Source organism: Saccoglossus kowalevskii, chromosome 21, assembly GCF_978046115.1.
Source record: "Saccoglossus kowalevskii chromosome 21, keSacKowa6.1, whole genome shotgun sequence".
Classification (NCBI taxonomy): domain Eukaryota; kingdom Metazoa; phylum Hemichordata; class Enteropneusta; family Harrimaniidae; genus Saccoglossus; species Saccoglossus kowalevskii.
This window is the reverse complement of record NC_140661.1, coordinates 4,960,927-5,100,653: the sequence shown is the minus strand read 5'-3', so window position 1 is coordinate 5,100,653 and position 139,727 is coordinate 4,960,927. Positions and strand designations below refer to the sequence as shown.

At 35.5% G+C, this 139,727-nt stretch overlaps 3 protein-coding genes and 1 long non-coding RNA gene across 6 annotated transcripts; 2 read left to right on the top strand and 2 right to left on the bottom strand.

The window, feature by feature from the left end:
* The first annotated feature begins 7,957 nt into the window (after positions 1–7,957).
* Positions 7,958–9,354, top strand: LOC146729584 (uncharacterized). Its single transcript, XR_014928031.1, has 2 exons — positions 7,958–8,390; positions 8,568–9,354. It is a non-coding gene; the product is annotated as an uncharacterized LOC146729584 (long non-coding RNA).
* A 2,164-nt stretch (positions 9,355–11,518) lies between these two features.
* LOC102805194 (CDC42 small effector protein 2-like) lies at positions 11,519–53,146 on the top strand. 3 transcript variants are annotated; one of them, XM_085495150.1, is made up of 6 exons: positions 11,522–11,656; positions 27,985–28,103; positions 45,648–45,815; positions 47,651–47,752; positions 49,262–49,357; positions 51,861–53,146. In XM_085495150.1, the coding sequence occupies exons 3-6, from the start codon at positions 45,732–45,734 to the stop codon at positions 51,864–51,866; spliced, it is 288 nt and encodes a 95-aa protein (XP_085351276.1). In that variant the 5' UTR covers positions 11,522–11,656; positions 27,985–28,103; positions 45,648–45,731; the 3' UTR covers positions 51,867–53,146. The 3 variants fall into 3 exon arrangements, with proteins under 3 accessions (XP_085351278.1, XP_085351276.1, XP_085351277.1); XM_085495152.1 differs by lacking the exon at positions 27,985–28,103 and having other exon boundaries at positions 11,519–11,656; XM_085495151.1 differs by lacking the exons at positions 11,522–11,656; positions 27,985–28,103 and adding an exon at positions 36,157–36,286.
* Positions 53,147–54,777: 1,631 nt separating this feature from the next.
* LOC144350689 (uncharacterized) lies at positions 54,778–75,215 on the bottom strand. The gene is made up of 6 exons (XM_085495407.1): positions 74,272–75,215; positions 73,585–73,845; positions 73,031–73,167; positions 72,120–72,283; positions 70,766–70,921; positions 54,778–57,605 (listed from the first exon to the last, which is right to left on the bottom strand). Exons 3-6 carry the CDS (start codon positions 73,152–73,154, stop codon positions 56,496–56,498), a joined length of 1,554 nt encoding a protein of 517 aa, XP_085351533.1. The 5' UTR covers positions 73,155–73,167; positions 73,585–73,845; positions 74,272–75,215; the 3' UTR covers positions 54,778–56,495.
* A 1,260-nt stretch (positions 75,216–76,475) lies between these two features.
* Positions 76,476–135,642, bottom strand: LOC144350690 (uncharacterized). Its single transcript, XM_085495405.1, has 13 exons — positions 135,547–135,642; positions 134,920–135,387; positions 101,144–101,242; positions 85,757–85,858; positions 85,524–85,625; positions 85,291–85,392; positions 84,824–84,925; positions 84,591–84,692; positions 84,355–84,459; positions 84,122–84,223; positions 83,889–83,990; positions 76,772–76,879; positions 76,476–76,575 (listed from the first exon to the last, which is right to left on the bottom strand). Exons 1-13 carry the CDS (start codon positions 135,640–135,642, stop codon positions 76,525–76,527), a joined length of 1,641 nt encoding a protein of 546 aa, XP_085351531.1. The 3' UTR covers positions 76,476–76,524.
* Between the last annotated feature and the right edge of the window lie 4,085 nt (positions 135,643–139,727).

Genomic DNA, 139,727 nt, shown 5'->3' with positions numbered 1-139,727 from the left:
CGAAAAGTGGGACACCAATAATTTAAAATAATTAGTTATACTGGAGAGAATGGATGACATTGTTTAATATTATAGAGATGTTGCGTAGTTCGTTCTTTGACGGTAAGCACGTACGCATACCATACACGTTGTATGCTAATTCATGTTAAATAAAATGCGCTAAGTTTTGATTATTCCCAAGATGTACAGAGAGCACTCGCTTATCCATTAGACAGATTCCACTATACAATTACATGTATAATATCCTGACCGCATTGTTTACACTCTCGTAAATCGACTGTTTGACGTGACTGGGGCACCGGTGGACGAGGAATGCGTGCGTGCACATTACATTTCGTCAACACTTTCATTCATAATAGTATCACTTGCAATATGGCGTAATATCAATCGACGATCCTCAAAATACTGTATGTATGTATGCACGTTGTAGTTCGAATGATTAGATATTTCTTTTATTTTGCCATTTTTGTCGATTCTTTCATTATGAACAGTGTTGACTTGCTCTCGAAATAAATACTTTTACACCGATGTTACCGTTTGTAATGTTTATAAGTGTATACGTGAAAGATATTCGCCTTTGAAATAATAATTGAAGACACAACTATATAGTCTTCAAATCAGCTGGGTGTTATTATTGAAGTAACGCACGACGCGTGATATTGTTGTAATGGGGTCTGATCGCGTTCCATAACTCCTGAATAATGCCATGAATCAAATTGTCCTAACAACATGGTAAACACGGGTCAGCAATAAGTAGCTATTTTATCGGTGAGGAAAGATCTGCTTCTTGATTGCGATTATGATTATGTCTAATATAATGTATAATAATCTATTACTCTACGTACACAACTTGAAGTGGGCTTTTCAATTCAACTCACTGCGGCCGTACACAACATGGCTAGTTCCCCCTTCGAAAGAGTGCGTGCGTGTGTTGCAACGCTATCTGTGACCACTGAGCTTTTCAAATATTTACAAAGCACGATGTGATAACTGAGGTGGTAAACTGACCATGATGTCAATATCCAACCATCTAATTTGCACAATAACAATTAAAATTGAAACCGTATTCATGCGTGGGATCTTGGTTGGAAATACAACGAAGTAACAAAAAACCAACAAAGTGTAACAATAATAAAATCACAAACAAGTGAATGTAAAGCAAAAAAAAAAAAAAAAAAAAAAATATTTGGTGTTTGGTTTAGGCATTTGGCATTTTAGGATTTTTTTTTCTTATCGTGCCCTGAATCAGATGTGGACGAATGTTCCTAGCTCAATGATTGTTTTGTCATTTTAACTTTTTAGTATACCTGTTAGGTGTTCATCATCTGTTCTAAAGTTGATTTTATTGTATTTAATATTTTAATCATGATTTTTTTTGTTTCTTATTGTATAGATTACAAATGAGAAGATATTTTTTTTCGTTCTCAATTTTCTAGTTGTCACAAACTGAGCAAATTCAGTCTTCAGCTATAAGATTATATACAATAAAATAACAAAAATAAGCAATGTGTAACAATAATAAAATCACAAACATTTGAATGTAAAGAAAAACAAAATTATTTTGTGGTTGGTTTAGGCATCTGGTATTTTAGTTTTTTTCTTGTCGTAACCTGAAACAGATGTAGACGAATTTTCCTAGCTCAATGATTATTTTGTCATTTTAACTTCTTAGTATATCTGTTAGGTGTTCATCGTCCGTCCTAAAGTTGATTTTATTGTATTTAATATTTTAATCATGATTATTTCGTTCCTCCAAGTATAGATTACAATTGAGAAGTTGTTTTTCGTTCTCAATTTTCTAGTTGTCACAAACTGGGCAAATTTAGTCTTCAGCTATAAAGTTATTATATCTACCCCTTTCCATTTGAAGGGTATGAGCCTTTATTCCGAGTTTCGCCTTAGCGCAGCACTATGTTTTAGATTTTTTATTGTGGTGAGATATTTTTTATATGCAAATTCTGTTTTAATTTTCTGTAGGTTCGTAACTTGTTTTTATGATGTGTACTTTTATTTGCATCATGTAATGTTTCTGTGCTATGAATTTCTAAAGGATTGTTCGAATTACCTGTCAATGTTTCAATGATTTTCTTTTTTGTCATCCTGAGATTTATGTGTATTCCAAAATATTTTTTTTCCATAGTCAAATTGTCTAAAATCTGATTCATGTCTTTTACAAGGATATTTTCTCAACTCTAGCAGGCTTGCCAAATTTCTTGGTTTGCTATTTACTTTGATTCATGTCTTTTACCCAGTTGTCTTTTCCCTTTTCGTCAATATGTATTCCAAGTTTGTGAGCTTCGTGAACTAGCGAGTTTGAGTTAGAATTATTTATTTTGATCCAATATTTCAATCTAGTTGCTACGGGGGAGGATATTTTCCCAACTCTAGCAGGCTAGCGAAATTTCTTGCTTTGCTATTTAATTTTAGAAGGTATTTGCAGTAATATATTTTCATTTTTTTTTTCCATTGGTCTTTTGATTGGAAAAACAAAACAAAAACAAAATGTATACTTTCTATATACTCAATTTCAATTACTCAGTTTTTAATCTATTCTTTTTGATTATTTACTCATTAGTAGATTTCCCCTTCTTTGTGTAATAAACTCCGTTAGTTTTCAAAATGACGTGTATTTATTAGAGTGTGCGTGTGTGTGTGTGTGAGCGCCATCTACGATACATTCTGAAAATCTTTCGTCCACGCCTGTCCAATTAAAAAATAAATAAAACATCCAATTCAAAAATAATAAAAAAATTAAATTGATGGTAATTTATGCAAATGTATTCACGATGACCTCGACACGACCTCGTATTCACATCAATTTTATGTATGCAAATGTATTCACAATATCCCATTGTGACGTCATCCTCATTCAAATGAACCCTTTACATCCATTTATGCTAATTTATGCACGAAATCCTATTTTGACGTCATCATTTATGCTAATCTATGCTTACACCATTTATGCTAATTTATGCACGAAATCCTATTGTGACGTCATCATTTATGCTAATCTATGCTTCCAAGTATGACGTCATCGCATCCCAATATGAACAGCGTCCTCATGGTCGTACCGAGGTGGAAGCATAGATTAGCATAAATGATGACGTCACAATAGGATTTCGTGCATAAATTAGCATAAATAGATGTAAGCATAGATTAGCATAAATGATGACGTCAAAATAGGATTTCGTGCATAAATTAGCATAAATGGATGTAAAGGGTTCATTTGAATGAGGATGACGTCACAATGGGATATTGTGAATACATTTGCATACATAAAATTGATGTGAATACGAGGTCGTGTCGAGGTCATCGTGAATACATTTGCATAAATTACCATCAATTTAATTTTTTTATTATTTTTGAATTGGATGTTTTATTTATTTTTTAATTGGACAGGCGTGGACGAAAGATTTTCAGAATGTATCGTAGATGGCGCTCACACACACACACACGCACACTCTAATAAATACACGTCATTTTGAAAACTAACGGAGTTTATTACACAAAGAAGGGGAAATCTACTAATGAGTAAATAATCAAAAAGAATAGATTAAAAACTGAGTAATTGAAATTGAGTATATAGAAAGTATACATTTTGTTTTTGTTTTGTTTTTCCAATCAAAAGACCAATGGAAAAAAAAAATGAAAATATATTACTGCAAATACCTTCTAAAATTAAATAGCAAAGCAAGAAATTTCGCTAGCCTGCTAGAGTTGGGAAAATATCCTCCCCCGTAGCAACTAGATTGAAATATTGGATCAAAATAAATAATTCTAACTCAAACTCGCTAGTTCACGAAGCTCACAAACTTGGAATACATATTGACGAAAAGGGAAAAGACAACTGGGTAAAAGACATGAATCAAAGTAAATAGCAAACCAAGAAATTTGGCAAGCCTGCTAGAGTTGAGAAAATATCCTTGTAAAAGACATGAATCAGATTTTAGACAATTTGACTATGGAAAAAAAATATTTTGGAATACACATAAATCTCAGGATGACAAAAAAGAAAATCATTGAAACATTGACAGGTAATTCGAACAATCCTTTAGAAATTCATAGCACAGAAACATTACATGATGCAAATAAAAGTACACATCATAAAAACAAGTTACGAACCTACAGAAAATTAAAACAGAATTTGCATATAAAAAATATCTCACCACAATAAAAAATCTAAAACATAGTGCTGCGCTAAGGCGAAACTCGGAATAAAGGCTCATACCCTTCAAATGGAAAGGGGTAGATATAATAACTTTATAGCTGAAGACTAAATTTGCCCAGTTTGTGACAACTAGAAAATTGAGAACGAAAAACAACTTCTCAATTGTAATCTATACTTGGAGGAACGAAATAATCATGATTAAAATATTAAATACAATAAAATCAACTTTAGGACGGACGATGAACACCTAACAGATATACTAAGAAGTTAAAATGACAAAATAATCATTGAGCTAGGAAAATTCGTCTACATCTGTTTCAGGTTACGACAAGAAAAAAACTAAAATACCAGATGCCTAAACCAACCACAAAATAATTTTGTTTTTCTTTACATTCAAATGTTTGTGATTTTATTATTGTTACACATTGCTTATTTTTGTTATTTTATTGTATATAATCTTATAGCTGAAGACTGAATTTGCTCAGTTTGTGACAACTAGAAAATTGAGAACGAAAAAAAATATCTTCTCATTTGTAATCTATACAATAAGAAACAAAAAAAATCATGATTAAAATATTAAATACAATAAAATCAACTTTAGAACAGATGATGAACACCTAACAGGTATACTAAAAAGTTAAAATGACAAAACAATCATTGAGCTAGGAACATTCGTCCACATCTGATTCAGGGCACGATAAGAAAAAAAAATCCTAAAATGCCAAATGCCTAAACCAAACACCAAATATTTTTTTTTTTTTTTTTTTTTTTGCTTTACATTCACTTGTTTGTGATTTTATTATTGTTACACTTTGTTGGTTTTTTGTTACTTCGTTGTATTTCCAACCAAGATCCCACGCATGAATACGGTTTCAATTTTAATTGTTATTGTGCAAATTAGATGGTTGGATATTGACATCATGGTCAGTTTACCACCTCAGTTATCACATCGTGCTTTGTAAATATTTGAAAAGCTCAGTGGTCACAGATAGCGTTGCAACACACGCACGCACTCTTTCGAAGGGGGAACTAGCCATGTTGTGTACGGCCGCAGTGAGTTGAATTGAAAAGCCCACTTCAAGTTGTGTACGTAGAGTAATAGATTATTATACATTATATTAGACATAATCATAATCGCAATCAAGAAGCAGATCTTTCCTCACCGATAAAATAGCTACTTATTGCTGACCCGTGTTTACCATGTTGTTAGGACAATTTGATTCATGGCATTATTCAGGAGTTATGGAACGCGATCAGACCCCATTACAACAATATCACGCGTCGTGCGTTACTTCAATAATAACACCCAGCTGATTTGAAGACTATATAGTTGTGTCTTCAATTATTATTTCAAAGGCGAATATCTTTCACGTATACACTTATAAACATTACAAACGGTAACATCGGTGTAAAAGTATTTATTTCGAGAGCAAGTCAACACTGTTCATAATGAAAGAATCGACAAAAATGGCAAAATAAAAGAAATATCTAATCATTCGAACTACAACGTGCATACATACATACAGTATTTTGAGGATCGTCGATTGATATTACGCCATATTGCAAGTGATACTATTATGAATGAAAGTGTTGACGAAATGTAATGTGCACGCACGCATTCCTCGTCCACCGGTGCCCCAGTCACGTCAAACAGTCGATTTACGAGAGTGTAAACAATGCGGTCAGGATATTATACATGTAATTGTATAGTGGAATCTGTCTAATGGATAAGCGAGTGCTCTCTGTACATCTTGGGAATAATCAAAACTTAGCGCATTTTATTTAACATGAATTAGCATACAACGTGTATGGTATGCGTACGTGCTTACCGTCAAAGAACGAACTACGCAACATCTCTATAATATTAAACAATGTCATCCATTCTCTCCAGTATAACTAATTATTTTAAATTATTGGTGTCCCACTTTTCGACAGTCACCCTTTATGAAATCGTTGATGACCGACATGTCGTCACATCAGTTTAACGTGGAAATACACTCTTGGTCAATCCCAAGTAAAACAGCTTTTGAATGAGGGATCAAATAAGCAGTAAGTTTTGGAGTGAAAACAAGAAGTACATGTATATCGCAAAAATCCGTTTATCTGTGTGTACGAATTATTCAGAACGTGGTCAATCGAATCATGAATGATGGGCGGGGTAATGATTGGTAAAAACATAATCGAGTATAATTTATAAGCGGAGTCTGAATTTGTCAATGGTATACGTATAGTATATTATATGTACAGTGATTCAGTAGTTTGATGGTAAAAAAAATAGTAAATTTAATATTAAAATATGTATAATTTCGAAATTTGGATAATATGGAGATGTCTAGTAATGCTGTTCTGATTTTTTTTTGGGTGAAACACAAATTCAATGGACTGATCATTATTAATTAATTAATGCATGAATACCTACTCAATGATTTTCAAATCGGAAAACCAATTCATTCATAAAAATGTGTTCTATCGACAGTTTCCAATCGTAAAGTAATTAACAGATATACTAAAATTATGTCCTTCATCTTGTGGGTAGAAATGTCGTGTTCATGTCCACATGTTCTTGCAAGGAGCGTAGTTTAAGTATTATGTCAGGATTGTTCTTGTTAGAATTTGAGTCCACGAATTCATCAATCGGTTGTTTTGCTGAGGCGTACAGTCTCTGAGTCGATGTCTCGATGATGATCGGCTAGATGTCCCGTTTCAAAGTATTCAATTTGGCGAGCTAGTAACTTCCATTGTTTCTCTGTAGCGAAGCCTGTTACCTCAATGGTTAATTTTTTTCATCGTTGATCGTTGATCGTGGAAATTCGAATCTGGTGGTGAGGTTAGTTGAGTGATTTCTTTTGCCAGGCTGTGAAGGATGTCATCGTAATTTGTGAAGAATCATAGTGCTTCATTTAATTTGGTTTCGAGCCATTGGAAGAGAAATTCGTTTTTTGAAGCATCCGCTATGGCTTTCAGTGTTTCGAGACTGGTTCTGTCGTTTAAATGGGTCAACACTAAAAAAGCGAAATATTGAATATGGTTGTATTTAATACATTCTGTTGCGCATTCAAGCGGGGTCAGCCCCTTGTCATTTGACCATTCAAATGTAACGTTCGTTCTTGCCTCTTCTAGAATTTCGAAATCGTGGATATTCGAAATCATGTTTAAAAAAACGACGAATGATAGTTTGCTGAGTACTGCCATTTCATTAGTGAAGAGAATGAACTGAATAGTCTTGATTTTCAGTCGGTTTTCCAGTCGTTGTAAAATAAACCTTCAAAAATGATACAAAAACGATCAGAGTAACTGAATGGTGTCAGGTCAGGAATCTTTAGCGCGTATGTGAAGACACTATATAACTACGCAAGACGGTACTGTGATGAGAAAATTGATGAGAAGGAAGCGCTAATCCAAATTAACGCTACTGTAATGAGTAAATCAATTGTAGCACTTGGATGGTAGCTGTGGAATGCCATTACACTCTGTGGGGGTGTGCCTTTTCAGAAAAGTGAATTGGTGATGGACAAGAACCATACTGATTCACGTTGACCGAATCAAGTTGACCCCGTGTTTCCAGTCCTGTTATCATTATCCCATACACGCAGGTATAGGGGTAATGCTTTCAACTTGAAACCCTATCCCTCAGGCTGTTTGCGAGTGTTCATGTTTTAGATAACATAAATATACAAATACACCAACATCTGTTGTTTATCATCTACGTGGGAGGTCTATTTCACATTAGGAACATTTATGACGAACGATTTATAAATAATCCTATGCACTCACACTTAATCTTGTGATTGAGTTCAAACTGGCATTCACGGACAGTGCTTCGGAATAATACACATCGCTCGTATCAAACACCGTTGATATTCGCGGGTGGAACGCATTGGGCCACTTTCTGTCTGAAATACCTTACCACGAAGACTATTTTGACTCGTACGGTAGTCATGTCACAGAATTTAAGAGATTTCTCGTACGTGGATCTACAATCATCAAATACTTTGATTTCAAGCAATGTGTAGCCAATACGTCGTGTATGACTCGTTGTGTAGATATCCATGAGATGACCTTTCACAGAAGGTCAAACTTGGTTTACCGCCTTTGAATCTTCGGCAAGAAGGCGAGGACATATCTTCTTCGCCAAGGGAAAAACGAAAATCGCTACGTTACACCGTAAACTCATTCCGTGTGATGATTATGTATGTCAAAAGTTATTCTGTGAAACGATCAGGTAATTATATATTTTAACTCATCGTACCGTAGTCCACCATTTTTGAAAAAACAAACTGTACGTCGACCAACCGATTTTGCATACTTTGCATTTTAGCGGGGTTTATTACCGCAGTTTTACGGAGTGACTATTGGTTTTTAATATTATTCTCTCTCTCTCTTTTTTCTTCTACGACAGATGAGCGATTCTGATTGGAGCGATGGAATAAAAAAAATGTACAGACTGCTTGACTCATTGAAAGGATGTAAGAAATGTAAAAATGAACATGTATATATAGAATGAATTATTATTTATTGTTCACTGTTTACTATTATTGACGTTTCCGTTTTCTGTGTTTTTAATCGAATCGTTTATGTACTCGTATTTTTTCGTGTCGTTAAAAATAATTTACTCAAACAAAACAAAGCAAATATGAGGTAAGAAAATATAAACGATGAACAACATATGTATATGTAGAATGAATTATTTTTATTGTTCACTGTTTACTGTATAATTATTGACTTTTCACTCTTCCGTGTATTTAATCGAATCGTTTATGTACTCGTATTTCTCGTGACGTGAAAAATGAATTTAACCACGCCGCACATTTACATGTATGTACGTATTTTTCGAGGTGTTAAGAAATATTTAATCATGCTAAACATTTATACGCTACGCAACTATTTTCCTTACTCACATCGTATGTTTGTTTCGTGGCGTTAAAAAAAATACTCAACCACGCCATGAATGTATACTCCATGTCAATATTTCATTCTTGTTTACTTTTTTTGTGCAATAAACTCCCTGCTGATCTGCACTGGCTCGGAAGATGAATTCTGATTGGCTAAAAAAACAAAAGACTTGTGGCGTTGAATGCACGTTCATTCTCAGTAATGTTATGCAAATTAGAAATTCAAACTAGCTAATCATTTACAACCTTCCGAGCCAGTGCAGATTAGCCCTAAACTCCGTTAGTTTTCAAAAATGCCGTGTATTTATTAGTGTGTGTGTGTGTGTGTGAGAGAGAGCGCCCTCTGTGACACATTCTGAAAAATCTTTCGTCCACGCCTGTCCAATTAAAAATAATTAAAAATAATTAAAAATAATTAAAAATAATTAAAAAAAAATAATTAAAAAAATGATGGTAATTTATGCAAATGTATTCACGATGACCTCGACACGACCTCGTATTCACATCAATTTTATGTATGCAAATGTATTCACAATATCCCATTGTGACGTCATCCTCATGAAAAATCTTTCGTCCACGCCTGTCCAATTAAAAAATAATTAAAAAATAATTAAAAATAATTAAAAAAAATAATTAAAAAAAAATTGATGGTAATTTATGCAAATGTATTAAAATATCCCATTGTGACGTCATCCTCATTCAAATTATCCCCTTTACGGCCATGGACGCTCATTTATGCTAATTTATGCACGAATTCCCATTGTGACGTCATTATTTATGCTAAGCTATGCACGGCCTCCCATTGTGACGTCATCCTTCCCCGTATGACGTCATCGCATCCGAGTATGAACAGCGCCCTCATGGTCGTCCCTATAATACGACCTTAACTACTCATTTCCACAGCAACGTTGAAAAGTGTGACGTCAATCTGAGAATAAAATATGAAATTGAATGCGTGGATGTGTGCATTTAGACAAAAATGTCTACAATCAATATATCTACAGCCCCGGATAATTTGTTTTATATTTATTTAACAATATCCATTGGAAAGAATGATAATGATGTATACAAAGCACACAACACGTATAGAAAACAAAAAAAATAATGTTTACCCCCGGGAGCAGTTGACACATAGCTGGGTAGGAAGGTGCCCCTGAGTGCACAAAAGTGTGACCATTTTTATACCTGGATAGTGGCAAAATCTATACCCATATTTATACCAAAGTACCATTTCTGTCATCACTGTTTATTCTAAGTAAAACTGTTACCGTATTTGCTCTATAAGAAGAACATCTACAATAGAAGCACATGTAAGCCAACAGTTGCATTGTATATAGATTTATTAATTTCCGGGTTGATGTATACTAGTACATGTATATGGATCTGAGGTGGGGATCAGAGGTGGAGATATTCGCTCTTATACGGACCAATAAGTATACCAAATCGGAAAAATATTACCAATATTTATCACCGATTTATACCTATCTTGACCAGAAATAAGACCGTTACTTATACATAAAATAAAAAAAAACGAGACCCATTTCAGGGGCACATCCCCATTAGGCATGTTCTACGTATAGAATAGAATATTGCTTTATTACAACGTTAAAGAAAATTTGACAATTCTTTTTTGGTTTCTACGCATGTAGAAGGTAATAAAGCTAAAAACAAAACAAAAAGTGTGACAAACAAACAAGAAAAAGTAAACTACTGTGTTCATATTATTTGCTATTTTATTGTGAACACTGTTGTAATTGCTGTCTAGTATGGGCATTCATAACACATATAAATTTGTCATTGTTTTTGATACCGTTGGTGTTATCAAACAAGGAATATAATTCCTGTCTTTTAGATTCACAAAGTACACATTCTGTGATAAAGTGTAATTCATCTTCTATGACTTGGCACTTGATGCATTTTCTGTCCTCAATATTTGTTTTTGGTCGTGTATGTCTACCTTTTTTTGTTTTTGGTCGTGTATATAGGTATTGTCCCCCGGATGTTTACAAGCATGTACCCTAGAAATATTAGGATATATGGTCTAAGCCAAAAAAAACAACAAAAGAAGACCGAGAAAGGGGTTGTAATATTTCGTATTTAAAAAAAGATCCCCCTACAGATTCTCTCGACAAGGATTTGTTAATTTACATGTTGCATAAAATCAAGATAAGCAAAAGTTATCGTGAGTGCGAGATTGTACATATTCCACCTTTTGTGCACGGGTAAACTTTGAACTCAGTTTGGCGGATTGTTACGTTAGGACATTTTACTGCAACATAATGGCGCAATAGTTCCTGCTACTTTGCCTGGGTGCGATTATTACACTGTTTATTTTCATTGTAGCTGATTTGTTAAATATAAACAACACATTCAGAGCACATATTTCATTGATTTGACGATTGTCTGAACTTTTCATAGCGCAACAAGTACTTAAAATAGTTCGACACTCAGAGTCGCCACGCCCATCCTATTATATTACTCCGCCATATTGCAGAGGAAGTTGGGTGAATCACAAATTCTAGTTTATTATTTCCTGGTTAAGTTTGACTGCTGTTAAATTACCGAATGATCCCACGTCATATTGACAATCAGTGAGGTGAGTACACATTTGTTGAGTCTGTCACGCCGCTGTTCTTGGTGGGTGTCATTTTGTTCAAAATGTTAAACATACGGCGAAAAACCCGCCGCCGGTATTTTGGTGTGGTGCCATTTGAGTTCATCGACTGTGTTGATTTCAATGGGAGAAACCGAAAGCTTTTGTCACTGTGCTGTAGTCGACTGGTTTGTGTATGTTGTACCTCACTGCATGCAAATAGTTACTTGAATTCGGGTGTTAGCAGACGTATTGAATCAGAACTTGCGCTACGGATGACAGCCAGGGCAGTGAATCGGCATGACTCTCATCAGCGATAGCTCCCGTTGAATGTCGCCGCAATAAAAGTTCACGCGACTGTAAACTTTACGTGCAGTGTGTTATTATTTGACAACTCGGCGTTCTCCATTACTTGTTTATTTATAAAATATTGAAGTAATACGTTGTTTTGTATTACACGGCGTGGTACTGAAGCCTGTAGTGAACTTGTCCATGTTTCGATTTGGTTTATTCAAACATTTTAAAACGCGGGTTAAGTTGATCATAATATTTTTATTTGTAATGTTTGTGTTTTTTGTATCACTTTGCGTATATGTAAGCACACCAGTGACAGGTTGAGTCGCTAGTCCGAGTTGAAACCTACATCGGTCCCAAAACATGTGTGAATGGCCCCCATTGTTTACGAATTGGGAGGTCCACGGCGAGGTCACTGTTGGTGTATGACTTCTGCTTTTGTGTTGACTCAGACATTACTCACTCACTCGGTCGTTTTATTGTCAACATAACATATTAATTAAAGTTTATAGTCCTTGTCAAATGTGCTATATTATTGGCACGTGATCAGTTTCAGTTTTGAGCTGCAATCAATTTCACAAAACAACAGCATGCACAGTTCAAACAAACATATTTGTACCAGTGGGTTTTTCATCTACACAATTGCCTATTCCATTCAGTCGCAGGTCGAGGAAGGTTGTTGTGGATTGATGTGTATCACTGTTATATAACAATACCTTTTTCAAATATCAAAAGTTCTTTTTTATACTCGCCTGTTAAAAAATATGTGCTGCAAGAAATTTTCTGTGATTTGTTGTTGGAGACAAATTTTCACAAATTGCTGGATGTGTTCAAAATTGTTGTCGATTTTTTTCTTATTTAAATTTTACTGGTAAATTGAATATCCTGGTAAATAATTAATAAGATGATGTAATACATTCGTGACATTGATAACTAAGTTTTTCAATAAAATAATGAAAGTATAGTTCCTTAAAAGCAATGCAGGCTCTATTGTCTGGCATTGTTGTAGAAGGAGCTTCTGAGTCTGATATCAACAAAGATGCAACCTTCCTCCATTTTAGAGATTATAAACAAAGGTAATTACATAACGAAAAAAAGACTAGAATTTGAATAATCCAGAGTGGCAGATTCTTCCATTTTTTTTTGTAGTAGAGTACATTTTTATAAATGATTTCAACATTTCATTGTCTATATATTAATGAATACAACTATGTATACCTGATAGTTCACCTTGCTGTTGTGCCCTAAGTAGCAAGAAATCCTGAAAGAAAGTCAGCTATCCTCACTAGAAGCTTATCTACAAGCATCTAAGGGCATCTATTCATCTAAAATTATATAGCACAGTTTAGTGTTTAAACCTAAATAGCATAACATTTGTTTACTGAATTAAATTTACAATGAAAAGTGTGATTAACAGTGTAAACAACTTAAACAAACATGTCCCTTGATTCCCTTGTCCAATCCCTGGGATTGACAGCTTCCTCTTTAAAATAAAAATAATATTGTCATGTTTTATAAATACTTTGTTGTTTCTAGTCTGGTGTATGTTCCACCAATTTTAGTTATCATTCTATTGTTGTGTTGAAGACTCGCTGAACAATACACAATGTATCTTTTTATTTGGGTTACCACTGACTGAACCTTGTAATTCCTCTGTTGGTGCTTCTAGTGAATGCCTGCTTGTCTGTAAACTTAAGAACACTCAGTTGACCAGATTATGAAAGGTCAAATAGGTTACGGACATCACAACATTATCAAGAGTTTAAATTAAATTCTGCTTCTCTATTCAGGATTTGAGTGGAGTCATTAAAACATATGCTTATCAATTGTCATCATCAGTGATATGCTGAATTTTACCAATTCAAGTATGTTCTATGATTAGTTTAAATTACTTCCCTATTAATTGTGATTTATTATTGTACATCTGTCACCTTATCTCTAAGTTACAGCATGCAGTAATGTTATGGTATTACATAGGTATCTGTATCCTTCCTTATTGGGAAATGCAATATTTCAAATATGGAATGATTATGCGATATTTAAAAAATGGGCAAATTTTAAAGCAAAGTTCATAGATAGGAAGTGTCATTAATTCACGTAGTTTGGGGTGGAGAAGATATACAGTGTATAACATGGATTTATAAGATGACTGATGCAAGGGTGATGTGATCATAAAATCGTCATTTACATGTAAGCTTACATTTCTAGAAATTTGTATGAAAATTAGTGATTTTGTGAAAGAACTTGGTCATGTTCACCTCAGATCGTTTCTGACAATGTCTTTGCTTATTTGCAAAGCATGTAATACACTCGTTGGCATTTTTTAATGGAGTGATACTATTGGTTAGAAATGCGTTTGATTGATTCGCACGAACTGGGGTCACTTTTAAATGTAGGCAAAATGTGAGAGATCGCTTCTCTTGATATCTTCACTGCACATCACCGTACATGGTTATACAAGTTGCAGACTGTTATCTTATAAATTCTTGATAATAAGAGTTTTACGATATTCTCCTGTCCTGTCTTTGTGCATATATTGCAGTATTCAATTTGTGAAATTATAATATAAAAGTGACACACAATTGTAATACTAAGTGAACTAGAAAAACTGCATGTTGCTTTATTGATATATTGTCTTCATGTTATATATACTCATGAAAGTTTTACCATCAGCAGAATTGTGTTTGGAGTCTTTTGCATGTCAAGTAATATGTATACTGTAATACATACAATAGCTATGGTATCTGCAAATAATCGTATCAAAAGTTCATAATCAAATACCCATACATCATCAAGTAGTACTGTGGATTTAATTGCGCTTGTGTTTTCTGCATTCTTTTCCAAGTGTAAAGTTAAGTCACTAAATCACACGCAGGATTCTCCGGTCAATGATCTAGGCATATCACTAATTCACACGCAGGATTCTCCGGTCAATGATCTAGGCATATCACTAAATCACACTCGGGATTCTCCGGTCAATGATCTAGGCATATCACTAAATCACACGCAGGATTCTCCGGTCAATGATCTAGGCAAACTATAAAACAAATATTTGATGAAAAGAATTTTTCATTAAGATTTGTCTGAGATGCACACCAGACTCTTGAGTTTCTGTATAGTCTTTGTTTCGTCTCTTTTGAATTTCATACATTATTTTCATACACCAATTTAGTTTAGTACATAGATCTTAAAAATACAGGTCTATGTTTAGTGCAATCTCAAAGCAGTGTTCAAAGGATTCATTGTAGTGAAAACAAGCAAAACGTTTGTTTGATGAATGACGCAATACATCAGATTTCACTCGGCATAACTCATGAATACTGTAACTTTCACATTTTATATTTGACCAAAGTTACTATAATTGAAAGGCCTTGAAACAGTTTTGCTGACTGTACAAAAATAGTCTTTCTTGATGTCAACTACTGTAGATTACTTTATTTTCACTTGGAATTAATTTTCACCATTTTCACTGAAGGAATGATTTGGTGAAAATAAAATCCAACGAATATACCTTTTTCATGTAATTTACATACAACTCTCCAAAAATCAGTGAAAATTAATTCAAAACAAAACACCTAAAAAGTCTTTTCAGCAAAAATTAATTCCAGTGAAAAGAAAGTATTTTACAGACATGAGAAGCCAGGCCATTTCTATGAGGTGTGTATTCATGTTTTTGACCTTGAGATGATAAGGCACTTATAAACAAAGAAATGCGTAATGTTTCTCACAATTGACATTGACATTCATGGTGGTTGTGTTTACCCATGGCAATGACTTTGTAGCATTTACTCTCCTAAAGTAGAACACCTGGATTGGTTTTAATCACTGTTCCCATGCTATATTAACATGTGTCTTGTATTGATTTTCTGTTTTTAACATTTTTTCCACCAGACTTTCTCATCTAAATATTTCTTTACTTTTTTCTTGTATTCTTTAATATTTGAGCTCTAATTTTGGACAAAATTTGAGTCTATTTTCAGTTTTAACTCAATTTGTCCCATTCTTCTGAAGGAAACTGCAGACTTACATGTATAAAAGGGACTATTTTGTGATGGAAACTGGTGGTAAAAAAGTTAAGGCTTTAAAATGATCTTGTATATTTCGTTTTTCATTTTAGTCTTCAAAAGTAATTTGCTTTCTTTACCAAATGAATGATATGCCTGGGTTTTGTATTCTAATTTCATTATACTGACTACTGAGGTATAAACTAATTAAATTGCGACAATTAACAAAACTGCATTTCCAGGAAAGGTGTATGTACCTTTGCTGGCTATGTTTTTTTTTTGCACATGTACATTTTAGGTCCCAAATTAGTTTTTCATTTGTCTTTGAAAGGTTTTGAAAAGTCTTAGAAATCAAGCAAAGCACAATGGAAGTACAATTTTCCAGTGCAAAGCAATTTGTTTCTTTGTGTTCCTAGAACAAAAAAAACAGCCTTATCTCTGAAACTTTTGACACAATTGTTTCAGACAAGATGATTGTGGCGTGTACGCTTAGTGTTTTGTTCATCCTCAGTTTTCCAGTCCACTCAAGTCACTACTGCATAAACCTGCTGTGTAATAAACATTATTATAGTGCAACTTTCCAGTAAGCAACAAATCTTGGTCATATTTGGCAGCACATTATATTATGGCTTTGCAATGGCACTATTACTGGTTTTGGTGTCACCCTCATGGATAAGACCCTTACTTTGCCCACCAAATGCCATTAGCGATAAGAACTGTCTAAATCTTGTATTGACCAGCTGTTGGTATTTAATGTTTGGATGAGGGTCCCCTAAGTCACATAATAACCCTCTGCTGGTATTTGATGCTTTAACCACCTGTTGGTATTTAATGTTTGGATGAGGGTCCCCTAAGTCACATAATAACCCTCTGCTTGTATTTGATCTTTTAACCTCCTGTTGGTATGTGATGTTTGGATGAGGAGCCCCAAGTCTCATATTCACCATCTGTTGGTATTTAATGTTTGGATAAGGGGCCTCTAAGTCTTGTATTGACCACAATTGGGATTGGAGCCCTCTAAGTCTGTGGTATTACACATCTCATAATGTACATGTGTGTTGTGACACTCTTAAAATGTCACAGCTGTTGAGTCCACATGTATCAACACTAACAGGCATTGTGTCCAATATTGTCATCTTGCCATCGGTATATGACCTAATTATGTTTTTAAATTGTCATAAAGTCAATAAGTTCAAAAAATTGAAAGAATTAATATACCGTAATATACTTTATTTTAGCTCAAATTAATTTTCTCTTGAAGACTTTTTAGGCATTTTGACACAGAAGCATTTTGCATTTATAAATTGTTATTGAATATTCAAATACAAATGATATAACCTATAGCAAAAATAAATTATGAGAAATGTACACATTGATTTTCATCATGGATATGAAGTAAGTTTTCAATATTATTGTTTGATGTTGATGAACAAGTTGGATTTTAATTTATCTTGAAATGTAAAGTTGTTTTTGCTGCACCTGACTTAATATTTACTTGATGAATCACTGAAAAGTAGGCTTGTGCAGGGATTGTGTTACTTACCATGGTATGCTAATAATAATCTGCACATATACATTGCTGTTCATTTTTCATTGAACAATTATAATTGTGTGACAATGTGCTGCAAACTGTGTTTTTAGTTTATAGTGAATTATAATTCAATGTGTTCACCAATATGTCATATCAAACCGAAATCTGAGTATTATTCAGTAGGCAGGTACATGCACTCTTACTCGTACTTGAATACTTTGTACTAAAAAGTGAGTGAATTATTAAAAACATGAAGTTCCAAATCAAAACAGTAGATCAGAGATCCTGAGCTTTGTTTCCAGTGTCTTTGAGTATTTTTGGTGGTCATTTTTGATTACCAAATGTCATAATATCTACAGTTGCCATTCATGATTTAGTTCAGGTATCCCAAAAGAATGTTTTAGCAAAATTTCAGGAAATTCCTGTCTCAAAGTACGTTAGCCACAACCATTCTTAAAATCTGAAATGAACACAATGATGCTAGAACCATGCTGAAATCAAGTCACTGTTCCTCCAATACAGTACAGCATCAAATTTGAATTTATCTTCCCACAATGTGAAGCTTATCTTTGATTCATTCAGGCTGTGATGAACAACTGTTACATATTATCAATGCAGGGCTTGAACTTCATAGAATGCAATTATTATTAAATGCAATTATTATAACGCTCAATGAATTTGCCATGGTACCCTTTGATATTCTCTATATATATATATATTATAAATTTCGGTTTGGAAAATAGATGCCCACTCAACTCTGAAGTTCAAGCACTGTAGTATCATAAATTTTCATCTTTAGAAATGTTTCAGATTTAATATCAATTTAAGGTAAGTGAAGACTAAAATTATTTCCCCGCTGTTGAATTTCATAAATTGTTTTTTTTTTTTATTTGTGCAAAATAAACACTGATTGTATTCTATATGGCATCAATGTGTCTCTTCTGTTTGTAATATATTTCAACTAGTGCCAGGTCTAGTGACATTCTCTCTTCCATTGGGTAATGACATGGAACTATAAACCCCAGGAAGAACAACGAAACTAAGAGGATTAAAAAAACCTTTGTCTTAGTTTATCTTACAGTGCTTTCGCTTTTGTTTCCACGACATTAGTCATACTCCATGTTAGTTGCCGCCGATACGCCAGTTTCAACCGCTTTGCTGGAAACGGAAAACTTGAAAAAAAAATTTCATATCTGCGCAGTAAAATATTTCGTTCACTACGCATGCGCAAACAAGTCGGTCTGCAGGGTGACCTTCAGTGTACCGGAAATCATGCAACGGGTCGGAGTTTTAGCGAGTTTTCATAATTTTTAATGTCGTTTTTAGATTACTTCTTGTTTTTTTCAACCCTCGAAAAAATAAGGTTGCGAAAGTTTGCGAAACATGGGGTTTGGTGAGCTGTTTGTTGTCGAGATATCCCGACTAATTCCGTGTTTCCCTTCGATCGCCAGAAGTGGCAATGTGTTTTTTTTTCCCGTTGAATGTCGATCATTTATCAGTGTTTTTGTCTTGGCGCCATTGTTTTTTTATGCTATAACCGGAACAACTCGGTCACGTGATCTCCCGGAGTCGTCCGATTGACTCCGAAAATGACCGATAGTCGGAGATAAACGTTCATTTGCGTAAATCGGCTTATTTTTAATGCGACAAAATAAACAGTCAAAATAAACATTCGACATCGCGGCAACTATCATAGTTCAAAGGAAACGAAGTGGTTGTTCTTCCTGGGGTTTATAGTTCCATGGTAATGATAACACCAGTCTAGATTAAAATCACTAATACAGAAGTCATCCTCTCATTAAATAATGGTGTCATGTGTACACTGTTTTACATGACATGTGTACCTAGACAGACATAGAAATATGTACATGCGTGACTTGTCCATTGCAGTGTCAGTTTCATGTAGATTAAAATCAAATTTTACACTGATTGTATTACTGTATGTATTCAAATTTAGTTGTCACTGTAATTTAAGCAGCAGGTGAAATTGAAAGGCCATCATTTGGTTTTAAAATAGGGATATCAAACTGACATTTTACAATCAAAAACAATTATCTGTATTTCAATGTGATTTTAAAAAACGTATTAGAAAATAATCTGCAGTCATGCTGTTCATGATACTTCACAAAGAAATAACTTAGCGCAAAATCATTTCTATGTGTTGACTATAAATGTTATATTAATTTAAACAAAGATTAATTTTGATCGATAAAAAGCAGCAACTCAAAAAAAATTAAATATGACTCTTATTTAGGTACAAAAACATTTTTGAAACTCACTAGAAACTAATCCAATTAGAATATTCATGGTATATGTAATTGCTTGGTTCCCTATCACTTTAAAGGTTGCTGACCTTCCATGTCAATTACCTACAAATATAGACATTGTACACTGAGGGTAATATACCATACCCCTACCCTGTCAATTGCCCACTAGTACAGACATTGTACTGTGAGTGTAATATACCATACCCCTACCCTGTCAATTGCCCACTAGTACAGACATTGTACTGTGAGTGTAATATACCATACCCCTACCCTGTCAATTACCTACAAATACAGACATTTTACTGTGAGTGTAATATACCATACCCCTACCCTGTCAATTACCTACAAATACAGACATTGTACTGTGAGTGTAATATACCATGCCCCTACCCTGTCAATTGCCCACTAGTACAGACATTGTACACTGAGTGTAATATACCATACCCCATCCCTGTCAATTGCCCACTAGTACAGACATTGTACACTGAGTGTAATATACCATACCCCTACCCTGTCAATTGCCCACTAGTACAGACATTGTACACTGAGTGTAATATACCATACCCCTTCCCTGTCAATTGCCCACTAGTACAGACATTGTACACTGAGTGTAATATACCATACCCCTACCCTGTCAATTGCCCACTAGTACAGACATTGTACACTGAGTGTAATATACCATACCCCTTCCCTGTCTATTGCCCACTAGTACAGACATTGTACACTGAGTGTAATATACCATACCCCTACCCTGTCAATTGCCCACTAGTACAGACATTGTACACTGAGTGTAATGTACCATACCCCTTCCCTGTCAATTACCCACTAGTACAGACATTGTACACTGAGTGTAATATACCATACCCCTACCCTGTCAATTGCCCACTAGTACAGACATTGTACACTGAGTGTAATATACCATACCCCTTCCCTGTCTATTGCCCACTAGTACAGACATTGTACACTGAGTGTAATATACCATACCCCTACCCTGTCAATTGCCCACTAGTACAGACATTGTACACTGAGTGTAATGTACCATACCCCTTCCCTGTCAATTACCCACTAGTACAGACATTGTACACTGAGTGTAATGTACCATACCCCTTCCCTGTCAATTACCCACTAGTACAGACATTGTACACTGAGTGTAATATACCATACCCCTACCCTGTCAATTGCCCACTAGTACAGACATTGTACACTGAGTGTAATGTACCATACCCCTTCCCTGTCAATTACCCACTAGTACAGACATTGTACACTGAGTGTAATATACCATACCCCTTCCCTGTCAATTACCCACTAGTACAGACATTGTACACTAAATGTAATATACCATACCCCTACCCTGTCAATTGCCCACTAGTACACACATTGTACACTGAGTGTAATATACCATACCCCTACCCTGTCTATTGCCCACTAGTACAGACATTGTACACTGAGTGTAATATACCATACCCCTTCCCTGTCTATTGCCCACTAGTACAGACATTGTACACTGAATGTAATATACCATACCCCTACCCTGTCTATTGCCCACTAGTACAGACATTGTACACTGAGTGTAATATACCATACCCCTACCCTGTCAATTGCCCACTAGTACAGACATTGTACACTGAGTGTAATGTACCATACCCCTACCCTGTCAATTACCCACTAGTACAGACATTGTACACTGAGTGTAATATACCATACCCCTTCCCTGTCTATTGCCCACTAGTACAGACATTGTACACTGAGTGTAATATACCATACCCCTTCCCTGTCAATTGCCCACTAGTACAGACATTGTACACTGAGTGTAATATACCATACCCCTACCCTGTCAATTACCCACTAGTACAGACATTTTACTGTGAGTGTAATATACCATACCCCTACCCTGTCAATTACCTACAAATATAGACATTGTACACTGAGTGTAATATACCATACCCCTACCCTGTCAATTGCCCACTAGTACAGACATTGTACACTGAGTGTAATGTACCATACCCCTTCCCTGTCAATTACCCACTAGTACAGACATTGTACACTGAGTGTAATGTACCATACCCCTTCCCTGTCAATTACCCACTAGTACAGACATTGTACACTGAATGTAATATACCATACCCCTACCCTGTCAATTGCCCACTAGTACAGACATTGTACACTGAGTGTAATATACCATACCCCTACCCTGTCTATTGCCCACTAGTACAGACATTGTACACTGAGTGTAATATACCATACCCCTTCCCTGTCAATTACCCACTAGTACAGACATTGTACGCTGAATGTAATATACCATACCCCTACCCTGTCAATTGCCCACTAGTACAGACATTGTACACTGAGTGTAATATACCATACCCCTACCCTGTCAATTACCCACTAGTACAGACATTGTACACTGAATGTAATATACCATACCCCTTCCCTGTCTATTGCCCACTAGTACAGACATTGTACACTGAGTGTAATATACCATACCCCTTCCCTGTCAATTACCCACTTGTACAGACATTGTACACTGAGTGTAATATACCATATCCTTACCCTGTCAATTACCCACTAGTACAGACATTGTACACTGAGTGTAATATACCATACCCCTTCCCTGTCTATTGCCCACTAGTACAGACATTGTACACTGAATGTAATATACCATACCCCTTCCCTGTCTATTGCCCACTAGTACAGACATTGTACACTGAGTGTAATATACCATATCCTTACCCTGTCAATTACCCACTAGTACAGACATTGTACACTGAGTGTAATATACCATACCCCTTCCCTGTCTATTGCCCACTAGTACAGACATTGTACACTGAGTGTAATATACCATACCCCTTCCCTGTCAATTGCCCACTAGTACAGACATTGTACACTGAGTGTAATATACCATACCCCTACCCTGTCAATTTCCCACTAGTACAGACATTGTACACTGAGTGTAATATACCATACCCCTACCCTGTCAATTGCCCACTAGTACAGACATTGTACACTGAGTGTAATATACCATACCCCTATCCTGTCAATTGCCCACTAGTACAGACATTGTACACTGAGTGTAATATACCATGCCCCTACCCTGTCAATTGCCCACTAGTACAGACATTGTACACTGAGTGTAATATACCATACCCCTACCCTGTCAGTTGCCCACTAGTACAGACATTGTACACTGAGTGTAATATACCATACCCCATCCCTGTCAATTACCCACTAGTACAGACATTGTACACTGAGTGTAATATACCATACCCCTTCCCTGTCTATTGCCCACTAGTACAGACATTGTACACTGAGTGTAATATACCATATCCTTACCCTGTCAATTGCCCACTAGTACAGACATTGTACACTGAGTGGTAATATACCATACCCCTACCCTGTCAATTGCCCACTAGTACAGACATTGTACACTGAGTGTATTCATTGCTTGGTCTTTGACAAGCAGGTATGCGATAGAAGACGTGTACAAATACGGTCTGAAATCATACAATGGTATCATAGTATACACCTATTGTATTCATTGGGGGTTCGCAATGGAATTCCTCTGTATTCTCTACCAGTGTCTATATCTTCACACGTACAATAAATAAATTCCTGTTGGCTGAAACACTGAAATTGAAAATATGGTATCAATAGCAGTGGTCCATGTCGTTAAGATACAAACAAATTTAAAACAGAAGTAAACAGGCAATATTTTGAGGGATTTTTTGTCCTGGATAATGGCTAAATAATTACTTTGTTTTTTTATTGATTTAGAGACAGTAAACAGTTGTATGGTACCGTATATTATTTTAGTTTTATATATTCATATTTTTTCAATTACATGTATATTCAGTGATATTCACTTTTCCATTGTGATAATGCATTACTGAATGATTGAAGTATTTATAAATTATCAAGCATTGATATGGGTTTATAAATGAATACTTTATTTTCGCTGGAATTAATTTTCGCTGAAAAGGCTTTTTGGGTGTTTTGCTTGGAATTTATTTTCACTGATTTTTCATGAGTTTAATGTGAAATATAGGGAAAAAAGTATATTCGCTGGATTTTATTTTCACGGAATCATCCCTATAGCGAAAATAAATTCCAAGCGAAAATAAAGTATTCTACAGTACTTTATTTGCTCTGTTTGTTACACATGTGCTTGTAACATAAACAGAAGTGTCTATGTTTTAAGTAATCTTCCAGCATACACTACATGGTTTAGTGGTGGAATTCTAATACAGCAAACCCAATATCCTAATTCACAGAACATGTAATTAACGTTTTAGCTCTGTCTGCTCAAAGACACTAGAAAATACACGAAATGTATTGGTCTGCTTCATTCCACCAATCACTCTATATATGGCTCAGTCTCACACGATGTGCAGAAACAATTACCATATTTATTCTATTAGTAATGCATTTGCTTTTGTTTCTATAGTTAAGTAATATTTTAATTAATCAGTGTACAACAAATTTGATTTGAAGATATACTCCCAATTGAATAAATCTGGTATTACTAATATGTATAGCATTGTTTTTCTTGATACCAGTAATACTGATGGAAGTGTACTACACCATACATTGCGATTGGAGTTGTTAGATGATTCTTCCATTGCTGCTTTCATCAGAATTTCATGCATTCCAGTACTTCTAATGTTCTTACTCAAATTTCATCAGATTGTACTGGTTCATTGATAGTCTAGTGTTTACAAGTAAGCCAACTACTTGTAATGTAGGACAATAGTATTGCATTTCACCACCAGCAGTAGTATGTACTGGGTAATACAATGTACTTTATATCAGTGACTGTTTGCAATGCTTCATGTCAAGAATATCTGCTAAGATTGCTTAGTCCAAGGCCAACACTGTCACTTGTACATGTAATTCAAATGTAGTCAACAGTTTTTCACTTTTCTCAAAACATTTTGTGGGTCAGTGCAATAAGTACTACTGGTAGTACATCTGTGATTTGGTAAGATGACTACCATATTTGCTTTGTTAGTAGTGCATACATTTATTTAAATAACTTATGTGTCTATTGTCATATTTTAATCGTCCAGTGGACATTAAATGCAATATTTTTGGTTATGTGCACTATTATTGGAGATGTATTGATGAAAAGAATTTTTTTTTTTAAATTTATGATTTCATGTTGTTTAACTTTGCACTTTCTGAATTTGCTTTGGTATTGTTTTATACAAATGTAGTAGCTCTAACATGTACATTTGTATAACTTACTAGTTACTGTACTGAGTAATCATATTTAAAATGACTAAAGATTTGTATATTCTTAACAAGTTTGGCATTTCTTAGCTTTTGCTAACCACTGTTTTCTCCCGTGCGTGAACCCAATTGGATCTGCCCGATAAGCAAACGTACGAGATTACCATGAATCTTAATCTGTACTTCATGAACACTACTATTAATTGCAGTATTGCAAAACAACGCTTTTAAATTTTCAGTTACTGCTCATTTATCCTTAAAATGTTGTATATCACGAAAACCTGGTGTGTTAGTAAACACCCCATACATGTACCTATGAATACAACATTGTCATTCCAAAAACTACCTAAGGTCAAAAAATAAACTGTGTGGTTCCATAACATACATGTACACTTCACATGTGAAACAATTGGATAGCTCTGCTGTTGACTTTGTTGACAGGGTGGAGCTGTTCATATTACTGGTTGCCCGTTGGCATTCACATTTTTGACACCTTCTTGAAAAGTGGCCAGTGTTCTCTCCAGGAAAATATATGCTGATTTACATAACAATATGACAAGTTAATCATTTTTATTGTATTCATTGTTATCTTCAATTGGCTCTATTGTTTATCAAAAAATGTAAGGGAGCGCATGGCCATTGCATGAGGGCGCTCTGCCCCTGTTCCCTTGTTTAAAAAAATTCCTGATAGATTATATATTTTATTTATTTATTTGACTTTGGCCAATGAGTTATTTTCCCCACTGATAGTGTAGTACAACAGACAACAACCATTGGACTTTAGTTTGAATCCTTGAGTAAGTTAGTCCCAGATTTGATTTGTATGCCATAACAAGCTGATATTCATGCTTGCGTTGTGAGTTGGTTTGATTGATGCTCATTACATGTACCTTGTCATAATGACAGGAACATGGTTATATAGTCTTGTCAAAACCTATGCATGATGTTGAAATGCACTGTGTAACCCCAGCATTTGCAATTTTTCACAAGTCAGTCAAGACAATAGGGACATTTAATGTTCCTGCATTTCCATTTTGTACGAAGATATAAAAAAAATGTGTGCAACTCTGTGTTCTGCATAAGTGTATTTGCTTCTACCACTTTTACTTGAGTTATAAAGTCTTGTACACACTACCTGATCAACTGGGACTATCATGCATCTTTTAGACTTTCAGCTAACATTTTCATTGTTAAATTACTGATGTAACACATATTGCTCATTTTTCCCCACCCAGATTTTTTGCTCTAAGTTGACAGAGGAGAGCTATAGATATTTTTGATTGTTCATCATCCACTTTACATTTTCAACTTCTTTTTAAAAAAGGTAAATTTAAAAATATGCCATTTTGAACTTCTTCTTTAAAATCCTATCCCAATTCCTTTGTTTTATATCCTTGAAGGGCCCGCTGACTGCCGCGTAGATTGTCAAAGTCAATCATGGGTCACTCTATTCAAAAATGTAAAAAATATAAATGATTATGTTCCCATCCTTGACTGTCTTTCCATACAACTAATACTATTAACAAAACTACATGTAATCCTTGACTCGACTGGGACAAGGATATAGTGGTGTGATACCTATAGTGTAGTGGGTGGTACCCACCACAGGGTAGTTACCTTGGATATATTCTTTCTCTGTCCTAATATTATCATATTAGTTCCATGCATTTGACTGAGCTGTATGGATTACAAACGACTAATTTGTAAAACATGGATTTAAAAAAACCAAATCTTAATCCAACTCAAGGATCCATCAGGCTAGAAGTTCAAGTCTATTGAGCTATTGATTGATACTGAGAACTTGAAGGATATTCATGTCATCTTTGTATTTGATATATTATTCAATAGTATTTCTCTTTTCATATACCTATCCCCTATGGCTGCATGTGTATTTGAAGGACTTTGAGTAGTTGTAAGGTAAACAATATTAGCTCCACTGTCGACTGAGTCGCCTGTTGGTGTCAAGATCAGATTATCGATTTCTTTGATTTCTAACTCACTACAAATGTACCTTGGGTGGCTCTCTCTCAGATAGTTATTGTATATTTGCTGTATTAGAAGTGCATTTGAAAAAAAATTGCACATAAATTGAACATTCCATCATCTTATTTTGTCAATTTTGCACTTATTTGTGTATTTTCTGAAAAGTGTTATTTTTGGACTAAATTTTCTATCACTATAAATCTTCATCAAAATTTCTAAAAAAATATGAACAAAATTGTGGTTTATTTTAGGGGTTTGAGGTTAAAAGTCAGACAAAGCATCTAGACATTCTCGTGAAGAGTACATGCAACTGATTTCTCACATTTCATAGCTCTGACTTGTTAGTTTGAGTAATAATTAAACAGTGCTATGAATCCCGATATAGTGCCATGAATCCCGATATAGCGCCATGAATCCTGATGAATCTTATACAAAAATTCATCTGCCTGGCCTATACTCCAGTATACAAGGCACACAATGTGGACCTTGTATGAATCCAGAGTGAAAATTTAATTCCCCCCAAATCAAGTTTAGTGTTCTTCCCAGAAACATAGTATGGAGTGTCTACTAATTTGTCTAACAATAGGATATGTTAATCATCAGAATTATATTCAATGTTATGCTAAATTGGCTCTATTGTTTATTTAAAATTAAAACGTTAATCTATAATGCCCTAAAGATAAATCAACATGTTTACTGCTGGGGAGGTCAGCCTCCAAGAAAAAATTACGTTGTATTTGACTGTATAGGTGACCAGAGGGACAACAAAAAATGTTGTTGCCTCTGATTTCCTTCGTATTTAATGGTACATTTATTTTGTTTAGAGAATGTGAATTTCATTTTACTCAAAAGGCACACATCGGAGTATCCGCAGAACTTGAAATCTTGTGTTGGTGCACTGCTCACTACTGTATAAATGTGTATTGAGAAATCAGACACTATTGTCCCAATTAAATACTTGAGTGAACATGAACCCGGCAATAACAGGAACTAATGGGGCTATGCTTGACTTCATGTACTCAATAGGTTAATTGATTGTTGGATGATCCAAGGTGAGATGGTGATTCTCATTCAAGAGTTGTTTGTTGATTTTGTTAACATCATTTATTGAGAGGTGTTCATTTGGGGGAAAACTGTTTAGCGAGGTGAGTCTTGGTTTTCTTGTGTTTGTATGATGTACAAGTCTGTCTGTGTTTTGTGTTTTAATAATGTGTTTTTACAACAAGCCACTTATGAAGTCTATTTGTGTTCTCCCTATATCCAATGTTTTTTTTTCTAAAACATACTAGGTTAACCTTCATATTCCCTTTAATCTGTGCTGCCATGGACCTCCATGGTGCTGCTAAACATAGTACAATATTTGCTTTATTTAATAGCACTTACATAAATTACAGTTATGTGTCTATTGTCAAAATAATTAATGTTTTAATAATTCATTATACACTAAATGCGATTTTTGGTTCGTAAGTGCTTCTATTGGAGATGCACATCTAATATAATAATATTCCCATGGTGCGTTGAGAGTACTCCCATGGTGCGTTGAGAGTACTCCCATGGTACGTTGCGAGTACTCCCATGGTACGTTGCGAGTACTCCCATGGTACGTTGCGAGTACTCCCATGGTACGTTGCGAGTACTCCCATGGTGCGCTGTGAGTACTCCCATGGTGCGCTGTGAGTACTCTGATGTGGTGCGCTGTGAGTACTCTGATGTTGTGCGCTGCGAGTACTCTGATGTTGTGCGCTGCGAGTACTCTGATGTTGTGCGCTGCGAGTACTCTGATGTGGTGCGCTGCGAGTACTCTGATGTGGTGCGCTGCGAGTACTCTGATGTGGTGCGCTGCGAGTACTCTGATGTGGTGCGCTGCGAGTACTCTGATGTGGTGCGCTGCGAGTACTCTGATGTGGTGCGCTGCGAGTACTCTGATGTGGTGCGCTGCGAGTACTCTGATGTGGTGCGCTGCGAGTACTCTGATGTGGTGCGCTGCGAGTACTCTGATGTGGTGCGCTGCGAGTACGCTGATGTGGTGCGCTGCGAGTACGCTGATGTGGTGCGCTGCGAGTACGCTGATGTGGTGCGCTGCGAGTACGCTGATGTGGTGCGCTGCGAGTACGCTGATGTGGTGCGCTGCGAGTACGCTGATGTGGTGCGCTGCGAGTACTCTGATGTGGTGCGCTGCGAGTACTCTGATGTGGTGCGCTGCGAGTACTCTGATGTTGTGCGCTGCGAGTACTCTGATGTGGTGCGCTGCGAGTACTCTGATGTGGTGCGCTGCGAGTACTCTGATGTGGTGCGCTGCGAGTACGCTGATGTGGTGCGCTGCGAGTACGCTGATGTGGTGCGCTGCGAGTACGCTGATGTGGTGCGCTGCGAGTACGCTGATGTGGTGCGCTGCGAGTACGCTGATGTGGTGCGCTGCGAGTACTCTGATGTGGTGCGCTGCGAGTACTCTGATGTGGTGCGCTGCGAGTACTCTGATGTGGTGCGCTGCGAGTACTCTGATGTGGTGCGCTGCGAGTACTCTGATGTGGTGCGCTGCGAGTACTCTGATGTGGTGCGCTGCGAGTACTCTGATGTGGTGCGCTGCGAGTACTCTGATGTGGTGCGCTGAGAGTACCCCCCCCCTCACGCTGCGTACAGTGTTGCTAGGTTTACACAGCACCATTTATCGTAGCCAAACTATTGCTCCTTCCACCAATTAACAGATTATCTATTGTGTGCATTGCCATATATATATGGTTGTGGCCCAGTTTGTAAATGAGCTGTGTCTAACAATAGTGAAATTAACTTCCTGCTTGAAAAAAAAAAACTTGTTTCACTACTTTTTTCACAACATTAGTAGTTGTTATTGGTTCTGTTAAAGTTCACCATCCCATTTCTGTCATCTGCTATGTTGACTGTTTTTGGTTTCTATGTAAGCATATGCACTTATAATATAGAATTAAAGTACAAAACATGTACAGCACATTTCCTTAGAGAACAAATATCATTGTGAATGAATTATTTTCATTATTGATTCCCACACTTCAAATGAAATTATTGCATCATGTGTTGCCGATCAATAAATTCCAACCAGTATTTGAAGGTGGTTTCAAGAATGCATCAACACCTGTGTGCAAATACTTCATTGCCAAACAAACTGTTATGTTCTACCCTCCAATTTTTTTTACTGCCCTACTGTTAAACCCCATTCAGACTACTGTAAAATACTTTATTTTCGCTTGGAATTAATTTTTATTATTTTCACTGAAGGAATGATTCAGTGAAACTAAAATCCAGCGAATATACCATTTTTCCTGTATTTCACATTCAACTCGTCAAAAATCAGTACAAAACACCAAAAAAGTCTTCTCAGTGAAAATTTATTCCAGCTAAAATAAAGTATGTATTTTATAGTATATAATTGGCCTAAAACAACAGCAATCATAATGTGTACAATCACCATACAGACAACCTCTCTGATGAGAATGATCCAATAAACCTGAATATTTCACTGTTGCAAGATAGATAGATAGATAGATAGAAAACATCCATTATTTTAGCAATTTACAATTATGAATATCATAGTACAGATTGTACCGGTATGCCAAATTTCCAAATTTTCATGAAAATTTCCTTGAAAACCTTGTTGAACCTTGTCAAAGTCCCTTGTCAATAAACTATTGCCAATCACCTTTATGTAACAATGATGGATAATAAACTACCGTTTATTTTAGAATAATATTTACTTAAACACTATATTAACATTTTGACAGCCATTGAGTTAACACCCTCAATTTGAATAGCCACACCTCCATGCCCTTGGTGCTTCACAAAGGCCTTTTAAGTGTGAGGTTTAAATTTCAGCTTGTCATCTTCACAACATATATTGTTTTTTTGTGGTTGCAATATTTCTAATCTTGATACATAGTCCCTCTGGAACAATTATAACAGGTGAGACCACTGTCTGTCAAGGATGATGGTGAGATATTGGGTAAAAAAATGTTGGAGAACAAGACAAGGCGAATAATGACAAGCTTGAAACTGACAACCAATGCAATTCTTGCGTATGGCTATGCTTTACTGGAGTTCCATATTCCATTACGGCCCTCGCCAGCGAACAGCATCAGACCCCCCTAACGTCTGACAGAATAGTGTATGTCTTGTCGGCAAGATCAGTACTGTGAATTTGTAAAGTTTTAAGCCTTCTTGCAATGAATTTCAATGAATATTTATTTTCGTGGTCATAGTAACACAGTCAAAGCCATGTTTACATTGTCGGCAAAAATTAGACTTTTTAACAAATTTGCCAGCACCTTATCACACATTATTTCAACAAACAAATAAACTCTGCCGTGAATGGTCACATGTATTCTCTCAATTTGATTTGTGTTGACAAAAAAACGTTGGGGAAGTGAAAAACTACATGGTTCTGTCAGGCCAGTGTTGCGTTTGGAGCACCACGGAGAGGGCCCAACTCAAGTGACCATGTCAGGCGAATAAGCTGTTAGTTCCAGGGAATAAGCCGTTGACTTCAGGGGTAAGCCGTTGACTTCAGGGGTAAGCCGTTGACTTCAGGGGTAAGCCGTTGACTTCAGGGGTAAGCCGTTGACTTCAGGGGTAAGCCGTTGACTTCAGGGGTAAGCCATTGGTGCCAGGGGTAAGCCGTTGACTTCAGGGGTAAGCCATTGGTGCCAGGGGATAAGCCGTTGACTTCAGGGGTAAGCCATTGGTGCCAGGGGATAAGCCGTTGACTTCAGGGGTAAGCCATTGGTGCCAGGGGATAAGCCGTTGACTTCAGGGGTAAGCCGTTGACTTCAGGGGTAAGCCGTTGACTTCAGGGGTAAGCCGTTGACTTCAGGGGTAAGCCGTTGACTTCAGGGGTAAGCCGTTGACTTCAGGGGTAAGCCGTTGACTTCAGGGGTAAGCCATTGGTGCCAGGGGATAAGCCGTTGACTTCAGGGGTAAGCCATTGGTGCCAGGGGATAAGCCGTTGACTTCAGGGGTAAGCCATTGGTGCCAGGGGATAAGCCGTTGACTTCAGGGGTAAGCCATTGGTGCCAGGGGATAAGCCGTTGACTTCAGGGGTAAGCCATTGGTGCCAGGGGATAAGCCGTTGACTTCAGGGGTAAGCCATTGGTGCCAGGGGATAAGCCGTTGACTTCAGGGGTAAGCCATTGGTGCCAGGGGATAAGCCATTTCACACCTAAAACAATAGGCATTGCCAGACCGATGATAGAGGAACTGTGGTTACATAAATGTATCTGTACTCCAAGCTTTATATCAGCAGGGTCAAAGGTCATATTTACTAAACAGCATTATTCTATATATCTAGACTACATGTACCGTACTTCCCTGAGTATAAGCCCAGGGTCCTGAACATGTAAAAGTCGGGAAAATTAGGGGGTGGGCTTATACTCGAGGACCACCTCAGAAAAGATGCGTTTTTGGTGGGTTTAAAATTTTAACCATCTTCCCAACCATGAAAAATTATCCAAATTACATTTTTCGTTCACAGTGCCGGTCTCAGGGAAAAATAATTGTTTACAACACTTTTTACAATGAAGAAATAAATATGTTCATAAAAATACACCAATTTATTACAATAGGGTTTACATATCATCTGAATTTACAGTGTAAAAATGGGTAGGGTCTGTGGGAAACTGTCGAAGGCTAGATATTTTCATTATCTTGTTGCGGAATGTTATCGATCGTATGCAAACTCTTGTTACAAAGCAATTTTCGCAATGGCGTTTTTCATCATGATTTGACCTGAACAACTTCCTTTGACGTCCTTTGAGGTCGCGTCTTTCGTTAACCAATCAAAATGCTGTCATACAGATGAAGTTTTCAGATTATTTTTCAACGCAATGCGGAAGTGAATTACCGCAATGTTAAAATACGACCTGTTAACACTTTGCTCTAAATTCAAAATTTTTGAAAGGTAAACTGAGAGTAGAATAAGTATTTAAACCTTTCACGGTCACTAACAAGTCATGTCGATGAGTAGTTTGCACGTTCATATCCATTCATGATAATCTCAATAGACGTGATTATTCAGAAAAGTAAAACAATGTTCTATGACCAGGTTTCACGACTTGACAATCACATTTTGGCGTTTCGAAAACTACTACTCAAAAGAAATATGGATTACTTCAGTATTGCAACATCAGACTTCATCCTGGGTAAATAACAGAATAGAAAATGTGGGAACCATGTTCCCTACGTTCGCCCGCCATGCTGCACTCTGATATTAATGCAAGTTTTCTTGTAAAAGCAGGAACCAAACTACTGTACCAATCACGATTTTTATGCAATAAAATACACTTTTTACATGCATGTTTTAATAAATGTTGTCGATGCCCGATAAAAACACCCTGGGTCTATACTCGGGGATGCCCTCAACTGTTAAATGTCTAAAAACAGAGGGGTGGTCTTATACTCGGGGAGGGCTTATGTACGGTATGGTAATTAAAAACCAACATGATTCTAGTCCAAATATACTAGTACAAACTTCTTCTACTCAAGGTCAGCAATTTAAAATTATCAATCTGGTACCTACTTTTAAAAATGTTTGAAATATGTATTCAGTTTCATACAATGTATCTTTTTCATTTCATCAAAATTTAATTTAATGAAATAGATATGTACGTAAATAGGTAATGACTACCAAAGTAGTACATGCTGTCTATAGTGATATGCTGTGAACCGTTTAATTTTCACTGCTGAAACTTTTTCCTGATTTCAGAATTTTAGGGTTTAACAAAAGTTACTGACACTCGAAGTAGAACCCCATGGAAATTGTCATTGCTATAAAATTCATGATTTTCACCGATGTGAAATCAGAGAAGTCTTGTCTCTCTCAAAATAAGTGTTGTTTACAGTATGAATAATTTGTATGTAATTTCAATCATAATTTTATAAACATATTTCAGTGACAGATATATGAACAGAAGTTGAATCCACAGATGGTCTATATTTAAGACAATGCTTTTCTCATTACTCCCACTTTATAACCAAAATAAAACTGTATAACTGCATATGAGGTTTACATTACAATATGTCAGGTTTTTCACCTCAGTTAAGTTTCTAAGTAAACAGTGGGAGATTTTCTTGTTTTGACCTTATTGAACTTCCTGACCATTGCTTTCTGCAATATTTGTGATCATGCTGTATGGGGCCTTGAAACTAGGATTTGATCATTATTTTATGGGGGGGGGGGCTAGAATAATTAGTATTGGTAATTATTAGTCCCTGTTCGGATTAAGTCCGAAAACGGGGACTTATAATTCGGTGTCCGTGCGTTCGTCCGGAGTCATATCTCAGAATCCCTTGGACCGATTCCGTTCATTCTTTGCATGTGCCTAGTACTTTATGTGGGACATATGCACATGCAGTAGTTTAGCGATTCGATTCAAAATGGCCGACTGGCAGCCATCTTGTTTTTTGAAAATGTTGTATTTTGGACATGCTTTGTCTGTTTTCATTCAAATTTAGTACATAGATTATACATGTTAGGATACATGTCCATGACGATTTATTTCGCAATTGGATCAAAGATGGTCGACTGGCAGGCATCTTGTTTTTGTTTTTTTATGCGGTATCTTGGACGTGCTCTGTCAGTTTTCATTCAAATTTGGCATGTACTTTATACATGTTAGAATGCATGTCCATGACAATTTGTTTCAAAATCTGGTCAAGGATGGCCGATTGACAGCCATCTGACTTTTTGGCCTTACTACTATATTTCCACAATTTATGTACCATTTTCATTCGTATTTGGCACATACATCATACATATCAGTGTGTTTCATAATCAGATCAAAGATGACTGAATAACGGCTGTTTTTATTTTGGCCATATTACTATGACACGAAACACGTGTTTTGATGTAAATAAACAATCTGTTGTATATGCCACTTTGAACTCAAGTTTCAAGGACATGCTCGCGACAACCCCTCTGCTTTAATATGACGAGCACAACAAGAACTTAAAGGGGACTGTGTCATTTTCAATGACTTGTTTTCACTACTATTTGTTCTTTGTTCCTAAAGTTAATCTCTAATCTGTTTTTCAATTTTTCTCTGCATTTTATTTTCTTGTTCTATTCTGGCAGACCCCCAGCTTCCCTATTATAAACACTGGCCCATTCCTAAATGTTTCTATCTAGATTCTAGGAGAAGTTCCCTATCATAATACTTGTTTATTCCTTAGTATTAGTAAAGTATAATTCAGGCATAACTTAACTTTCAAGCCTGCTTTCATCTGGCTTTGCCTTTCCATGAAAAAAAAGCAAGTATCATTTTTAGCAATAACTGTTTTTGTAGTATTTAGCTATGTCCTTGTTATGAAACATTTTTAGGCACATTACAGTGCATAATTCAGAAATGTGGCAGTTTTAACCAGTTTTTCTTTGTTTAGAAATGTGTATGTTTTTTTTTCTTCAAAATTTATTACTTTATTGTACTTTTCATAAAAACCTCAAATATGTGATATGATAGCAATACAGATTCTATTCACAATCTTACTTACTAGTTATAGACAGGACTGTACTTAATTTCCTGCACACAAATACTGGTCTACCCCTGAATGTTGCTATGTAGAATTTTAGCTAGTTACCCATCGATAGATACTGGTCCCTCCCTACATGTTACTATGTAAACTTATCTAGCCTAATTTCCCCATCATAAATACTGATCCACCCCTGAATATTACTATGTTGATTTTTTAGCTAGTTTCCCATCAATAGATACTGGTCCCTCCCTACATGTTACTATGTAAACTTATCTAGCATAATTTCCCCATCATAAATACTGATCCACCCCTGAATATTACTATGTTGATTTTTAGCTAGTTTCCCATCAATAAATACCGGTCCCTCCCTAAATGTTACTATGTAAACTTATCTAGCCTAATTTCACCATCATAAATACTGGTCCACCCCTGAATATTACTGTGTTATTTTTAGCTAGTTTCCCATCAATAGATACTGGTCCCTCCCTAAATGTTGTATAAACTTATCTAGCCTAATTTTCCCATCATAAATACTGATCCACCCCTGAATATTACTATGTTGATTTTTAGCCTAATTCCCCAGTCATAAAAATAGGTCCACCCTGAATATTGCTATGTAAATGTGTCATCCAGTGAGCATGTGAATAACTTGTTTGTTTATCATTGACAAAGGTAGTCCTTGCATGCATTCTGGGAAGTCTGTTAGTGAGTGACTCGGTGATTAGTCAACGGAATCAGTGAAATGCAACTGTTGATAGTTCTGTTGTATTATATAAACAAGCCAGCTGTCATATGCTCCCTGTATGTGTTAATCTGATGGCATTTTGGCTTAAAGGTATGAAACGTTTGATATTTTATTCTGTTGCACATGTCCATCGTTTGGAGTACAATTCTTGTGGTTTAATTTGCTTATAATTGTTACTTGTAGCAAACTTTTACAGCTGTGTCGCACATGCATGTGATTTGAGGTTGTGGTTCAAAAATTGCAACATATTGGTTTGTAGGGATTTTTGTGATTTAATAAGTTAATGGCCATTGTGAGGACCAAATGTTGTGAATTTATTGAGAATTCATGTTCATTAAATTTTTACTGCTAAAATTATTTGTGATGTATACTGACGAATCAAATCTGATTTAAAGCTGGCAAATTGTACCATTTAGATCTACCGTAGTATTTATTGTCTTCACTACCAGATCTGATTTTGGTGCTAGCTAAACACAAATAATTTAGAAATGTATGATATTTGCTTGGTAATATTGATAACAGTAATAATGATAACAATGATAACGGTAATAATGCAAGTAAAAGAAGTCTTCCTATCAGTTTGAAAAGAATGGACCTTAAAGGGGAACCATTCAAGCCCAGGGATTGCACCAAAGAATCATGGGACACTATTGTTTATGTTGTTTACAAAATAAATCTATCTTTTGTTATCCATTGTAATTTTAATCCAGAAAGTAAATTTGTTGTGAAATTAGGCTTAACTGGAAGGTGCCCCTTTAACCTTTTTACCACCTGTTTCTTTTCATCACAAAATGGTCTTGCTTAAGGTAGAAGCCTAGTCCTAATTTTTGACAAAATTGGTCATAAATCGCATGACAGTGTTCATTAGTTTATTATGTACAATCATGAAGCTAATGTCCCATGGTTATAATGAAATAACATTATTTTGTGTGTTACAGTTATGCTTTTTGAGAAACGTGTCCCAATATTTCTTAAAAATTTCTATTTTTATAACAATTCCATAGAACATAAATGTTAAAGAAAAAATGGATTTTTTGACACTTTTTAAAACCCAGATTTTTTTAATAATTCAAAACAACAAAAAGTACTCCATCTTTAACAATACATGTATATGATTTTATCAGCCTATGTCACCAGGCTAGATTTTGAGATATTGCATAATATCTCTGCCATAGGAACCTGTGGTAAAAGTGTTATAATAGTGTCAAAATGGCGACTTTCCACTAAAATACAACCCTACATTTCTCGAAAAAAAGGCTGGTGACCCCCAACTTTTTTTAGGTCAATATCCTTATATTGCCTTGGAGTACAATTTATTGCAAAATGAATAAATTCTGGGTTTTTTAATTTATGAGTAGGCTTCTATCTTAAAGTCTGCACTTTCCTTTAGTTACAACTGAAAATTGTCTCAAATTTTGTCTGTTTGCTTCTAAATTAGGGTTTATCCCCAGAAATATTGAAGAATATGAGAAAAAAATACTGACAAATTTGGGCAAACAAGTCTGGTGGTGATAAGGTTATAGTGATGTAGGTAACATCTCAAGTGTACATCTTAGACTAATCTTAATGGAAATACTTCACATTGAATATTGATTTTGTAATAAAGTCCGTCTGTACATAAATCACAGAATTCTGCCTGTGATGATGATTGGCAAGAAACTCCTGATGCAAAAATTATGTTAACACCATAGCTGTTCATTACAGTACACTTATTACCTGATGTCTAAAAGGCTTCAAATAAAATGTTGACAATAAAGCGGTTTTATATTGAGCTTGGATGGGGTGTTAGGGTTGTTCATGTTCATTCGTGTTATGGTGAGGGGTCAAACATTTGGAATCATGGGGGTGGGGGTATTGGGGTGGAAGAGTTTATATGAACATTTTTACTTTTCTTGAATGAGCCAACATTTTTTTCTGCAACAAATCTTTCGTTTTCTGCCCTTGGTTTCAAATTGTCTCTACCTCTAAACTCTGGGATGCTAACTTTCACACATGATGGATGAAGCAATATAAATTTCTGCCAAGCAGATCGAGAGGAAAAATAGTTACATGTTAGTGTGAAGTAAATAAAAAAATATCTTCTGTTGGTGTGAATAAAGAGTTTGTTTTGAGTCGCTGTGTCTTCAGCCGTAACTGTTTGTTTATCATGTCAAAGGCATTGCACAGTGTAGTGACTTGTTGCATTGCCAAGCACTGAACCAAATCCACCTGGTTCATGATATTTATTGACTTGATGATTTAGTCTATGATCATTATAGATTGAATGCAACAATCAACATTGTTGACATTATCTCTTAGTTTGAAGTGTGTCGGGGTTATTGCTGTTGTTGGGCTTTAGAAATCAGAATGCTTACCAAAGTATGTTTTCCTAGTATTTGATTCTTTCATTTAATAAGAAAGTTATTGAGTGGGGTCAGTATCCTGTCATACCCGGAGAGTGACCAGACAAAGGGATTGCTTCGCTCTAGATCTTATGCAAAGGATTAATCGAGTAGCGTTATTGACTGACAGGTTCTCATGGGACTTTAACACAACAAAGATTGTTGGATTCTGTCTGTAATGATCAGTCTTTTAAGAAAGGTGTTCAGCTCCAGTCTACATTGCTCAGAATCCTTGGTATTGAGGTACTAGATGTTAATTGGTTAATTACATCTACAATGGTCTAACAATAATCAACATAAATATTTACTTCTAATGTATTACCAACGAAGGGTGATTGCTCAAAATGTCCAGCTATTTTGAAACGCTACACAGGACTACGTTTTTTCCAATTTACAAGTCATTTTGAAATTTGTCTAAAAGGAAAATGGGTAAAACACATTGAAATAGATACATGCGACGTTGAATGCCATTTTTTTTTTTTTAATAGCAAATTTGACTCAATGCATAAATTAAGAGAATCTCAATTTAGCTAACGTGCCAACAGTCTCTTTGTGAGAATATACTTTATGTTAAATTTGCAACATCTTGAATTACAGATTAGCGAATTAGCTAAATTAACAAAGAAAGTGTGTGTAGTACCAAAACTTAACCCAGTTCAGTTTTATGCTTGTTTCCTACTTTTGCAATGTAATTGAGCCATACACAATTTTTTTTTTATTCACCATCTTAGAGAAATGTATGCTATATTCACAGGACAGCATTTTATCAGAGTCCGACGGCTCAAGCCGACTCAAGACAGCAAGAATGGCCGTGTATACGCTTGAGCCAAGTTTGGCTCCAATAAACCCTCGGGTTGAACTCCGATACGCATCGGGCCCAACTATCAGAGCCCAAATCACGTCCTCAATCATCTTCTTCAAGTAACCTCTCATTTCAATTATGGCGATGACAACATTTTTCATAATTTCATGCAATTTCGGCTTGACGAAGAGGTACGCGCCCTATTTGGTATAGTAAAGAAATACAGCAATAGATTTATAGCGGACCGGGAAACAGAAAAATAGTGTACGAAATTATGCGTCAAAAACTTGAAAGAACCACTGAACAAATCCAGTGAAAATTGAAGAAACTTCTTAAAGACACCAAAGATAAAAATCATGGAAGCGGTCACGGCACGATGACGTGTTCCTATTAAGTTTAGATTGACAACTCCGACGCATATCACAACAGTTGTACAATTGGAAAATTAAAATTTGCATGACAATAATTTAAGCAAATAGGCTGTAACACATTTTAGCTGCTGTGTTTCCTGGTACCTAAATCTACAGTTACTAGTAACTGTGCTAAATCATAACACCAGTGCAACAGCATTGTACCATGTAAAGAAACAACACAAGCATGATACCAACATTTTCAGCCATGTTTTTTTTTTATACTAATTATTTGAGGGCACTGTTCCGTTCGGCTCTGATTGAACTCTGGTAGATCCCGGCTCTCGTTTGGCTCTGACTTTGTAAATGCATTGGAGATAATCCTCTGTTAATCTGTGGGAGGAGCAGTAGTTTGGCTCTGATAGAATGCTGTAGAGTGAACATAGCAATGGTTGCATTCTAGTTCCGAGTGCTGAGCCAACGACTATGTATCATACATGTAACAAAACCAGATTTCTCTTTTGTGCTACATTTGTAAATAATTATTTTCTTGAATGGCTGAATATAATTTATTGGTAGCCCTGTAATATTATATACAGAATCCAAACTGATTTGTTGAATCATCCAAGGTACATTGTACCAGTATGATATAATTTTCTCATGAAAAATTGCCCTCTCCCCAAATCACAAACATGTGATTCCGACAAGTGCAATCTATTGTTAAAGTTCATTAGCTCTGTCTAAGCATACACAGGATGTGAGTACAGAGATGTATATGCAGGTAATGTTTGATATGGAGGATATCTCAGTAGAAAACAGGAAGCCTGTTTAAATTGCATTTCTGCTTTCTGTTCTAAACATGAACAGTATGGCTTTTGGCCAACCTGGAACAGAAATAGATAAGTGTTCCCAGTGTGATGCATGTAACTACAGTTCATTCTTGAAGTAATTGAACTTCCAAACTGGTCATTATTATCATCAACAATTCCAATTTATTTGTTGTAGTATTTACTTATGTTACTAATATGAGACATATTTAGGAAGATTACTTTGCATAATTTGTTGTCATGGTTTTTTCAACAGACTTTGTTGGTAGCATGTCATGTTCAGTTCCCAGCCTCTCTTATCTCAGTAGCTTGATTTTATGGCGCTGCTGAACCGGGTCGTCTACTAGTACATTTTTTAACAACTGCTTTGGCAATGACTGTTTTTGGCAATGAAACTCACAATCACATCAGTGTCACAAGAGTTTTTTCGCCAGCCATGCATCGCATCAGTCATCATAATTATTTCATCCTTTACTGGTCACTTCCTCTAGCAAAGCAGTTTCATAGTTCTCATATTTATCTGGTTTAAATGTTGTGTCTGTCTCCTATCTAATTCCCTATGTAGCTTATTTAGATGGCTTGAAAAAAACTCTCTTATTAGGAAAGTAGCATACCAGACAAAAGTTAAGTAAACCCAGCTCTGTAAGTGACTGGAAATTTACAATTTGGTAGATAGAGAGATGAATTCTGTTGAATTGCATGTCCTCGCAATGGATTTTCACAGTTGTAACTTAACTGGGTTGTCCGATAGCAAAGAAGCTTTGCAGTTATCACTGTGAAATTTTGCTTGGTGTACAAGATTCTTGATAGATGAAACAGTGGTTTACCAGTTATTAACATTTGCTATATTTCTGTAATTTCCATCAAACGAGAACCCAATTGTGTGATCGATGTTGTAAGGAGATCGCTTCCTAACCCAGCTAATATTCCAAACATGGGTCATAGATGGGAGTAAATTTTCTGATGAAACCAAACCAAATGGCCCTTTCCAGTGTCACCACATCCTCCCAAAAGAGAGATGCCATACTAAACATCACTTAGTTGTATTATATTCACACAGAAGTAATAAACTGTCACATGTACTCACCATGACTGACAAGTTACTTGGACTTTTGTGAATGAAGTTTGATCTGAGTATAAAAAAAAAAGAGTATTTCTGCATGTTTTTTTCCATGTCCTCAATTTTTTATGAATGAAACAAAACAATGCATGCATGTCAATGTTATGACTTAGTATTTTAAGGTCAATTATTTTATTTTGGGCTTGAAAATATTAATTGATATACCGGTATATGCACATTTAAGCTTTCTGTGTTTGGCTAGACTAGCACAGTTAGAATTTCTGTTTTAAGTTCCTAACTAAACGGTAACATGCAGCTGCAAAAGAAATTCTGACTTTGACAAAGCAGTTGTACAGTTGTCATTTTCTCGACTCTGTTGGAAACACATTTAACCTCGTCACGTTGATACGTTGTAAGACAGTTGCACTACGATAATTGTGACCTTGTCAACACTGGTGTTTCATTTTTGCACAACCTAGTCAAAATAAGACAAAAACAAAACATGCTCACTGGCAATGGTAGCAACATGGCGAAACTAACCATTTCCCGCATGGTAAAAAAAAATAGTATGACCCCCTTGATTGTCATGGAAGATAATAGGTCAAATCCATGAACGGATCTATTTAGTTTCACCTCGGCGATCGGTAAGCTTAGATCAGTAGCTGTACACATAAACAAGAGATTAGTGCATGGGTTGACAATCTGTGTACACTTTACTGTAGTTGAATAATTAGAATACTACATATAAGGTAAATGTCTGCTTGTTACAATATCATTGTATTCTGGATAGCGGTGTATTTCAGTTGTTATACTGATTTAGAAAGTATTTCTTATCCTGATGTCCATATGTCAACTTTCACTTTTACCTAAAACAAACGTGTAGCTTTGCTATTTTAATCTAACCAGGAAACTGTTCTGTAAAACTGCAAATGACAGGTGTGACATTTACAACAACCTGGGGAGATGTGATAAGGTAGCCCTAAGGTTTACAACCAAATGTGTATACAATGTATTTTCACAAATGAACCAGAAATATTGTCAGCATTGTTTTTTATTGTCAATCCCAGAATACTGAAGATTTGTTTTTGTTCAAATCGATGAGTGACAACACATCATGAGATTTTCAACTACGTCTATGTATATATATATTTATTTGTATTTGCCATCTCGCTAAATTTTGCTTCATTAATATGCAGCAGTCAATGATTTACTGAAAACAGAGCGGTTGTAAACCATAGATCGTTGAATATGATATCACATGATATCTCCCCAGGTTCTGGTGGGTAGAATGACTGCAGTGTCAGATCCAAAGGAGAAATTGCATGTGAGGGCGCTATTCATTCAACGGAGTGTATTTTGTCTCATTACCAATTGCGTAGTATTCGGAGTATCATCAGGACCTTAGCTTGTGCATTGTTTGAACTCTTACATCGGTCCCACATATGGTATGTGCAGCTTTACTGGTGTTTTCTGCAGAGGTATTATTTAAATCACCAAGAAACATCCTGCCCTTCCCTCTTCATTTGGGGTTTTTTCCTGATGGAGAGCGATGACAAACTTTGCTCTTGGATCCATTTTGGGTCGGCATTTTAGGTGTTATGAACGAGTATGACATTTTTACCCTATAATCATTGTTGTCATGAGAACTGCAGACCGTATTAGACCAGATCTTCCGTCCTGTAGCACATGTTGGTGCTAAACTACACTTAGCTACTAAATATATTCACTTGTCAAAATTCTTGGCAAAAACATAATATCGCCATTATTCAAGAAAGAAACAGAATTTCTGTGAAGATAGCTTGAGCATATCCAACAAACCGTGTCACCATCTTTAAAGTGACTCCTAAGTCACATGACGACCTAATTGCGAAAATGCATGGTATATAAATACATGTACTAAGGTAATTAGGACAGTTTGTACGCTTCGAAACAGCTTAAAACGGAGGCACATTTTGGCTCAATCATACTGTAGTAAATAAGTAGTATCAATCTACATTCATTGTGATTTTCAGAGTTTTTGGTGTCTTACTTAACAAAACAAACATATATATTGATTTCCATATACACTGAAAACATAGCTCATAAACTGTGGTTCAAAACTGCTATTTACAACTGTTATTAACAACATTTTTTATAAAAACAGTTAAAACCATGCACAAGTTACATGTACATGTACAAAAAAATTAAGCCATGCCGGTAATTTGTTTTATTTGCCGTTAAATCAACAAACTTGTAGTAATAAATTATTCATATATTTAAATGAAGACATAAAGCAACCAATCAGGTCATGCAACTAGCTGCCTGGTCAGACCAGAGTGCCAATAAAATAAAGCACTGTGAACTCTAAGATGAACTCAAATAGATATTTAAAGGATAAAATCAATATGTAAATAAATCACAATGCCCAGTCATTTCATTTCTAACTCTCAGGAGTATCTCCAAACAAGAAGGTATCCCAAAATACACCTGTATAATACCCTACTTTATGGCAGTATTATTATTAGTCCCCGTTCGGACGCAGTCCGAAAACGGGGACTTATGTTTTGCCCTGTGTGCGTCCATTCGTCTGTGCGTGCGTCCGTGATCACCTGTATCTCGAACATGCATGGACCGATTAAGTTCAAACTTCACTCATACATCACACATTATATGGGACATATGCACATGCATTTTTTTCATGATCCGATTAACGATAGCCGAATAGCGGCCATTTTAAGGCCAAAAATGCATTGAAATCGCACATTTTCACCATTCCGGACCCGGATCTCAGTTATGCATGGACGGATTTCATTCAAATTTGGTACATACATTAAACATAATAGGACCTTGATGCACGTCTTTTTTTTTTTCGGATCAAGTTGGAAATGGCCGACTGGCGGTCATTTTGTTAAAGAATTCAGTTCTGGATCCGTATCCAAGACATGTCTGGATTGATCAAGTTCAAGCTTCACACACACATGGTACATCATGTCACAAATAGATATATCCATTTGTTTCATGATCTGCTTAACAATAGCGGAATGATGGCCATTTTAAGGCCGAAAATGCATCAAAATCACGTATTTTCACAATTCCAGAACCGGATCTCAGTCATGCATGGATGGATTTTGTTCAGATTTAGCACAATGTGTTGTACATATGCAGGTGCATTTCGGTCATGATCTGCTTTGAATGTATGTCACTCAAATATGAACGGAACGGGGACGTGTCATTGACAATGACTTGTTGTAAGTGATTTTACAGGATTTAAAGACATTAATCAGTGTGGTCACTTAACTGATGATATTAGAATGTGGAATTCAGGTTGTCCATATCCTGTGAAGAAATACCATTCTTTTCCTACTGAATGTCTAATAGGTGGTGTTATTTCTTAATTCAAATATGACAGATTTGCGACTATTTAGTTCCAGTGAATTCAATTTTGAAGCTTTGACCCAAAAAACAAATTTAACAGCTTAGATTCAAAAACTTGACTTGCATCTGTATGTAGTGAATTTCCTGATTTTGGTCAAAACAGTTTCATTATGACACAACACACATTTTTGCTTTCTTTTGACCAAATATCTCAATTTTTTTGAACCAAAAACTATAATGGAAAGGGGGGAGTGGGAGGGGGGGGGGTAGGGCTTCATCATTGATTGTTTGATAATACATGTACATGTATTAGGATGGTGAATTATCTACTCAACCAATGAGAGGGGATTGTGTTTGGAATATACAATTAATTTTTGTTTTATATATCTGCGACATGTGATAGCCAAACAGCTTCTCCTCGTAAGTCGATTTTGTTATTATAAAACCGTAAAAACTAATTGTGACAAGGTGTGCATAATCTATTCAAATGCATCTGTAATACTATATACATGTATATATGAATGGATAATGTTTTCACTGCAAAGCAAGATGCAATACATTTCATCTGTTTGTAATACATACACTTCAATAAATACTAGTGAGTTGGTTCAGTTTTTCGTTAAATCACCATGTGTATTGTTGGTTTTTGTTAAAACTTGTTTTTTTTTTTTTCCTAGGTTTGAGTTGATGTTTACAAAATACGGATATTTCTTGAAGTGATTCAGAGTGGCTTTGATTTACTGATTAAATTATCTCTGTCCATGCGTTACATTGGGTTTAACAAGATGAGTGATACAGCATGGTTGTGTTTTACTTGTTGCATTACACAGCAGCCAAGACCAACAGTACGTCAACAACTTTTATTTTTTACCCTAAATGTCGTTTTCTTAACTTAGTCATACATTTTTAAAAACAAATACTTAGTTTTCTGGGATTTTTTCAAAATTTGAACCCAACAATTCTAAAAGAATATTGTTTCCATGCCGATATTTTAATCAAATAATTTTTTGTTTTGGCAATGAAATGCATGTTAACCAAAAATGGCATTTACTGTGTCAGCCTAGGAAGTTAACTTTTTGGCAAAAAGCAAAATGCTCCTAAGCACTAAGAAATTAGGAGCAAAATGCTCCTAAACCTAAAATTTTAGGAGCAAAATTGTTTCATGCGTAAAAGAAATAAAATATGTTATGTTAAACTTTGCGTATATAACTACAATAATGACATACTGTAATGAGAGTTACTGTTCTGTTACAAAAAGTCTTGATTTGTATCCTGGTCAGAGACTGCATGTACGATGTTATCAGGCCACATCAGTTTCACATTTGGTCGTCTGGCCCGCACTGATTCATGCATCCACTGTATGTGAACAGAACTTGAAAGATCAAATTCAGCTATGCTAGGCCCTTCCAGGCTGATACGTATTAGATCACCCACACTTTCTGGATGCAGTAAATTACGCTGTTCATTCTACGCCTTTGTGCAGAAAAACCACGTTCACACTGGGCTGTGGTTACGGGCAGTGCGATCATTGTCTGACACAGGTGGAGTACATTCTTATAATTATCACAATACGGCGTCTTTGTTAAGCACAGGGCCCATAGAGAACTGTTTAAACACCAGAAGCTTTAGTTGTCTCCACTCAGCAGGTACATTTGATGCAACACATTCGTTTTTCTCTAAGATTGGACCAAACCATTGCAAAAGGAAAGCTAATTCTTCTTGCCCATATACCATAAGCCTGGTAACATCATCTGGCCATGCATCATGATTGAACAGCACAGACAGTAGACAACTTTAGCTGGCCCCTCTGTCTTCTCTCATGTCGATCGACACCATTTACACCATACTCGATATATGTTGCCAGCCTCGAGTTGTCGGCCGCCTTTTTTGTGTCAACGTCTAACCACTCGAATTGCTCGATCCATCGCACAATTTTTCCATCTTGTTCTGGCTTCCGAGATTTTGATCGCGTACTCGTGCCCAAAATTGAATCCCATGCCATCTCCCGTTTTGTGGCTGGATGCGAGGATGTAGGATCTGATGTCCCGGTGTTAGTTGTTGGAATTTCGTTCTGCTCAACCGGCCGAAAGAAATTAGTAATCTGCTTATTCGCCATGTCTTGTTCGAGTGGACAATGCGACAGTGTGACTTTGATTATCGATGTTTCCAACGCGACTTGACACTGAAAAACGCAGTCACATTAGCAGATGAAAATTGTTTTGTTGACAATCAAAGAGCCGCCGACAGTGTAAACCGCCGTTCATTTAAAAAAAAAAACTGTATGCCCGTATTTTGAAACAAAAACTGTCAATCACATATTTACAATGTTACTATTTTTTTTATTTTGGCTTGTACGCTCTCAATTGCAACATGACACTTGCCATGCGCCTAAAACTAGACTTTCCGAGTACATCGTAAATTATTCAAAGTTGCACGTCTAGTCTGACGCGTGCACGGCATGTTTCAGCTGCTTCAATTTTCACTCGCAAAATGCGAGTAGTTTCTGATAACTGCAAGCTAAATGCGGATATTTAAAAGTTTTTACTCGCATAGACGTATTTTTTGGGCGCATTTGCGAGTAGGTACTCGCAACTTCCTAGGCTGTGTGTACAGGTCTTATTAAAACACAACTTTTTACGACCAGATACACTCATCTGTCATTTATTTTATGTTTCTATAGAAACGGCGGATTGATAGGACAATGATTAGTGAACCTACAAACTTTGTACATACAGGACATATTGGGTCAGGAGAGATGGCAAGTCCTAGCGGTAATGGTCATGTAAGTCAGCTTCTAATCTTATAAATCATGTGACACATTGTCATGTAATCTGTTTGATTTAGTTCAATTGAACAACAAAACTCTGACATGTCAAAATGATGCCAGCCTGCCTGCCTTCTGGTCATGGCTGTTAGTGTTGTGAATAACAAACTGTCTGTTGTACTGGTAGTTAGTGTTATAGATAACCAGCTGTCTGTTGTACTGGTAGTTAGTGTTACAGATAACCAGCTGTCTGTTGTACTGGTAGTTAGTGTTATAGATAACCAACTGTCTGTTGTACTGTGGTTAGTGTTGTAGATAACTGTCTGTTGTATTGGTAGTTAGTGTTATAGATAACCAACTGTCTGTTGTACTAGTAGTTAGTGTTATAGATAACCAACTGTCTGTTGTACTAGTAGTTAGTGTTATAGATAACCAACTGTCTGTTGTATTGGTAGTTAGTGTTATAGATAACCAACTGTCTGTTGTACTGGTGGTTAGTGTTGTAGATAACCAACTGTCTATTGTACTGGTGGTTAGTGTTGTAGATAACTGTCTGTTGTATTGGTAGTTAGTGTTATAGATAACCAACTGTCTGTTGTACTAGTAGTTAGTGTTATAGATAACCAACTGTCTGTTGTATTGGTAGTTAGTGTTATAGATAACCAACTGTCTGTTGTACTAGTAGTTAGTGTTGTAGATAACTGTCTGTTGTATTGGTGGTTAGTGTTATAGATAACCAACTGTCTGTTGTATTGGTAGTTAGTGTTATAGATAACCAACTGTCTGTTGTACTGGTAGTTAGTGTTATAGATAACCAACTGTCTATTGTACTGGTAGTTAGTGTTATAGATAACCAACTGTCTGTTGTACTGGTAGTTAGTGTTGTAGATAACTGTCTGTTGTATTGGTGGTTAGTGTTATAGATAACCAACTGTCTATTGTACTGGTAGTTAGTGTTATAGATAACCAACTGTCTATTGTACTGGTAGTTAGTGTTATAGATAACCAACTGTCTGTTGTACTAGTAGTTAGTGTTATAGATAACCAACTGTCTGTTGTATTGGTAGTTAGTGTTATAGATTACCAACTGTCTGTTGTACTGGTAGTTAGTGTTATAGATAACCAACTGTCTGTTGTACTGGTAGTTAGTGTTATAGATAACCAACTGTCTATTGTACTGGTAGTTAGTGTTATAGATAACCAACTGTCTATTGTACTGGTAGTTAGTGTTATAGATAACCAACTGTCTATTGTACTGGTAGTTAGTGTTATAGATAACCAACTGTCTATTGTACTGGTAGTTAGTGTTATAGATAACCAACTGTCTGTTGTACTAGTAGTTAGTGTTATAGATAACCAACTGTCTATTGTACTGGTAGTTAGTGTTATAGATAACCAACTGTCTATTGTACTAGTAGTTAGTGTTATAGATAACCAACTGTCTATTGTACTAGTAGTTTGTGTTGTAGACAAGCAGCTGTCTATAATCATTTGATTGTGAACAAAACAATGTCTTTTCTATTTCAGTTAAATTCAATTCAAAATCAGATGAGTTCTAAAGGTGGTTATAATCACGTCTCTCCTGTACATGTGGAAATAGCTGTGTGTGAAGTCAGTAAAGAGGTAAGGGGTGATCTCATATTCAAACACCTGGGTCAAACCTAGGTTAACCCGGCCTGCCCTATTCAGACCTACTAGACCTACAATATGCAAATTAGTAGTAGGTTTGAACCTAACCTCCGGATTAACTGCCTATTAACGCCCCCACTGAAAACAAACAACAGAGAACAAAGAAGACAGACCTAGGGAAACCTAGGTTTTTCTTACAATACTGTTTCAGCCTGGTTTCAGTAGGAAAAAAATAAGATGCATACTATGGAGCTCCATGTTCATACTGAGTGTTATATTTTGAAGTGTTAAGAATTACAGCAGCGATTTTTTTTCTTTGCAAGTCTTGTACATGTAAATGCTGATAAACACATACTTGCATTTGTTTCACAAATCTATTTACATCATGTCATTTATAAGTGTGATGAAAATTATATTTATTTATTTCTGTGATTGTTAATAATAATCAGTTTCCTACAACTTATATTTTGGTACAAGTTAATACAATTTATTACAGACATGATTGTTTGTTATATTTTGTCATTAAATGTGAATCAAGTGATACCATAGACCCTCTCTATTGTGATATACTATATGGTGAATTTATTTTTGAAACAGAACAGGGAAAAAATGCAATAGAATTTTAATGAGCAGCTTCTTAGGATAAATTACTTAAGTTATATATATATATATATATTTGGCATAGTCAGTAAAATATGTTATCCATGGAGCAAACTGCTACATTTTGTCCGCAACAAGTACAGTCAGTTTTGTGCCCATGTCAGTTCATAAATTCATAGAACACATTTTTTGGTTAAGTTTGTAAAGTCTGTGAGACTGCGAGTTATCAAAATATAATGAAAGTATTAAATCGATAATGGCAACATTGTTTTCTACGAAGGCATCTGAAAACCACAGTCCCTCTATCACTGTCAAAACTAAAATCGAGGCTAACGCTATGACTCCGGCGCTACGACCACCGTAACATTGTCAGCTGACGGCATTGCGGGGAAATTACTCCTGAAAGAACTGTTTGAAAATTGAACGCGCAACAGTAGTAAAGGCTTGAACACAGTAGCGTAAGTCTCAAGTGCAACTTTGTATCAACATATGTTCGTCTTCTGATACTTATTAGCTGTCAGAGACACATATCAATTGTCCAGCCCAATGAAAAGTCTGATTCACGTCCTCTGCTCAATTTGCAACTCAAGCATAACAGTTTATCAAAACAAAACAATTCATTCAGCACGCTGTTCACCGATATATGAAAGAGTGTTTTTTTTTAGGCAAGACACACGGTAAAATGACTACTGTACACCAATAAATGAACACATTTTAGAGACATCTAGTCTTCAAAAAGCAATGTAAACTCTGTCAATCCAAAAATAAACAACAGCTTGAATGAGGTGCGAATGAGATCGGTTCAAACCGCAGTTTTTATGCAAATTTGTGCGGTCGTCCTGAACCGCACTGTCTATTTAAACTGTTTAAACTTCCAAACCGCAAAACTGGGTTTTGTTCGGGCGGTTTAAGTTTTCGTAGGTTTGACCCACATGTTTGAATATGAGATCACCCCTAAGTCATGTTGCAATCCATCATATAGTTAATCTCAGTTTGAAAACAAGGAGTTATAATTTCACCGTGTCTCTAAACATGCCTTGACAAATCACGTTATGACTTCACACATGAATAATACATTTTGTGACATTTGTTTCCAATCAAATTCAAGATGGCCAAATGGCATGAACAAAAAATCAGCAAGATCACGTGTTTCTGCTACCATGTATGGACATGTATCATTTAATTTAACAAAATAGTACCTTGGTGCATGTCATTTTTAGTCCTCATTCGGACGGGGACTTATAATTCGGTCTCCGTTCGTCCGTCCGGAGTCGTATTTCAGGATCCTTTGGACCGATTCCGTTCATTCTTTGCATGTGTCTAGTACTTTATGTGGGACATGTGCACATGCAGTGGTTTAGATACATGTACATGTCAATTTGCAGTTTAAACAAATATGGCCGACTGGTGGCCATCTTGTTTGTTTAAAATGTGATAACTTGGACATGCTTTCACTTGTGATCTGTGTTTTTCTTTGCTATGTCCTAAACCGGAGGGGTCGTCACGCAACACATGTTTGAATTTGATGTAAATAAACAATCTGTTGTATTTGCCACTTAGGACTTGAGTTTCAAGGACACGCTCGCGACAACCCCTCCACTTTAATATGACGAGCACAAAGAGAGCTTTCAAAAATTTTACGGAGACTGTGTCATTTTCAATGACTTGTATTTTTAAGAATCAATTCAAAATCATTACCACTATTCTGAAATAATATCAAATCAACTGTTACACATAAGTTATACATCAGTCAAGTTTGAATTCAACATACATGTAGCTGACAGGTCACCTCAACTAGCCGGCCTTGACCTTGACACTACCTGCTAGTTATTCATCCCTAACATTATTGTTTTCAATGCCATGTAATAATAATAATGTCTGTTTTTCTTATTTTCAGTCATAATATAAACTATATCAAGTGTATTTTATTTGAATCGTCATTTGCGTATTACATTATAAAGACTGTATATAGAGACTATCGGCAATATAGCTGGACCAGTACTTAATATGCAAAGATGGTTGTCAGTACTCAATATTATAATGGAATCATATAATTCATCTCATCATCTTTTGCCATGGCAACACTCAACAACTGTGATGATGAACCAGTGTTTTTAAAGTATAGTGTACATTTGTGTTTGTTACCTTGTTGGAATACGCTCTCTGATAACCTGGCAACTTCAATTTGCTTACTACATATTGACAAGCTGAGCCAAGTAAGATTGAACAGATGAAAGGGCTGGTGCTGTAAGGTGATACATCCTTCTTTTGTGGACATCAGTGATGCAGATCTCAGTTGAGGAAACCAGTGATGCAGATCTGTGTTGAGGACATCAGTGTTTCTACACTCTGGGTTATGAACATAAAGATGACTCTAATCATGGCAGTGAAATGACTTAGCAGTTGGTTTTAACTCAGCAGTGTTGCATTGTATTTTTGTTTGTATATGTGTTTTTGAGTACAAAACTTTTAACAAATAAAATTTAGTTTTTAATATTCAAGGTCAAAAAAAATTCTCCAATTCAAATGAGATTTCAGTTTACACAGTTAGATATAGACTCATCAACATATACACAATGATTTTTATCAATATTAGCCGACATTTATTTTGTCAATTGTTTGGCAAGAAACATATCAAATTTTCATTAGCCAATCAGCAGATGATTATTTCAAGTCTAATTTATCTCACTAGAGGTCAAAGTGTTTTGTTTTCTAATATTTTGAAAAGTGCATTACCCGACCAGCTGGTACTTAAAGCATACATTAGGTTGACATTTATGTGAAAAACTGCAATATTTTCTGTAATTATATTCAATATCTTTAGTAATGTAAGAATATTTGCTGTTTTGTAATCCTTCAAAATGCATCTCAACAAATACGTCTGCTTCACCCTGTATGCTTTGATAATTCTGAATGTCATATACTGTGTTTTCATGCATGGCATTCACCAGGACTCTATGTTTGACCTCTGAACAACTCCACGCTGTCAAGATTATCTGCAACTTCTCAAATGTATCTCTTCACTGTGAACTTTTTCTAATCTCTCCACTACTTTTGTCTTTAACAGTAAAAATAAGTTGTGGTCATTTTTGTAAATGCTACATGATTTTAGTAGCCACAATTTAAATATTTTGCTACAATCAAGAATTTTTTTTTATATGGAAATAAAAAGTTTTCAGTGAACGATGTTTGGTCTGGTGTGTAAGAAGTATGGTTGCTTGACTAACATGAGAAAAACTAATAACACGGTTACTAAGAACATTTAAGAAACCCTGGTTCTTTTGTTTTGTTGTGTCTCAAACATTTAAAACAAAGGGAATTGGCATATCCTGTCATTTCTATAAGATTACATATTCATTCGAAAAATGGGCTTTTCTGTTCCCGATTTATACAGCATTGTCAAGATTTGGTATGAATATGAACACTATATTCAGCAATTTTCCTCATCTATTATCACAAAATGGATGGCAAAAAAAGTTATGATTGAAATTAGTTGTGATAATCACAGTTCTACATTAAAATACCCAAACAATAACGTAGTAATAAATAATAAAATTTTAGAACATTCCCAGACAGAGTTTTTGGGGTACAAAATGCCATGGTCAATTTTGATTCGCAGACGGCAAATATGTCAACAAAACAAAGTATCGGTATTTTCATTTTTTCAACAACGAAACTTTGAGTAGAACACAACATTCACACTGAAGTTGGTAATGCTTTTATGTCCATCCATTGGCTTGAGCTCTTTCTTAAATTTAGTGGACACGCATGGGAAAACGAACAGAGATAGCAATACAAGCAATGATGTCATAGTGGTAGGACACACATCAAAGTGAAGTCACTGGATAATGAGCATGTCTAACTGTTCTTCCACTAACCATGTTTAGAAGTACATCTCTACGAAAATTCATATTTATTTTGACCATTGATATTCATGTCATTTCAGGTCGGCCAAAATGGAATTCCATTAAGTTGTTGTGCCGATGAACATAGTCTTCTATATAGTACACATCTCTATTTGGCCGAAGTGATATTTTTTTTATTAGTGACCCACACATAACATGTGCTGTCGCCCAAATAAGAAAACATTTTATAAAACCACCCAACCTTTATCATTGACGTCTGGTGTGTATAATTCTCTCAATTTCCTTGTATACTTATATAAAGGTAGTTGTCAAAGTCAAATTTTTGCACTTGTATGCATATGCATTATGGGAGAGGACTTTCTATATTATAGAAACCATTGCTCTGAAAATTCCATTCAATATTTGAACGCATGTCCTAGCAAAATTGATACAAATAATCGCGCCATTTTTCCCCCCACATTTTTGACTTAAATGTTCAGGTGATGTCCTGTTCATATTTATATTGCTTGAACCCATTATATTGAAAAATGACAATTTTGAATTCAGCTGGAATCTTACAAAATATTGATGTAAATTGTCGAGGAGAATGTAGTTCGCAGAATTTTTTGTGAGAGTATCTTGTCCCAAACTGCAGTTTTGTTGAAGTTGTCAGTGCCAAATGCAGGTCATTGTGATTCTACTGATGGAGTGCTCACAGTTTGTGTCTTGTGGGTGTGTAATTACCACTGTCAGCTGGTGCACAAGTGGTAATAAAATAAATGCAATATTTATTATATGGGGCCACCATTTTGAATAAAGGCACGAGTATTCAAGATGGCAGCGCCCATATAGTAAATATCCCATTTATTTTATTATCACTTATGCAACCGACTGTGGTAATTACACAATATATGAATACAACCTCCCCCTATCATTCAAAATGAAGATTTAAATAAACACCCTGATAGGCACATTAATTGAAAATTTTTATTATAAAACCATTGGATACACCAAACTACAATTATTAGCACCATAACATTTCCACCATTTAACAGTTTTGTTTTTTAATGTTATAGACACATGAAATAAACAAGCTAAAGAAAAAGAAAAATGGCGACTGGATTGATACAATATAGCACAGGAGTGACAGAATGTTTTGAAAAACATTTTGGAAAATTAAGTTGTAGTCCATGAAATGGTTAGGATTATTTAAATATTTACAGTTTCACGAGTTACAATAATATCGAGGAAAATTAAACTGTCCAAACTAATTTTCGAAAATCTATTAGTACTTGTGGACCCGTTTCTAATAAAATCTCTGGAAATCTTCGTTCAAGTCATAATTACACGTCTTTTTGTGAAGCAACAAAATACAATTGAAAGATGGTTTAAAAATGAATTAATAAAAATTACTTGTCTGCTGGGACAACACCAAACAAAAGGATTATCAACAAAGCCACTAGAGGGCGCTATAGTTAAGTGATCTGAAGATTAATATTACATCGGATGAAACCACGTCTGTCTGAATCCAAACATTGTGCTGACTGAATGAATTCAGTCTAACTACACCAATCAACATACTAGTACCATTTATTGTGTCTGCCAATCATAATAACTTTAACATGCTCACTACCATGCCGATTTGCCATGATTTACCACCTGACAGAAATGTTTAAAGCCAAAGATACTCATACTTGAAAAAATATCAAAGCATTCACTATCAACATCATTATTAGTAGTAAGCCCTCTAGAGGCAACACTTGTCATCTACTTATATGTCAGTGCTTGTTATTTTTATCTCCAGAATTTCATCCCAAATACCATACAAAGGCAGTCAAATGTCACACGTCTACCTTCATTAAGAGTGATGTATGTTGCCATGGGTGTACAAGCATCAAACCAATTGAAAAAATGTTTTGAATACAATAAAATCAGTTTTCTGAACAAAAAAGTGCAGTTGCATTATCACAAATAGATTTAATGTTTTTCTGATTACAAAAGGAAATAGATACATTATACATATTTGTTGCAAGAGAATGGTACAATAAATGAAACATCTTTGTCTTCGTAGATCTAAACAAACCAAGGTAAATGAATCTTATTTAATATTTAAAAAAATGCTATATTAATTAATAAATTTAAGAGTGTTTGGCATACATCACCACCAATAAGTGAACTTAATGTAATCAAGTGATACAAATCTTAATCACATTGTATGTTATTTTATAAAATGTCAACTAAATTATTTTAGCTTTCAAGATTTTGTTTTTAAATTGTATGAAATAATAAATTGGAAATATTTATTTAAATCTTTGTACGCATACTTTATAATCAATGCAAGTTCTGAATCCTATATTTCAAAGTATGCATCAAAATCTCACAGATTTGATTTCACTGTTACATACATATTTACTACTGTTAGTGTTTCCTCTTTGTTTTTCCTCTCAAAATCCACTATTTTATTGTACTTTTAATTTATTTTACAAAACCAAAGTTGACTAAGGATAATCTTCTTGATCAAAATATAAATTCTGTTTCTTGAAAATTCATTTCAGAAAAAACAAAACATAATTTGTTACAGTGCTGCATAATGTAGAAAACAAATGCAATATTCAAATACAAAGTAAAAGCCACAAAATATGATGACTTGTTTTGTCTTCATCTGACTTTCACTTCAGTAGGTTGGCTTAGTTTAGATTCCCTCCACGGGTTCGAATCATATCTGTAATAGCAAGCTCAACACGGTCATCTTGTATATATTTCTTGTTGACTTTCAGTAGGTTGTTAAGACAGCTTTCATAAAACACATCACCGTCTGTGGCTCTGTACCGTGCTGAGGCACCACCTTTTCTGACCATTTCCTCCCAGTTTTCAGACCATTTGTCCAGGAGTTGTTCAGTGACATATTTCTTCAGAGATGACACATTTGCAGCCATGGCTTCTTGTTCAGCTGGTAGTATCCCAATGTGTTTTGCTAATAATCTGTGATCACGACCATCTGGTTTCTTGACTTCTAACAGCTTGGTAATTTCTTGCCTTGCCTGTTTAAGCATCCACTTTATGTCACTTTGGAGACCTTTTTCCTTGAGGATGGTGTGGTCATATCCAGGAATCATGAGATCAGTAATCTTCTCTTGTATGCCAGTCTTTTCATCGACTACAGGGGATTTCTTATCTTCAGCATCACAAACCTGTTGTAATGAGTAGACTGTCACTTCAGTAATGTCATCATGAACTTTGAGAAAGTATGTGCTAATAATATACAAGTCAACAGCCGCTCCAGGACTTGCTTCATGTAGAATTTGGTACACATCATAGGTAGCCATCTCAAATAACTTGTAGCATTCACCAATCAGGTCATTTTTCTCACATCTGACGATGATATTGAGTGTGCGATCTGAAATCTGTACCAAGCATTCCAGGTCTTTCTGTACTTTGATGGCATCTTTCCATATACCAGTTGGGGGATAGCCTAAGCTTGTGAAATGTGCATGAAGGCGAGTCAGCAGCTGGGGGAAAAATTTGGGTGAAAACATATCTGTTTCACTACGGCAAATGAATCTGCGACCAATGCAAAATATGAAACTTTCGCATATCACCCACTGGTCTTGAGGCATCTTTTCAGGAAGTAGGTTTGGAAATACGTGACAACCTATGTGACGACCACCATAATGATCTTTGGTTAAGGTGAACACGATCTCTAAATTCCTCAGCAGCTCCATCAGTAATGAAAATTTAGCTTTATCACCCAGAACCGCTTTGATCTCTTCACTCAGATACATCTTTTGTTTTTTCAACTAACTAACTAACTAACAATGGTCCAAGGACACCACCACAAAACCACTGAGGTGAAAGAACTACAATATCTTGGCTATCAGCTGAGCTGGTATTAGTCAAATGTGCTATCTGCAATAAATGAATGAAATTATTAATTTATATAAGTTTTTCAGATTATTGACAGACATAATACAACAGGATGAATGGCAGCAAATACAAAAATGCTACACAGACACTAAAATACAAGGTCATGCAATGAATGTACACCAAAAGTGACATGTGAATTCCTGAAACCACCCCATACAGTACTCATTTCCTCCAACCTCCCATCCACTTTCACTTTTCAACAACTTTTTTGCGAATGCTTGTTGAATTTGATTGGGAAATTTCCGCTATATTTTTGACCTTGCAAAACCGGAAATATCAAGCCCACCCGCCTGCATTTAAAATTCAGACTACCAAAAAAATTCCTTAGGTTCATATTGACTTATTGTCGTTCTGGTTTTCATAGATGTTGAACAGCCGTCAACAGTTGTTTTAACTGTCTATAATTATATGCACTTAATTTGACCATTTGATCAAGATTTGCCTGGAATTGAATATTTTATTTTAAACAATATTCTGACGTGACAGACTGTTACAAAATGTATTTCAGCACAAGAACGACATGGTTGTCTGGGTTTCCTTTCCTGAATGTTGAGTCTTCTTAATGTGTTTACGATTTGTATAGTTATTGTTGGTTTTCCCCCCAAAGAGAAGACAAGCCAAAGGACCATGAAGCTAAATAGCAGTTCCATGCATGGACCGAGTAGCAGAAAATATTTCTAAATCTGAAATAAAACCTAATATTACACCTCTTTGTGTATTTGTCAATTTGCGTATGTTTGGCATGACAGTACGTTTGTAAATATCTAGAAAAGTCTTGTCTTTTTGTTAATAATTTAGATTCTTTGGAATGTCGGTCGACCGTGTCCCAATAATTTGTTTGGAATATCGATCTTCGTTTCTCCATACTATCGGATTCTGTCATAAATTTGCCCATCCGAAAAATCACCATGGGCGGTTTCACGGATGGTGGGCCCTTTATTTGGGGTTAAAATTTAAAAAAAATTATCAAATATTTTTAGGAGGCTTATATTTTCATTGAAAAATCCAGCTATGCTGATTTTCAACGCCGGCAGTTGGACCATCCAAAACAAAAGAAACTATTGCAGAAGCTAATCTAAAATTTTATACCAGGCCCATAGCCAGCACTTTTGAATAGGGGGTTCGAAAACAACAATAATATATTTGATGTGAAACGTGTGAATTTTATAATATTCAAAAAGTGTTTTTGAGCTCTGTTACAGACATTTTTATATTCTCGGTTTTAAATTCAATTGGCTTACTTTGTGTAACGTTGGTAAGTTATTTCACATAACATCTTTGAACTATTTTATCATTTTAGACAAGCAGCCTCTCGGCTGAGATAGCTCCGCTATTAGCAATGCACATTTCAATTAAAGAACAGAAGATATCATTAGAAAATGAACAATATGCATAGTATCAATGCAATGGGACTTGCAGTTTTCAACAAGAATTCAAAAATATCATTTTTCACCATAAATGATTGTGGTTTTTAACAAGAAGAAAATATCACTTTCTACCAAAAATGACAAAAATATTCACCAAATTTAGAGAATTAAAGATATCATCATGAAATGAACAAATTTGAGAGAGGTCCATATGTAGTACCTAGATATGTAATATTAAAGCAATTGGACTTGTGTTTTTTAACAAGAAGTCGAAAATAGCACTTTTTACCAAAAATGACAAAAATATTCACCAAAATTAGAGAATTGAAGATATCATTACAAAATGAACAAATCTGAAAGAGATCCACATGTAGTACCTATATATGTAATATTAAAGCAATTGGACTTGCGTTTTTTTAACAAGAAGTTGAAAATATCACTTTTTACCAAAAATGACAAAAAATATTTACCAAAATTAGAGAATTGAAGATATGATCATGAAATGAACAAATCTGAGAGAGGTCTACCCAAGGTACATATACACCAAGTATCAAAGCATTCAGGCTTGTAGTTTTCAAGAAGAAGTCAAAAAAGTAAAACATTGACACGAACGATGACGGACAATCACTCATATGATAAGCTCCACTCGACAGCGGAGCTAAAAAAAAAATCACATTAACGAACAATTATTTTGTTTCATTTTATTAGTAACGAAAGTATATTCTAAAAGAAGTTTCAAATAAAAACAAACTGCAACTGCATTGCTTAGTAGCAAATGATCGCGGTATCGCAATCCAGCTATGCTGCGTTTTACAATTGTAATGATTATAATAACGTGCAAAAAATAAATTTGTCGAATTGTTATGAAATGCAAATAAATTTCAAATTATTTCATCGTAAGCGAATGATTTCGATCGCATTTTCAGCGCTCGATGCTGTGGAAATGAATATCCGCCATGTTTGACCTGAAAAGATGTTCTTTGACCCGACAGGTCAAATCAATAATTAACTAATGAAAACGATGGATGATGCTAACGTGTTCAAATTACCATAGCTCATTTTAAATATGTTAATGTATTGAATGCACGGAAGAGATTTGCCAATGTTGTTGTATGATCTTTTTGCTTGGATTTTGATGGGAAAGCGACATGATTTGTTATTAAATAAAAAAATTAGTTATTTTCAAAAGATAAACTGAGCATTTGAAGAATAATTTAACATTGTTTACAGCGTTAACAGCTCATTGTCGAAACAAAACGAAGCTAACCCATTCACGCTAGTCGCAATAAACATCAATACTCTTGAATAGGCGTCAATGACTATGGCGAAACTTTTAGGCATCAGAAAAGATTAAAATAACACCTTAAATCAAAGAAAGCTTAGAAAGAACTTCCGTGTGCTGAGAATATTGGAGACACATTAAAATTAATTAAAATTTGCCTCTCAAACGAAAAGCTTGGCAACTAATTTTTGTCTGCTATTTGAGCTGCATAACATGGAAAAATGTGATTCACATTATCAAAATTTATACATTTGATTTTTCATCGCACACGGGAGTAAAAAACTGTCGAAAAATTGCCCTGGGCGGTTTCTTGGTCTTATTTTATTTTTTCAAAAACCTGAACTCAGTTTATATTCGCCTTGATTCCTACTTTTGGGGCGGTGGATTTTTGCATTTTTTCACGATCTGATTTCTTATCTTTTTCTAGACTGCATAATGCCCAAGTCTCTAAAGAAGACAAAGTATGGGCGCTGGCGCTGACATTGACACCGAATACCAAGGTGTGATCGGTACGGCCCTTAATTTAAGGACTGAACCGGTTCAATCCACCAAGACTTCATCGGTACAGATGCAGCCCGAGTTGCTTGTGCGAACACAGGGCCAGGCCCAGTTGCCTTCCATTACCGATACTATTCACGGTGAACAGCTCTCCCATGGTGAAGAGATGGCTTGGAAGACCTGGATGTTTAATCTGGCCTCAAAAGTCAACTTCCTTTTGCATGACGCAGGAGGACCTGGGGAGCACGGGCTGAGATACTGTCTGTCCCCCTCTGCTAGGGCTAGGGTCAGATGTGTCCCATCCCCCCTGGTGATCTCTCCTTCAGAGGATTGGGGGGATACAACTCGCATCAGTGGGAAAGGGAGCGTCCACTTTTATAGAAGGGGTGGCTTCCCCTTGGAACTGAATGCCTTACGCGTCCTCTTTCAAATCCCCCCCCCCAGGCTCGGGCTGACCAGGCATCACTTCCTGTGTCAGAGTGCCCCTACTTGTGACTCTGAGGGGAGGGAACTCCAGTGTTGGGTGAGCCCTTTGTCATCTTTCGTCACCCCTTTTTGGGTCAGTCACAGGCTACCCAACCAACTGGAGCCCAGCTGACCCTTACTTATATGCAGCTAAGGTCACAGCTTGTGAACCGGTGCAAGCCTTTTTTCTGTACGGGCTAGTGGTATCGGGAAGGCCACGCTGCGTGGTCATTTGACAGGCACCAGTGCCTACAAGTGCATTGGGCTTTACGGGCAGAACGGGGGTCACGAAGTCTCTTTGAAGGTTTCGCCGGCTGCCTGGACCTTCTTGTAGGATCACGCCTTATGCAGCACATACCATTCCTCTTCGGTCTCCTCCTCCCCTGCCTCCTCATCTTCCCTCATGTCTTTTGCAGAGGGATGAGGTCAAGGCAGAGACGATCCAACAGGAAGTAGCCAGCATTCTGGAGAAAAGGGCGATATGCCTAATGGAGAACCCCCATTTAATAGTCTGTTCGGACGAAGTCCGAAAACTGGGACTTATAATTCGGTCTCCATCCGAGTCATATTTCAGAATCCCTTGGACCGATTCCGTTCATACTTTGCATGTGCCTAGTACTTTATGTGGGACATATGCACATGCAGTGGTTTAGCGATTCGTTTCAAAATGGCCGACTGGCAGCCATCTTGTTTTTTGAAAATGTATTTTGGACATGCTTTGTCAGTTTTCATTCAAATTTGGTACATAGATTATACATGTTATGATACATGTCCATGACGATTTATTTCACAATTGGATCAAAGATGGCCGACTAGCAGGCATCTTGTTTGGTTTTTTTATGCGTTATCTTGTCAGTTTTTATTCAAATTTGGCACATACATCATACATATCAGTGTGTTTCATAATCAGATCAAAGATGGCCGAATAACTGCTGTTTTTATTTTTTGCCATATTACTACTACAAGGAACATGTGTTTTGATGTAAATAAACAATCTGTTGTATACGCCACTTGGAACTCAAGTTTCAAGGACACACTCGCGACAACCCCTCCACTTTAATATGACAAGCACAATGACTTGTTACCAGGGTTCTATTCCCACATCTTCCTCGTTCCCAGGAGTTCAGAGGGGGTGGCATCCAGTCCTAGACCTCAGTAGGATGGACGGGTTTTGTGGCACTTGATCGCTTCCGGATGGACACACCTGCTTTGGTACTTCTGTCAGTGCACTCTGGTGATTGGCTGGCGTTGCTGAATTTGAGCAACGCTCATTTCCACATCCCCATTCACCACTCATGCTGCCGGTATCTGGGATTCCCATTAGAGGGAAATGTTTATGAGTTTACCACCCTCTGTGCACCGTACGTCTTCACCAGGGTGCTAAGAGAGGTGACCCAGTTGCTACACCGGTCGCTGGTCTATCTGAATCCATATCTCGACGACTGGTTATTACACAGCCGAGACAGGGAGGTGTTAGTGGAGCATGTGCGGTTGACACAAACGCTCCTCCATGAGTTGGGTCTCTTAATAAATAATGCCAAGTCCAACCTAATACCTTCCCACAGCCTGGTTTTTCTGAGTATGCAGTACGACACTGAGCAAGGGCTTGTTCGCCACTCTCAGGAGCGATACGACTCCCTTGCAGAGCTCGCCAGCCAACTGTCGACGGGATCGGAGTCGATGCGCAAACTGATGCATCTTATTGGCAAAATGACTTCAGTTCGTCGTCTGCTTCCGTTAGCAGCTCTCTGGTCTCGTCCGATTCAGAGGTGCTTACTGGAATACAGGGTCCACATGCGGAACCTGCGATGGCGGCCCTCCTTTGGTGGAAGGATGCACGTAACTGGGAAATGGGAATACCCCTAGATTCGTCAACTCCCTCGCTGACTTTCATTACAAATGCATTGCTTCAGGGATGGATCGGTCATCTAATGGATCTTTAGGTCCATATTCGGGCCGCCACATCAATTGGTTGGAGTTGCAGACCATCCTACTGGCTCTGAAGCATTTTCAGGAGGTCGCACGCCACCACAGAGTTCTGCTTCAGACAGACAACACCTCAGTAGTGTCATACATCAACAAGGAGGGGGGACGCGTTCCCCCATGTTGTCGAAGCTAGCAGAGGAGATTCTTCTTTGGTGCCTGGAAAACTAAGTGGAGCTACAGGCTCACCACTTTCCGAGGATATGCAACAGCGCTGTGGATGCCCTCTCTAGACATATTGGGTTCTAGAACACCGAGTGGCAGATCCCCAATGGGTGGCGGATCGTCTTTTTCGTTACTAGGATGGGCGCCGTATAGATAGACCTGTTTGCCAATCACCGGAATGCTAAGCGCCGACGTACGTGTCACTTCTCCCGGAGACTAGCGCTTTCACCATGGACGCTCTATCCATCTCTTGGAGTCTCACGGACGCTTAAGCCTTTCCAACCTTCCAACTAGTGCACCTAGTGTTGAAGACACTGTGACTGGAGTCCACCTGCATTTTGACTTTGGTGGTGCCCAATTGGCCAGTGAAGGTCTGGTCTGGTAAGTGATACCTGCTGGGCTTGATGGTAGTGCGCCATCTGGTTGGGACGGCAGGTCCGGTATGTCCGGAAGCACTACTGGTGTTTCGACTAGCATTTCCAACAGAAGTGGAAACTCGGCCTTGCTTGGCCAATTGGGTGCGACCAATGATAATATGCAGATGTGCACCTGTCGAAGTTTTCTCCGGTGCCTGGTGAACTAGCGGAAAGGGAGGAAAGGCGTACACAACTAAGGGGGTCCGTGGGGTTCGCAAAGCGACCCTGGCCTGGGCTCCTGGAGTCAGAAGGTGTGTTACGTACGTTGGAAGCTTGGCGTTCCGGGGTGCAGCAAACCGGTCTAACCTTGGACCATCCCACAGCCGAAACAGCCTGGAGGCTGCCCACTGGGGTATCTGCCACTCCGTGTTCTGGAGACAGAGCCGCCATGAAAGGGCGTCTGCCAGACTGTTCCTCACCCCTGGAAGACACGTCCCCCCTCCTTCTTGAAGGAGACCACTGCTGCGTTGCCTGTGCGGAGCAGGACTCTGTGGTCTCGAACTACGGGTAGAAAGCGTGGTAGTGCTAAGTATACTGCTTTCAGTTCAAGCCGGTTGATATGGTAGTCCCAAAACTAATGCGGGGGGCCATATCCTTGGGCTTGTTCGTCCAATAGATGCTCTCCTTGGGCTTGTTCGTCCAATAGATGCTCTCCCCAACCTCTGTTACCAGAGTCATACCTGTGGCGAGTGGGTTCAAGGGGCCCCCTGTCCGAGGTTGGCTAGTGACGACCACTAGGGCAGGGCTTCCTTCACTTGGCCCAAGATCAAAAACGTAATTCGAATACTTGGCCCAGCTGGGCGATTCAAAGGAGATGGCAACTCGCTGGATGCATCAGTATGTGCAGGTAGGCCCCGCTTAAGTCTAGTGAGGCTAGCCAGTCGAAACGGTGGATGGAGAGAAGAACCCTGAATGGCGTCTCCATGTGGAATCGATCAAGGAACATGTACTGATTCAGTCTGCCGAGGTCCAGAACTGGACGCCCGTCACTTGTACATTTGGTACAGGGAACAAGTTTGAGTAGAAGCATGGACTTAGTTCCGGCTGATCTACCCTGTGTATGGCGCCTTTTTCCCAGCAAACTGCTACTTCCTGCCTAATTGCTTCCGCCTTGCGGGATCAGTCCCCTGGCAGTATCCAGTAACAGGATGTCACAACCTGGAAAGGTCCAGGGATTGGTCACCCACTGTCTCCAAACCAGACTACACTGGCGCAATCTGTACTTGTGAGGGGGGGTGCTCTCTTCTCCCATGAGGTGAGTTCCCCAAGGCCTGAAGTAGTCACTAAGTTGTGACCTGGCCACTTGCAGAACACATGCCTGTCCCCCTGGTTGTAGAGGTAAGCGTCAAACACGCTTCCCCCACTGCCGGGGTAGACGTCCGCCCAAGGAGGGTGAGGAGCCACCACCTGGCTCTTTCCTTCCTGGGGAACACCATTATTCTTCCCTCTCATGGAAGGGTATGAGCGCTTGCCTCCTGGCTGACTCTGGCTAGCAGACGACGCCCTAGGGCATTGTGTCTTCAGTGCTTGGGGTGTCCTCCGCTTGCCCTTGGCAGGGCCAACTGGCTAGCAGATTTGATCTGAACCCTCTGGTTCATTGCACTCCGAAGCTCCGAGACTGTACCCACCATTCCCTGAACAAAGAGGGTGGAAGATGTCCAGTCTGCGTCACTGATGTGGGGACGTACCCCCTGACTCAGCTTGCCGGCGAAAACACGTGCGTCTAAGGCCGCGTCTCGTAGCACAGAAGTAGCCCCGGCCAAGAGAGCCAGGTGACACTAGGGGATGTTGGATGTAGATGTGCGGAGGCTGGTCTAGGAGGCTGGTGCGTTCTGCCTCTGAGGTCTCGCACAATAATGCGCTCCAGCAACTCTGCCCTCAGGGCGTAGTGGATCGTCTCAGACTGAGCTGGGGAGAATGCCCATGGAATGCGGCTGTCCCCCTTTACCCGCTCTGCCCAATGGAAAATTCGTGGTACCAGGGTCTGGGGAAGGAGCCTTGGTATCCGGTTGGGGGTATTTTGGTCTCATCCCTCACTTTGGGGACTGATCTCGAAACCACACCGACCGGGTAGCATTGTCCAGCGAAAAGTGTTGCACAAGATTTTACCCCACCTGGGGGGCTTAAGTGTTACCTCCTCTGCGGCTGACCAACGTCCGCCCATCAACACCGTTTGCATGCCCTGTGTCCCACTCCGCACTCTGACGGACAGGGAGAGATGTGCCGACAGGGTTGCTTTGGATTCCGACGCCTGTGATCCTATAAACGTTGAAGCAACTGAAAGTGGTCGTCTTAGGATCAGGGTATTACATCGTATCACTAAGATCAATGGAACTCCGTACAACCCCAAAAACGTGGCTCACCGAGTCGTTGCGGATGGAAGACTCTGAGGGACCGCCCAAGGTACCGGCTGTATCCGACACGAGCGAACTGTGTCTTCTTTTCACTTTAAATACGTGAGAGAGCGTGTTCGACTGTGCGTCTCATGACAGGGTCGGTAAGAAGAGAGTCAAAACCCACAGCGGAGACCGAACACAAGGGTAAATTTGTTACCGCTGTATCGTTACCGCGTGACGAACCCTGACTGGCTGGCTGATGGGATATCGGTACTTCCACTGTCGGGCCTCCTACTCGACGTCCCGGTACGCAAAGCACCGGCACCCGAGTGTGAGGACTTTCCACTCATGCCAAACACGCAACTAATTAAAACAGATTTTTACTGGACGCGCGACCTTGCTGTGAAAAAACGAGTGACACGGTCAGTCTCAGCAATTTTGATGGCTCAGAAAAAAAAAATATCTCAGGCCTTAGAACTCCAGTGAAAGACGCACACCTTCAAGGCAAAGACCTTGAACCTCGCACACAGGCACGGCGAAAACGCATATCGGATGCAGGTTCTATGCTGGTAAATTCTGAATATGACCACTGCACAGTCGACTCAAAAACGAGTAGACCCAAAAAACGGCAGCGAGTCATGGAGCTGTCATTACATCTATTCATTTCTAAATACGTAGATCAAGCATAAAATGAAGACGACATGCATTAGGAAAGTGAATTACAGTAGTAAAAGGTGCCGCCACGAAACCAACAAGTGGTTACGTAGTGGCGCCGGGTTTTAATTTCTTTGTTGTGAAAAAATATTACACACAAAGGGGAAACTGACGTGAGGGTAAAGAAGACAAGAAAAACTCCTCCTACCAGTTAGAATGTCGAATGCTGCCCAGCGGCAACAACCCAAGCTAGAAACCAGAACAGGAATCAAAGAAAGCTTAGAAAGAACTCCCATGTGCTGAGAGTATTTGAGACACATTAAATATAATTCGAAATTACTTAGCTGAAAACTAATTATGCAAATCAGAAAATTAATATGAACAGATTTGATTGTAAAACTAATGAGGTCTGTGCAATGTAACAGAAAATCTATGTTTCCAAGTTTAATTGAAATGTGATTAGAACCAAAAAATTATGAATTATTATGCTTATTAGGGAATTAATATGAACAGACTTTTACCCCAAACTAATTAGGTTTGTACATTGTCCTAGAGCATCTTTGTACTAAGTTTCATTGAAATGGAATAATTAGTACTTTAGATATCAGTGTGATGGCTTAAAATTGGTTAATTATGCAAATTAGGTAATCAATATGTACAGATTTTAACCCACAATTATCCAGGTCTGTCAATTGTCCTACAGCATCCATGTACAAACATTCATTGATATGTAATGTTTAGTACCCGAGATATCAGTGTGAAAGTTGGAAATTGGTTAATTATGCAAATTAGGTGATTAATATGCAAAAATATTTACCGAAAACTAATTGGGTCTCTGCATAATTCTAGATTCATTGAAATGTGATGATTAGTACTTTAGATATCAGTAGAAGAGCTAAAAATTAATTATGCAAATTAGGTAATTAATATGCACAATTATTTACCCTAAAACTAATCAGGTCTCTGCATAGTCCTTGAGTATGTAAGTACCAAGTTTCATTGAAATGTAATGCTCACTACTTATATCAAAAGCTGAAAATTAATTAATTATGCAAATTAGGTAATTATATGTACTGATATTACCATAAAAACTATCAGGTCTGTGCAGTGTCATATGACATCTATGTACCAAGTTTCATTGAAATGTGATGATTAGTACTTGAGATATCAGTGGAAAAACCGAAAATTGACTAATCATTATGCAAATTAGGTAATTAGTATCCACGGATTATTACCAAAAACTAATCAAAACCTAGCATTAGTTCAGAGCATCTATGTACAAAGTTTCATCAAAATCCAATGAGTGGTTGTTTAGATATCAGTGGAACAGTCATGGAACCACTAAAAAATAGCTAATTATCATGCAAATTAGGTAATTAATATGCACGGATTTTTACCAAAAAATAATCAAATCAGCGCATATGTTCAGAGCATCTATGTACCAAGTTTCATCAAAATCCAATGAGTGGTTCTTTAGATATCAGTGGAACAGTCATAGAACAGCTAAAAATTAGCTAATTATCATGCAAATTAGGAAATTAACGAGCATGAAATTTTACCAAAACCTAATCAAATCTGCGCATTGGCCCAGAGCATCTATGCACCAAGTTTCATCAAAAACCGATGTATGGTTCTTGAGATAGCCGTGGAACAGTCGGACACACACATACACACACACTAACTGCAAAGACTCCCATTATGTGCTTCGCACATGGCAGTCAAAAAGCAAAAGAGCTACGCAGAGCTGCTCAGAATCATTTCCGACGAGGCGAAGATGAAAGAAATAGTGATTGTACAGCCATTAATGGCGCTGCCATATGGCCTCGGTCACGTGGTTCGTGACGTAAGAGAAAGAGAATCTTGTGGTGATGGGGCTTCCCCTGACCTATCTCTCCGTCACCGGCAGAATCGCTCATTAATGCCTACAGTTCAAAATAGTCATTTTGACTGACCGGAGTCTATGGTGGGTAATTGAACGTAGTGAATTAATAGGGTTGTACAAAACCGTTTGTTTACCTAATCATACCTACTAGAAAGTCCGTGGAAAAACGTCCACTTTCCCACAAGCTTCCGGCGGCCCATTGGTGCAGCAGAAACAATTGTGAGAATGAAAGGGACAGGCCTCGATGGCGTGATTGCCCTGAGGGTGTTCTTTGTGGACCCGGGTATATTCCCAATAGTTTCCAATCGGGGCTGTAATATGTAATTAAGCCAAACTAGTAATAAATGAAATTTATTATTTCCATAAACTTTCTGGTAGGTATGATTAAGTAAACAAACAGGTTTGTACAGACAATATTAGTTTAGGAGGGGCGTCTGTCCCGACGTCCGGCATTCAACACAATCAGCCGAGACAGGACAAACATTGACTGTAAATTCATAGGGATCTTGTCCCATAATTTGTGGGCTGAACTCCAATTAATTAAACAAGTATTATTATATATTTTTTATTTTACATCGCAAAACTACAACAGAGCTAGAGTTGACTTGAAATTAATGCAACTTCAACTAGCCATTTCTTGCGTTGAAATAAAACAAAAATAAAAATGTGAAGAGCATTGGGAAATATAACCATTCTTAGCAATCGCTAGCATTTTTTTTTTCAAATCCATAAAAATTCGAGTTTTTCGACATTTGTTGGCAACTTGGAAATTAATTTTCGCTATTTTCGCTGAAAGAATGATTCGGTGAAAATAAAATCCAGCCAATATACCTTGTTTTCCATAGTTTACATTCAACTAGTCAAAAATCAGTGAAACTAAATTCTTTAGAAAACACCCAAAATGTCTTTTCTGCAAAAATTAATCTCAGCTAAAATAAAGTTGTTTGTGCTGTAAGCCTGTGTTAGAGTTATTTATTATTATTCACCTAAAACATTGGTATATTTTGACAAAAGGGTGGGATTTGCCCTTAGTTCAACAAGAACAACTAGACTGATATTCATTAGTGTCCATGACGAACCAGTTTTCTTTACAAGTTGTGAAATAAGGTAATCCAGAGTATGGTCAATGTTTTTCAGTACCAAAGGACTTCCGCATGAATCATGATTTACAAATTGTTCATCGTCACCAAATAATTACACGGCTACAACAAAAGCCCAATAAATCATTTATACACATCAATTTTTCAGGGCATGTGGCCAGTTTTTTTTTCAAAATATTTTTTGTTTCAATTCTTTTACGGTACGTATAGTTTAAGCTCAGTCACTGATCGTGACTTAATTTTGAAAATTGGATGTCAAATGTTACCAGACCGACCTGTGGACTGATGTGGTTTTGGTATCGTTATTTTTAGAACTATTCAATTTTTTTCCCCTTGTTTCTCCGCTCTGTCAAAAGGAGTTAGCTATGCTTTTTTCATGCGACTGTCTCATTAAAATAAAATATTACATTTATCAGTAGAACAAGCACCAAAATCACGTTACAAGAGGTCACAGTTCAGTTGCTTTTGCAAACAATACAAGTGTCTTAGATTTCTATGTGTATTAGATTTGAAGTATCGTTCATAATTTAATAATAGTTAATACTAGTTGTATCTTCACACTTTACCATCAAAACCACCATTTCGACCACTCATGTGCCAGTGTTTGGTCAAGCGCCTGTGTTTTCAATGAGTGAGCGAGCAGAAAAACAGCGATTACAATGCTGTCAGTTTTCGGTCGGAGGAGACTGTGCGGTCGGAAATCTGGGGATAAGCAGTCGATTAAAAAGCGGTAAAAGCGTAAGGTTGGACGAAATGAGTACTGTACCAAATGTACCAACATGTGAAGTCTTGAAACCACCCACACGTGAAGTCCTGGAACCACCCATACACAAATGTGATGTCCTGGAACCACCCATAGCATAAATATATGATGTACATGTTTACCTCGTCATTGTCATGAATGTACTCTGTGCTTTTCTTCAAGAAATCGTCTTCTATTGCTGCATTAATCTCGTCTCTAATATACTGGTAATATTCATCCCAGTACATGACACATCCATCCATTAGTTTACTGCATATGGCTAGCATTGGTGTAATTATCTGAAATATAATTTGAAAACATGCCACATTTGCTCTGAATTATTACTATGCATTTGCTTACATATATAACAGAGGTATATCTCTATGATCAAAATAAGTTGTATTTTAATATTCAAGTATAAAATAATATACTTATACACAGTCTCTTGTTTTTTTGCTGTTTTTTGCAATTAAATAAAATATCATGGGAATGTGTAAATGGTGACCATTGCTATCAATATAAATGAGCATTTTAGTGATGTCACAAGATTTGATGGGCAGAGCATGCATACTGTAAAAGGGTTAATTATTCACCAAGTTTTAATTTTGCTTATTTCGCTGACTGGAAAATGCGCTAAATTAAAACCCAGTGAATATGTTAAATTGAGCATAGAACACATTATCTAAATGATAAAACCGTAAATTTAAAACCACTAATATGCCTGAAATGATAAATCAGTGAAATTTAAACCCAGTGAAAATTTATCATTTTACAGTACATAGTTTACATTCTTTCAAGATGGCCAGCAAACGAATGCTAGCACGCCAACAAAAAACAAGCTTAATTCACAACTGTTGTGTTTGGGTCAGAAATACAAAAATCAAATAACTGTAGAAAACTGTATGCAAGTCCAGGTTTATGGGTGTCTCTATTGGAGATGCACCGGAAAAAACAAATATGGTGTGTGTTGTTCAATAAACACTTATTGAACACTTATTACATAGTAATTACCCGGTATATTTGTTGGTAGATATAGATTGGCATTATCTACAATTATCTGATTGTTTGCAGAAGTAAAAATCCTTCTCAAATTCTATATTACAATATCAAGTACAATATGATGTTTTTTGTATTGTAACTAAAGTGTGTGGCAATTACATCCATTTTGCATTTATCTCAAGTACCCGATTTGTAAAATCTTCACTCAACATGCCTCATTCATGACCTCTAAAGGTCACACATCCTGGTATTTCAGGGAGTATTATTTCCCTATAACAGTAATAATTTCTAGTATTATACAGTGTTTCCGCGTTTTTGAACTTAAATGACGACTACTTTCTGAATGCAATTCATTGGAATTGGTACGTCATACAAAGTACCAGGATGCGCGACCCTTTTGGGGGTCATACAAAATACCAGGATGTGTGACCCTTTTGAGGTCATGCAAAGTATAAGGATGCGTGACCTTTTGGAGTTCATTAACAAGACCCTCCTTACCTCAAGTATTTCAATTCTCTTTATGCACAAAATTGATCTCGATTGGTCCATATCAAGACTATCGGCATCGTGGCAATCAAGTACAAACACTTCATCCACCACATCAAAGAATTCATTAAATAACTTAATGATCAAATCTGTTATTATCTTGGCCACGTCATATGCTGAAATGAACAGTGAAAACACACTATTAAATTATTTTAATAAATACATAGCACATGTAAATATGTTCATATAATGGATCTCAAGACAAGTCATAGCAATTATTGAGTCACATGTACTGCCTGAAATAGACAGTACCCTCAAGATCATTGAACATGAAAACATCTTCACATAATGGATCTCAAGACAAGTCATAGCAAATACTGAGTCAGATGTACTGCCTGAAATAGACAGTACCCTCAAGATAATTGAACATGAAAACATGTTCACATAATGGATCTCAAGACAAGTCAAAGCAAAAACTGAGTTACATGTACGTTTAAGTGAATGTAATTTAATACCATAATAAATCAAATATTATCGTTTAATTTTGAGATTTAATTTGTCTAATAGAAATGTCTGAGTTATAGTGCTGAGGGAACAATTGGCTCCGGCATGTACAGTCCCTCAACACAGGCACAGTCCATTGCTGAGGGACTGTAGCTCATGGCAATCAAGCCACAACCTGTACAATGCAAGGCTACGATGCATATCACACTAACAACATCACCCAGGTTTATGCTATTTAATTTAATCAGATTGTAAATACATAGTCATGACAGTGTAGTTTGTAATCTTATTTTCTGTGTATTTATACTAAAGAGTGAATAGAGTGTTTTCTCCAATGTTAATAGGATATATTTACCATGCACCAATCTAAATTCAGATTCCAAATTTTGACAGTTTATACAAAGTGTAAAGATACTCACCTTCTTCATCATAACCAAACATTTTGGCGCAAAAAGCTCTACTAGCCACCAGAATAACTACCTGCTTCCCACCTAGTCTATAACGTAATAAACAACTTCTATTCGCTGATTTGAGAAACAGCATCCATTCTAACTGCCTACACATTGAACAAATAACAAAAATATATAATGTTGATTGAAAGAAATTTTAACATACTCTATTGTTGTGAACTGAACTATTAACAACAACTGATTGTAGATTTAGTTTTGATATTTACTTAATGCAAACATCACTTATCACTGGACAAATTACAAATCAGCAGAAAAACTTTTCACTAGCTCAAAGAGACCTTTGGAGTATCGACTGACGCACAGGGGAATTTGAGGCGACCATGTACTGGCTTTGTGCATATTTTGCGGTATCTTCGTAATAACATTATTATACATACATCTATTCCTCTCAAAGATACATCATGGGAATGCCAAAATCCAAAAAGGTTAGAACAGATTTAGCAAACTTCCGGTCAAACGCTGGAGACTGCAATGTTTGTTTTTATTATTATCTCAATACTAACCTGTTCCTGTGCAATCTGTAGCATATCTCTTAGTCTGATCACTTTTCCATCACTGTAATCAGCGATTGGGTACATTACAACAAACACAGGTTTTCCTGCACTTAGAAATATACTGTGTGTCATGAAAAATTCGACCTGACCTGCATAGTCTCATACACTACACTTTCCAACACCGGGTATTACAAAAGTACCAATGTCAATGCCTGGTGTAGGGTCATAGTGGTGCTTGACAGGAGGAGGACCATGTCCAGATACATGTGTCTGTGAGTAAATCAAAAGTTGTAATGTTATGTTAAATTGACAGTCGTATAGTTTAAAATAAATTATTTAGGGATTGACAAAATAGGGTGAGGATGAGAAGGTGGATGGATGGGAAAGAAGAGAGTAATATAAATATACTGTATAAAGCTAGCTCATGATTATTTGTCATTTTTCTTGCTTTATATTTTGTTGACAGCTAAATGTGATAAATAAAAATCTAGTAAATATGTAATGAAATAATTGTTTCTTCCACAAACCAGGGAATTTAAAATCCAGTAATATCCAGAAAACATCTGCTAAATTTAACCAAGTAAACATTTCTCCATCTACAGTGAGTGAGAAGAAAGTGTTATGGATTGGTGACTGTATGGTGGTATATAACACCCATGCGACCACTACTGTTTCCATAACAACTGAACTACTTACTCTTTGGAGGGAATTCTTGAGAGTTGTTTTACCAGTTGCTCCATTACCACAAGAATACAATTTAATGAGATCAATGGGTTCCGTTAAAATCCTAATATAAACCGCATACAAAATAGTAACTGCACCCTCTATTTTGGCTTCAGGGTTAAAGAGTTCTCAACAAAAATTGAAAACATGAAAAGTACTTATTACTAACCGCAGCCTTAATGTAACAAGACTGTGACTGACTTTGTTTCAACCAGCTGGTCCAAAACGCCATTGTTCCTAAGCCTATTCATTTGTGCGACAACCTGCCTAAAAATATTCACACCTCTTTATTGTTCAGCAGTGTTAGGATGTCAAACACGTAGTGAAATTGCTTTTGTTCTTGTGCAACCTATGTCAATACGACAATAATAGTAATAACTTTATTACACTACCGAACCATCAGCGGGTTCAGTATGGTAAAGAAAAATTACAAAACAAAGTATTACAAGATTAGGACAATTCTAAATACAATGCAATACAATACAGTACAATACAATACAATACAATACAATACAATACAATACAATACATGTAATAAAATAAAGACAGAGTTAAAAAATAAATGTTAAAAACAATCACTAGAATGAATACAATTAAAACAAAAACTAAATCTAAATAAAGTACTAGTAATTTAGTCCCACCAACCTCCCATAGGTGAAGTGATTAAAAATGTTTTTTTTTTTATTTTGGCTTAAATATTGTGTTTTTTAAAAATTTAGATATACTGTTATTTTCACTGTTGATTTTGAGAAGATGCATGTGTTATTTGTATTTTTAATGTCTTCATTGCACTTTCGGAATAATACCTGTCTCTCTTTATTGACGCGTGTGCATTTCAAAATAAGGTGTTTTTCATCATTTATCTCATTTTCATTACACCTTGTACATATTCTCTTCTCCAGTTGTATTTTTCGTGTTGTTCTTCTGCCTAATTAGATTCCTAAATTGTGATCACTCAAATGACAGACATTGCCTCCAAGTAAAATTAGTAATTACTGTCATGTAATTTTCCATTTCAAATTTATTTTAAAAAATACTATATGTTCTTAATTTGTCACCTTGTCCAGTTGTGCCTTTGATATTTCTAATTTGATTTTTCCATGTCTGTTTATATGTATCTGTCAGCTGTGATTGTAATTCCTTTGTTAGTTTTTTTTATTTTATTTTTACCATTGTAGGTTTCTTCATCATTTCCAAGTTCACTTAGACTTGCTTGCATGCTATGTTACTATGTTGTTGACGCCAACAAAATTGAGTAAAACAACCATTGTTTATCCGAGAACGCAAGAAATGATCTGTATTGTGTGCGGTCTTGACATCGTGAAGGCAGTAGATGACAGGCGACAATTGCTTAAAGCTGGCAAGAAGACCCTGTCTTGCCAAGAGATTGAAAACAGCATATGCCATTCGGATACAAGAAAGTAGGTAAAGTTTTCCGGATCTAAGTTTATCCAAGAAAGTGTGTATGGTTTCCGGGGTCTCAGTTGATATGTTAATTATCACGTGTTCTGATTGGTTGGAACATATTAGACATGTTAATCATTACAAGCCCAAATCTGGCCCGTGATGTGAGGGCACTTACACTGATGGCAAGTCTGATGGGATTTCGCGGTCACATGACATTCGCGTTCACTGCTCGTTTACGCAATTTATATTTATTTTTTGAGAATTTTTCATCAGAATCGCAACAGACTGCAAGCAAGTCTAAAGTTTACTCATCAATATTATTTTTTTTCACATATTTAATGAGTTGTTAAATTCTTTTTCAATGCTCGGTTTATCTTTTGAAAACAACTACCAATTTGATTAAAAAATAAATCATGTCGTTTTCTCAACAATTTTCATAATAACTACCGAGAACTAATCAACAATTTCAACACTTCTAAAACAAGTAAGTTATTCAATGTGAGCCGAAACATAGCCTGATTATGTTACCGTAGCCAAGGTACCATATTATTTTAGTAACCGTGTCATACCATGATCATTTTCTACTAAGCAATGCATTCATGTTTGTTTTTATTTGAAACTTCCGTCATTATATAATTTTCGTTACGAAGAAAATTAAAAAAATAAATGCATATTACATTAAATATTTTTGTATTTTTTTATCATGTGTTGTGGAAAAAAATTACCACACCCATTTAGTGATTGCAAATAAATTGAGCTGTTAATCCAAATTTTTAAATTTCTACATTGTAATATAAATCGTGGTTTATATTAGGATTTTTAGGGTATTCCCTGTTCCTTCATTCTTTCCAAGGCTTGCAATCTTATCTTCTATGGGAAAAATTATGCATATAAAAATAAATAAAAAGAATTTTGTCAACAAACCATAGAAGTGGTTAGAGTTACAATGTAATTTTAGTGATAATTGTTTGTAGTGGAAAACATTGTTAGAATATTATGAGAGGATGGGTATATACATAACCTTACAAATATACAATACATAAATATACAATTTAAATATTAATACCTCTTTGGCTTCTAGTAATAACACCTCAGCTTCCTTGTAAAATTTATTCATTCTTTTACCTCCTCTACCAATTTGAAATGATACATATTCAAGTGGTGTCATACCATCCTTTAAAACAAACAACAAATTATATAAGAAAGCTATAAGAATGTGGATACAATTTATAAATGATTATAACTAAATACTAGTAGTAGACTTTCTCTATGTACATTTGTTTTACTCTAGCTATACATAGTATGTGGTAGTGAGTGCCAAATTAAAAAGCCATGTAAGCGAAGGTCTGATTCACATAGCTTGCCTAGATCTCAGGTCACATTGTACCCACCCTACAAACTATGTTCATTATATTATTTTGCTTCTATGTGAAACAATATTTTCTTGGTGTGCTCAAAAAAAATCTTTGCGGTCACCTTCAAATTCAAGATGGCGTCCAATATGGTTACTGAATGGTAAATGTACACATATCTGGTTATTAAATACATATGCTAGAATGTTAGTTTAAATTGCTATACGCATGTTTTATTGACTAAACAATCCACATATTTGCATTCCAAGTTGATATCAATAGTTGATAGCAATATATCCATGCTAACCAAGTCCACTCTCACATTTTAGAGAATTGTTAGTCTCCTGGACTTAATGACCTTAGTAATTATAAAAGTACCGGTCACTGGTAGCATAGTGGTTGTCGCATCAGACTCATGATCGGTAGACCAAAGTTCAAATCCTACCTTAGGCTGAACATCAAAAGGGTCGACCCCTACCATGGGCGAGTGTGTCACAGACTCAATGGCAAGGCCAATTCCACTGGCAGAGATTCATTCACTAACGAATGCGACTTTGGGGGAACCTTGGTTAAGGTCCGCAGGTGCTTGTGTTTGACCGAGCCTGGTTGACGGCGGGATAATGCATTAAATTGCCACTTGATAGGGAGATGGCCGCACAGCCCTATCATGTAGTCCCAAACAGGAAATGACTTTTGTGGCAAAATGCACTATGTGTCAGCACTTGCAACTTGCACGCACAAAAAAAAAAGTCAGGGGAGACAACAGTGACATTCAAAGTCCGAAACTGTTGCCTGGCACAAAAAATATTTAAAAAAAAAAAAAAAAATACTTATAAAAGTACCAATTAGCCATTCTTCAACAATCAGTAGTCAAGAACAAGCAGCCTGTCGAATGAGATAGCTCTGCTGTTAGCAATGCACATTACAATTAAAGAACTGAAGACATCATTAGAAAATGAACAACATGCTGTTTTCAACAAGAATTCGTAAAATATCACTTTTTACCAAAAATATACACCGAGTATCAAAGCATTCGGGCTTGTAGTTTTTCAAGCAGAATTCGAAAAAGTAAAACATTGATACGGACGACGACGGTCAACTACTCGTATGATAAGCTCCGTTCGACAAAGTCAAGAGCCGAGCTAAAAATAAAATCGATGGATTCATCATAAACCCCCATAAGAAAGTCAGACCAGGTGCACGTGAAGGGTAAGGATCTGCTGCAGGCATGTCGAACCACACCAAACCACAAGGACAAACAGTTGTTTTGTATGATATTAGATAGTGGATCTGTTTTAATGATGCATGTATAATATTGCTCACTTCAAATTGACAAACATATACCAAATTGTGTACAAACAATTTGCACGATGAGCAGTTCATAACTATATGCCAGGCCATGTTTTTCATAGTTGTTTTTGGACCCTATACATAGGGTATTGCATACTGTATATTTATAAACTGATAAATTTATTTGCCAGATTGAAAAAACAATTTGCAATTGAAAGTTTAGGTGACTTTTATTTTGAAATGTATGGGATAAAGTATACAATGTGGCATACACACACACTAACATATCAAAGTAACACACACGTTTTACTATTACGATCTGAACAGTAACTACTAGTATATGATAATCGGAAATCAGCGAAACAAAGGTCTTACATATACATGTACGAACTGTCGGCCAAAACTTGACCTGTACGTTTACCTTTCAGTAGTTTATATAAGGACATAAAACATTTGCCGAAAATAACAATATTTTATTCAGTAAATCATTAGTTTTGCTAATTACAGATAATCGGCAATCAGCGAAACAAATGTCCTACATGTGTGTTATTATGCAAACTTTTGGCTTTAGTAGTCCAGTGTATACAACGGCATGGAACAATTGTCAAAAAAGATGATGACACCGGAAGGAAGGTCCGTAAAGGAGGGCAGCCCCATCCCTTGACCTTGGTTAAATCATTATGTGTGTTATCCCGGGCAAAATGTGCCAATGACTCATTAAATCTCGAAGGGCCTTTTTTTAAAATGTTTGTGAACTTTATGGTGTGCATTGCTAATTATGGTGACAAAGCAGCCTTCTCCTGCCTTTCAGTTTGATTTTCTCATTCAGGATTCTTTATTGATATTTCTGGATATGTGCCAGTCACCCAATGTACATATGCTGTACAGCTTGTGGGAACCTGTCTTATTATCAACCTTAGCAGAAACTAAATCACTGAATGTGGAATTGCTATTTACTTTCAGCTGCTGAATAAGTGCCATGGGACAAACAAATGGAATATCAGTTATATACACTAGCAGCCTGTCGGCTGAGATAGCTCCGCTGTTATCAATGCACATTTCAATTAAAGAACAAATTTGAAAATATAACTTTTTATCAAAAATATTCATTGAAATGAACACGAAATGAACAAATCTGAAAGAGGTCTACCAGTAGTATCTATGTAGCATATATAATATCAAAGCAATTGGACCTGCGGTTTTTAACAAGAAGTCGAAAATATCACTTTTTACCAAAAATGACAAAAATATTCACCAAAATTAGAGAATTAAAGATATCATCATGAAATGAACAAATCTGAGAGAGGTCTACCCAAGGTACATATACACCAAGTATCAAAGCATTCAGGCTTGTAGTTTTCAAGAAGAAGTCGAAAAAGTAAAACATTGACACGGACACGGACGACGACGACGGACAATCACTCGTATGATAAGCTCCACTCGACAAAGTCGACAGCGGAGCTAAAAATGACAAAAATTTTCACCAAAATTAGAGATTTAAAGAAATCATCACGAAATGAACAAATCTGAGAGGTCCACCCAAGGTACCTACATAACAAGTATTAAAGCATTTGGGCTAACGGTTTTCAAGAAGAAGTCGAAAATAGCATTTTTGACAAAAAATGACAAAAATATTTGCTATAAATAAGACAATTGAACATATCCACACAAAATGAACAAATCTGAGGGAGAACCACCCAAGGTACCTTCCTAGAAAGTTTCACAGCTATACAGTTTGTGGTTTTTTAAGAAGAAGTCGAAAATGTAAAGTAAAATGACGATGTAGTGTCAGTGACACATGAATAAACACATGTCTGTCTTATACATAGATAATGTAATGAGTTGTTAGTAATACAATTACATGTAAATATATGCATACACGTATAGTTACTTGGATAAAAGGAAATATCTATATCATATGCATATATATGAACACAATGTAATGAGTTGTTAGTAATACAATTACATGTAAATATATGCATACACGTATAGTTACTTGGATAAAAGGAAATATCTATATCATATGCATATATATGAACACAATGTAATGAGTTGTTAGTAATACAATTACATGTAAATATATGCATACACATATAGTTACTTGGATAAAAGGAAATATCTATATCATATGCATATATATGAACACAATGTAATGAGTTGTTAGTAATACAATTACATGTAAATATATGCATACACATATAGTTACTTGGATAAAAGGAAATATCTATATCATATGCATATATATGAACACAATGTAATGAGTTGTTAGTAATACAATTACATGTAAATATATGCATACACATATAGTTACTTGGATAAAAAGTAATATCTATATCATATGCAAATATATGAACAATGTAATGAGTTGTTAGTAATACAATTACATGTAAATATATGCATACACGTATAGTTACTTGGATAAAAGGAAATATCTATATCATATGCATATATATGAACACAATGTAATGAGTTGTTAGTAATACAATTACATGTAAATATATGCATACACATATAGTTACTTGGATAAAAAGTAATATCTATATCATATGCAAATATATGAACACAATGTAATGAGTTGTTAGTAATACAATTACATGTAAATATATGCATACACATATAGTTACTTGGATAAAAAGTAATATCTATATCATATGCATATATATGAACACAATGTAATGAGTTGTTAGTAATACAATTACATGTAAATATATGCATACACATATAGTTACTTGGATAAAAAGTAATATCTATATCATATGCAAATATATGAACAATGTAATGAGTTGTTAGTAATACAATTACATGTAAATATATGCATACACATATAGTTACTTGGATAAAAGGAAATATCTATATCATATGCATATATATGAACACAATGTAATGAGTTGTTAGTAATACAATTACATGTAAATATATGCATACACATATAGTTACTTGGATAAAAGGAAATATCTATATCATATGCAAATATATGAACACAATGTAATGAGTTGTTAGTAATACAATTACATGTAAATATATGCATACACATATAGTTACTTGGATAAAAGGAAATATCTATATCATATGCATATATATGAATACAATGTAATGAGTTGTTAGTAATACAATTACATGTAAATATATGAATACAACAGTATTTGATAGAATTGATTGCAAGTATTGTATATTAGAAAAAGGTTTTCTTCCTGAAGTTTTAATGTCATTATCTAGAGGGGAGGAATGTTGTATCTTTGACTTTGCTATGGTTTCTTATATTTTTATTCATTGAGTTACATAATCACATGGCATGACCATGACCTTATAAGCTAATCACATTACGCCATGCATGTTACCAGGAGCTGATTACGTGTTATGCAATAAAAAGTGGCACTTCACCGCTAACCTACAATCCGTCAACTTGTGTGTGCGTCTCCCTCTTTATTCTGATACGTGAATTTTCACGTAATTAAGTTTACTTTGTAGCAACGAGCTACAAAAAATGTCCTTAACATGGTCATAGGGTTCAAACTGCGTGAATATTTAATTAAATATGGTTGCGTCTGTTTTAACAAACATCCCCTCATGTGAATAAGAGTCAACAGTTCTTCAATTTACAGGCATCATACATTTTTGTATAGTAACCATGTGAACTCATTGGAGATAATCTCATGTTAATCAGAGAGAGAAGCAGTAATTCGGCTCAGAGTGCTGCCGTGTGAACATAGCAATAGATTTTTTTTGGTTTTGTTAATATTTTATGTTTGCTGGAACACAAAGTTCGGTTATTAAAATATCTAAAATTTGAGTTACAAATATTAACAAGTCATTGAAAATGACACAGTCCGAGTTAAATTTTTTAAAGTTCTCTTTGTGCCTGTCATATTAAAGTGGAGGGGTTGTTGCAAGCGTGTCCCTGAAACTTGAGTCTCAAGTGGCGAATACAACAGATTGTTTATTTACATCAAATGTGTTGCGTGACGACCTTTCCGGTTTAAGACATAGCAAAGAAAAACAGATCACAAGTGAAAGCATGTCCAAGTTATCACATTTTAAACAAACAAGATGGCCGCCAGTCGGCCATATTTGTTTAAACTGCAAATTGAATTGACATGTACCCATTTATGACGTGCTAAATATCAATGAAAATGATACATGGGTGAGATATAGTAATATGGTCTAAATCAAGTCATTGTCAATGACACGTCCCCGTTCCGTTCATATTTGAGTGACATATACATTCAAAGCAGATCACGACCGAAATCTCAGACCACTTTAAGTGGTCTGATCCGAAATGCACCTGCATATGTAACACATTGTACTAAATCTGAACAAAATCCATCCATGCACGACTGAGATCCGGTTCCGGAATTGTGAAAATACGTGATTTTGATGCATTGTTGGCCTTAAAATGGCCATCATTCAGCTATTGTTAAGCGGATCATGAAACAAATGCACATATCTATTTGTGACATGATGTACCATGTGTGTGTGAAGTTTGAACTTGATCAATCCAGACATGTCTCGGATACAGATCCAGAACTGAATTCTTTAAAACAAAATGGCCGCCAGTCAGCTATTTCGAACATGATCCGAAAAAAAAAAATGACGTGCATGAAGGTCCTATTATGTTTAATGTATGTACCAAATTTGAATGAAATCCGTCCATGCATAACTGAGATCCGGGTCCGGAATGGTGAAAATGTGCGATTTCAATGCATTTTCGGCCTTAAAATGGCTATTCGGCTATCGTTAATCGGATCATGAAAAAAATGCATGTGCACATGTCCCATATAATGTGTGATGTACGAGTGAAGTTTGAACTTAATCCGTCCATGCATGTTCGAGATACAGGTGATCACGGACGCACGCACGCACGCACGCACGCACGAACGCACACAGGGCAAAACATAAGTGTCCGTTTTCGGACTATGTCCGAACGAGGACTAATAAAAACAGCCATTATTTGGCCATCTTTGATCTGATTATGAAACAAAGTGACATGTATGATGTATGTGCCAAATTTGAATTAAAACTAACAAAGCATGTCCAAAATACAGGATTTAAAAAAAACAAGATGGCTGCCAATCTTCAATTTTGAATCGAATTGCTAAACCACTGCATGTGCATATGTCCCACATAAAGTACTAGGCACATGCAAAGAATGAACGGAATCGGTCCGATGGAATCTGAAATATGACTCTAGACGGACGGATGCACGGACTGACAGAGACCGAATTATAAGTAATCGTTTTCGAACTTTGTCCGAGTTATCTTGAAAAATTACAACTTTAAATATTCTGTTTCATTTAGTTGTGTTCAGGGATCAAAAAACTTTGCCATGCTCAAAACATTACAGACTGTCTGCAGTTGTGCTGATGATTTTAGATTTTTTGATGAAAAACTAGTGTAGCCATTTGTATTTTGATAATAATGTGATTGTTTGAAACGGAGATTATGGTATTTTAAGTAATAAAGACATGCTGATCAAGACTTCTTTTTTTGATATGTTTGATCTAAAATTCAAATAAAATAAATAAAGTAAACTGTTGAACCTACCCAGTCTACTGCATTGATATCTATATTCTTGTCTAAGAGTAGCTTTATAATATCAGGATTTCTATCATGCTCTACTGCATAGTGCAGAGCATTTTTCTTGTACTGCAATATAAGACAATAGTACACATATTATATCAGCTAGTAGTAAATATAACAGAATGATCAAGTATAATCATAAAGTAATGATGGATTGCTTTATCTGCAAAGTGAATAAAGTAAACTATTAAACCTACATTGTCTACTGCATTGATATTTATATTCTTGTCTGCTAAGAGTAGCTTTATAATATCAGAATTTTGATACTGTGCTGCATAGTGCAGAGCATTCTTCTCTTCCTGCAATATAAGACAATAGTACACATATTATATCAGCTAGTAGTAAATATAACAGAATGATCAAGTATAATCATAAAGTAATGATGGATTGCTTTATCTGCAAAGTGAATAAAGTAAACTATTAAACCTACATTGTCTACTGCATTGATATCTATATTCTTGTCTGCTAAGAGTAGCTTTATAATATCAGGATTGCTATTACAGATTACTGCATAGTGCAGAGCATTCTTCTCTTCCTGCAATATAAGACAATAGTACACATATTATATCAGCTAGTAGTAAATATAACAGAATGATCAAGTATAATCATAAAGTAATGATGGATTGCTTTATCTGCAAAGTGAATAAAGTAAACTATTAAACCTACATTGTCTACTGCATTGATATTTATATTCTTGTCAGCTAAGAGTAGCTTTATAACATCAGAATTTTGATACTGTGCTGCATAGTGCAGAGCATTCTTCTTTGCCTGCAATATAAGACAATAGTACACATATTATATCAGCTAGTAGTAAACATAACAGAATGATCAAGTATAATCATAAAGTAGTGATGGATTGCTTTATCTGCAAAGTGAATAAAGTAAACTATTAAACCTACATTGTCTAATGCATTGATATTTATATTCTTGTCTAAGAGTAGCTTTATAACATCAGGATTTCTATCATGCTCTGCTGCATAGTGCAGAGCATTTTTCTTGTCCTGCAATATAAGACAATAGTACACATACTATATCAGCTAGTAGTAAATATAACAGAATGATCAAGTATAATCATAAAGTAGTGATGGATTGCATTTTTCTGCAAACTGAATAAAGTAAACTGTTAAATCTACATCATCTACTGCATTGATATCTATATTCTTGTCTGCTAAGAGTAGCTTTATAATATCAGAATTTTGATACTGTGCTGCATAGTGCAGAGCATTTTTCTTGTACTGCAATATAAGACAATAGTACACATATTATATCAGCTAGTAGTAAATATAACAGAATGATCAAGTATAATCATAAAGTAGTGATGAATTGCTTTTTCTGCAAAGAAAATAGAGTAAACTATTAAACCTACCCAGTCTACTGCATTGATATCTATATTCTTGTCCAAGAGTAGCTTTATAATATCAGGATTTCTATTATGCTCTACTGCATAGTGCAGAGCATTCTTCTTGTCCTGCAATATAAGACAATAGTACACATATTATATCAGCTAGTAGTAAACATAACAGAATGATCAAGTATAATCATAAAGTAGTGATGGATTGCTTTATCTGCAAAGTGAATAAAGTAAACTATTAAACCTACATTGTTTACTGCATTGATATTTATATTCTTGTCTAAGAGTAGCTTTATAACATCAGGATTTCTATTATACTGTGCTGCATAGTGCAGAGCATTCGTCTTGTACTGCAATATAAGACAATAGTACACATATTATATCAGCTAGTAGTAAATATAACAGAATGATCAAGTATAATCATAAAGTAGTGATGAATTGCTTTATCTGCAAAGTGAATAAAGTAAACTGTTAAACCTACTTTGTCTACTGCATTGATATCTATATTCTTGTCTAAGAGTAGCTTTATAACATCAGGATTTCTATTATACCTTGCTGCATAGTGCAGAGCATTCTTCTTGTCCTGCAATATAAGACAATAGTACACATATTATATCAGCTAGTAGTAAATATAACAAAATGATCAAATATAATCATATTAGTAACCCAAGATGCCATCTTAATCATTTCTTTCAAACTTCCCAAGTCGTATTGGTAGTTGTGCTCGCTTGCCCAAATATTCAACTTTACAAACCTCATCAGTATTCGTGCTCACTCACCCTCACAAATATTCAACTTTAACCCATCTTAAATTGTCTGACAAGGTCGAGCGAGTTGCTAGTTGTGCCCTTTGCAGTCCTTGCCAAACCCAACACAGTGTATTTCCACCCAATGTTTATCATCTTGATTTTTGCTTTGTGTAACCATGACCACCAACATGAATATTAATTGAAACTTTACAAATTCGCGGTATTTATCTTGCTGATGAAACAAACATTATTCCGTCAGGCGTCAGTGAGGTCTGATGCCGTTCGGCCAGTGAAAGCGCCTTTTACGCCTACATGTCAGGTTAGAAATAGATCCAGAGTTGGGCATGTTAGGCTAACTAAAATTGACATAAATAATTAGGGTGAGTGATCAAAGCATTAATAAGCAGGAATACACATATAGTTACCTAATTAGAATATTTGCAGTACCTACTGGATTAATAATATACAGTGTTTTCTAGGGTTACTAAAATTGACATAAATAATTAGGGCGAGTGATCAAAGCATTAATAAGCAGCAATACACGTGTATATATACACCTAATTGGAATATTTGCAGTACCTACTAGATTAAAAAGCAGCCTGTCGGTTGAGATAGCTCCGCTGTTAGCAATGCACATTTCAATTAAGAACTGAAGATATTATTAGAAAATGAACAATATCATAGTATCAAAGCAATCAGACTTGAGGTTTTTAACAAGAAGTTGAAAATATCACCTTTTACCAAAAATATTCACCAAAAATAGAGTATTTGAGATTTGACATGAAATAAACAAATCTGAGAAAAAAACCATCCAAGGTACTTGCATATCCAATTTAAAAACATTCTGACTCTTTGCTGTATCGACTTTAACGACAGGGGAGCTGATAAAGTACAGTGTACTGGCATGATAGAAATACTAGGGAACATGCATCACCGGCCCAATTTCATCTATTTCCAACTTTACAGACCCCATCTCTGGTTGTGCTCAGTGGCCCAAATATGTCAACAATGTCAAGTTCAACAAGTGTTTCCTGGTACTGTGGTGATGACCATTCAAGAAGCTAATGCTTCTACTTTCAGCAAGTTCCCAAAATCTGTGGCCAAATGGAACACAGAACTGGAGACATGGCTATAGAAAATAGGACTATGCAACTCATGAAAGTGTGGGATATATCAATAGAATTGTATATGGAGCCTAATTCACAATGCTGTTCTACTCTGAGAAATAGGAAGAACTGATCAAGTACGTTATAGAACTGGTGCAGACAAAAAAACACATTCCCATTGTGCTGATCAGATGGCAGCTGTTATTGGGACTGTGCAGCAAATTGTGCTGTGCATTACCTGCCCTGACGCAGCATTTGTATTAGCAATGGGAGACATTAAGAACCTACCGTGTCTACTTCCATCCCTAGTGTAAACCAAACATCCGGTTATCTCCAACAGATTTTCCAACATTAGTAACAAACCGCAGTGTAGTATTTCATAGTTCAGGGCCAGAGAAAGAGACATGCATACATCAATAACCAAATGCAGACTGACTTTATTGTAAATGTACAGCCCTTATAAAGGGATAATTACATAACTAACCAGATGGTCAAAAACAGGTCAATTGTAATTATGTAAAGTATAGCAAGTGTACACATTGCTCATTAACATGTAAAATACTACACTCAGTAACTGGAGGTATTCAAACAGGAACATCTGCCATCTTGTGTGCCCTCATGTAAATTAGTAGTGCTGACTGAATGTCAAACAGAGGAAACCATACAAGATGTCAGAAAGGTAGGCAGTATGAAATCATAATCATTAGTGGATACTGCACAAACTGTCCATAAGGAGTTTACAAGAATCATATCAAGTGCCAGGACTGCCAGTATGGAGACATAATGGTTTTATATGACAACCATACTAGTAGCTTTACGATGAGTTGCTTTCATGATGAGTTGCTTTAGCAGTGAATAGCTTTCGCTGTCACTGGTCCTTTCCTTACGAGTTGAGAATTAATGTTTTACGTTTCATGAACAACTGGTATTAATAAAACAAGCAGCCTGTCGGCTGAGATAGCTCCGCTGTTAGCAATACAAATTTCAATTAAAGAACTGAAGATATAAGAAAATGAACAATATGTATAGTATCAAAGCAATCGGACTTGATGCATGTTTTCAACAAGAATTCGAAAATATCACTTTATACCAAAAAGGACAAAAATAATCATTAAAAAAGATAATTGAAGATATCATCACGAAATGAACAAATCAGAGAGAGGTTTACCTGAGGTACCTATAATAAAAATAATCTTTATTACCACCATAACAAAAATTTGACATTTCTTTTTTGGTTTACACGTTACATGTAATAAAGTTTGTTTGTTTTTTATCACTTTACAACAAAATATGATAAAACAAGTCATTGTCAATGACACGTCCCCGTTCCGTTCATATTTGAGTGACATATACATTCAAAGCAGATCATGACCGAAATGCACCTGCATATGTACAACACATTGTGCTAAATCTGAACAAAATCCATCCATGCATGACTGAGATCCGGTTCTGGAATTGTGAAAATACGTGATTTTGATGCATTTTCGGCCTTAAAATGGCCATCATTCCGCTATTGTTAAGCAGATCATGAAACAAATGCACATATCTATTTGTGACATGATGTATCATGTGTGTGTGAAGTTTGAACTTGATCAATCCAGACATGTCTTGGATACGGATCCAGAACTGAATTCTTTAACAAAATGGCCGCCAGTCGGCCATTTCGAACTTGATCCGAAAAAAAAAGACGTGCATCAAGGTCCTATTATGTTTAATGTATGTACCAAATTTGAACAAAATCCATCCATGCATAACTGAGATACGGGTCCGGAATGGTCAAAATGTGCGATTTCAATGCATTTTCGGCCTTAAAGCGGCCCCCATTTGGCTATCGTTAATGAGATCATGAAACAAATGCACATACATATTTGTGACATGATGTACCTTGTGTGTGTGAAGTTTGAACTTGATCAATCCAGACATGTCTCGGATACGGATCCAGAACTGAATTCTTTAAAACAAAATGGCCGCCAGTCAGCTATTTCGAACATGATCCGAAAAAAAAAATGACGTGCATCAAGGTCCTATTATGTTTAATGTATGTACCAAATTTGAATGAAATCCGTCCATGCATAACTGAGATCTGGGTCCGGAATGGTGAAAATGTGCGATTTCAATGCATTTTCGGCCTTAAAGCGGCCCCCATTTGGCTATCGTTAATGAGATCATGAAACAAATGCACATACATATTTGTGACATGATGTACCTTGTGTGTGTGAAGTTTGAACTTGATCAATCCAGACATGTCTCAGATACGGATCCAGAACTGAATTCTTTAAAACAAAATGGCCGCCAGTCGGCTATTTCGAACTTGATCCGAAAAAAAAAATGACGTGCATCAAGGTCCTATTATGTTTAATGTATGTACCAAATTTGAATGAAATCCGTCCATGCATAACTGAGATCCGGGTCCGGAATGGTGAAAATGTGCGATTTCAATGCATTTTCGGCCTTAAAGTGGCCGCCATTTGGCCATCGTTAATGAGATCATGAAACAAATGCACATACATATTTGTGACATGATGTACCTTGTGTGTGTGAAGTTTGAACTCGATCAATCCAAGCAGGTCTCAGATACGGATCCAGAACTGAATTCTTTAAAACAAAATGGCCACCAGTCGGCCATTTCGAACCCGATCCAAAAAAAAAAATGACGTGCATTAAGGTCCTATTATGTTTAATGTATGTACCAAATTTGAACAAAATCCGTCCATGCATAACTGAGATCCGGGTCCGGAATGGTGAAAATGTGCGATTTTGATGCATTTTCGGCCTTAAAATGGCCGCTATTCGGCTATCGTTAATCGGATCATGAAAAAAATGCATGTGCATATGTCCCATATAATGTGTGATGTATGAGTGAAGTTTGAACTTAATCGATCCATGCATGTTCGAGATACAGGTGATCACGGACGGACGGACGCACGGACGCACGCACACAGGGCAAAACATAAGTCCCCGTTTTCGGACTGCGTCCGAACGGGGACTAATAATAAAATGTATAATACATATGCTATAGACATAAAAATTAAAATTAAAAATGTAGATAATAATAAAGATTTAATCTGCAAGAGATTTTCTTTTTTCCAATGCTGTTTGTATGTAGTGTATTACTCCAAGTATACATTGCTTGTTTGTGTTGTTCATAATGTATTTGAACCTTTGTGTACTGCTGACGGAATCAAATTTCTCCATATGAGAAAACAAGATTAGTGGTTAAGTAATCCTTGATTACTTTATTGTTTTCCATCTCTAACAATGCATTGTAGGCTATGTTACTTTCATTCATTGATTTGAGGTGTTTATAATACATAAGTGCTCTGTATTGTAAAGTGCATAAAAGAGGCAGTCTTCCTATGTCCATTCTGACTGCTATATTACTAGCTTTGTTATTAATATTCATTAAATGTCTGCAAAACTGTAAATGAAATTTCTCTGTACTTGTTTTGTCCCAAGTGTTTCCATTTGTGCAAACTCCCCATATTTCACCAGCATAGGTAAGAATGGGTAATCAGGTGGTTTCAAATAATTTCATTTTTAATATCATATTATAATTGTTACTGTCTATAAATAGATGACTTTGTGCTTTTTCAGCTTTTCTCGTCTTATCAGAGTCTGTTCATTGTCGAATCTATTGATCCATTAGTGTTAAAGGTAACACCTAGAAGTATATTGTGTTGTTTTCTCTATATTATCGCTTCCATGTGTAATATTTAGATTTTCTGTGTGATGCCCATTCTTAGCAAAGATAACTGTTTTTGTTTTTTTAATATTGACTCGAAGGCCCCAGTTATTGACATAGTTGTGCATAACATCCATGGATTTTTGTAGGCCTTCTGCACTTTCAGACATTAGTACAATATCGTCCGCGTACAGAAGACATGGAATTTGTTTTTTGTTTAGTGATGCTGGGTCATTCCCTTGAATTTGTAATTCATTAACAAGGTCATTGATGTAAATGTTAAATAAGATTGGACTTAATAGACATCCTTGTTTAATGCCATTTTCTAGTGTAAATGTGGGCGATATACAGTTGCCTAGTTTTAGCATGTATTTCTTATTTTACGATACATGTTTTAGTCAGGTCATAAAATTTTCGTTTTATATTATTACATTATAGCTTGTACATTAGTCAGTTGTTCCACACAGTATCAAAGCACTTTTTCAAGTCTATGAAGCAGCAATATAATTTTTTCCCATGTTGTTGGTATTTCTTGATTATAGTATGCAGTGTGATGATATGATCAGTGGTTCTATGTTTTCTCTTAAAACCTCCTTGGTGTGGATGAATAATATTATTGTTTTTCTAAGTACTGTACAAGTTTATTGTTCAATATTGAATTAAACAGTTTTCCAGTAGTATTGCTAACTGATACACTACGATAGTTATTGCTGTCAAAGAAATCACCCTGTTTATGTGTTAGCATACTAATGTTCCAGCTTTCTGAATATTCTCCATTTCTTAAAATTTGGTTGAACATTTTCTTCAGGGCTTTAATCATTGCCGTGTTGCTGTATTTAAGCATTTTTGAAGGTATGCCATCAGGACCGCAGGCTTTGTTATTTTTCATTTTCCTTAAAGCATTTTTAATTTCTCCTTCTGTTATTGCTTCATTCAAGTTGTTTTTTGAATAACCATTTTTTCCAGTTTCTTCTAGTTCTATTTTTAGGTTGTGTTGTTGTTCTGGTGTTGTAACTTCATTTTTACTGATGGTTTGGAAGTGTTTAATCCAGGTGGAGTATGGAATCTTAAGTGCCTGTGTATTACTATATTGGCTCGTCCATTTAATATTACCAGTTCATTTGATTTACATATTTCAATAAGTTTTTTTCTATGTTTTCCATGGTATCATGCAGTGTAGTGTTGACGAATTGAAACATTAGAGTCATTGCTGTCTATGAAATCTGTCATATCACTTGTTCTGGCATTTAGGTCTCAAAACTTCTCCTTTGTTATTAAATGTGATAATTTCTTTTTCAATTTCCGTGAAAGGGTCTATGTCCATTTTGTTGTACAGTGATGAATGTTCTGATGGGATGTAGGCAGTACAAATGTAGATATCGTTTGGCTGTTTGTTGAATTCTTTATTTAGCTTGCACCAGACTGTAAATTGAGAAGTATCAGGGATAATAGTTGTACCCTGTCTGATGTTTTGTTTAATTTATAGGGTTATTCCGCCAGAGTTTCTCCAAGCCTGCTTGTTTTTCTTTCTTGTTTTGTAGAATATAGAAATCATTTGGTTCTGGCAATAAATGTTTTTCCTTCTCATCAAGCCATGTCTCTGTAAATCCATAAATATGGTAATTCTTTAGTTATCTTCTACATCTATGGTTTCCCTTGTTTTGTTGTAATTTTTGTTCAATATTTGTATGTATTTGTACCGAAGCCCTCCTACATTCCAATGTCCAATTGAAAGTATGTCTTGGTGAAATCTTCTGTGACAATTGTTCTTCATTATTCAGATTTTAGTTTTTCATGAAGACATGTTGTTCTATCATAGCTACTCTTGCTATGATGTCACCTGTAATACGATTATCTGGGTTGTGGTGATGTTGCTCTTGTTGAGGTTTAGGTTGTACAACTTCACTGTAAGACCTCTTGTTAAATGTTGATTTCACTGGTGTCTTTACACTGGGTGACCAGTCTGGCAAATAATATCCATGTGTAATTGCGGCGTCTCCATTGCTATACATTGTATTTTGAATCCATGACATGAGGACTATGTATGGTGGGTGTATATGCTCTTCTAGTTACATGGGCTTGTAGTGGAGTGATATCATTAATTGTTGATGAATTTTGATGTACCATTATGTCTATTTATATGAATACCATCATACTGCAACATGTCTTTATTGATGTTATCCATTGCAATATAGAATACTTTCTTTGTTTTTCTTTGTGAGCTGAGGTATTCATTTACTTTATTCATTGTAGATAACTCTGTTTCTTGCCAGTTTCTTCGTGCAAATATTCCACATAGGAAAATATTGGTGTCTGGATATCTTTTTAGAACAAAACTTATTAAATCTTGATATTTCTGAATTATTGTGTTTTCCATATCTTCGTTGTCCACATCATTTCCTCCTACATTGAGTGTTAGACTATTCAACATCCCTGGAAGTTTGTTGGCTATAATAACTTGTTTGATGGTCTGGATTGTTGCCTTACTGTAAGTCAGCATCATCTGGTCTTTTGCAAAATGTTTCTTCCATATATATTTTGACTGAGAGTCACTCATGCCAAGGTGTTGTACTTGAGGTGGTATATTTCTAGAATTGAAATGTCCGGGTAGATGTCGTCTACCGACTGTATTCTGACCAGTGGGTATCTGAGCTTCTAGAGTATTGGTATCTTCTGGTTGCTTGGGTTTATTGCATTCTCTAAGTAAGCCATTTTTCTGGTTATTGGAAATATTAGTCATCTGATATTGCTGTCTTTCTGTTATTGGTTGTTTAGCCTGTATTGCTCTGCTAGTCATTTCATATTGCTTTACTGTATGGACACTAACCTTCTTTATTGCTTCCAAGATGAGGTTTGACTTAGTTTCATTATCATCTACTTTTGTAATTATTAACTTCAGTTCATCCCTGATGGATATATCTCCGTTGTCATTACTTTTCTTCATTTGATTCAGTTTTTGTTCTAGTTTGTTGCTATTAATTATGAGTTCATTGTTGTTAGTTGTGAGCTGATTCAGTTTTGCTTGTAAGCTTTCTATTATTTCATCCTTTTCTCTTAGTTGGTTTTTCAGCTTTTCAATTCCAGTTGAATTTCTTTGTAGGTCTTTTTCCATTAATGTGCATGCTGCTGATATTTGCTTCACATGTTGTTTTTGTTAATAGCTTAGGCATAATGTCATTCAAACCTGATATTGTACTGTCTATTTGTTGTAGCAGTGAAGAACTCTGACATTGATAGCTTTCAAATGCAGTCAGGATATCAGTCATTTTTAGCTAAGGTTTGTTTGGTAGCCTTGTTGAGTTGACTGGGGTGTCTGTTGAGGTGCGCTTGGTGCATATAGGTATTCTAGAAGGTGTTTCATCTTTGACAAGATGGCTTTCGCTAGCCAATACCAATGACAATTTTCAATAACAGGTGTCATTCATGATGAACTATCTATAAAAAACAAAAAAAATTTAGGATTAAACACAACATATCACTGCTAGATGCCAATGACAATTTTCAATAACAAACATTTTAATAAATATACAGTAGTACAAGCCAGAACATAAAAAAATATTTTGGCTGATAAGTTTGTTTCAAAATTTTGTAGTTTGGAACAAAACAATAGAAATACAAACACTTACCTGATGTGCTCTCCTGTTTTTCAAATGCTGACACACACAAACGATTATCGGTCCATTTTAACAAATAACGATGTTCAGGTGGAAATGTAATTCATACAATGGAAATACTTTTTATATAATTGTACATTAATTAAGCTGGTAGTTACTTCATGGGGAAAAATCATTGTTTGAAAGTGCATTCAAAATACATTATAACAGGCTAATGACACTATAATTGTTCTGTGAAGGGGACTTTCTACCCAGTATTGCAATATCAGCTTGTGGAGGGGAGGACAATGATGTTACAGAACCTCCAAAATATGATGCATGTACTATATACTGTAATCTCTTCAAAGATTTATAACAAAATCAGATTTTTTAACCGCTCAAAGTCACACTGTACCACTGTTTTAAGCATTCACATATGCAAATTAGTAAACCTTCATGGTTACATTGATATTCAAATTATGAGTTGACTTAACATAAATAAAACTGCACTGTATAATAATTCCAATATTCATATTATTCAATTATGATTCACTAATTTACATACTAACAGGTGTTGCAGTGATAAATGAATGCTTAGAACAAGAAGAAACTGTTTCGACCAGAGCCATTGTTTATTATTCACTCCCAATTACTACAAAAATTTGGATAAATAGAAATTATTAACAGACAAATATGGACTTGATTTACCTCGTCTATTGATCATATGGAAATTGTCTTGTTTGAGGCTGTGACTAAAACAATGGAACTAGCCAAGTTTTGTCATTAGCCAATTACATGTATCTCCACTATTTGAAACAAGCAGCCTGTCGGCTGAGATAGCTCCGCTGTCAACAATGCACATTTCAACTAAAAAACTGAAGATATCATTAGAAAATAAACAATATGTATAGTATCAAAGCAACGGACCTTGCTGTTTTCAACAAGAATTTGAAAATATCACTTTTACAAAAATGAGTACAATATATACTCTTTTAATGACAAAAATATTCATCAAAATTAGATATCATCTCGAAATGAACAAATCTGAGAGAGGTCCACATGTAGTACCTATATATGTAATATCAAAGCAATCAGACTTGTTGTTTTTAACAAGAAGTCGAAAATACCACTTTTTACCAAATGTGACAAAATTTTTCACCAAAATTAGAGAATTGAAGATATCATCACGAAATGAACAAATCTGAGAGAGGTCCACATGTAGTATCTATATATGTAATATCAAAGCAATCAGACTTGTTGTTTTTAACAAGAAGTCGAAAATACCACTTTTTACCAAAAATGACAAAATTTTTCACCAAAATTAGAGAATTGAAGATATCATCACGAAATGAACAAATCTCAGAGAGGTCCACATGTAGTACCTATATATGTAATATCGAAGCAATCAGACATGCGGTTTTAACAAGAAGTCGAAAATATCACTTTTTACCAAAAATGACAAAAATATTCACCAAAATTAGAGAATTAAAGATATCAACATGAAATGAACAAATCTAAGAGAGGTCCACATGTAGTATCTATATATGTAGTATCGAAGCAATCAGACATGCGGTTTTTAACAAGAAGTCGAAAATATCACTTTTTACCAAAAATGATAAAAATATTCACCAAAATTAGAGAATTAAAGATATCAACATGAAATGAACAAATCTAAGAGAGATCCACATGTAGTACCTATATATGTAATATCGAAGCAATCAGACATGCGGTTTTTAACAAGAAGTCGAAAATATCACTTTTTACCAAAAATGACAAAAATATTCACCAAAATTAGAGAATTAAAGATATCAACATGAAATGAACAAATCTAAGAGAGGTCCACATGTAGTACCTATATATGTAATATCGAAGCAATCAGACATGCGGTTTTTAACAAGAAGTCGAAAATATCACTTTTTACCAAAAATGACAAAAATATTCACCAAAATTAGAGAATTAAAGATATCAACATGAAATGAACAAATCTAAGAGAGGTCTACCCAAGGTACATATACACCAAGTATATAACACAATAATAATACAAATAAGATGTTTTTTTAACCAAATTTACATTTCCTTGACAAGCATGAGCATTACTACAGTAATGTCTGTACACTGTAATAAGACAGTGATTAGACATAATAATGTGGGGATAGTAATCTTTTGATTGCTTCTCATACTTTCACAGTAAATTATAAATTTAGTTATATGGCAGGACTGATCCTAAGGTAAGGGTAATAACAAGTCTGGTGATCTGGGTAAATCCAATCATGGCAAAATGATATGGTATTTTATGGTTGACAATAACTACTAGTATCTTGGTTGACCATCAAATACAATGGTAACCATTGTCAGTAAAGATTCATCTGGATACAGAACCTCAAACTATGTTGGTATAACCATCTAATTTCAATGGTTGACAATCAAATACAATGGTAACCATTGTCAGTAAAGATTCATCTGGATACAGAACCTCAAACTATGTTGGTATAACCATCTAATTTCAATGGTTGACCATCAAATGCAATGGTAACCATTGTCAGTAAAGATTCATCTGTATACAGAATCTCAAACTATGTTGGTATAACCACCTAATATTAACATTAATATTAGCATTAACTGAACACACTGAATCAACCTCCACCACAGGCTACCAGTAATTTGAATATTTGAAGATTCTTGTATTTTTAGGCATGTTTGATAAACACTTGAACATCTATAATGATACTCAAAAATAGTACAAACCAAAACAGGTCATTATGACCTCATTTAACAAGAAAAAATTTTGCTTTGTTTTCTGCAATTTATTAGGATAAGTTATAGTAATTCTAAGACTTCATTTTAACAGTTCTTTCACTGGTCAGACCCTATTAAAAAGTCACTTCTGGACATTTTTAATGGCTAAAATATTGACCAGTATTTTTGAACTGGTAGTTATTATTTCATGTTGATCAGAATAATTTCAATGAAATTATTATTTTTAATGGAGTTGATGACAATTGTTTTTCAATGGTAATTAAATTTGTCATTACATAAACAAAATAGCCCGTTTTTTTCCTGTGTCAGATATAATGGCACATGGGGATTGACAGCTTCCTCTTTCTACTTTTTCCTCCCTGCTTCAGTTTGCTTCGACCTTAAGCCAGTATGATTGTAGGTCAAATTAAGAACTTCTTAAACATTAATACAGGATTTTGAAGAATTTAAATATGCAGGTTTGTGGGCACTTGGGAGTGAATTTTTTTTTGCTTTTTATTATCCAAACAGTCTTGACTAAAGACTTAAAATTTTGTAGAATTGTGAATAGTGGAACATACTCAAAAAACGATTTTAAAATATAGATAACAGGTGCAAACATTCTCTCTTTTGAATGCTTAGCAAGATTTAGCAAGGCTGTACATAAATAATAAAAAAGAAACATGGTAAAAAAAGAAATGACGGGATCTCCATAACATGCACTGTATTTAACTTTTAACAAAACGATAATACATTTAAATTTGGAACTGTTACAGCCATTTTAATTATGAGCATTAGCAAACTTCTTACTGAGTGAATTGTTATGCAAATTAGCAATTATCTCAGCTTTTTTTTAGTGCACATCCCAGAACTTTGAAAAAAATAGCTCCTAGACGCTTTGACCTTTTGTTTTGAAATTTTCACAAATGATTGACAATGTGTTTATCTTCAAAACGCCGTCGGGACATTGTTTTTGGTTGAACAGTGTTAAAACAATCGTACAGACAACTAGCCTGGGTGTTAATTTATGCATAAACTTGAAGTAGTGAAATTTGTGCTGCTGCCCTGCAAAATTGACAACTGGTAGACAGTTTTCAAGCCGACGCTTTCTTCATAGTAAACAGATGTACCCATAAACCAATTTTGACAGGAAACAGAAGCATGGTTTAGAAGCTAATTTTTTTAAATCACTTTTGACCAAAAAAGCACATTTTTGTGCATATTTCAAACTACAGTGTCCATAAAAAAAAATATTAACAAAATTTTAAAATTCATACAATAAGCTTTCCGAAAATATATAGTTTTGTGGACAAGGGAGGTCATCTTGGTTTCCTAATTAACTAATTAAAATACCTGTCAGGTAAACTGCATCTCTACCTTAAACTTGTTGAAAATATACCAAGTATTGGGTCAATTTGTTTTTAAAAATAATGGCAGAAATGACATGTCTTTAATCTGTCCCATATGAACAACCATGGGAACAGTACATTAGGAAACACACAATATTAGAACCCCACCGTAAACAATCTGTTTTGTATTATTTGTAATTTTAAATACTTCCAGGCAGTGATTTTCCAGTGATAGAATAAATAATCATTACAAACATAACCATTAGTTTCATTGTATAAATTGGGGGGGGGGGGCTAAAGAATCTCAATTTATAAAAACACCTTATAACCTAATATGTTATTACTGTAAAGTGGGTAATTATTAACGGGGTTTAATTTTCATGTATTTAACGCAAACTAGAAGTGCATGAATTTAAAACACCGCCATTTATCATTGTCGTCATTGGGACAGTATAGAGACTAGTATTGGGTGACCAATTTTCATTCATCCACACATTATAATAAAATAAGAAATATTACTATTCATCTTGTTTTATTGTACATACAGAAATAAATTATTACAATGTTAAGTAGTATTTTTAAAATGTAAATAATGGCAAGGACGTGACTGTAAATACTAAGTTCTAGTACGAGAAAATTCAGAGTTCTCTTACTGAAAACAATTCAGAATTCCAGCTTGTGCAAGGCCTTCTACAAGTTGTTCACGCTGTTGGGAAACTTGCTGTACTGCACTGACCAACCATTTTGCATGAAGTGGTTTCATTGAACTTAGCCGTAGATCTAACGTTGATGTTGGATCATCAACAGAATTGCCCAATGCAGAGCATACAAGATCTCCGTACCATAACTGAAATTCTCACTTCATCACCCAATCCACCCTTAGTTGGCTTTACCAGTACAACTATACACAATTACCCATCCCTAGTAGGGCTCAGTGGCTCAACTTTACCCAATCCACCCTTAGTTGGCTATACTAGCACAACTTTACACAATTACCCATCCCCAGTAGGGCTCAGTGGCCCAAGTTTACACAACCCACTCTTAGTTGGCTTCATCAGCACAACTATACACAATTACCCATCCCTAGTAGGGCTCAGTGGCCCAACTTTACACAACCCACCCTTAGTTGGTTTTACCAGCACAACTATACACAATTACCCATCCCTAGTAAGGCTCAGTGGCTCAACTTTACACAACCCACCCTAAGTTGGATTTACCAGCACAACTTTACACAATTACCCATCCCTAGTAGGGCTCAGTGGCCCAACTTTACCCAATCCACCCTTAGTTGGCTATACTAGCACAACTTTACACAATTACCCATCCCCAGTAGGGCTCAGTGGCCCAAGTTTACACAACCCACTCTTAGTTGGCTTTACCAGCACAACTTTACACAATTACCCATCCCTAGTAGGGCTCAGTGGCCCAACTTTACACAACCCACCCTTAGTTGGCTTTACCAGCACAACTTTACACAATTACCCATCCCTAGTAGGGCTCAGTGGCCCAACTTTACACAACCCATTCTTAGTTGGCTTTACCAGCACAACTTTACACAATTACCCATCCCTAGTAGGGCTCAGTGGCTCAACTTTACACAACCCACCCTTAGTTGGCTTTACCAGCACAACTTTACACAATTACCCATCCCTAGTAGGGCTCAGTGGCTCAACTTTACACAACCCACCCTTAGTTGGCTTTACCAGCACAACTTTACACAATTACCCATCCCCAGTAGGGCTCAGTGGCCCAACTTCACACAACCCACCCTTAGTTGGATTTACCAGCACAACTTTACACAATTACCCATCCCTAGTAGGGCTCAGTGGCCCAACTTTACACAACCCATTCTTAGTTGGCTCAGAGACTCTTCTTTTAACAAGCCTTCCCAGTGGAGCTCACTTGCACAACTTCACAACCCATCCCAAGGTGGGCACACAGACCTAAATTTGCAAAACCCATCCCCAGTTGGGCACACTGTCCTAATTTTCCACCACAACCAACGCTTCAACATTATGGATACATATTACATCAGTATTACCATACTTTCTCCGGGTATAAGCCCACCTCTTATTTTTAGACATTTAATGAGTTGATGGCCAACCCAGTTATATGACCATGGGTGTTTTTTATCATTTGTTTTAATTTCATCAATTAGGCAAGGAAACCATGAGATCTATTGTTATTTTACGTGTTCACATAGATTTAATTTAGTGAATTTTACTTATCAGCGAAAATATTAAAATTAAAACCCAGAGAATAATTAATGCATTTAAAGAGTAGATCTAAAGATTAACAAAATCATGGTTATTGTAAATGGTTCTAAAACTATTCTCAAATCCCGAAGACGTGCAATAAAACTAAAGTCTGTATATAAAAAACTGTTTTAACAATTCACTAAAAATTATAGACCTTCTGGTTTTTATGTCTTAAACATATATAGACATTTGGAAAGTAGAGGGGTAACATTGTTACAACGTTAAATGGAAAAAATCTATCTTTTCTAGGGTTGTCCCCGGGTATGACCCACCCCTCCCTTTCCCCCATTTTACATGTTGAGACCCTTGGGCTTAAAATCAGGGAAGTATGGTATGTTATTAAAATGGAAAGAGATCAAGTACAATCATGAATTAGTCATAAATGTTAAACCTACTTTGTCTACTGCATGGACATCTATATTCTGGTCTAAGAGTAGCTTTATAACATCCACAGTGTTATTTGATGCTGCCAAGTGTAACGCATTACTCTCCCTCTGCAATATAAAAGAATAGTACACATATTAAGGTAGCAGGACTATTATTTGCATACTTGTTTTCATCTTCCAGTTGTGACTAAATGACTACAAATAGACCCAGGAAAGTATATATTTTTAGAATCGCCAGACTTCAAGCTTTTCACAAGTGTATTTTGCATGCCCGTATCTGCATTCTACGACGCGTTACTCAATCAAAGGTGAAAAATTACTTTTTCTGTAAAAAAAATAATTACGCATTTATGCTGGCGATAAGAAGTATTTTTTTCACTTTTCCTAGTTGTTCAATAGTCAGGTAATGTGAATGTGTCTGGTCAGTTTTATTCAAGCAACGCGTTTTAAAAAATAGTGTGCTGAATTTCAATTACTGTTTTAGTCGCATTGCCCCCAACTCAAACCACAACTCGTTGGTAAATAATCCATGAAATAGTTTGTCTGGACACATTCAAGTTCCTCTCACTGTCACCTTAAAGCTGTGAAAATTTGGTGTTAATTCGACGACAATAAGTATACGTTATTTTTTGTTAAAGACCTTGTATTTTGAAAAACATAAACTCCTAGAAAACGTCCATGAAGTAACAGCAAAGATTTTCAAGCTTGTTTATCGGCACAATCAATTTGTTTTCCCATCAAGGTCTGTTTTAACATGCGTAGGGACATCCAAATGTGTAAGGCTATTGGAAACCAAAAAAAATAAAGGAATGGGATAGCTATAATTGGATAAATTCGGCATATGAAAACATCAAAATCAATGATTTTTTTTCAGTAGCTGTGTGACCTTGTGTCTAACGCATTCATATGCAAATGACTAATCTGTGAAACAAACAGGGGCGGAGACAAACCACTCAAATGTTTGGAAACACTCATTGTGTGTCAGATAGCTACTGATAACACATCCTAACATTGCTTTGTCTTGAGTTTATCTTTGAAACTTATAGGCACACAGATTAAACCTGTGTTGCTGATTTTGGAAAACACTACTGAGGCTGCCTTGCTTCCCTTCAGAAAATCTACATTTTAATCAACTTACATGACATTCTATATTATGTTGACTTTATCACATGAAAGTTTATAGTGCATTTCACCAATTAATAAATAAATATGAAAATCGTAATTTTCAACACAAATAATAGTCTCGCTAGCTTAAATCAGTATAGTGAATAAAATGAAAAGAGACCATGTTGAAATGACCAATGCAGCATGCGAAATCCATTCCAACCAAAAATCAAAGAAAGCTTAGAAAGAACTACCATGTGCTGAAAGTATTGGAGACACATTAAAAATAATTTGAAATTACTTGTACTTGAGATATTGATGGGAAAGCTGAAAACTAATTATGCAAATCAGAAAATTAATATGAACAGATTTGAGTGTAAAACTAATGAGGTCTGCGCAATGTAACAGACCATCTATGTACTAAGTTTTATTGAAATATGATTAAAACCAAAAAATTATAAATTATGAGGCTAATTATGTAATTAATATGAACAGATTTTAACCCCAAACTAATCAGGTCTGTCTATTGTCCTACAGCATCCATGTAAACAGTTTTTACTGAAATGTGATGATTAATACTTGAGATATCAGGGAGAAAGTTGAAAATTGATTAAATAGGCAAATTAGTTGATTAATATGCATAAATATTTACTGAAAACTAATTGGGTCCCTGCATAGTTCTAGATTCATTGAAATGTGATGATTAGTACTTTAGATATCAGTGGAAAGGATGAAAATTAATTAATTAATTATGCAAAATAGGTAATTAATATGCACAATTATTTACCCTGAAACTAATCATGTCTTTGCATAGTCTTTGAGTATCTGTGTACCAAGTTTCATTGAAATCTAATGCTCACTACTTGAAATATCAAAAGCTGAAAATTAATTAGTTATGCATAATAGGTAATTAATATGTACTGATATTACCCTAAAAACTATCAGGTCTGTGCCGTGTCCTATGACAACTATGTACGAAGTTTCATTGAAATGTGATGATTAGTACTTGAGGTATTAGTGGAAAAAACAAAAATTGACTAATCGTTATGCAAATTAGGTAATTAATATGCACGGATTGTTACCAGAAACTAATAAAATATTCACATAGGTTCAGAGCATCTATGTACCAAGTTTCATCAAAATCCAATGAGTGGTTCTTTAGATATCAGTGGAACAGTCATGGAACAGCTAAATATGAGCTAATTATCAAATTTACCAAAACCTAATCAAATCTGCGCATTAGCCACGAGCATCTATGCACCAAGTTTCATCAAAAACCAATGTATGGTTCTTGAGATAGTAGTTGAACAGATGGACACACACACATACACACACACACACACACACACATATATATACATACAGGCAAACCATGGAACTGTATAGTTCCATGGGCAAACTAACTGCAAAGACTCCCACATGAGGAATGTAAGGGTGCATAAATACGCCAGTTGCGAGTGGTGAGTTGCGAGTCGCAAGTAGCAAAATGTGTCAGTTGCGAGCGCTCGAAAGTGGCAGTTGCTAGCGCTCGAAAATGGCAGTTGCTAGCGCTAAAAATAGCAGTTGCTAGTGGCGATTTGTATGTAGTTGCGAGTGCTAGCTACATCGGCATTGTGTGAAATAAAATTAAGTCCAATGTCCTAGCCACTTGTTTTCAAGTTACATGTGTTGAAATGTAGCGAAATTTTGAATGTCTACGAGGCTACACTGAGCCATGGACGTACTATTAAACGTAGCAGTTGCGAGCGAGTCAGGCCGCTAGATCAATCGGAACTATGTGAAATAATAAAAATAAGTCCTCGCCCCCGATGTCTTAGCGGCACATTTTCTTGTTGCGAGTGTTGACATGTATTGGTATTCTAAATCTCTATTCATTGAAATCGCCGATTTCTTACCCCAGACCATTCGTCCCGGTGTTATCGCTATACACCGGGACGAATGGTCTGGGGTACCGATTTCTAGACATCTCGACCCAAAACACTTCGTCCCAAATTGGTCATCTCGACACAGACACCCTGGACATCTCGACCCTTCGCATCGACGCGACCCTATCTGTGTTTCTTGTTATTGTTTTTTTTTTTTGTGTATGATTATTGACCATGGTTAATGTATTTCCAATTCATTAATTTGAGTCAAATAAAATTTACTATACTATATAACATTGAATGTTTAGTTTGATGATTGATAAATACACATACACAACTTGTCTTTTCCGGTGTTTCTTTTCCATAGCCATCATATTCAATATACGAAAATAGCACGTGTGTCTGTCCGTTTGAATGAGCGAAAGAGGCTGGTGAGACTGTGTCACAACGTGTTCTATATATTTCTAACGCCCGTGATCGGCGCCTTTGATTGCATTTATTTTGGGTTTTTTATTCGCGAAATATATCACTGGCAGCGATTGTTTTGACATGTATCACAACTGAATGTTCAAGCTGACTTTGTTTTGGCTATAGGTGTAGGTGGGTCGAGATGTCCAACGAAAAATGGGTCGAGATTTTTGGGGGTCGAGATGTCCAGTACCCGAAATCGCCGATAGCCCCGACATGCTATAAATCGATTGCCTTTATTCACGGTCAGGCGATTACATGGAAATTCTGAATTGCGTCTTCAAGTATAAAAGTGAGGGAATTGTATGTAATTCCTACTTGAACTGAGTCAATATGTTTCGTCTAAATCACGAGGTCGGTTGGGATGGAGGTGAAGCCAACTCCAGGTGTGAAATCCCGGTGTCTCCATTCATCGAGAATTGTGTGACACGCATCCGGTTGAACCATGGAGCTAAATGGTTAAACCAACAATGTAAGCGTTTTGGTAATTGTAAACTCGCAACAATCTTGAGACGACAAGAAAAAAAATAACTATAGCGAAGTCAGCAAACGGATGGAGTCTCACGAAGGTGTATAAAACACATCGTGAATATGTGTCCACGCACGGTCAATGTGAATGTCTTCACAGAATAGAGATAACAATCCCATGACCTGATCGCCAAGTCGTGGCGCCAGTGTCTATAGGACAGAAACAGACAATGAATAATAAATAAATGCGTCCCCACATGGGAGTCAACCAGTTTGCTCATTTCCCCCAGGCTGAGCCCTTACAGCTGACAGACACCAGAGATGACTGGATGGTGGGAGTTGGGGATTAAGTAATTGGCTGCAACAAATAAATGGTACAAGACGGTAGGCTGGTTAGCGATCCGCTCTGCTCAAAAAACAAGCAACATGTTTTTGGCTGTTTCCATGGTAGGACATGAACGTGAAGCTAACAGCTGTTTATAAGTACCGGTAAATGGGCCCCATATACGAAGTTCGCAAAAACCATTCAGTCTTTAGAAGTCACCTAGTTTATTACTAGGATGTATTCTGCTCTTACATTTATTATTTCCAACCGTTTTTCGATAGCATTTTCTAGAATGAAGGTAGCGTTTACAGTTCATTCAAAGTTCAAAGTTGCGTTGGGATTACATTGATACAGTGTAACAATGTTGGCGCCGGTGATCACTGACCAGTGCGCAACGTAGCCAAAATAAAAAGCATAATCATTTGAACACTGTTATTACAAAACTGGCACAAGGTAATAAATTTGGGGCGAAAGTATTCAAAAATAAGTTGCAATGGCAGTGGTGGACCAGGATTTTTTCCAATCAGTGACGATATGACCTAACTGTCAAGTATGAACAAGATCAGCCAAGCAAAAAAAATCAGAGGAGTTACCCCAACTTTCTCGTTAATGAAAATATACATAAACTAGCAGCCTGTCGGCTGAGATAGCTCCGCTGTTATCAATGCACATTGCAATTAAAGAACAGAAGATATCATTAGAAAATGAACAATATGTACATTTGTATAATATTAAAGCAATCAGACTTTTTATAACTTTTTATCAAAAACATTCATTAAAATTAGATAATTAAAGAACAAAATCATCACAAAATGAACAAATCTGAGAGAGGTCTACCTGTAGTACCTATGTAGTATATATAACATCAAAGCAATTAGACTTGCGGTTTTTAACCACTTTTTAATATCACTTTTTACCAAAAATGACAAAAATATTCATGAAAATTGAAGAATTAAAGATATCATCACGAAATGAACAAACCTGAGAGAGGACCACATGTGTAGTATCAAATGTAAAGTTGACGACGGCGACGGTGTCGACGGACAATCAGTAATACTATAAGCTCCGCTCGACATCATCGACAGCGGAGCTAAAACAAACAGTAAATTTTTGCCCACACTCAAGCTGAGTTGAATTGGCTACTAGTATGTCCGGCCGGTTTTAGCTCCGCTGTCGACTTTGTCGAGCGGAGCTTATCATATGAGTGATTGTATGTCGTCCGTGTCAATGTTTTACTTGTACGACTTTTTCTTGAAAACTATAAGCCTGAATGCTTTGATACTTGGTATATATGTACCTTGGGTAGACCTCTTATAGATTTGTTCATTTCATGATGATATCTTCAATTCTCTAATTTTGATGAATATTTTTGTCATTTTTGGTAAAAAGTGACATTTTCGACTTCTTGTTAAAAACCGCAAGTGCAATTGCTTTGATATTATATATATAGGTACTACATGTGGACCTTTTTCAGATTGTTAATTTCGTGGTGATATCTTTAATTATCTAATTTTAATGATTATTTTTGTCATTTTTGGTGAAAAGTGATATTTTTGAATTCTTGTTAAAAACAACAAGTCTACATATTGTTCATTTTATAATGATAACAGTGGAGCTATCTCAGCCGAGAGGCTGCTTGTTAATCATAGAATTGTAGGGTGAGATACATTTGTCACGAAGGTATTTAAAAATCAGTTTTTTGCCATGGAAACGATGGGCAAATATTTGTTTTCAGGTTTTTCAACCTAACTAGAGCGAAGGTGTGACTTTTCTGCCAAGTTTGAACCAAATCGGCCAAGCCAAAAAAATCACAGAAGAGTTAAAATGCCATTCCAACTGGTAAACAGTTACCCCAACTTTGGGGTTAAATTTCTCGGTAATGAAAAAAGATATCAAAAATTCAAATAGTAACTTTGTGCCCACACTCAAGCTGAGTAGAATGAGCTATGTCTGAGGTGTTTTATCCTAAATTTGTAGGAGGAGATACATTTGGCGCGATTTTTCCTAATAACTAGGTTGAAGGTGTGACCTGCCAAGTTTGAGTGAAATCGGCCAAGCCAAAAAAAATCACAGAAGTAATAATACGTGAAAACACTGGAAATCACACAAACTCACACACACACACACACACACACAAAGCCACAAAAGTGATTATAAGGACAATCCTAGCGGAGCGGATTGCAAATAACATTTTTTTGTGCAAATAATTTGTTAATTTATTTTGATATACTAGTAGTCTAAATACAGGTAGGCAAACTAAGTATTAGCTTAGAAAAACTCCTGTGTGCTTAGAGTAATAGAGGCATAATAATTTAATTCTAGATTAACCATTCAAACAAAACGCATGGTGACTAATATTGGTCTGCTATTTAAAATGCACAATAAAAAAAAACAATGGTCTACAAAATTGAAGTTTATAATAAATTTGGTTGTGTGATTTGCAGTCTAATTTATTCCAGAGCAGCTCTAAAAACAAGTTCGATTTAAATCTGATTTTTTAAAATTAGAAATTGGCTAATGAAAATTAGATTATCAATATACAAGGTTTTCAATTAAACTCATCACGTGTGTGTAGATTACACCAGAGTCTATGTACCAAGTTTCATTGAGATGTGAGGATTATGCATATTATACAAATTAGTATGCTCAAATTTCAATTCAAAACTAATCAGGTCTTTAGCATTGTCCCCAAGCATCTACAAGTCTTTGCGTTATCGATGGAAAATTGGTTGATTATTATAATTAGGCAATCAGTGTGAACAGATTTCAACACAAAACTAATCAGGTCTGTTCATTGTACCCAAGCATCTACAAGTCTTTTGCGTTATCGGTGGAAAATTGGTTGATTATTATAATTAGGCAATCAGTGTGAACAGATTTCAACACAAAACTAATCAGGTCTTTACATTGTACCCAAGCATCTACAAGACTTTTGCGATATCGGTGGGAAATAGGTTGATTATTATAATTAGGCAATTAGTGTGAACAGATTTCAACACAAAACTAATCAGGTCTGTGCATTGTCACCAAGCATCTACAAGTCTTTAGCGTTATCGGTCGAAAATTGGTTGATTATTATAATTAGGCAATCAGTGTGAACAGATTTCAACACAAAACTAATCAGGTCTTTACATTGTACCCAAGCATCTACAAGACTTTTGCGATATCGGTGGGAAATAGGTTGATTATTATAATTAGGCAATTAGTGTGAACAGATTTCAACACAAAACTAATCAGGTCTGTGCATTGTCACCAAGCATCTACAAGTCATTTGCGATATCGGTGGAAAATTGGTTGATTAATATAATTAGGCAATCAGTGTGAACAGATTTCAACACAAAACTAATCAGGTCTTTACATTGTCCCCAAGCATCTACAAGTCTTTGCGTTATCGGTGGAAAATAGGTTGATTATTATAATTAGGCAATCAGTGTGAACAGATTTCAACACAAAACTAATCAGGTCTGTGCATTGTCACCAAGCATCTACAAGTCATTTGCGATATCGGTGGAAAATTGGTTGATTAATATAATTAGGCAATCAGTGTGAACAGATTTAAACACAAAACTAATCAGGTCTTTACATTGTACCCAAGCATCTACAAGTCATTTGCGATATCGGTGGAAAATTGGTTGATTATTATAATTAGGCAATCAGTGTGAACAGATTTAAACACAAAACTAATCAGGTCTGTGCATTGTCCCCAAGCATCTACAAGTCTTTTGCGTTATCGGTGGAAAATTGGTTGATTAATATAATTAGGCAATCAGTGTGAACAGATTTCAACACAAAACTAATCAGGTCTTTACATTGTCACCAGGCATCAATGTTCCAAGTTTCATTGGAATGTGATGATTTGTTTTTGAGATATCAGATGAAAAGCTACAAAAATACCAACAATGTAATATTACTCAGAACTCAGTAAATTTAACCCAAACTAATCAGGTTGTCACATTGTCAAAATACAATGATTAGAACACATATCAATAGACAAGCATCTTAACAGCCAAAATAGCTCATCTGTCTTTCTAAAGAGCCTCTTCAAAACAAAGTTGATAATGTTCTGTATGATGAGATTTTAAGTATTTGCCATGGTTAATTATTAGTGCTCCCAAAGTTTATTTGGTTGTTGCCATTGAAATTACAAGTACCCTATGTGCTGATTGAGCTAATAGTTTTCAAGATGAATGTATTCAATTTTGACCCAATCATATTACACCAGTACTCCATTCACCCAGACTGCACATACTACCATGTCATTTAGACAGGGATCACAACCATTCCTACGAGTACTCCATTCACCCAGACTGCACATACTACCATGTCATTTAGACAGGGACCACAACCATTCCTACTAGTACTCCATTCACCCAGGCTGCACATACTACCATGTCATTTAGACAGGGACCACAACCATTCCTACTAGTACTCCATTCACCCAGGCTGCACATACTACCATGTCATTTAGACAGGGAACACAACCATTCCTACTAGTACTCCATTCACCCAGACTGCACATACTACCATGTCATTTAGACAGGGACCACAACCATCACTACTAGTACTCCATTCACCCAGGCTGCACATACTACCATGTCATTTAGACAGGGACCACAACCATCACTACTAGTACTCCATTCACCCAGGCTGCACATACTACCATGTCATTTAGACAGGGACCACAACCATCACTACTAGTACTCCATTCACCCAGACTGCATATACTACCATGTCATTTAGACAGGGATCACAACCATTCCTACGAGTACTCCATTCACCCAGACTGCACATACTACCATGTCATTTAGACAGGGACCACAACCATTCCTACTAGTACTCCATTCACCCAGGCTGCACATACTACCATGTCATTTAGACAGGGACCACAACCATTCCTACTAGTACTCCATTCACCCAGACTGCATATACTACCATGTCATTTAGACAGGGACCACAACCATTCCTACTAGTACTCCATTCACCCAGACTGCACATACTAACATGTCATTTAGACAGGGACCACAACCATTCCTACTAGTACTCCATTCACCCAGACTGCACATACTAACATGTCATTTAGACAGGGACCACAACCATTCCTACTCATACTCCATTCACCCAGGCTGCAAATACTACCATGTCATTTAGACAGAGACCACAACCATTCCTACCAGTACTCCATTCACCCAGGCTGCATATACTACCATGTCATTTAGACAGGGATCACAACCATTCCTACCAGTACTCCATTCACTCAGACTGCACATACTACCATGTCATTTAGACAGGGACCACAACCATTCCTACCAGTACTCCATTCACCCAGGCTGCACATACTACCATGTCATTTAGACAGAGACCACAACCATTCCTACCAGTACTCCATTCACCCAGGCTGCACATACTACCATGTCATTTAGACAGGGATCACAACCATTCCTACTCGTACTCCATTCACCCAGGCTGCAAATACTACCATGTCATTTAGACAGAGACCACAACCATTCCTACCAGTACTCCATTCACCCAGGCTGCATATACTACCATGTCATTTAGACAGGGATCACAACCATTCCTACCAGTACTCCATTCACTCAGACTGCACATACTACCATGTCATTTAGACAGGGACCACAACCATTCCTACCAGTACTCCATTCACCCAGGCTGCACATACTACCATGTCATTTAGACAGGGACCACAACCATTCCTACCAGTACTCCATTCACCCAGGCTGCACATACTACCATGTCATTTAGACAGGGACCACAACCATTCCTACCAGTACTCCATTCACCCAGGCTGCACATACTACCATGTCATTTAGACAGGGACCACAACCATTCCTACCAGTACTCCATTCACCCAGGCTGCACATACTACCATGTCATTTAGACAGGGAACACAACCATTCCGACTAGTACTCCATTCACTCAGACTGCACATACTACCATGTCATTTAGACAGGGACCACAACCATCACTACTAGTACTCCATTCACCCAGGCTGCACATACTACCATGTCATTTAGACAGGGACCACAACCATTCCAACTAGTACTCCATTCACCCAGGCTGCACATACTACCATGTCATTTAGACAGGGACCACAACCATTCCTACCAGTACTCCATTCACCCAGGCTGCACATACTACCATGTCATTTAGACAGGGACCACAAGCATTCCTACCAGTACTCCATTCACCCAGGCTGCACATACTACCATGTCATTTAGACAGGGACCACAGCCATTCCTACTAGTACTCCATTCACCCAGGCTTCACATACTACCATGTCATTTAGACAGGGACCACAACCATCACTACTAGTACTCCATTCACCCAGGCTGCACATACTACCATGTCATTTAGACAGGGACCACAACCATCACTACTAGTACTCCATTCACCCAGGCTGCACATACTACCATGTCATTTAGACAGGGCCCACAACCATTCCTACTAGTACTCCATTCACCCAGGCTGCACATACTACCATGTCATTTAGACAGGGACTACAACCATTCCTACTAGTACTCCATTCACCCAGACTGCACATACTACCATGTCATTTAGACAGGGACCACAACCATTCCTACTAGTACTCCATTCACCCAGGCTGCACATACTACCATGTCATTTAGACAGGGACCACAACCATTCCTACTAGTACTCCATTCACCCAGGCTGCACATACTACCATGTCATTTAGACAGGGACCACAACCATCACTACTAGTACTCCATTCACCCAGGCTGCACATACTACCATGTCATTTAGACAGGGACCACAACCATCACTACTAGTACTCCATTCACCCAGACTGCACATACTACCATGTCATTTAGACAGGGACCACAACCATTCCTACTAGTACTCCATTCACCCAGGCTGCACATACTACCATGTCATTTAGACAGGGACCACAACCATCACTACTAGTACTCCATTCACCCAGACTGCATATACTACCATGTCATTTATACAGGGACCACAACCATTCCTACCAGTACTCCATTCACCCAGGCTGCACATACTACCATGTCATTTAGACAGGGACCACAACCATTCCTACTAGTACTCCATTCACCCAGGCTGCATATACTACCATGTCATTTAGACAGGGACCACAACCATTCCTACTAGTACTCCATTCACCCAGGCCGCACATACTACCATGTCATTTAGACAGGGACCACAACCATCACTACTAGTACTCCATTCACCCAGGCTGCACATACTACCATGTCATTTAGACAGGGACCACAATCATCACTACTAGTACTCCATTCACCCAGGCTGCACATACTACCATGTCATTTAGACAGGGATCACAATCATTCCTACTCGTACTCCATTCACCCAGGCTGCAAATACTACCATGTCATTTAGACAGGGACCACAACCATTCCTACCAGTACTCCATTCACCCAGGCTGCACATACTACCATGTCATTTAGACAGGGACCACAACCATTCCTACTAGTACTCCATTCACCCAGGCTTCACATACTACCATGTCATTTAGACAGGGACCACAACCATCACTACTAGTACTCCATTCACCCAGGTTGCACATACTACCATGTCATTTAGACAGGGACCACAACCATCACTACTAGTACTCCATTCACCCAGGCTGCACATACTACCATGTCATTTAGACAGGGACCACAACCATTCCTACTAGTACTCCATTCACCCAGGCTGCACATACTACCATGTCATTTAGACAGGGACTACAACCATTCCTACTAGTACTCCATTCACCCAGACTGCACATACTACCATGTCATTTAGACAGGGACCACAACCATTCCTACTAGTACTCCATTCACCCAGGCTGCACATACTACCATGTCATTTAGACAGGGACCACAACCATTCCTACTAGTACTCCATTCACCCAGGCTGCACATACTACCATGTCATTTAGACAGGGACCACAACCATCACTACTAGTACTCCATTCACCCAGGCTGCACATACTACCATGTCATTTAGACAGGGACCACAACCATCACTACTAGTACTCCATTCACCCAGACTGCACATACTACCATGTCATTTAGACAGGGACCACAACCATTCCTACTAGTACTCCATTCACCCAGGCTGCACATACTACCATGTCATTTAGACAGGGACCACAACCATCACTACTAGTACTCCATTCACCCAGACTGCATATACTACCATGTCATTTATACAGGGACCACAACCATTCCTATCAGTACTCCATTCACCCAGGCTGCACATACTACCATGTAATTTAGACAGGGACCACAACCATTCCTACTAGTACTCCATTCACCCAGGCTGCATATACTACCATGTCATTTAGACAGGGACCACAACCATTCCTACTAGTACTCCATTCACCCAGGCTGCACATACTACCATGTCATTTAGACAGGGACCACAACCATCACTACTAGTACTCCATTCACCCAGGCTGCACATACTACCATGTCATTTAGACAGGGACCACAACCATCACTACTAGTACTCCATTCACCCAGGCTGCACATACTACCATGTCATTTAGACAGGGATCACAACCATTCTTACCAGTACTCCATTCACCCAGGCTGCACATACTACCATGTCATTTAGACAGGGACCACAACCATTCCTACTAGTACTCCATTCACCCAGACTGCATATACTACCATGTCATTTAGACAGGGGTCACAACCATTCCTACCAGTACTCCATTCACCCAGGCTGCACAAACTACCATGTCATTTAGACAGGGACCACAACCATTCCCACTAGTACTCCATTCACCCAGGCTGCACATACTACCATGTCATTTAGACAGGGACCACAACCATTCCTACTTTTAACCCTTTGAATACCAAAGTCAATTCCAAAATTCAATACAAGTGTACAACAATAATTAATGTGTGATACAAACTTTTAACCCTTTGAATACCAAAGTCAATTCCTAGATTCAATACAAGTGTGGAACAATAATTAATGTGTGATACAAACTTTTAACCCTTTGAATACCAAAGTCAATTCCTAAATTCAATACAAGTGTACAACAATAATTAATGTGTGATACAAACTTTTAACCCTTTGAATACCAAAGTCAATTCCTAAATTCAATACAAGTGTACAACAATAATTAATGTGTGATACAAACTTTTAACCCTTTGAATACCAAAGTCAATACCTAAATTCAATACAAGTGTACAACAATAATTAATGTGTGATACAAACTTTTAACCCTTTGAATACCAAAGTCAATTCCTAAATTCAATACAAGTGTACAACAATAATTAATGTGTGATACAAACTTTTAACCCTTTGAATACCAAAGTCAATTCCTAGATTCAATACAAGTGTGGAACAATAATTAATGTGTGATACAAACTTTTAACCCTTTGAATACCAAAGTCAATTCCTAAATTCAATACAAGTGTACAACAATAATTAATGTGTGATACAAACTTTTAACCCTTTGAATACCAAAGTCAATTCCTAAATTCAATACAAGTGTACAACAATAATTAATGTGTGATACAAACTTTTAACCCTTTGAATACCAAAGTCAATACCTAAATTCAATACAAGTGTACAACAATAATTAATGTGTGATACAAACTTTTAACCCTTTGAATACCAAAGTCAATTCCTAAATTCAATACAAGTGTACAACAATAATTAATGTGTGATACAAACTTTTAACCCTTTGAATACCAAAGTCAATTCCTATATTCAATACAAGTGTACAACAACAATTAATATGTGATACAAACTTTTAACCCTTTGAATACCAAAGTCAATTCCTAAATTCAATACAAGTGTACAACAATAATTAATGTGTGATACAAACTTTTAACCCTTTGAATACCAAAGTCAATTCCTAGATTCAATACAAGTGTGGAACAATAATTAATGTGTGATACAAACTTTTAACCCTTTGAATACCAAAGTCAATTCCTAAATTCAATACAAGTGTACAACAATAATTAATGTGTGATACAAACTTTTAACCCTTTGAATACCAAAGTCAATTCCTAAATTCAATACAAGTGTACAACAATAATTAATATGTGATCGAACTTTTAACCCTTTGAATACCAAAGTCAATTCCTAAATTCAATACAAGTGTAGAACAATAATTAATGTGTGATACAAACTTTTAACCTTTGGAATACCAAAGTCAATTCCTAAATTCAATACAAATGTGGCACAATAATTAATGTGATATACAAACTTTTAACCCTTTGAATACCAAAGTCAATTCCTAACTTCAATACAAGTGTACAACAATAATTAATGTGTGATACAAACTTTTAACCCTTTGAATACCAAAGTCAATTCCTAAATTCAATACATGTGTAGAACAATAATTAATGTGTGATACAAACTTTTAACCCTTTGAATACCAAAGTCAATTCCTAAATTCAATACAAGTGTACAACAATAATTAATGTGTGATAAAAACACAACAATAAATTAATATGTGATACAAACTTTTAACCTTTTGAATACCAAAGTCAATTCCTAAATTCAATACAAGTGTACAACAATAATTAATGTGTGATACAAACTTTTAACCTTTTGAATACCAAAGTCAATTCCTAAATTCAATACAAGTGTAGAACAATAATTAATGTGTGATACAAACTTTTAACCTTTGGAATACCAAAGTGTATTCCTATATTCAATACAAATGTGGCACAATAATTAATGTGTGATACAAACTTTTAACCTTTTGAATACCAAAGTCAATTCCTAAATTCAATACAAGTGTAGAACAATAATTAATGTGTGATACAAACTTAATTCCTAAATTCAATACAAGTGTAGAACAATAATTAATGTGTGATACAAACTTTTTACCCTTTGAAAACCAAAGTCAATTCCTAAATTCAATACAAGTGTAGAACAATAATTAATGTGTGATACAAACTTTTAACCCTTTGAATACCAAAGTCAATTCCTAAATTCAATACAAGTGTGGAACAATAATTAATGTGTGATACAAACTTTTAACCCTTTGAATACCAAAGTCAATTCCTAAATTCAATACAAGTGTAGAACAATAATTAATGTGTGATACAAACTTTTAACCCTTTGAATACCAAAGTCAATTCCTAAATTCAATACAAGTGTGGAACAATAATTAATGTGTGATACAAACTTTTAACCCTTTGAATACCAAAGTCAATTCCTAAATTCAATACAAGTGTGGAACAATAATTAATGTGTGATACAAACTTTTAACTCTTTGAATACCAAAGTCAATTCCTAAATACAATACAAATGTACAACAATAATTAATGTGTGATACAAACTTTTAACCCTTTGAATACCAAAGTCAATTCCTAAATTCAATACAAGTGTGGAACAATAATTAATGTGTGATACAAACTTTTAACCCTTTGAATACCAAAGTCAATTCCTAAATTCAATACAAGTGTGGAACAATAATTAATGTGTGATACAAACTTTTAACTCTTTGAATACCAAAGTCAATTCCTAAATACAATACAAATGTACAACAATAATTAATGTGTGATACAAACTTTTAACCCTTTGAATACCAAAGTCAATTCCTAAATTCAATACAAGTGTGGAACAATAATTAATGTGTGATACAAACTTTTAACCCTTTGAATACCAAAGTCAATTCCTAAATTCAATACAAGTGTGGAACAATAATTAATGTGTGATACAAACTTTTAACTCTTTGAATACCAAAGTCAATTCCTAAATACAATACAAATGTACAACAATAATTAATGTGTGATACAAACTTTTAACCTTTTGAATACCAAAGTCAATTCCTGAATACAATACAAGTGTACAACAATAATTAATGTGTGATACAAACTTTTAACCCTTTGAATACCAAAGTCAATTCCTAAATTCAATACAAATGTACAACAATAATTAATGTGTGATACAAACTTTTAACTCTTTGAATACCAAAGTCAATTCCTAAATACAATACAAATGTACAACACTAATTAATGTGTGATACAAACTTTTAACCTTTTGAATACCAAAGTCAATTCCTAAATTCAATACAAGTGTACAACAATAATTAATGTGTGATACAAACTTTTAACCCTTTGAATACAAGTGTACAACAATAATTAATGTGTGATACAAACTTTTAACCCTTTGAATACCAAAGTCAATTCCTAAATTCAATACAAGTGTACAACAATAATTAATGTGTGATACAAACTTTTAACCCTTTGAATACCAAACTCAATTCCTAAATTCAATACATGTGTAGAACAATAATTAATGTGTGATACAAACTTTTAACCCTTTGAATACCAAAGTCAATTCCTAAATTCAATACAAGTGTGGAACAATAATTAATGTTTGATACAAACTTTTAACCTTTTGAATACCAAAGTCAATTCCTAAATTCAATACAAGTGTACAACAATAATTAATGTGTGGTACAAACACAACAATAAATTAATATGTGATACAAACTTTTAACCTTTTGAATATCAAAGTCAATTCCTAAATTCAATACAAGTGTACAACAATAATTAATGTGTGATACAAACTTTTAACCCTTTGAATACCAAAGTCAATTCCTAAATTCAATACAAGTGTAGAACAATAATTAATGTGTGATACAAACTTTTAACCTTTGGAATACCAAAGTCAATTCCTATATTCAATACAAATGTGGCACAAAAATTAATGTGTGATACAAACTTTTAACCCTTTGAATACCAAAGTCAATTCCTAAATTCAATACAAGTGTACAACAATAATTAATGTGTGATACAAACTTTTAACCCTTTGAATACCAAAGTCAATTACTAGATTCAATACAAGTGTGGAACAATAATTAATGTGTGATACAAACTTTTAACCCTTTGAATACCAAAGTCAATTCCTAAATTCAATACAAGTGTACAACAATAATTAATGTGTGATACAAAGTTTTAACCCTTTGAATACCAAAGTCAATTCCTAAATTCAATACAAGTGTACAACAATAATTAATGTGTGATACAAACTTTTAACCCTTTGAATACCAAAGTCAATACCTAAATTCAATACAAGTGTACAACAATAATTAATGTGTGATACAAACTTTTAACCCTTTGAATACCAAAGTCAATTCCTAAATTCAATACAAGTGTACAACAATAATTAATGTGTGATACAAACTTTTAACCCTTTGAATACCAAAGTCAATTCCTATATTCAATACAAGTGTACAACAATAATTAATATGTGATCGAACTTTTAACCCTTTGAATACCAAAGTCAATTCCTAAATTCAATACAAGTGTAGAACAATAATTAATGTGTGATACAAACTTTTAACCCTTTGAATACCAAAGTCAATTCCTAAATTCAATACAAGTGTACAACAATAATTAATATGTGATCGAACTTTTAACCCTTTGAATACCAAAGTCAATTCCTAAATTCAATACAAGTGTAGAACAATAATTAATGTGTGATACAAACTTTTAACCCTTTGAATACCAAAGTCAATTCCTAAGTTCAATACAAGTGTGGAACAATAATTAATGTGTGATACAAACTTTTTACCCTTTGAATACCAAAGTCAATTCCTAAATTCAATACAAGTGTGGAACAATAATTAATGTGTGATACAAACTTTTAACCCTTTGATACCAAAGTCAATTCCTAAATTCAATACATTAATGTGTGATACAAACTTTTAACCCTTTGAATACCAAAGTCAATTCCTAAATTCAATACAAGTGTAGAACAATAATTAATATGTGATCGAAGTTTTAACCCTTTGAATACCAAAGTCAATTCCTAAATTCAATACAAGTGTACAACAATAATTAATATGTGATTGAACTTTTAACCCTTTGAATACCAAAGTCAATTCCTAAATTCAATACAAGTGTAGAACAATAATTAATGTGTGATACAAACTTTTAACCCTTTGAATACCAAAGTCAATTCCTAAATTCAATACAAGTGTACAACAATAATTAATATGTGATACAAACTTTTAACCCTTTGAATACCAAAGTCAATTCCTAAATTCAATACAAGTGTACAACAATAATTAATGTGTGATACAAACTTATAACCCTTTGAATACCAAAGTCAATTCCTAAATTCAATACAAGTGTACAACAATAATTAATATGTGATACAAACTTTTAACCCTTTGAATACCAAAGTCAATTCCTAAATTCAATACAAGTGTACAACAATAATTAATGTGTGATACAAACTTATAACCCTTTGAATACCAAAGTCAATTCCTAAATTCAATACAAGTGTACAACAATAATTAATATGTGATCGAACTTTTAACCCTTTGAATACCAAAGTCAATTCCTAAATTCAATACAAGTGTAGAACAATAATTAATGTGTGATACAAACTTTTAACCCTTTGAATACCAAAGTCAATTCCTAAATTCAATACAAGTGTACAACAATAATTAATGTGTGATACAAACTTTTAACCCTTTGAATACCAAAGTCAATTCCTAAATTCAATACAAGTGTAGAACAATAATTAATGTGTGATACAAACTTTTAACCCTTTGAATACCAAAGTCAATTCCTAAATTCAATACAAGTGTGGAACAATAATTAATGTGTGATACAAACTTTCAACCCTTTGAATACCAAAGTCAATTCCTAAATTCAATACAAGTGTACAACAATAATTAATGTGTGATACAAACTTTTAACCTTTTGAATACCAAAGTCAATTCCTAAATTCAATACAAGTGTACAACAATAATTAATGTGTGATACAAACTTAATTCCTAAATTCAATACAAGTGTAGAACAATAATTAATGTGTGATACAAACTTTTTACCCTTTGAAAACCAAAGTCAATTCCTAAATTCAATACAAGTGTACAACAATAATTAATGTGTGATACAAACTTAATTCCTAAATTCAATACAAGTGTACAACAATAATTAATGTGTGATACAAACTTTTAACCCTTTGAATACCAAAGTCAATTCCTAAATTCAATACAAGTGTACAACAATAATTAATGTGTGATACAAACTTAATTCCTAAATTCAATACAAGTGTACAACAATAATTAATGTGTGATACAAACTTTTAACCCTTTGAATACCAAAGTCAATTCCTAAATTCAATACAAGTGTACAACAATAATTAATGTGTGATACAAACTTTTAACCTTTTGAATACCAAAGTCAATTCCTAAATTCAATACAAGTGTAGAACAATAATTAATGTGTGATACAAACTTAATTCCTAAATTCAATACAAGTGTAGAACAATAATTAATGTGTGATACAAACTTTTTACCCTTTGAAAACCAAAGTCAATTCCTAAATTCAATACAAGTGTAGAACAATAATTAATGTGTGATACAAACTTTTAACCCTTTGAATACCAAAGTCAATTCCTAAATTCAATACAAGTGTGGAACAATAATTAATGTGTGATACAAACTTTTAACCCTTTGAATACCAAAGTCAATTCCTAAATTCAATACAAGTGTAGAACAATAATTAATGTGTGATACAAACTTTTAACCCTTTGAATACCAAAGTCAATTCCTAAATTCAATACAAGTGTGGAACAATAATTAATGTGTGATACAAACTTTTAACCCTTTGAATACCAAAGTCAATTCCTAAATTCAATACAAGTGTGGAACAATAATTAATGTGTGATACAAACTTTTAACTCTTTGAATACCAAAGTCAATTCCTAAATACAATACAAATGTACAACAATAATTAATGTGTGATACAAACTTTTAACCCTTTGAATACCAAAGTCAATTCCTAAATTCAATACAAGTGTGGGACAATAATTAATGTGTGATACAAACTTTTAACCCTTTGAATACCAAAGTCAATTCCTAAATTCAATACAAGTGTGGAACAATAATTAATGTGTGATACAAACTTTTAACTCTTTGAATACCAAAGTCAATTCCTAAATACAATACAAATGTACAACAATAATTAATGTGTGATAAAAACTTTTAACCTTTTGAATACCAAAGTCAATTCCTGAATACAATACAAGTGTACAACAATAATTAATGTGTGATACAAACTTTTAACCCTTTGAATACCAAAGTCAATTCCTAAATTCAATACAAATGTACAACAATAATTAATGTGTGATACAAACTTTTAACTCTTTGAATACCAAAGTCAATTCCTAAATACAATACAAATGTACAACACTAATTAATGTGTGATACAAACTTTTAACCTTTTGAATACCAAAGTCAATTCCTAAATTCAATACAAGTGTACAACAATAATTAATGTGTGATACAAACTTTTAACCCTTTGAATACAAGTGTACAACAATAATTAATGTGTGATACAAACTTTTAACCCTTTGAATACCAAAGTCAATTCCTAAATTCAATACAAGTGTACAACAATAATTAATGTGTGATACAAACTTTTAACCCTTTGAATACCAAAGTCAATTCCTAAATTCAATACAAGTGTACAACAATAATTAATGTGTGATACAAACTTTTAACTCTTTGAATACCAAAGTCAATTCCTAAATTCAATACAAGTGTGGAACAATAATTAATATGTGATACAAACTTTTAACCTTTTGAATACCAAAGTCAATTCCTAAATTCAATACAAGTGTACAACAATAATTAATGTGTGATACAAACTTTTAACCTTTTGAATACCAAAGTCAATTCCTAAATTCAATACAAGTGTGGAACAATAATTAATGTGTGATACAAACTTTTAACTCTTTGAATACCAAAGTCAATTCCTAAATACAATACAAATGTACAACAATAATTAATGTGTGATACAAACTTTTAACCTTTTGAATACCAAAGTCAATTCCTGAATACAATACAAGTGTACAACAATAATTAATGTGTGATACAAACTTTTAACCCTTTGAATACCAAAGTCAATTCCTAAATTCAATACAAATGTACAACAATAATTAATGTGTGATACAAACTTTTAACTCTTTGAATACCAAAGTCAATTCCTAAATACAATACAAATGTACAACACTAATTAATGTGTGATACAAACTTTTAACCTTTTGAATACCAAAGTCAATTCCTAAATTCAATACAAGTGTACAACAATAATTAATGTGTGATACAAACTTTTAACCCTTTGAATACAAGTGTACAACAATAATTAATGTGTGATACAAACTTTTAACCCTTTGAATACCAAAGTCAATTCCTAAATTCAATACAAGTGTACAACAATAATTAATGTGTGATACAAACTTTTAACCCTTTGAATACCAAAGTCAATTCCTAAATTCAATACAAGTGTACAACAATAATTAATGTGTGATACAAACTTTTAACCCTTTGAATACCAAAGTCAATACCTAAATTCAATACAAGTGTACAACAATAATTAATGTGTGATACAAACTTTTAACCCTTTGAATACCAAAGTCAATTCCTAAATTCAATACAAGTGTACAACAATAATTAATGTGTGATACAAACTTTTAACCCTTTGAATACCAAAGTCAATTCCTATATTCAATACAAGTGTACAACAATAATTAATATGTGATCGAACTTTTAACCCTTTGAATACCAAAGTCAATTCCTAAATTCAATACAAGTGTAGAACAATAATTAATGTGTGATACAAACTTTTAACCCTTTGAATACCAAAGTCAATTCCTAAATTCAATACAAGTGTACAACAATAATTAATATGTGATCGAACTTTTAACCCTTTGAATACCAAAGTCAATTCCTAAATTCAATACAAGTGTAGAACAATAATTAATGTGTGATACAAACTTTTAACCCTTTGAATACCAAAGTCAATTCCTAAGTTCAATACAAGTGTGGAACAATAATTAATGTGTGATACAAACTTTTTACCCTTTGAATACCAAAGTCAATTCCTAAATTCAATACAAGTGTGGAACAATAATTAATGTGTGATACAAACTTTTAACCCTTTGATACCAAAGTCAATTCCTAAATTCAATACATTAATGTGTGATACAAACTTTTAACCCTTTGAATACCAAAGTCAATTCCTAAATTCAATACAAGTGTAGAACAATAATTAATATGTGATCGAAGTTTTAACCCTTTGAATACCAAAGTCAATTCCTAAATTCAATACAAGTGTACAACAATAATTAATATGTGATTGAACTTTTAACCCTTTGAATACCAAAGTCAATTCCTAAATTCAATACAAGTGTAGAACAATAATTAATGTGTGATACAAACTTTTAACCCTTTGAATACCAAAGTCAATTCCTAAATTCAATACAAGTGTACAACAATAATTAATATGTGATACAAACTTTTAACCCTTTGAATACCAAAGTCAATTCCTAAATTCAATACAAGTGTACAACAATAATTAATGTGTGATACAAACTTATAACCCTTTGAATACCAAAGTCAATTCCTAAATTCAATACAAGTGTACAACAATAATTAATATGTGATACAAACTTTTAACTCTTTGAATACCAAAGTCAATTCCTAAATTCAATACAAGTGTACAACAATAATTAATGTGTGATACAAACTTATAACCCTTTGAATACCAAAGTCAATTCCTAAATTCAATACAAGTGTACAACAATAATTAATGTGTGATACAAACTTTTAACCCTTTGAATACCAAAGTCAATTCCTAAATTCAATACAAGTGTGGAACAATAATTAATGTGTGATACAAACTTTTAACTCTTTGAATACCAAAGTCAATTCCTAAATACAATACAAATGTACAACAATAATTAATGTGTGATAAAAACTTTTAACCTTTTGAATACCAAAGTCAATTCCTGAATACAATACAAGTGTACAACAATAATTAATGTGTGATACAAACTTTTAACCCTTTGAATACCAAAGTCAATTCCTAAATTCAATACAAATGTACAACAATAATTAATGTGTGATACAAACTTTTAACTCTTTGAATACCAAAGTCAATTCCTAAATACAATACAAATGTACAACACTAATTAATGTGTGATACAAACTTTTAACCTTTTGAATACCAAAGTCAATTCCTAAATTCAATACAAGTGTACAACAATAATTAATGTGTGATACAAACTTTTAACCCTTTGAATACAAGTGTACAACAATAATTAATGTGTGATACAAACTTTTAACCCTTTGAATACCAAAGTCAATTCCTAAATTCAATACAAGTGTACAACAATAATTAATGTGTGATACAAACTTTTAACCCTTTGAATACCAAAGTCAATTCCTAAATTCAATACAAGTGTACAACAATAATTAATGTGTGATACAAACTTTTAACTCTTTGAATACCAAAGTCAATTCCTAAATTCAATACAAGTGTGGAACAATAATTAATATGTGATACAAACTTTTAACCTTTTGAATACCAAAGTCAATTCCTAAATTCAATACAAGTGTACAACAATAATTAATGTGTGATACAAACTTTTAACCTTTTGAATACCAAAGTCAATTCCTAAATTCAATACAAGTGTGGAACAATAATTAATGTGTGATACAAACTTTTAACTCTTTGAATACCAAAGTCAATTCCTAAATACAATACAAATGTACAACAATAATTAATGTGTGATACAAACTTTTAACCTTTTGAATACCAAAGTCAATTCCTGAATACAATACAAGTGTACAACAATAATTAATGTGTGATACAAACTTTTAACCCTTTGAATACCAAAGTCAATTCCTAAATTCAATACAAATGTACAACAATAATTAATGTGTGATACAAACTTTTAACTCTTTGAATACCAAAGTCAATTCCTAAATACAATACAAATGTACAACACTAATTAATGTGTGATACAAACTTTTAACCCTTTGAATACAAGTGTACAACAATAATTAATGTGTGATACAAACTTTTAACCCTTTGAATACCAAAGTCAATTCCTAAATTCAATACAAGTGTACAACAATAATTAATGTGTGATACAAACTTTTAACCCTTTGAATACCAAAGTCAATTCCTAAATTCAATACAAGTGTACAACAATAATTAATGTGTGATACAAACTTTTAACTCTTTGAATACCAAAGTCAATTCCTAAATTCAATACAAGTGTGGAACAATAATTAATATGTGATACAAACTTTTAACCCTTTGAATACCAAAGTCAATTCCTAAATTCAATACAAGTGTACAACAATAATTAATGTGTGATACAAACTTATAACCCTTTGAATACCAAAGTCAATTCCTAAATTCAATACAAGTGTACAACAATAATTAATATGTGATACAAACTTTTAACTCTTTGAATACCAAAGTCAATTCCTAAATTCAATACAAGTGTACAACAATAATTAATGTGTGATACAAACTTATAACCCTTTGAATACCAAAGTCAATTCCTAAATTCAATACAAGTGTACAACAATAATTAATATGTGATCGAACTTTTAACCCTTTGAATACCAAAGTCAATTCCTAAATTCAATACAAGTGTAGAACAATAATTAATGTGTGATACAAACTTTTAACCCTTTGAATACCAAAGTCAATTCCTAAATTCAATACAAGTGTACAACAATAATTAATGTGTGATACAAACTTTTAACCCTTTGAATACCAAAGTCAATTCCTAAATTCAATACAAGTGTAGAACAATAATTAATGTGTGATACAAACTTTTAACCCTTTGAATACCAAAGTCAATTCCTAAATTCAATACAAGTGTGGAACAATAATTAATGTGTGATACAAACTTTCAACCCTTTGAATACCAAAGTCAATTCCTAAATTCAATACAAGTGTACAACAATAATTAATGTGTGATACAAACTTTTAACCTTTTGAATACCAAAGTCAATTCCTAAATTCAATACAAGTGTACAACAATAATTAATGTGTGATACAAACTTAATTCCTAAATTCAATACAAGTGTAGAACAATAATTAATGTGTGATACAAACTTTTTACCCTTTGAAAACCAAAGTCAATTCCTAAATTCAATACAAGTGTACAACAATAATTAATGTGTGATACAAACTTAATTCCTAAATTCAATACAAGTGTACAACAATAATTAATGTGTGATACAAACTTTTAACCCTTTGAATACCAAAGTCAATTCCTAAATTCAATACAAGTGTACAACAATAATTAATGTGTGATACAAACTTAATTCCTAAATTCAATACAAGTGTACAACAATAATTAATGTGTGATACAAACTTTTAACCCTTTGAATACCAAAGTCAATTCCTAAATTCAATACAAGTGTACAACAATAATTAATGTGTGATACAAACTTTTAACCTTTTGAATACCAAAGTTAATTCCTAAATTCAATACAAGTGTAGAACAATAATTAATGTGTGATACAAACTTAATTCCTAAATTCAATACAAGTGTAGAACAATAATTAATGTGTGATACAAACTTTTTACCCTTTGAAAACCAAAGTCAATTCCTAAATTCAATACAAGTGTAGAACAATAATTAATGTGTGATACAAACTTTTAACCCTTTGAATACCAAAGTCAATTCCTAAATTCAATACAAGTGTGGAACAATAATTAATGTGTGATACAAACTTTTAACCCTTTGAATACCAAAGTCAATTCCTAAATTCAATACAAGTGTAGAACAATAATTAATGTGTGATACAAACTTTTAACCCTTTGAATACCAAAGTCAATTCCTAAATTCAATACAAGTGTGGAACAATAATTAATGTGTGATACAAACTTTTAACCCTTTGAATACCAAAGTCAATTCCTAAATTCAATACAAGTGTGGAACAATAATTAATGTGTGATACAAACTTTTAACTCTTTGAATACCAAAGTCAATTCCTAAATACAATACAAATGTACAACAATAATTAATGTGTGATACAAACTTTTAACCCTTTGAATACCAAAGTCAATTCCTAAATTCAATACAAGTGTGGAACAATAATTAATGTGTGATACAAACTTTTAACCCTTTGAATACCAAAGTCAATTCCTAAATTCAATACAAGTGTGGAACAATAATTAATGTGTGATACAAACTTTTAACTCTTTGAATACCAAAGTCAATTCCTAAATACAATACAAATGTACAACAATAATTAATGTGTGATACAAACTTTTAACCTTTTGAATACCAAAGTCAATTCCTGAATACAATACAAGTGTACAACAATAATTAATGTGTGATACAAACTTTTAACCCTTTGAATACCAAAGTCAATTCCTAAATTCAATACAAATGTACAACAATAATTAATGTGTGATACAAACTTTTAACTCTTTGAATACCAAAGTCAATTCCTAAATACAATACAAATGTACAACACTAATTAATGTGTGATACAAACTTTTAACCTTTTGAATACCAAAGTCAATTCCTAAATTCAATACAAGTGTACAACAATAATTAATGTGTGATACAAACTTTTAACCCTTTGAATACAAGTGTACAACAATAATTAATGTGTGATACAAACTTTTAACCCTTTGAATACCAAAGTCAATTCCTAAATTCAATACAAGTGTACAACAATAATTAATGTGTGATACAAACTTTTAACCCTTTGAATACCAAAGTCAATTCCTAAATTCAATACAAGTGTACAACAATAATTAATGTGTGATACAAACTTTTAACTCTTTGAATACCAAAGTCAATTCCTAAATTCAATACAAGTGTGGAACAATAATTAATATGTGATACAAACTTTTAACCTTTTGAATACCAAAGTCAATTCCTAAATTCAATACAAGTGTACAACAATAATTAATGTGTGATACAAACTTTTAACCTTTTGAATACCAAAGTCAATTCCTAAATTCAATACAAGTGTGGAACAATAATTAATGTGTGATACAAACTTTTAACTCTTTGAATACCAAAGTCAATTCCTAAATACAATACAAATGTACAACAATAATTAATGTGTGATACAAACTTTTAACCTTTTGAATACCAAAGTCAATTCCTGAATACAATACAAGTGTACAACAATAATTAATGTGTGATACAAACTTTTAACCCTTTGAATACCAAAGTCAATTCCTAAATTCAATACAAATGTACAACAATAATTAATGTGTGATACAAACTTTTAACTCTTTGAATACCAAAGTCAATTCCTAAATACAATACAAATGTACAACACTAATTAATGTGTGATACAAACTTTTAACCTTTTGAATACCAAAGTCAATTCCTAAATTCAATACAAGTGTACAACAATAATTAATGTGTGATACAAACTTTTAACCCTTTGAATACAAGTGTACAACAATAATTAATGTGTGATACAAACTTTTAACCCTTTGAATACCAAAGTCAATTCCTAAATTCAATACAAGTGTACAACAATAATTAATGTGTGATACAAACTTTTAACCCTTTGAATACCAAAGTCAATTCCTAAATTCAATACAAGTGTACAACAATAATTAATGTGTGATACAAACTTTTAACTCTTTGAATACCAAAGTCAATTCCTAAATTCAATACAAGTGTGGAACAATAATTAATATGTGATACAAACTTTTAACCTTTTGAATACCAAAGTCAATTCCTAAATTCAATACAAGTGTACAACAATAATTAATGTGTGATACAAACTTTTAACCTTTTGAATACCAAAGTCAATTCCTAAATTCAATACAAGTGTACAACAATAATTAATGTGTGATACAAACTTAATTCCTAAATTCAATACAAGTGTACAACAATAATTAATGTGTGATACAAACTTTAAACCCTTTGAATACCAAAGTCAATTCCTAAATTCAATACAAGTGTACAACAATAATTAATGTGTGATACAAACTTTTAACCGTTTGAATACCAAAGTCAATTCCTAAATTCAATACAAGTGTACAACAATAATTAATGTGTGATACAAACTTTTAACCCTTTGAATACCAAAGTCAATTCCTAAATTCAATACAAGTGTGGAACAATAATTAATGTGTGATACAAACTTTTAACACTTTGAATACCAAAGTCAATTCCTAGATTCAATACAAGTGTACAACAATAATTAATGTGTGATACAAACTTTTAACCCTTTGAATACCAAAGTCAATTCCTAAATTCAATACAAGTGTACAACAATAATTAATGTGTGATACAAACTTTTAACCCTTTGAATACCAAAGTCAATTCCTAGATTCAATACAAGTGTGGAACAATAATTAATGTGTGATACAAACTTTTAACCCTTTGAATACCAAAGTCAATTCCTAAATTCAATACAAGTGTACAACAATAATTAATGTGTGATACAAACTTTTAACCCTTTGAATACCAAAGTCAATTCCTAAATTCAATACAAGTGTACAACAATAATTAATGTGTGATACAAACTTTTAACCCTTTGAATACCAAAGTCAATTCCTAAATTCAATACAAGTGTACAACAATAATTAATGTGTGATACAAACTTTTAACCCTTTGAATACCAAAGTCAATTCCTAAATTCAATACAAGTGTGGAACAATAATTAATGTGTGATACAAACTTTTAACCCTTTGAATACCAAAGTCAATTTCTGAATTCAATACAAATGTACAACAATAATTAATGTGTGGTACAAACTTTTAACCCTTTGAATACCAAAGTCAATTTCTGAATTCAATACAAGTGTACAACAATAATTAATGTGTGATACAAACTTTTAACCCTTTGAATACCAAAGTCAATTCCTAAATTCAATACAAGTGTACAACAATAATTAATGTGTGGTACAAACTTTTAACCATTTGAATACCGAAGTCAATTCCTAAATACAATACAAATGTACAACAATAATTAATGTGTGATACAAACTTTTAACCCTTTGAATACCAAAGTCAATTCCTAAATTCAATACAAGTGTGGAACAATAATTAATGTGTGATACAAACTTTTAACCCTTTGAATACCAAAGTCAATTCCTAAATTCAATACAAATGCACAACAATAATTAATATGTGATACAAACTTTTAACCTTTTGAATACCAAAGTCAATTCCTAAATTCAATACAAGTGTACAACAATAATTAATGTGTGATACAAACTTTTAACCCTTTGAATACCAAAGTCAATTCCTAAATTCAATACAAGTGTAGAACAATAATTAATGTGTGATACAAACTTTTAACCTTTGGAATACCAAAGTCAATTCCTAAATTCAATACAAATGTGGCACAATAATTAATGTGATATACAAACTTTTAACCCTTTGAATACCAAAGTCAATTCCTAACTTCAATACAAGTGTACAACAATAATTAATGTGTGATACAAACTTTTAACCCTTTGAATACCAAAGTCAATTCCTAAATTCAATACATGTGTAGAACAATAATTAATGTGTGATACAAACTTTTAACCCTTTGAATACCAAAGTCAATTCCTAAATTCAATACAAGTGTACAACAATAATTAATGTGTGATAAAAACACAACAATAAATTAATATGTGATACAAACTTTTAACCTTTTGAATACCAAAGTCAATTCCTAAATTCAATACAAGTGTACAACAATAATTAATGTGTGATACAAACTTTTAACCTTTTGAATACCAAAGTCAATTCCTAAATTCAATACAAGTGTAGAACAATAATTAATGTGTGATACAAACTTTTAACCTTTGGAATACCAAAGTGTATTCCTATATTCAATACAAATGTGGCACAATAATTAATGTGTGATACAAACTTTTAACCCTTTGAATACCAAAGTCAATTCCTAACTTCAATACAAGTGTACAACAATAATTTATGTGTGATACAAACTTTAAACCCTTTGAATACCAAAGTCAATTCCTAAATTCAATACAAGTGTACAACAACAATTAATGTGTGATACAAACTTTTAACCCTTTGAATATCAAAGTCAATTCCTAAATTCAATACAAGTGTAGAACAATAATTAATGTGTGATACAAACTTTTAACCCTTTGAATACCAAAGTCAATTCCTAAATTCAATACAAATGTACAACAATAATTAATGTGTGATACAAACTTTTAACGTTTTGAATACCAAAGTCAATTCCTAAATTCAATACAAGTGTACAACAATAATTAATGTGTGATACAAACTTTTAACCCTTTGAATACCAAAGTCAATTCCTAAATTCAATACAAGTGTGGAACAATAATTAATGTGTGATACAAACTTTTAACCCTTTGAATACCAAAGTCAATTCCTAAATTCAATACAAATGTACAACAATAATTAATGTGTAATACAAACTTTTAACCCTTTGAATACCAAAGTCAATTCCTAAATTCAATACAAGTGTGGAACAATAATTAATGTGTGATACAAACTGTTAACCCTTTGAATACCAAAGTCAATTCCTAAATTCAATACAAGTGTACAACAATAATTAATGTGTGATACAAACTTTTAACCCTTTGAATACCAAAGTCAATTCCTAAATTCAATACAAGTGTACAACAATAATTAATGTGTGATACAAACTTTTAACCCTTTGATACCAAAGTCAATTCCTAAATTCAATACAAGTGTACAACAATAATTAATGTGTGATACAAACTTTTAACCCTTTGAATACCAAAGTCAATTCCTAAATTCAATACAAGTGTACAACAATAATTAATGTGTGATACAAACTTTTAACCCTTTGAATACCAAAGTCAATTCCTAAATTCAATACAAGTGTACAACAATAATTAATGTGTGATACAAACTTTTAACCCTTTGGTACCAAAGTCAATTCCTAAATTCAATACAAATGTACAACAATAATTAATGTGTAATACAAACTTTTAACCCTTTGAATACCAAAGTCAATTCCTATATTCAATACAAATGTACAACAATAATTAATGTGTGATACAAACTTTTAACCCTTTGAATACCAAAGTCAATTCCTATATTCAATACAAGTGTAGAACAATAATTAATGTGTGATACAAACTTTTAACGTTTTGAATACCAAAGTCAATTCCTAAATTCAATACAAGTGTACAACAATAATTAATGTGTGATACAAACTTTTAACCCTTTGAATACCAAAGTCAATTCCTAAATTCAATACAAGTGTGGAACAATAATTAATGTGTGATACAAACTTTTAACCGTTTGAATACCAAAGTCAATTCCTAAATTCAATACAAGTGTACAACAATAATTAATGTGTGATACAAACTTTTAACCCTTTGAATACCAAAGTCAATTCCTAAATTGAATACAAGTGTACAACAACAAGTCATTGAAAATGACACAGTCCCCATTAATTTTTTGAAAGTTGTCTCTGTGCTCGTCGTATTGAAACGGAGGGGCTGTCGAGAGCATGTCCTTGAAACTTGAGTCCCAAGTGGCAAATACAACAAATTGTTTATTTTCATCAAATTCGAACATGTGTTCTGTACGACCTCTTCGGTTTAAGACATAGCAAAGAAAAACATAGAATACAAGTGAAAGCATGTCCAAGTTATCACATTTTAAACAAACAAGATGGCCGCCAGTCGATCATATTGGATCAAATTGCAAATTAAATTGATATGTACATGTATTTATTTATGACATGCTTAATATCAATGACAATGATACATGGTGACAGAGATATAGTAATATGGCTATGGTCATAGACATGTATTCTAACATGTATAAAGTATGTGCCAAATTTGAATGAAAACTGAATTTGAATGTCCAAGGTACCACTCATAAAAAAACAAAAACAAGTTGGCTGCCAGTCGACCATTTTGAATCGTATCGCTAAACCACTGCATGTGCATATGTCCCACATAAAGTACTAGGCACATGCAAAGAATGAATGGAATCAGTCCAAAGGATTCTGAAATATGACTCAGGACGGACACACGAATGGAGACAGAATTATAAGTCCCTGTTTTCGGACTTCTATTAGACACAATTTAGAAATCATTATTTTTTCAAAAATGTTGATCAAGTGTTATAGACTAAGAAATACTAATTTGGTTAATATAATTTAACAAAGAAACAATACATATTTGCAGAATGTTGTACCAAAATGACAACATTCAAACAGTTAAAATGACTATTAAAATTGAAATCATGACATTCCTCCCTATTTTGCTGAATGGTTTAGCCCTAATTAATATCAACACTGTCCCTTTAATATGGTAAAACAACAGAACAGTTCTAGTAGATATGTTATTAATTCATTGAAAATGTTAACACTGAAATTATTTAACAAAAAGTTAAGCATTGATAAACAATGCTGAAAAAATCCAAAAAAAAAATGGAAATTACAGAATTCTTCATTGTAATATAAAATTGAAATAAGAAGTAATTACCAAGCAGCCTCTTGGTTGAGACAGCTCTGCTGTTAGCAATGCACATTTCAATTAAAGAAGATATCATCAACAAATCTGAGATAGGTCTACCTGAGATACCGATATGTATAATATCAAAGCAATCAGCCTTGCTTTTTTTAATCAAGAAGTCAGAATTAGGCAGAGGGTTCTCCAAACTCGCCTGTTCACATAGTTCATACCAACCATAGACTCAGGTCAGTCAAAATGACTAATTTAAACTGTAGGCATTAATCAGGGATTCTGCCAATGACGGAGAGATAAAATCTAGGTCAGGGGAGGCCCCATGACACCAAGATTGTTTTCTCTTACGTCACGAACCATGTGACCGAGGTAATGTGGCACGCCATCTTACCCTGTAATTCACATTTCTCTTCATACCGAGGACTAGACCAACACTACGGAAGGAGTAGAGTGATTGGGGGTACCCAGAGTTCATGGTGGGTATGAACTATGTGAATACCGGTAGGCGGGTTTGGAGAACCCTCTGCCTAAATTCACTATGTTCAATTACCCACCAGAGATTCTGGTCAGTCAAAATGACTATTTTGAACTGTAGGCAGAGTCAGAGTCAGCCGATAGGTGGTATGCTTGGAGCGAACAACACAACCGACAAATCCCAGTTGGGCGGTTACCTTGTGCGGGGTGTCGGCCTTTGATTATGGAAAGCAGTAAATAGTCTCCCAATAATAGGACAATCGGCTAGTCTTGTTCCCAAATCATTCACAATGGTGGGGGACAAGATCGACCTGTAGCCAACGATCGCTGCGTAGGACAAACCCACTTCGTCAAACAGGTGGATGAAAGAGTCAGCTACCAATAGAGAGATAGTATGGATCAATCTCCCTTCTGCTACACCAACTGGTGTATGCTCGCCACCTGGAATTGTAGGCAGCGTTTGGTGGAATCCCTGTTCGCCCTGGCCAGGACGCTGGCAGCACGCTCAGATAAACCTTTCGTCTGTGCGAGTCTACTAAGAGTCTCTATGTGTCCATGTACACATATATGTGGGTCCACTGGATCAGCAAAGAAACCCTGGCCCAGGCTCCTGGAGTATTGCGTATGTCGGGAGCTTGGCGTCCTGAGGTGTGGCAAACCGGTCTATTTTTTTACCGTCCCACAGCCAAACAGCCTGGAGGTTACCCACTGGGGTATCTGCCACTCCGCATTTTGGAGACAAAGCCGCCTCGAAAGGGCGTCTGTCAGACTGTTCCTCACCCCTGGAAGGTGGTGTGCGGTTAGCTCCACATTGTATTCCAGGCACCCAAGGAGAATTTGCTCTGCTAGGACTGACAATGAAGGGAAACACGCCCCCTCCTTGTTGAAGGAGCCCACCGCTGTGTTGTCTGTGCGGAGCAGGACTTTGTTGTCTTGAACTTCGGGTAGAAGGCGTAGTAGAGCTAAGTGTACTGCTTTCAGCTCGAGCCAGTTGATATGGTGGTCCTGAACCCAATGCAAGGGCCATATTCCTTGGGCTTGTTTGTCCAATAGATGTGCTCCCTAACTTTGGAGGGAGGCATCTGTTACCAGAGTCATAGCTGTGGCGAGTGGGTTCAAAGGGACCCCCTGTCTGAGGTTGGCAAGTGAAGACCACCAGAGCAGGGCTTCCTTTGCTTAGTCTGAGCTCAATACCCGCCTGTCTAGTCCCCGTAGGTGAGCTCGGTGTTGTAACCACAAACGTTGTACCAGGCGGCTGCGTAATGCGGCCTGGAGAACTACCCTTCAAACCGAGGTCATCATTCCGATGATCCGCATTAGTTCTCTAAGGGAAACAGAGGGAACGCTGACTAGACATTCTGCTAACCAAGCCTACTTCTGTATCGAACTCCATGCCCAGAAACACCAACTGTTGTGTCGGGTAGGGACTTTGTCTGATTTACTAAGAGCCCAACTGGTGAAGTAAATCCTGCGTAAGCCTTACTTGCTTGGCTAATAACCCCTTGTTTGGGTTATGTAATAACCAGTCGTCTAGGGTACCGATGTTTGGTGAAGCAGCAACAGCACCTGTTCCATCCATTCTGGTGAAATGTAGGGGGCTGTGCATAACCCGAAGGAGGGGGCACCCGAGATTCAAATACTTGGCCCAGCTGGGCGATTCAAAGAAGATGGCAACACGCCGGGTGCATCGGTATGTGCAGGTATGGTCCGCTTAAGTCTAGGGAGGCTAGCCAGTCGAAATGGTGGATGGGCAGAAAACGCTGTATGGCGTCTCCATGTGGAGCCAATCGAGGAGCATGTACTGATTCAGTCTGCCTAAGTCCAGAACTGGACACTCGCCATCTGTAGATTTGTTACTACGAACACATTTGAGTAGAAGCCAGGACTTAATGCCGACTGATTGTGTATGGCGCCCTTTTCCAGCAAACAGTCTACTTCCTGTCTGATTCCTCCCAATGGGGGAGACACTGACGAGGAGATGGAGATTTCGGCGGTATCCTGTAACTGTGTGTCACCACCTGGAAAGTCCAGGGATCGGTCACCTGCTGACTCCAAACCAGACTACACCAATGCAATCTGTGTGTGACAGGATATGTGACCATGGGTTCGGCAGTTGCGAAGTGGGTGCTCTCTTCTCCCATGAAGTGAGTTTCCCCAAGGCCTGAAGTAGTCACTAAGGTGTGACCTGGCCACTCGCCGAACACATGTCTGTCCCCCCGGTTGCAGAGGTAAGCGTCAAACATGCTTCCCCCACTGCCGAGGTGGACGACCACCCGAGGAGGATGAGGAGCCACCACCTGGTCCCTTCTTTCCTGGGGGCACACCGCTACTTTTCCCTCCCATGGAAGGGTATGAGCGCTCGCCTCCTGGCTGACTCTGGCTAGCGGACATCGCCTTAGAGCATTCTGTTTTCTGAGCTTGAGGCGCCCTCTGTTTACCCTTGGCAGTGGCCAACTGGCTAGCGGATTTGACCTGAAACATCTGATTCGTTGCACTCCAAAGCCCCGGGACTACACTAACCATCTCCCCATCAAAGAGGCTGGAAGATGTCCAGTCTGTGTAACTGAGATGGTGACGTACTCCCTGACTTAGTTCGCCGGCGAAAACACAAGCGTCTAGCCCCAGCCAGGAGAGGCAGGTGATACTGGAGGATATCGCACATAGCTGTGCCATGGCCCACCAGTAAATGTGTCACCTGGTCTAGGAGGCTGGTGCGTTCTGTCTCCGAGGACTCAGAGACCTGTTCGCGTACAATAATGCGCTCCAGCGCCTCTGCCCTCAGGGCGTGATGGGTCGTCTCAGGCTGAGCTGGCGAGAACACCCATAGAACATGGTCGTCCCCTTTACCCAGTTTGCCAAATCGAAATTTGTTGTACCGGGGTCTGGGGAAGGAGCCTTGGGATCCGGTTGGGGGTGTTTGGTCTCATCCCACACTTTGAGGTCTGATCATGAAACCACATCAACCGGGTAGGTAGCGTTTCGTCCAGTGTAGCGTTTGGGTAATGTTGGAAAGACCTCCAGGGGCACAGCCTCGCCGTTGCCGGTAAAATCGAGTAAACCACTGCCTGAAAAAAACAGACTGTGAGGATGCCCTCCGATCAACGGGGGGAGACTGAAAAATATTAGTACCTCCACCATTGGGCCTCTTACTCAACGTCTCAGTATAGGTCTCGGTCATGTGGTTAGTGACGTAAGGGAAAAAAATCTTGGGGTCATGGGGCATCCCCTGCCCTAGATTTTATCTCTCCGTCATTGGCAGAATCGCTGATAAATGCCTACAGTTCAAAATAGTCATTTTGACTGACTGGAGTGGTGGGTAATTGAACGTAGTCAAAACTATCACTTTTTACTAAAAATGACAAAAATATTCACCAAATATATAAATTAACGATATTTACATGAAATGAGCAAATCTAAGAGAGGTCTGCAATGGTACATATCACTTTTTACCAAAAATGACAAAAATATTCATCAAAATTAGAGAATTAAAGATATCATTACAAAATGAACAAATCTGAGAGAGGTCCACATGTAGTACCTATATATGTAATATCAAAGCAATTGCACTTGCGGTTTTTAACAAGAAGTCGAAAATATCACTTTTTACCAAAAATTACAAAAATATTCACCAAAATTAGATAAGAGAATTAAAGATATCATTACAAAATGAACAAATCTGAGAGAGGTCCACATGTAGTACCTATACATGAAATATCAAAGCAATTGCACTTGCGGTTTTTAACAAGAAGTCGAAAATATCAGTTTTTACCAAAAATGACAAAAATATTCACCAAAATTAGAGAATTAAAGATATCAACATGAAATGAACAAACCTAAGAGAGGTCTACCCAAGGTACATATACACCAAGTATCAAAGCAATCAGGTTTGTAGTTTTCAAGAAGAAGTCGAAAAAGTAAAATATTGATGAAAGACGATGGACGCCGACGGACAATCACTCATATGATGAGCTTTGCTTGACAAAATCGACAGTGGAGCTAAAAAAATGTTTTAAAAATTACTTTTTGAAAATGGTATTCTCTGGTATTGAAACAGTTACAGATGTGGCTTGCTAATTTCATTATCGATTGACTGTTATTATTTGTTAGCATTGTAACCAACTTTTTTCCTTTAACATTTGAGTCATCGCATTTTCATACAACTTTGCATTCAACCAGGAAGTGCATCTCATCTTCAACCTCATTTTGGTTACAGACAGACCACTGTTGGGTATTTTTTTTTTGTATCACCCTTTTATTATTTCTAAATTCTGTGCACTTATTCTTAACTTTATAAATGCTGCTCTATGTTTTGCATTTGTTATTGTTGATAAATACTGGCAATTCTTCTTCAGCATGTACATATGTATGCAAATAACACCGAATAAACAGCAAGTTAAATACTACGTCAAATCACAGTAAACATGTACTGCATGTGTGACTCAAACCGGCGCTTGCATACTGCACCTAATCGCCTAGCTTCACGTCACTACACGTCTTCCCCTCGGCCACCTTCAAAAAAGGATGCTTAATAACCAAACTTATTACATGCAGAGAGCATGAAAACCCGTCCATACGATCTGTGTCACACACATAGTATTTAAAATGAAAATGAAAAGGGACTCATATTCATAGGAGAAAGATAATTCAACATCCAATTTTTCCTAAGGGTCATGTAGTTTTGACAGTAATCATTACCACAGTTAGATGCATTCTAATATCATATTAGACCCGAACCCCAACATGGTTACATGTATTTCCAAGTTTGAAACATATTGAACAAGTAATTGCATTACATAGTCCCCATTACTTCTCACGTTTAATAAATAAAGTTTGAACATGAAAATCAGAGAATGTCAAAGATATGGCTCCAAAACTGCAATCACTGAACACAGTGGCCACAATGCAGCTGGACAAAAACACATTGACTATGCTCATGCAAATTAAGGTAGAGATGCAGTTTATTTGGCTTGCTTTTTAATTGAGTAATTAGACAATGAAGATGGTATTATATATCCAACATGTTATATATTTTCTGAAAGCTTATTATGCAAACTTTGTAAAACTTGTCTTTATTTTAAATATCCAGAATGGGTTTTTGATTTTGGGTAAAAAATATGCTTTTTTGGACAAAAGTGGTTTAAAAAAAATTAGCTTAAAAACTTCAAGTCCATTTGTGGGTAAAATTACATCCCTGGATACCTTGGTATACTACTAATTCAAATGCGTCCACTCATCTCTCTAACGACTTTCAAAGTCGCACAGCATGACCTCAAAGTTCACTCTTTTCTATTTTTGCATAATTTATATATCCATGTTAATTGCGGACTTGTTATTTTTGTTCCACTCGCCGTAATAAACTGTCCGGACGCATTTTGAAGGGGGAACACCTTGTCAATAATGTGTGAAAATTTCGAGGCAAATGGCCAAAGCGTCTATCAGCTATTTTAATTTAAAACCCATGAATTCACCAAAAATAGAAGACGAGAAAAAGGTTAATTTGCATATTTGCGTGTTAAACCGGGATTTACTGCTTTGTCATACTTTGTCATACTTTGTCATACTTTCTAGACTATTGAAATTGAAAGTTGACGTATAGACATAGACATGTTATGTAAAATAGTTGGACCAGAACAACTGCTCTTGAATATATAAATCAGAAACACG

Excerpts from the sequence above, each read along its gene's own strand:
- LOC102805194 (XM_085495152.1), top strand. The coding sequence starts at position 45,732 with ATGCGTTACATTGGGTTTAACAAGATGAGTGATACAGCATGGTTGTGT. Across the intron at positions 45,816-47,650 it reads CACAGCAGCCAAGACCAACA|AAACGGCGGATTGATAGGAC; the intron begins GTACGTCAACAA and ends ATGTTTCTATAG. Across the intron at positions 47,753-49,261 it reads GTCCTAGCGGTAATGGTCAT|TTAAATTCAATTCAAAATCA; the intron begins GTAAGTCAGCTT and ends TTTCTATTTCAG.
- LOC144350689 (XM_085495407.1), bottom strand. The coding sequence starts at position 73,154 with ATGCTGTTTCTCAAATCAGCGAATAGAAGTTGTTTATTACGTTATAGA. Across the intron at positions 72,284-73,030 it reads GTTTGGTTATGATGAAGAAG|CATATGACGTGGCCAAGATA; the intron begins GTGAGTATCTTT and ends TGTTCATTTCAG. Across the intron at positions 57,606-70,765 it reads ACATTCATGACAATGACGAG|TTGAAAAAACAAAAGATGTA; the intron begins GTAAACATGTAC and ends TTAGTTAGTTAG.
- LOC144350690 (XM_085495405.1), bottom strand. The coding sequence starts at position 135,642 with ATGGATGGAACAGGTGCTGTTGCTGCTTCACCAAACATCGGTACCCTA. Across the intron at positions 84,926-85,290 it reads ATATCAATGCAGTAGACTGG|GACAAGAAAAATGCTCTGCA; the intron begins GTAGGTTTAATA and ends CTTATATTGCAG. Across the intron at positions 83,991-84,121 it reads ATATCAATGCAGTAGACAAT|TACAAGAAAAATGCTCTGCA; the intron begins GTAGGTTTAATA and ends CTTATATTGCAG.